The sequence below is a fragment of the Ranitomeya variabilis genome, chromosome 2, assembly GCF_051348905.1.
Source record: "Ranitomeya variabilis isolate aRanVar5 chromosome 2, aRanVar5.hap1, whole genome shotgun sequence".
NCBI classification, from domain to species: Eukaryota; Metazoa; Chordata; class Amphibia; order Anura; family Dendrobatidae; genus Ranitomeya; species Ranitomeya variabilis.
In genome coordinates this window covers 1,096,018,384-1,096,162,562 of record NC_135233.1, presented here as the reverse complement: position 1 = coordinate 1,096,162,562, position 144,179 = coordinate 1,096,018,384, and positions in this window count along the sequence as shown.

The following is a 144,179-nucleotide window of genomic DNA, read 5'->3' as shown; positions in this document are numbered from 1 at the left end:
TTAGAATTAGGGTTAGGGCTAGGGTTAGGGTTAGAACTAGGGTTAGGGTTAGGGCTAGGGTTAGGGCTAGGGTTAGGGTTGCAACTAGGGTTAGAATTAGGCTATGGCACATGGTTTGGATTTGGCTGCTGATCCGCAGTGGATTTTCTGATGCGGATTCGTGGCAGTTTTCCATCACGTTTACAGTACCATGTAAACCTATGGAAAACCAAATCCGCTGTGCCCATGGTGCAGAAAATACCATGCGGAAACACATGCGTTGTATTTTCCGCAACATGTCAATTCTTTGTGCGGATTCCGCAGCGTTTTACACCTGTTCCTCAATTGGAATCCGCAGGTGAAATCCGCACAAAAAACACTAGAAATCTGCAGTAAATCCGCAAGTAAAACGCAGTGCGGTTTACCTGCGGATTTTTCAAAAATGGTGCGGAAAAATCCGCACACGAATCCGCAATGTGGGCACATAGCCTTAGGGTTAGGGCTAGAACTAGAGCTCAGGTTGGAATTAGGGCTAGGGTTGGAATTAGAGTTAAGATTAGGGTTAGGGGTGTGTAGAGGTTAGGGTTAGCCTTGTGGTTAGGGTTATGGTTAGGGTTGGGATTAGGGTTGGCTTTGTGTTGGGGTTAGGGTTAGGATTAAGGTTAGGTTTGGGATTAGGGTTAGGGGTGTGTTGGGGTTAGTGTTGTGATTATGGTTATGGTTAGAGTTGGGATTAGAGTTAGGGGTGTGTTAGGGTTAGTGTTGGGAGTTAGAATTGAGGGGTTTCCACTGTTTAGGCACATAAGGGGGTCTCCAATCATGACATGGCGCCACCATTGACTCCAGCCAAACTTGCATTCAAAAGGTCAAATGGTGCTCCCTCCCTTCTGAGCCCCGATGTGTGCCCAAACAGTGGTTTACCCCCACATATGGGGTATCAGCGTACTCAGGAAAAATTGTACAACAATGTTGGGGGTCTAATTTCTCCTGTTACCCTTGGAAAAATAAAAAAATGGGGGCTAAAAAATTATTTTTGTGGGGAAAAAAAAAGATTACAAATGCAACGTGACGCCCGCAGACCATTCCAACAAAGTCTGCATTTCAAAACATCACTACTTCCTTTCCGAGCCCTGACGTGTGCCCAAACAGTGGTTTACCCCCATATATGGGGTATCAATGTACTCAGAACAAATTGGACAACAAATATTGGGGTTCAGATTCTCGTGTTACCCTTTTGAAAATAAAAAATTGCGGGCTAAAAATAATTTTTGAGGAAAAAAATGATTTTTTATTTTCATGGCTCTGCGTTATAAACTTCTGTGAAGCACTTGGGGGTTCAAAGTGCTCACCACACATCTAGATAAGTTCCTTGGGGGCTCTCTTTTCCAAAATGGGGTCAATTGTGGGGGGTTTCTACTGTTTAGGCACATCAGGGGCTCTACAAACGTAACATGACGCCTGCAGACCATTCCATCAAAGTCTGCATTCCAAAACATCACTACTTCCCTTCCGAGCTCTGCCATGCACCCAAATAGTGGTTTACCCCCACATATGGGGTATGAGCGTACTCAGGACAAACTGAACAATAACTTTTGGGGTCCAATTTCTCCTGTTACCCTTGTGAAAATAAAAAATTGTGGTCTAAAATATATTTTTTGAGGAAAGAAAAATGATTTTTTATTTTCATAGCCCTGCGTTATAAACTTCTGTGAAGCACTTGGGGGTTCAAAGTGATCATCACACATCTAGATGAGTTCCTTGGGGGGTCCAGTTTCCAAAATGGTGTCACTTGTGGGGGAGTTCAAATGTTTAGGCACACAGGGGCTCTCCAAACGCGACATGATGTCCGCTAAAGATTGGAGCCAATTTTTCATTCAAAAATTAAAATGGCGCTCCTTCCCTTCCGTGCACTGTCGTGCGCCCAAACAATGATTCCCCCCCACATATGGGGTATCGGCATACTCAGGACAAATTGGACAACAACTTTCGGGGTCCAGTTTATCCTTTTACCCTTGGGAAAATAAAAAAATTGTTGCTAAATTTCATTTTTGTTACTAAAAAGTTAAATGTTCATTTTTTCCTTCCATGTTGCTTCTGCTGCTGTGAAGCACCTGAAGGGTTAATAAACTTCTTGAATGTGGTTTTGAGCACCTTGAGGGGTGCAGTTTTTAGAATGTTGTCACTTTGGGTATTTTCAGCCATATAGACCCCTCAAAGTGACTTCAAATGTGAGGTGGTCCCTAAAAAAATTATTTTGTAAATTTTGTTGTAAAAATGAGAAATCGCTGGTCAAATTCCATTATAACTTCCTAGCAAAAAAAATTTTGTTTCGAAAATTATGCTGATGTGGGAAATGTTGTTTATTAACTATTTTGTGTCACATAACTCTCTGGTTTAACAGAATAAAAATTCAAAACTTGAAAATTGCTAAATTTACAAAATTTTCACCAAATTTATGTTTTTTTCACAAGTAAACGCAAAAATTATCGGCCTAAGTTTATCACTAACATGAAGCTTAATATGTCACGAAAAAACTATCTCAGAATCGCTAGGATCTGTTGAAGCGTTCTTGAGTTATTACCTCATAAAGGAACACTGTTTAGAATTGTAAAAAAATTTCAAGGCGGGTTAACCACAATGCCAGACACTGTCTCACTATCACATCCATGCACACAACTTCCACGCACTCTCACGGCCTCAATACGCCTCTGTGTGCATACTGGGGAGACCATGCAGCGCCCCCTACCTGTTACAGGGGTCACTGCATCACATATCCCCCGTCTGTTCAAACTTGTGGGGTTGAACATTTGTCTTAACCCAGGGGCCTTGAGACCGGGTACCCAAGTCACCTTGCCCTACCAGTCGAGAGGGCCCTCTCAGTCGGGTTTGAGCATACCTTATCATCATACACTTGTTAGGGTTTTCCCGCCCCTGGCGGTTGACATGTATGTTTTGAGTTTTGGCCCTCAAGCCACCATCTATTTGTGTCAACAGACCTTTGGTCACCACATTTTTCCTGTACGCCCATCACTCGACTTTTCTCTCCATGGCCGGCTTCCCCGGTTTGTACTGTCATAAGTCCCACTGACGGTCGACCAACTGTCTGGTCTGAGTCTGACCCACTTAGTACACAACAGGAACTACTGTCCAGATCTCTCAGTCTCATACTGAGAGTAGAACTGCTACTTGCAGATTCTCAACGTTCTTGTCTTGTTGAAAGCCTTCGGCTACCTGCCATTTCATTATTTGGAGGGTCCCTTCTGGTCCTTAAACCTCGGGTTGAAGGCGGCCACCATCTCATGTTCTGCATCTGTTTACTAACTTGCAGTCTCTCATGTCTCAGCTGCTCTACATCTCTTAGGTATGCGATGCGATATTCCAGGAGCACGCGGATATTCTCAAGACTCTCTCTGGATCCGACAACAAGGAATGGAATCATCCCATCTTCACCCATGACCTGGACCTCGTCATCAGCCGGTATCCTTAGTCTCTTCACACAGGATTTATCCACCATCTCCTGCATCACTCTCCCAAGTATCCCAATGACTTTCGCCACCAGAACCTTGGGTACTTGGACTGTGTCTTCCACTAAGCCCAGGCGACTTTGAGTTTTCCTTTCACGCTCCAAACGTCGAGCGGCTTCATTATTCCTCAATATGATTGTCTGCTTTTTACGGAGGCAGTGTAGGTGCATGTCACTCAGGACAGCCACCCGCTTCACTGTGACTTCCCTAGTCGACAGTATGACCAATTGCTGAGTCTCAGGTGCCCAGTGCACACTACACGCCTCTATTGCCTTTCTAAAGGCCTCATGCACACCCTTTGTGGCACACGCTTCTCTCATGTCTTCGGGTACCTCCATTATGCTCTTGAAAAGTGGGGTCTCATTTTCTTCACGGACATCTGCCATGACCGGGTGACTGTCTTTTTCTGCTTTTAGCATGAACTCTTCCTCAGTTTTTTCTTCTGCTTGAACCTTCGCCAAGATGGGCATTAGCAGCTCCTCTGCCAGGCAGCGACGCTCCTCCTCTCTCTGGAGAAACTCCTGCTGATGCTTCTCTTGGGCCATTCTGAGCACCTCTATATCTTTCAATATGGCCCTATTCATGGTTTGACATGCCGACAGGTGAAGTCTGAGCTCAAAGACCTCCCTCTCCAGCTCGTCCACTCTGTGCACAACCGATTGTCTCAGAACTCCTTCTTGTTCGACAGACTCTTCAAGCAGCTCTATCTTGCTTCACCCACCCTCTGGATTGGTGGAACATCCATCAATTGAGGAGGTATTTACTTCAGGCACCACTTCTTTGGTGGCCTCCCCCACTTCTGCACCCTCAGACCCTGCACTGTCAGCGTCAGCCCTTTCTTGGGTCTCAGCAGTGACATCTTTAGGTTCGTCCCTTTTCCCTGGGACTTTAAAGTACTTAAGACACTCCAAGTCCTCAGCACCAGGTTTTCTGGAACCTTCACCATCTTCTGACAAATCTTCAAGGTGCAACTGGTTCAGCCATTTTGCCTTTTCTACGTCTCCGACGACGGGAGGAAGACTTGCCATTTGTACCTGAGTCAGCCTTACTGCACTCTTTTCCACTCGCTTCATCATCTGAATAGGAGTCACCAGCACCCAAACGGTCTTCCTGGAACCGACAGTCCCCACTTAAACAGGTCACATTTTCTGGCATGGCTGTCCCCGCCATCCTGACTACACCCTTTGTCAATACTCTTGACAGCATAACCTCGTACTCAGTTGTAGCGCTTGTTACTGGCCATGACATGTCACAGTCACCCCCACAGTCTGTCTCACACCCCACAACATGGTGAACCCTCAAGTCACTCTTTAACCGGGTGTCAGCTCCAGAGGCTTTATTACCCACATCACTTACAGTCTTCTTGGGGTACACATCAGGTGACATGTCTGTAAGTTGGGCAGACACTCCCTCCCCATTGGTCAACCCAACATCTGACCCTTCAACTTTGGGAGGAATAAATGCATTAAGGTACGCAACCCCACCAGCTGAGAGCCCTCCATTCTCCTGCTGTAAAGAAGCTCCCTTCTCCCACAAGTCTGTGAACAGCCCAGAGTCCTGGCCAATTATCACTGGATAGGGTAAGTTTGGGACTATGGCCACATCATGGATTGCACTGTCCTTGGCCGTCTCTAGGACCACCCTGGCTACTGGATAGCCCTTCGTGTGCCCATGGATTCAGGTGACCCTGACCCTCCTATCGGGTATTTCAAATCCCTCGGGTGCAACCCTCACCAGAGTCACCGGGCTCCCAGAATCCACAAGTCCGCACATTTTCATATCATGCATCCGCAGGGCACACCCCTGTAAACGCTCTCCGGGTGGATAGTTTACACAGCATACTGGACACACATAACTTTCATGCCCTGGGCAACAATTAGTCTGCGGCACCCCTTTAGGATGCTCCGCCCCCTTTTGGGAAACCTTCGTTCCCCGGGACTCCACCCCCTTTTGGGTCACTAACCCTATTTGAGTTACCGCCCCCTTTTGGGACTCTGCCCCTTTTGGGCAATCATCCCCGTTTGGGTCACCGCCTACTTTTATGGACACCACCCCTTCCCTGGGGTACACCCCGCAGACTCCCCCACGGCACTCCCAGGCACCAGTTCGAACAGTACGCGAGAATGTCCCTGGGCTTGCACTGGCCCTTTAAGAGTCTGCACAACCTGGAGCACAATTTTTTTTTTCCAACACTTTACCAGTTCCTGCTGGCACTGCTACAGCCCCTGCTGCAGTCACAAATCACTGGCACCTCTGGGTGCTGATCACAAACAGCTGCCGCCGCCACTGCAGCTCCTGCTGCTGTGGAACCTCTTGCTGCAACCGCAGCTACACTCCATGACCGCAGAGTTCGTAGACCTGCCGATCCACAGCAAGCCGCTTGTCACCTTCGTGGACCTGCCGATCCACAGCAAGATGCTTTTCAGCTTCGTAATCCCGCCGAGTTACAGCCAGACACAATCTTCATGGCCCCGCCGAGCCACAGCAAACAACTCTGAACGTGCCTCCTGGACCGTTGCCCACAGTCTAGCACCATATATGACATAGCGCTCATTAGCGTGTATTGGGGGACACTCGCTTGGCACGGGATTCAAGCACACGGGCACGGTTTTTTCAAAGAAAGCAGTCCATACGGTTTATTAAGCCTCATAAACTATATCGTGAGCAGTCCATTTACACACTAAACCAGGACATCACATCAAGTTTCAGATCCTTAGTCTGTTAGTGCAGCAGATAGGCTTCCCTGCCGTATATTATCATCCCCTTATCCGGGGTTACCTTTCAGGAGTTCCACTCCTCACGCTGACTCCTCGTCAGTCCCAGGTCCTCAACACAGACCATCCAGGTCCACGGTCTTTAGGTGCTTCCAGGACGTCTCACTCCCAGGAGACTCCAACACTGACCGTCCCGGACCTACAGCACACAGGCCACTCAGGTGCACACTCAGAGAGCATACAGGGACGCTCTGTAGTGTTCCACCTGGACACATGGAAGTCTGTCCATCCTGACAGACTCACAGACACTCACCACCATGTGCTAACACACCTCCTTTAGGTAGCCTGTAACCACACCCACAGGTGAGGTAACATCATATGCACTGGTCACATGATCATGACATCACTGCAGGTCCTCAAACTACTGCAGGGAAAAAGGTACAGTGAGCACCCTCACCCAGTGGTGAAGTATGTGGGTAGCCAGACCCTCCCATCTCTCATAGCTACCCGCAACCCGGACCCAGGTGCACTAAATTACATCTTCAGTGCTTACGTGCTCTAAAGACAAGATACTCCAGGTTGCATCGCAGGAAGTATCCATCCCTGTGACACATACCTCCCATTAACCACATTGCCGGACACTGTCTCACTATCACATTCATGCACACAACTGCCACGCACTCTCACAGCCTCAATACGCCTCCTTGCGCATACTGGGGAGACCATGCAGCGCCCCCTACCTGTTACAGGGGTCACTGCATCCCAATATATATATCACACTGTAGCGCTAATATATGCAAACATGAAATTTGAAAGTTGAACTGCATTACTGCACTAGAAATATGAAAAAATGAGAGTGTTTAGCGCATAAAATGGCCAATTTATGTGTACCTGGTAGCCACATTAGGGCATCTCTCGTATACCAGGTCCTAGACTTTCCTTTCCTCGCTGAGAATAAACGTCTTCATCTGAATGGGTACCTTTGAAACCTCTTCCTAGACTAAATTTCTCTCTCTCTGTGGAGGGGTTATGGACCTGCTGTGATTAAATATATGTATATATATATATATATATATATATATATATATATATATATATATATATATATATACACTCACCGGCCACTTTATTAGGTACACCTGTCCAACTTCTTGTTAACACTTAATTTCTAATCAGCCAATCACATGGCGGCAACTCAGTGCATTTAGGCATGTAAACATGGTCAAGACAATCTCCTGCAGTTCAAACCGAGCATCAGTATGGGGAAGAAAGGTGATTTGAGTGCCTTTGAACGTGGCATGGTTGTTGGTGCCAGAAGGGCTGGTCTGAGTATTTCAGAAATTGCTGATCTACTGGGATTTTCACGCACAACCATCTCTAGGGTTTACAGAGAATGGTCCGAAAAAGAAAAAAAATCCAGTGAGCGGCAGTTCTGTGGGCGGAAATGCCTTGTTGATGCCAGAGGTCAGAGGAGAATGGGCAGACTGGTTCGAGCTGATAGAAACGCAACAGTGACTCAAATCGCCACCCGTTACAACCAAGGTAGGCCTAAGAGCATCTCTGAACGCACAATGCGTCGAACTTTGAGGCAGATGGGCTACAGCAGCAGAAGACCACACCGGGTACCACTCCTTTCAGCTAAGAACAGGAAACTGAGGCTACAATTTGTACAAGCTCATCGAAATTGGACAGTAGAAGATTGGAAAAATGTTGCTTGGTCTGATGAGTCTCGATTTCTGCTGCGACATTCGGATGGTAGGGTCAGAATTTGGCGTAAACAACATGAAAGCATGGATCCATCCTGCCTTGTATGGAGCATCTTTGGGATGTGCAGCCGACAAATCTGCGGCAACTGTGTGATGCCATCATGTCTGTTGTGAATTTGGTTTCTGGGCTCCCCCGGTGGTTACTGGTGGTACTGAACTTGTGTGCTTCATCTCCTCTGTTCACCTGTTTTCATCAGGATGTGGGAGTTTCTATTTAGCCTTGCTCCTCAGTCATTTCTATGCCGGCCAACAATGTTACCAGAAGCCTTTCTGTTGCATGTTCCTGCTCCTAGACTACTATCAGCTAAGTTGGACTTGTAGTCCTAAGATTGTTTTTGCATTTTTGTTCCAGTTCTCTGTGTTTGAATATTTCTGAGGCTGGAAGCTCTTGTGAGCTGAAATTGCCACTCTGGTGTCATGAGTTGATATTAGAGTCTTAAAGTAATTTCAGGATGGTGTTTTGAAAGGGTTTTCAGCTGACTGTGAAGTTCCCTTTTCTGTCTTCCTACTATCTAGTAAGCGGACCTCAATTTGCTAAACCTATCTTCATACTTCGTATGTCAATTTCCTCTAAAATCACCGACAATATATGTGGGGGCTACTGTCTGCCTTTTGGGGAAAATTTCTCTAGAGGTAAGCCAGGTCTGTATTTTCCTCTGCTAGGGTCAGTCAGTCCTCCGGCTGGCGCTGGGCGTCTAGGGATAAAACGTAGGCACGCTACCCGGCCACTGTTAGTTGTGCGGTAGGTTTAGCTCACAGTCAGCTCGAGTTCCCATCTTCCAAGAGCTAGTCCTTTTGTACGCTTTACTACGGTCTCTTGCCATTGAGAACCATGACAGTTTGGCCGGCCAAGGGTTAAAATAATTGGCAGAAGAAAGGAGAGAAAAGAAGTCTGCAGAGAATTTTTTTTTTTTTTTTCTGAGTTTGCTCATTAGTTGATTCACTTGCATCTCTGCTTACTGCAGCCTTCGTCTCTCTCTCCTTCTAATCCTTGAATGGTTCTGATTTCACCTGATTAAAATGGATTCTCAGAGTTTAGCTACAGGTTTGAATAATCTCACTATGAAGGTTCAAAGTTTACAGGATTTTGTAATTCATGCTCCTATATCTGAACCTAGAATTCCTTTACCTGAATTTTTCTCCGGGGATAGATCTCGCTTCCAGAATTTCAAACATAATTGTAAATTATTTTTGTCTCTGAGATCTCGCTCCGCTGGAGATCCTGCACAGCAGGTCAGGATTGTAATTTCCTTGCTCCGGGGCGACCCTCAGGATTGGGCATTTGCTTTGGCACCAGGGGATCCTGCGTTGCTCAATGTGGATGGGTTTTTCCTGGCTTTGGGGTTGCTTTATGAGGAACCTCATTTAGAGATTCAGGCTGAAAAAGCCTTGATGGCCCTGTCTCAAGGGCAAGATGAGGCTGAAATATACTGCCAAAAATTTCGTAAGTGGTCTGTGCTTACTCAGTGGAATGAGTGCGCCCTGGCGGCGAATTTCAGAGAGGGTCTCTCTGATGCCATTAAAGATGTTATGGTGGGGTTCCCTGTGCCTACAGGACTGAATGAGTCCATGACAATGGCTATTCAGATTGATCGGCGTTTGCGGGAGCGCAAACCTGTGCACCATTTGGCGGTGTCTACTGAGAAGGCGCCAGAGATTATGCAATGTGATAGAATTCTGTCCAGAAGCGAACGACAGAATTTTAGGCGAAAAAATGGGTTATGCTTCTATTGTGGTGATTCAACTCATGTTATATCAGCATGCTCTAAACGTACTAAGAAGATTGATAAGTCTGTTTCAATTGGCACTTTACAGTCTAAGTTTATTCTATCTGTGACCCTGATTTGCTCTTTATCGTCTATTACCGCGGACGCCTATGTCGACTCTGGCGCCGCTTTGAGTCTTATGGATTGGTCCTTTGCCAAACGCTGTGGGTTTAATTTAGAGCCTCTGGAAGTTCCTATACCTCTGAAGGGTATTGACTCCACGCCATTGGCTAGTAATAAACCACAATACTGGACACAAGTAACTATGCGTATTAATCCGGATCACCAGGAGATTATTCGCTTCCTTGTGTTGTATAATCTACATGATGTGTTGGTGCTCGGATTACCATGGTTACAATCTCATAACCCAGTCCTCGACTGGAAAGCAATGTCTGTGTTAAGCTGGGGATGTCAGGGGACTCATGGGGACGTACCTTTGGTTTCCATTTCGTCATCTATTCCCTCTGAGATTCCGGAATTTTTATCTGATTATCGTGATGTTTTTGAGGAGCCTAAACTTGGTTCACTACCTCCGCACAGAGATTGCGATTGTACTATAGATCTGATTCCGGGCAGTAAGTTTCCAAAGGGTCGTTTATTTAATCTATCTGTGCCTGAACATGCTGCTATGCGGGAATATATTAAGGAGTCCTTGGAAAAGGGACATATTCGTCCTTCGTCATCTCCCTTAGGAGCCGGTTTTTTCTTTGTATCTAAAAAAGATGGCTCTTTGAGGCCGTGTATTGATTATCGGCTTTTGAATAAAATCACGGTTAAATATCAGTATCCTTTGCCACTGCTTACTGATTTGTTTGCTCGAATAAAGGGGGCCAAGTGGTTCTCTAAGATTGATCTTCGTGGGGCGTATAATTTAGTGCGAATTAAGCAGGGGGATGAGTGGAAAACCGCATTTAATACGCCTGAGGGCCATTTTGAGTATTTAGTAATGCCTTTTGGTCTTTCAAATGCCCCTTCAGTCTTTCAGTCTTTTATGCATGACATTTTCCGTGAATATTTGGATAAATTTATCATTGTGTATCTGGATGATATTTTGATTTTTTCGGATGACTGGGACTCTCATGTCCAACAGGTCAGGAGGGTTTTTCAGGTTTTGCGCTCTAATTCCTTGTGTGTAAAGGGTTCTAAGTGTGTTTTTGGGGTTCAAAAGATTTCGTTTTTGGGGTACATTTTTTCCCCCTCTTCCATTGAGATGGACCCTGTCAAGGTTCAGGCTATTTGTGATTGGACGCAACCCTCTTCTCTTAAGAGCCTTCAGAAGTTTTTGGGCTTTGCTAATTTTTATCGTCGATTTATAACTGGTTTTTCTGATGTTGCTAAGCCGTTGACTGATTTGACTAAGAAGGGTGCTGATGTTGCTGATTGGTCCCCTGCTGCTGTGGAGGCCTTTCGGGAGCTTAAGCGCCGCTTTTCTTCCGCCCCTGTATTGCGTCAGCCTGATGTTACTCTTCCTTTTCAGGTTGAGGTCGACGCTTCAGAAATCGGAGCTGGGGCGGTTTTGTCGCAGAAAAGTTCCGACTGCTCCGTGATGAGACCTTGCGCGTTCTTTTCTCGTAAATTTTCGCCCGCTGAGCGAAATTATGATATTGGTAATCGGGAGCTCTTGGCTATGAAGTGGGCTTTTGAGGAGTGGCGTCATTGGCTTGAGGGGGCTAGACATCAGGTGGTGGTATTGACCGACCACAAGAATTTGATTTATCTTGAGTCTGCCAGGCGCCTGAATCCTAGACAGGCGCGCTGGTCGTTATTTTTCTCTCGGTTTAATTTTGTGGTTTCTAACCTACCGGGTTCTAAAAATGTGAAGGCGGATGCCCTTTCTAGGAGTTTTGAGCCTGATTCCCCTGGTAATTCTGAACCTACAGGTATCCTTAAGGATGGAGTGATATTATCTGCTGTTTCCCCAGACTTGCGACGGGTCTTGCAGGAGTTTCAGGCGGATAGACCTGATCGTTGCCCGCCTGGTAGACTGTTTGTTCCGGATGATTGGACCAGTAGAGTCATCTCGGAGGTCCATTCTTCTGCGTTAGCTGGTCATCTTGGAATCTTTGGTACCAGGGATTTGGTGGCTAGGTCCTTCTGGTGGCCTTCCCTGTCGCGAGATGTGCGAGGTTTTGTGCAGTCTTGTGATGTTTGTGCTCGGACCAAGCCTTGTTGTTCTCGGGCTAGTGGATTGTTGTTATCTTTGCCTATTCCGAAGAGGCCTTGGACTCACATCTCCATGGATTTTATTTCTGATCTCCCTGTTTCTCAGAAGATGTCTGTCATCTGGGTGGTGTGTGACCGTTTCTCTAAGATGGTCCATTTGGTCCCCTTGCCTAAATTGCCTTCCTCATCTGAGCTGGTTCCTCTGTTTTTTCAAAATGTGGTTCGCTTGCATGGTATTCCGGAGAATATCGTTTCTGACAGGGGAACCCAATTCGTGTCTAGATTTTGGCGAGCGTTCTGTGCTAGGATGGGCATTGATTTGTCTTTTTCGTCTGCTTTCCATCCTCAGACTAATGGCCAGACCGAGCGAACTAATCAGACCTTGGAGACTTATTTGAGGTGTTTTGTGTCTGCGGATCAGGATGATTGGGTTGCCTTTTTGCCCTTGGCGGAGTTTGCCCTCAATAACCGGGCTAGTTCTGCCACCTTGGTTTCTCCTTTCTTCTGTAATTCGGGGTTTCATCCTCGTTTCTCTTCCGGTCAGGTGGAGTCTTCGGATTGTCCTGGAGTGGATACTGTGGTGGAGAGGTTGCATCAGATTTGGGGGCATGTGGTGGACAATTTGAAGTTGTCCCAGGAGAAGACTCAGCAGTTTGCCAACCGCCGTCGTCGTGCTGGTCCTCGTGTTTGTGTTGGGGACTTGGTGTGGTTGTCTTCTCGTTTTGTCCCTATGAAGGTTTCTTCTCCTAAGTTTAAGCCTCGGTTCATCGGCCCGTACAAGATATTGGAGATTCTTAACCCTGTGTCCTTTCGTTTGGACCTCCCTGCATCTTTTTCTATTCATAATGTCTTCCATCGGTCATTGTTGCGCAGGTATGAGGTACCGGTTGTGCCTTCCGTTGAGCCTCCTGCTCCGGTGTTGGTTGAGGGTGAGTTGGAGTACGTTGTCGAGAAGATCTTGGACTCCCGTGTTTCCAGACGGAGACTTCAGTATTTGGTCAAGTGGAAGGGCTACGGTCAGGAGGATAATTCTTGGGTGACAGCCTCTGATGTTCATGCCTCCGATTTGGTCCGTGCCTTTCATAGGGCTCATCCTGATCGCCCTGGTGGTTCTGGTGAGGGTTCGGTGCCCCCTCCTTGAGGGGGGGGTACTGTTGTGAATTTGGTTTCTGGGCTCCCCCGGTGGTTACTGGTGGTACTGAACTTGTGTGCTTCATCTCCTCTGTTCACCTGTTTTCATCAGGATGTGGGAGTTTCTATTTAGCCTTGCTCCTCAGTCATTTCTATGCCGGCCAACAATGTTACCAGAAGCCTTTCTGTTGCATGTTCCTGCTCCTAGACTACTATCAGCTAAGTTGGACTTGTAGTCCTAAGATTGTTTTTGCATTTTTGTTCCAGTTCTCTGTGTTTGAATATTTCTGAGGCTTGAAGCTCTTGTGAGCTGAAATTGCCACTCTGGTGTCATGAGTTGATATTAGAGTCTTAAAGTAATTTCAGGATGGTGTTTTGAAAGGGTTTTCAGCTGACTGTGAAGTTCCCTTTTCTGTCTTCCTACTATCTAGTAAGCGGACCTCAATTTGCTAAACCTATCTTCATACTTCGTATGTCAATTTCCTCTAAAATCACCGACAATATATGTGGGGGCTACTGTCTGCCTTTTGGGGAAAATTTCTCTAGAGGTAAGCCAGGTCTGTATTTTCCTCTGCTAGGGTCAGTCAGTCCTCCGGCTGGCGCTGGGCGTCTAGGGATAAAACGTAGGCACGCTACCCGGCCACTGTTAGTTGTGCAGTAGGTTTAGCTCACAGTCAGCTCGAGTTCCCATCTTCCAAGAGCTAGTCCTTTTGTATGCTTTACTACGGTCTCTTGCCATTGAGAACCATGACACATGTCAATATGGACCAAAATCTCTGAGGAATGCTTCCAGCACCTTGTTGAATCTATGCCACGAAGAATTGAGGCAGTTCTGAAGGCAAAAGGGAGTCCAACCCGTTACTAGCATGGTGTACCTAATAAAGTGGCCGGTGAGTGTATATATATATAAATGTTAGGGCTAGCGGAACACACCAAATAATTAGAGAAAAGGAATAAGGTGTGTTCGCAGCCCGAGGTCCACCGTGCAGAGATGGAACCTGCTGCTAAGCAATGATGGACTATATGGCGGTACAATGAGAATACACACATGGGGTAGCTTCACCCTGTGTGAAAGAAGCAAACCCTGTTGCATCACAGGGCCGCAGTACCGCATGTAACAAAAATAATAATAAAGTAGCACGAGAGACAGACGCCAATAACCACCCATACTTGTGTTTGGAAAGCATGGTGATAGCGCACGGCGCCGCACTGCCAGTCACAGCAATAGACGCTGTTTGTGTATTATGTTGGTAAAGTCGGGATTACAATCATCCTCTTTACGCGAACATTCGAACACAAGGCAGGGGATGATTAAAGAGCGACTTTCACTCACAACTAGTGTTGAGCATTCCGATACTGCAAATATCGGGTATCGGCCGATATTCGCTGTATCGGAATTCCAATCCCGAGTTCCGATATTTTTGTGATATCGGAAATCGGATTTGGAAGTTCCTATAAGTTCCCAGGCGTGTGTGGTGCATATGGTTCCCAGGGTCTGGAGGAGAGGAGACTCTCCTTCAGGCCCTGGGATCCCCCCTCCGACGGACCCTGGACCTCAGAGGTGCAACCGGCATCCTCCGTTCCTAAGAATGCAGTGAGTGTAGGACCTGCGATGACGTCGCGGCTTGTGATTGGTCGCGTGAGCGGTCGCGTGAGCGGTCACGTGACCAATCACAAGCCGCGACATCATCGAAGGTCCTTCACTCTGCATTCTTAGGAACGGAGGCAGACGCTTGCAGCGGTGACAGCCAGGGCTCGTCCGAGGGTGAGTATATCCATATTTTTTATTTTTATTCTTCATTTTTTACATGAATATGGATCCCAGGGCCTGAAGGAGAGTTTCCTTTCCTTCAGACCCTGGGAACCATCCAGGATAGCTTCCGATATTTGTGTCCCATTGACTTGTATTGGTATCGGGTATCAATATCGGCGATATCCAATATTTTTGGGATATCGGCTGATCCAATCCGATACCGATACTTTCAAATATCGGAAGGTATCGCTCAACACTACTCACAACACACACACATAAACAAGTGTATACTAGCGCATGGCCGTGCGGCCATTCGAACCTTTCATAGCTGCAGCAAGTTCAGGACCTTCCTAGAGGACCAATGAGAACTGCTACAGTAACTGAGCAACTGAAGGACCTTCCTGGTGGATCAATAGGAGCTACTGCAGTACCTGAGCATGTGACCCCAAAGCTCCACTGAGAGGTCTTCCTTTGGGCATGCTCAGAAGGGAAAAAGCAGGACTTAGTCCGAGAGACGCCTGCTCGCCGCTGATCAGTACAGGCTACAATGGTAGAGCCTGGAATGGCAGCAGTAACCCTTTGCACAGAACCAGACTGCGCGAGAGGCTGGGACCGACGTCTCCGCTGAGCAGACTCCACAGCGGCTGATGCAGAATGAGAGACCGCAGCAGTGGCGGGAACTCGACTCCTAACATTACCCCACCTCCTAGGGCCCCCCTCCTTGGGCCTCGCTACGCTCAAAGGCTGCAATGAGCAGCGGAGCCCGAATGTGCTCTACAGGTTCACAGGTTCTGTACTCAGGACCGTGGCCCTTCCAGTCCACCAGATAGAATTTTTGCCACGTACTACCTTGCACCCCATGATAGCATCCACCTTGTATTCATCCGTGGATGAACACGATGTCCCGGCAGATGACTCATAAAACTGGGACATATAGACGGGTTTTAAGAGGGAAACGTGGAAGGTGTCGGTGATATCAAGGGGCGGAGGAATAGCCAAATGGTAGACAACAGGGTTAACCTGTTCCAGAACCTTGAAAGGACCAATGTAGTGAGGCGCAAACTTAGTGGACTCAACTTGCAGCCTGATGCTACGGGCGGAGAGCCACACTAAGTCGACAAGAGCGAAGGTCGGAGCGGGGCGCCGCTGAGCATCGGTAGAAACCCTCATTCTCTCCTTGGAAGCCTGAATGGCATCCTGTGTGCGGTCCCAAATGTCACGTGCCTCCACTGCCCAGTGTGCCACCCTGGAATCAGTGGATAACACGGGCATTGGCACAGGGACATGCGGATGCTGGCCGTAATTAAGGAGAAAAGGAGTCTGCCCAGTGGAATCGGCTACGGCATTGTTCAGAGCAAATTCTGCCCAAGGTAACAAAGATGCCCAGTCTTCCTGCCTAGCAGAGAAAATATGTCACCAGAGTCTGGTTGGCCCTCTCTCTACCAACCCTTTCGTCTCAGGATGATATGCAGAGGAGAGATTTAGTTCTATGCTGAGTAAACGACAGAGCTCTTTCCAAAACTGAGACGCGAACTGGGGACCCCGGTCACTGACAATTTTATCAGGCATGCCATGTAAACGGAAAATATGTTTAATGAACAACGTTGCCAAGGCCCATGCAGAAGGTAACCGTGGAAGCGGCACCAAGTGCACCATCTTAGAGAAATGATCGGTTACAACCCAGATAATGGTGCAGTTACGAGACTTGGGTAAGCCCACCACGAAGTCCATCCAGACCATCTCCCAGGGCCTGTCTGCCACCAGCAGGGGGTAAAGTTGTCCAGGAGGCCAGTGCCGAGGAGACCGATTCTTGGCTGGGGGCACAGACTCTAGCAAAACCGGAGCCACAGTTCTCAGGCTCTCAGAAGGGACAATATGCCGAGGCTCCTCCTCCACCTCCTCCTCAGATGACACTACGGAGCGAGAGAGAGCATCAGCATAAATGTTCTTCTCCCCGGAGAGAAACTGGAGAGTAAAATGGAACCGGGAGAAGAACAGGGACCATCTAGACTGGCAAGAATTCAGCCGCTGGGCCGTCTGTAAGAACAACAAGTTCTTGTGGTCAGTGAACACTTGGAAGGGAAAGCAAGCTCCCTCAAAGAGGTGTCTCCACTCTGAGAAAGCCAACTTCATGGCTAGCAACTCCCTGTCATCAGGGTGATGTAGGATGGGAGCGCTAGCGAAGTCTGACTTAATCGAGATAAAGGCCTTGCAGACCTCCTCCGACCACAACTTGGGATTTGCTCCCTTCTTGGTGAGGGCAATCAATGGAGCTACCAAAGTGGAGAAGTGTGGGATGAACTGGCAATAGTAATTAATGAACCCCATAAAGCGCTGCACTGCTTTAAGAGAATGGGGTTCTTGCCTGTCCATCGCAGACTGTAGCTTGGCAGGATCCATAGCCAATCCCTGGGCAGAGATGATATAGCCAAGGAAAGGCAAGGACTCCTGCTCAAACACACACTTCTCCAACTTGGTGTAGAGGGAGATTGCCCATGAGAGGTCGAAGACTTTGCGAACATCTCTCCGATGGAAGTCAATATCTGGAGAGTAGATGAGAATATCATCCAGATAGACTACGACCGAGGTGGTGAGCATCTCCCGGAAGATGTTGTTCACAAAGTCTTGGAAAACGGCTGGGGCATTACAGAGCCCGAAGGGCATCACCATATATTCATAGTGTCCATCCCTGGTGTTAAAAGCCATCTTCCATTCGTCCCCCTCACGGATGCGAATCAGGTTGTAAGCACCCTGCAGATCTAACTTGGTAAATACCCTTGCTCCCCGTAGCCTATCAAAAAGCTCAGATATCAGGGGTAGTGGGTATTTATTCTTAACGGTGATGGCGTTAAGACCCCTGTAGTCAATGCATGGATGTAGTTCTCCATTCTTCTTCTGAACGAAGAAGAACCCAGCCCCTGCATGTGAAACTGACTTCCTAATGAATCCTCTTGCCAAATTCTCTTGAATGTACTGGGACATTGCTTCCATCTCTGGGAGAGATAACGGATAGACTCGACCCCAGGGAGGCTCAGCACTAGGCATTTTGGGCTAAAAAAATTTTTTTAAAACTCCAGGCCACATATTGAAACAGTCTGCTATCTCCGTCCGACACCTGGTCTATCCGTGCTCTACAAATACTTGCTCTTCAGTAGTGATGAGCGAACATGCTCGCCACTACTCTTTTCTCGCCAGAGTATCACTGTACTCCACATACTCGGCGAGCACCGAAATCTCCACCCTGCATTTTTGGCAGTCTTTAGAGACCCAATCAACATGCAAGTATTGTCTGCCAGGCACTGTAACGCCACAGCCATCTTTGTTGTGGTCTTTCAGTGATTGACTGGCTGCATAGCATCATCAGGGGTATAAGAGACCAGACGCCGCCTGCTCGGCGCTTTCAGCTCCGGAATCAGATAGTGTAGAGAGAGCTGCTGCTGAGATACAGTCAGATTTGGGGACTTCTTATTCAGTGTGGGGTCTACCATTCTAAACTACTCAAATCCAGTTAAACCAACAGACCTACTAAGGACTAATTCCGGAGTATATAGGTTGCAGTGTTAGGTAGGCAGGGGAGTGTACGTTGCTCTATACATATCAGTGCAAGGCCTGCAGACACTGTATGTGTGTATATAGATATCATTGCGTACATCAAGATGGTCCATTCCATTACTGTCTGCTGCTGCTGCTACCTATAGCATTTATTGACCATATATACCTAGCCCCAGGTGTAATTGGCTAGGAAAAATTTTTCTTGCCAGGTTAATAGAGATTATTTTATTGCAAAGCAATCCAGAGCCCTTTTTTACTCCATTGGCTATTTGACACTGCACAATACAGCCAGATCCTTTGCCCAGCACGACGTGAAAATCCAGCAATTTTAAAAGGGTCACAAAAATCACTTATAAGTGCGCCGAAAAATCTTTCTTTTTTTTTGTGGTACGGTAGATTTTTTTTTTTTTAGTGTCTTACACAATTTCTTAACACCATTTTGCTGAACCCCCCCAAAAATACATACAGGCCACATATTTTACAGTGTGGAATATTTGTGACACGCCTCACACACCCTTGTGCTAAAAATTTGGGCATTTTAGGCCGGTATTACATTTTTTTGCTGTCTGTTACTCTACTTATATACAGCACTATTTTGCATTGAAAAAAATACAGGCCACATATTTGGCAGTGTGGTATTTCCATGACAGGCCAGGAAGAAATCTCCGTCCCAATTATACTATTTCTATCGTTGTGACAGTTATTCCACTTCAGTGGTGTCAGGCCCTCATTTTTTTTAAATGTGAACACTCCTGGTTGGGTGTTGATCTGCTGCATTGGGAGTAGTGGAAGACAAGTTGGTCCCTATTATACTATTTCTACGGTGGTGAAATTGATGTCACTTTGCCACAGCATTTGGGGCCGTTATAAGGTGTTGTGCATGCGTTTGTTTTTGCCTCCCGTTGGCTGTAATGGTGTTCGGCAATGTTCGGCGAATATTCGACTAATTAATCGATGAATATTGCAAATTAGGCGATCATAAGACAAACTGGAAATTGAAATATTCGCTCATCTCTACTCAGGAACAGTACAGGATCAGTAATGTATGTACATAGTGATTGCACAAGCAGAATAGTGAATGCAGCTCTGGAGTATAATACAGGATGTAACTCAGGATCAGTAATGTAATGTATGTACACAGTGACTGCACCAGCAGAATAGTGAGTGCAGCTCTGGGGTATAATACAGGATGTAACTCAGGATCAGTAATGTAATGTATGTACACAGTGACTGCACCTGCAGAATAGTGAGTGCAGCTCTGGGGTATAATACAGGATGTAACTCAGGATCAGTAATGTAATGTATGTACACAGTGACTGTACCTGCAGAATAGTGAGTGCAGCTCTGGGGTATAATACAGGATGTATCTCAGGATCAGTAATGTAATGTATGTACACAGTGACTGTACCTGCAGAATAGTGAGTGCAGCTCTGGAGTATAATACAGGATGTAACTCAGGATCAGTAATGTAATGTATGTACACAGTGACTGCACCAGCAGAATAGTGAGTGCAGCTCTGGAGTATAATACAGGAGGTAACTCAGGATCAGTAATGTAATGTATGTACACAGTGACTGCACCAGCAGAATAGTGAGTGCCGCTCTGGGGTATAATACAGGAGGTAACTCAGGATCAGTAATGTAATGTATGTACACAGTGACTGCACCAGCAGAATAGTGAGTGCAGCTCTGGGGTATAATACAGGAGGTAACTCAGGATCAGTAATGTAATGTATGTACACAGTGACTGCACCAGCAGAATAGTGAGTGCAGCTCTGGGGTATAATACAGGAGGTAACTCAGGATTAGTAATGCAATGTATGTACACAGTGACTGCACCAGCAGAATAGTGAGTGCAGCTCTGGAGTATAATACAGGATGTAACTCAGGATCAGTAATGTCATGTATGTACACAGTGACTGCACCAGCAGAATAGTGAGTGCAGCTCTGGAGTATAATACAGGATGTAACTCAGGATCAGTAATGTAATGTATGTACACAGTGACTGCACCAGCAGAATAGTGAGTGCAGCTCTGGGGTATAATACAGGATGTACTGTAGCTCAGGATCAGTACTGCAATGTATAGTGTTGAGCGATACCATCCGATATCGGAAAGTATCGGTATCGGAAAGTATCGGCCGATACCGGCAAAGTATCGGATCTCGCCGATTCCGATACCCGATACCAATGCAAGTCAATGGGACGAAAATATCGGAATTAAAATAAACCCTTTCTTTCCTTGTAGGTTCATTCTACATGAAGGAAAACAACTAAGAATAATGTAGGATGTATTGGGGGAGGTGGCGGAGACATGAAAGGCATAGAGGTTTAGCCCAATCAAATAGAATAGCAGGAATTTAAATTTTTTTTTAAGACGTTCGGAGTTACAAAGATATTGACTATGTTAAGATTTTTATTTTGTCAGATATTGATGTTTCACTACTTCCATGCCCTCCACCTTTTTTTTTACTTCTCCCACACTTTCTTCTTCATCATCCTCAGCAGCAGCATCTTTGACATCAACTTCTTCTTCACCTCATTCATCCTCTTCATCTTCTACCAATTTTTTTTTGTTACATTCGTCATATTCTTTTTATTCAACTATTATTCTTCTTCATATTCTACTTCTTCATCATATTCTTATTTGTGACAGGCATTCCCGTAGTTGTTATCTATAAAAGTTTGAAGATTACACCTTCCGTTCTGCCTGTCACAAAAGAGTTACATTTGTCAGCGTTCAGTTTGGCCTGCAGCATCAGGCTTTATCCAGAGGCACCACAGGAGGAACGGACTCACCCCCATACACTGCTTAGTCTTCTTCTGCTTATAATTTAGATAATATCTTTTGCTCTGATATTTAGTGTTATGCTTAACGTTCTTCTGCTCTTTGTTCTGCAGCCTCTTGTTCTTCTGCTTCTCGGTCTTCCATGTTGTCGTCTCCGGGGTCGTCGTCTCCGGGGTCGTCATCTCCGGGGTCGTCGTCGTCGTCGTCATCAGGGTGGTCTCCAGGGTCATCGTCTCCAGGGTCGTCGTCATCTCAGTGGTTGTCGTCTCTGGTGTTGTCGTCATCTTAGGGGTGGTCTTCCGTGTCATCGTCTTTAGGGTCTCGAACTTGGAAATGTAGCAGAAGGTATAAGAAGGCTGAGAAAATGCCGAGAAACAGCTGATGGAACTGGAACTCGGATGGCTACCCGAAGGTCCAAGAGCCAATGGAACTACCGAGGACCAGCTGACGTTACTGGAACCCGGATGGGGAGCAGAAGGTACAAGAGCAAAATACACTGCCGAGAACCAGCTGACGGTACTGGAACCCGGATGGGTAGCTGAAGGTCCAAGAGCCAATGGAACTACCGAGGACCAGCTGACATTACTGGAACCCGGTTACTAAGCAGGAGGTATCCGTGCCTGAAAGCACTACCAAGGACCACCTGATGTTGGTGGAACTCGGATACCCAGAAGGAGGCACCTAAGCCAAAGGCTCTACCCAGAACCAGCTGACGGTACTGGAACCAGGATGGGGACCTATTTAAGATTGTCTTCCTAGAGCCCCAACTAGCAGTGTTGGAGCAAAGGGTCAGCAGGGGGAGCTGAGTGTAGGCCGAAGCCTGCACTGGCGGCAGCTTGGTGTCTGCGTGGCGTTTGCAGGACACGTTGCCAGCTACACAGTGGGGTAACAGCTGGCGTTGCTGAACCCCACTGACACATTGGCGGGTGTTTTTGTCTGTGCAGCCAGCACTTCCAGGCACCAACTGGCGGTGTTGGAGCCCGGGCTCTGCAGGAGGAGCAGAGTTTAGGCCGAAGCCTAATTGAACCAATTTTAAAGGTAGCCTTTAACCCCCCCTCAGATGTTACAAACTACAAGAGCCACCTTGTGCAGCAGTAGTGCTGCACAAGTCAAAGTTTGCTCTTTTAATTTTTCTCCTTGCACACGCTGAATGAAACACGTATAACATTTAGCCCTTTATACAGTCAAACTGTGTTGGAGGCGGGAGTTTCCTTCTTAATGAGACGCAGCACAGCTGTGAAAAAAAACACCTTGGTGCTGGGCGCGGGCTCCTGAGCGTCACATTTTGCTGCACAGGAGTCTGCGCTGTTATGTTATCCCTTGGCCATGTGCTGTTAGCGCAGCCCGTCTTCAGACATCATTTCATGTCGGCGGGTGCAGTTTGCGATGGCCATGAATCCCAGCCCCGCAGTGTCTTTTCATTTATTCACACTGCGGGGCTGGGATCCATGGCCTTGCGCAGTCAATATGTTCGCCTCTCACTCGGGTCCTTACACCTGCTTCAGACTGAGCAGCGTCAGCTGATCCCTTATCGCATGCCACGGCCATGAAGCCGTACAGTCTGAAGAAGGCGGAAGGAGATGAGTGACAGGCAAAGATATGCACTGCTCATGCCCATCAATCACACCCTCGCAGTCTACATAAATAAGACACCGAGGGGCGTTGTGTCGGGCAGGGCGGCAGCAGAGGCGCAGCCAGCCAACCAATGATGCCAGAAGACGGGCAGCGCTACCAAGGGGGTTGCTGCGTGTCATTACAAAGGAAAGTCACACCTCAGGGACGTTTTAATGGTCTCAGGGGACACATTTTATACGTGTTGAGTTCGACGTGTGCGAGCAGAATAACCTAATGAGCCACTTGTACAAGAGCAGCATTACTGCTGTACAAGGTGGCTGTTATACATCCAAACACCTGGGGGTGGGGGACAGGTCCCCTTCAATTTCAGTTCTTGTGTCTGCGTGGCTGTTGCAGGACACGATGCCGGCTACACAGCAGGGGAACAGCTGGCGTTGCTGAACCCCACTGACACATTGGCGGGTGTTTTGCTCTGTGCAGCCAGCACTTCGGGGCACCAACTGGCGGTGTTAGAGCCCGGGGTCAGCAGGAGGAGCAGAGGAAGCAGAGTGTAGGCCGAAGCCTGCACTGGAGGCAGCTTTGTGTCGGCGTGGCTGTTGCAGGACACGATGCCAGCTACACAGCGGGGGAACAGCTGGCGTTGCTGAACCCCACTGACACATTGGCGGGTGTTTTGCTCTGTGCAGCCAGCACTGCGGGGCACCAACTGGCGGTGTTAGAGCCCGGGGTCAGCAGGAGGAGCAGAGGGAGCAGAGTGTAGGCCGAAGCCTGCACTGGAGGCAGCTTTGTGTCGGCGTGGCTGTTGCAGGACACGTTGCCAGCTACACAGCAGGGGAACAGCTGGCGTTGCTGAACCCCACTGACACACTGGCGGGTGTTTTGCTCTGTGCAGCCAGCACTTCAGGGCACCAACTGGCGGTGTTAGAGCCCAGTATCAGCAGGAGGAGCAGAGGGAGCAGTGTGTAGGCCGAAGCCTGCACTGGAGGCAGTTTTAGGTCTGTTGTGTCTGCGTGGCTGTTGCAGGACACAATGCCAGCTACACAGCAGGGGAACAGCTGGCGTTGCTGAACCCCACTGACACACTGGTGGGTGTTTTGCTCTGTGCAGCCAGCACTTCGGGGCACCAACTGGCAGTGTTAGAGCCCGGGGTCAGCAGGAGGAGCAGAGGGAGCAGAGTGTAGGCTGAAGCCTAATTGAACCAATTTTAAAGGTAGCCTTTAACCCCCCCTCAGGTGTTACAAACTACAAGAGCCACTTTGTGCAGCAGTAGTGCTGCACAAGTCAAAGGTTGCTCTTTTAATTTTTCTCCTTGCACACGCTGAATAAAAACACGTATAACATTTAGCCCTTTATACAGTCAAACTGTGTTGGAGGCGGGAGTTTCCTTCTTAATGAGACGCAGCACAGCTGTGAAAAAAAACACCTTGGTGCTGGGCGCGGGCTCCTGAGCATCGCATTTTGCTGCACAGGAGTCTGCGCTGTTGTGTTATCCCTTGGCCATGCGCTGTTAGCCCTGCCCGTCTTCAGACATCATTTCATGTCGGCGGGTGCGGTTCGCAATGGCCATGAATCCCAGCCCCGCAGTGTCTTTTCATTTATTCACACTGCGGGGCTGGGATTCATGGCCTTGCGCAGCCAATATGTTCGCCTCTCACTCGGGTCCTTACACCTGCTTCAGACTGAGCGGCATCAGCTGATCCCTTATCGCATGCCACGGCCATGAAGCCGTACAGTCTGAAGAAGGCGGAAGGAGATGAGTGACAGGCGAAGATATGCACTGCTCATGCCCATCAATCACACCCTCGCAGTCTACATAAATAAGACACCGAGGGGCGTTGTGTCGGGCAGGGCGACAGCAGAGGCGCAGCCAGCCAACCAATGATGTCAGAAGATGGGAAGCGCTACCAAGGGGGTTTCAGTGTGTCATTACAAAGGAAAGTCACACCTCAGGGACATTTTAATGGTCTCAGGGGACACATTTTACACGTGTTGAGTTCGACGTGTGCAAGGAGAATAACTTAATGAGCCACCTTGTACAAAAGCAGCATTACAGCTGTACAAGGTGGCTGTTATACATCCAAACACCTGGGGGGGGACAGGTTCCCTTCAATTTCAGTTCTTGTGTCTGCGTGGCGTTTGCAGGACACGATGCCAGCTACACAGCAGGGGAACAGCTGGCGTTGCTGAACCCCACTGACACATTGGCTGGTGTTTTTCTCTGTGCAGCTAGCACTTCCGGGCTCAAACTGGCGGTGTTAGAGCCCAGGGTAAGCAGGAGGAGCAGAGGGAGCAGAGTGTAGGCCGAAGCCTGCACTGGAGCATGGTTAAAGGGAACCTTTAACCCCCCCCCCAGGTGTTTGTTGCTGAAAGAGCCATCTCGTACAGCACTAATGTTGCAAAAGGAACAGCTGGCTCTTTTTATTATGCTCCTTGCAAACGCTGAACTAGAAACTTATGAAATGTGTCCCCTCACACTGTAAAACCGTCCCGGAGGTGGGACTTTCCTTTGTAATGGGACACAGCACAGCCGTCATTCCTACCCACTTGGCGCCGTGCGCCCCCCTCCACAGCGTCGTTTGATTCTGTCCCGGAGCCTGGGCTGTTATGTTATCCCTTGGCCAGGCACACTTAGCGCTGCCCGTCTTCTGACATCATTTGGTGTCAGGCTGGCTGCGCCTGTGGGGCCCCGGTTCCCGAGATCCCACCTCGCAGTGTCGTCTAATGTAATCCCACGGCGGGCCTGGGATCCATGGGCATGTGCAGTGCATATCCTCACCTCTCACTCCCCTCCCTCCGGCTTCTTCAGACTGTGCGGCGTAACGGCCGTGGCATGCTATTAGGCATCAGCTGATGGCGCACAGTCGGAAGAAGGCAGAGGGAGAAGACTGAGAGGCGGAGGTGAAGATACGCACTGCACATGCCCATGGATCCCAGGCCCGCAGTGTGATTAAATCAGAAGACACTGCAAGGTGGGATCTCGGGCAGAGCGGCCGCACAGGCGCAGCCAGCCTGACACCAAATGATGTCAGAAGACGGGCAGCGCTAAGTGCGCCTGGCCAAGGGATAACATAACAGCCCAGGCTCCGGGACAGAATCAAACGACGCTGTGTAGGAGGCGCACAGAGCCAAGGGGGTAGGAATGATGGCTGTGCTGCGTCCCATTACAAAGGAAAGTCCCACCTCCGGGACGATTTAACGGGGTGAGGATACGCATTTCAAAAGTGTTAGGTTCAGCGTTTGCAAGGAGCATAATTAAAAGAGGCACCTTTTCCTTGTGCAGCATTACTGCTGCACAAGGTGGCTCTTTCAGTAACAAACGCCCGGAGGGGGGGGCAGGTTCCCTTAAATTTCAGTAGTTGTGCCAGCGTGGCGGTCGCAGGACACGTTGCCGGATATACAGCAGGGGAGCAGCAGGCATTACTGAACCCCACTAACACATTGGCGAGGTGTTTGGCTCTGTGCAAACAGCACTTCCGGACAGCAACTAGCGGTGTTGAAGCCCAGGGACAGCAGGAGGAGCAGATCGGAGGGATTGCTGCACACAGCAGGGGAGCAGCTGATGGTACTGAACCCCACTAACACGGCAGCAAGTGTTAACTGTGCAGACAGCACTTCCGGACAGCAACTAGCGGTGTTGAAGCCCAGGGACAGCAGGAGGAGCAGATCGGAGAGATTGCCGCACACACAGCAGGGGAGCAGCTGATGGTACTGAACCCCACTAACACGGCAGCAAGTGTTAACTGTGCAGACAGCACTTCTGGACAGCAACTAGCGGTGTTGAAGCCCAGGGACAGCAGGAGGAGCAGATCGGAGGGATTGCCGCACACACAGCAGAGGAGCAGCTGACGGTACCGAACCCCACTAACACGGCAGCAAGTGTTAACTGTGGAGACAGCACTTCCAGACAGCAACTAGCGGTGTTGAAACCCAGGGACAGCAGGGAGAGCAGATCGGAGGGATTGCCGCACACACAGCAGGGGAGCAGCTGACTGTACTGAACCCCACTAACATGGCAGCAAGTGTTAACTGAGCCTTCTGAGCCTCAACTGGCGGTGTTGGAGCCCAGGAATTACAGTTCAGGTGGTAGAAAGATGAACACAACAGGAGACCTGGATACTGTAGACAGTCACCCAATTATTTAATCAGGAAGAGGAGTGACAAATTCCTTCGAGATCCAGGCCTGGTTCATTTTCAGAAAAGTAAGCCGGTCAACGTTATCGGAGGATAGTCGCATGCGACGGTCTGTTAGTACACCACCTGCGGCACTAAAGACGCGTTCCGATAATACACTAGCCGCAGGGCAAGCCAGCACCTCCAATGCATACTGGCTTAGCTCTGGCCATGTATCCAGCTTAGAGACCCAAAACTTGAAAGGGGAAGAGCCATCTGGGAGTACAGTAAGAGCGCAAGACTTGTAGTCTGTCACCATCTGACGGAACCATTGCCTCCTGCTGACTGGAGCCGCCTGTGATGGTGTAGACATTTGTGGCGGGCCCACAAAACGGTGCCACAGTTGGGCCATACTGGTCTTGCCTTGGGCAGAGGCACTGCTTATGCTCCCTCTTTGTGCAGAGCCTCCTCCCCTGCCTCGACGCACTGAGCTGCTTTGTAAAGCACTAGCAGCACTGCTCCCAGTTGGAGTGGAGAAGATGATGGAATTCACCAGTGTCTCTTGGTACTCCCGCATTTTACGCTCCCGGTTCAACGGTGTGATGAGGCTTTGTACGTTTTCCCGGTAGCGAGGATCGAGGAGGGTGAACACCCAATAATCAGACATGTTGAGAATGTGGGCGATGCGGCGGTCGTTTCTCAGGCACTGCAGTATGTAATCAACCATGTGCTACAGACTGCCAACTGGCCAAGAAACGCTGTCCCCTGCTTGAGGCGTGATCTCTGCCCACTCTTCATCACCCCACCCTCGCTGTACACACTGACTACTGGACAATTGTGTAACTCCCTCCTCTGGACGGATGTCTTCCTCATCCATTGACTCCTCCTCATCTTCCTCACAAAGTGTCCCTTGCCTACGCGTTTGTGAGGAACCACGTGGCACTGACTGTCCAGAACGTAATGGAAATGGTGACTCATCATCCTCCACCTCTTCCACAACATCATCCCTTAGCGCTTGCAGTGTTTGTTGAAGCAGGCAGATAAGGGGGACAGTCATGCTGACTAGTGCATCATCTGCACTCGCCATCCACGTGGAATAATCAAAGGGACGCAAAACCTGGCAGACGTCCTTCATAGTGGCCCATTCTGTGGTTGTGAAGTCTGAACAGCGCGGAGTGCGACTTCTTTGCGCCTGATGCAGCTGGTACTCCATTACTGCTTGCTGCTGCTCACACAACCGCTCCAACATATGTAACGTGGAATTCCACCTGGTAGGTAGGTCACATATGATGCGATGTTCCGGAAGGTGGAATCGGCGCTGCAGAGCTGCAATGCGCGATCTTGCCGTGCTGGAACGTCGCAAGTGAGCACACTCTAGGCGGACCTTGTGCAGCAGTGCATCAAGATCCGGATAGTCCCTCAAAAAACTCTGCATGACCAAGTTGAGCACATGTGCCAGACATGGGATGTGAGTGAGGTTGCCGAGGCCCAGAGCTGCCACCAGATTTCGGCCATTGTCACACACTACCATGCCTGGCTGGAGATTCGCTGCCACTAACCACACATCGCTCTCCTGCTTGATGGCATTCCAGAGCTCCTGCACTGTGTGGCTTCGATTCCCCAAAGAAATTAATTTCAAGACGGCCTGATGACGTTTGGCCATGGCTGTGCTCATGTCGGTCGTAACAGGCAAACGATCACGGGTCCATGTGGAGGTGGACTGTGACGGCTCCTGCAGCGATGATTCAGAGGAACTTGTGTATGAGGAGGAGTCAATGCGTACAGACTCGATTCCTGCAATCCTTGGAGTGGGCAGGACATGTCCTGCGCCACTGGCACGATCTGTACCTGGCTCAACAACATTAACCCAATGGGCAGTGAGGGAAAGGTATCGCCCCTGTCCATAGTGACTGTTATGGTTTCCAATGGCAAGGAAACATCAGAAGCATAGAATAAACGGACAAGCTCTCGGGTGATGGAAACTAGAGCTGACCGCGATGCTAAACCTACACACCACACTAGAAGTAGCCAGGGGGCATTCCTGCGTTGTCTCTAGATGCCGCGCGCCAGCCGGAGAACTAACTACCCCTGGTAGAAGAAAACACAGTCCTGGCTTGCCTCCAGAGAATGTCCCCACAGGAGATAGCAGCCCCCCACATATAATAACGGTGAGAGCAGATGAAAAGACACACGTAGTATGAAAGCAGATTTAGCACAGAGAGGCCCGCTAACTAAATAGCAGAAAGATACAACAGAGGACTTCGCGGTCAGCTGCAAAACCCTTCAAAACACCATCCTGAAATTACCTTAACTCATGTGACAACTCATGCCACTGGAGTGGTAATTTCAGCCCAACAAGAGCTTCCAGCTGCAGAGATTCACATAAGTGCAAACTGGACAAAACATACAAAAATAGACTTAAGGACTAAAGTGTCCAACTTAGCTGAGCAGAAAACTGGGAGCAGGAACATGCAACAGAATCACTCTGGATACATTGATGGCCAGCATTAGAATGACTGAGGAGCAAGGTTAAATAGGATACTCCCACATCCTGATAGGAACAGGTGAACTGAGAAGGCAAAGCTTGCAGGACACCAGTACCACAAGAGACCACCGGGGGAGCCCACGAACCGAATCACAACAGTACCCCCCCCTTAAGGAGGGGGCACCGAACCCTCACAAGAACCACCAGGGCGATCTGGATGAGCCCTATGAAAGGCACGGACCAAATCAGAAGCATGAACATCAGAAGCTGTAACCCAAGAATTATCCTCTTGACCGTAGCCCTTCCATTTCACCAGATATTGAAGTCTCCGTCTGGAAACACGGGAGTCCAAGATTTTCTCCACCACGTACTCCAATTCACCCTCAACCAGCACAGGAGCAGGAGGCTCAACAGAAGGCACAAGTGGTACCTCATACCTCCGCAATAATGACCGATGGAAGACATTATGGATAGCAAAGGATGCTGGGAGGTCCAAACGAAAAGACACAGGGTTAAGAATTTCCAAAATCTTATAAGGACCGATGAACCGAGGCTTAAACTTAGGAGAAGAGACCCTCATAGGGACAAAACGGGAGGACAACCACACCAAGTCCCCAACACGAAGACGAGGACCAACACGACGATGGCGATTAGCAAAACGTTGAGTCCTCTCCTGGGACAACTCCAAATTGTCCACCACCTGCACCCAAATACGATGCAACCTATCCACCATGGTATCCACTCCAGGGCAATCCGAAGACTCCACCTGACCAGATGAAAAACGAGGATGGAACCCTGAATTGCAAAAGAAAGGGGAGACCAAAGTGGCAGAACTGGCCCGATTATTAAGGGCAAACTCAGCCAACGGCAAAAAGGAGACCCAGTCATCCTGATCAGCAGACACGAAACACCTCAAATAAGTCTCCAAGGTCTGATTAGTACGTTCCGTATGGCCATTTGTCTGGGGATGAAATGCAGACGAAAAAGACAAATCAATGCCCATCCTGGCACAAAACGCCCGCCAAAATCTGGACACAAACTGGGATCCCCTGTCGGAAACGATATTCTCCGGAATACCATGCAGCCGAACCACATTATGAAAAAACAGGGGCACCAACTCAGATGAGGAAGGCAGCTTGGGCAAGGGCACCAAATGAACCATCTTAGAAAAGCGGTCACACACCACCCAAATGACGGACATCTTCTGAGAAACAGGGAGATCAGAAATAAAATCCATAGAGATGTGTGTCCAAGGCCTCTTAGGAACAGGCAAGGGCAACAACAACCCACTAGCCCGAGAACAACAAGGCTTGGCCCGAGCACAAACATCGCAAGACTGCACAAAAGTACGCACGTCCCGAGACAGGGAAGGCCACCAGAAGGACCTAGCCACCAAATCTCTGGTACCAAAAATTCCCGGATGACCTGCCAACGCAGAAGAATGAACCTCCAAGATGACTCTATTGGTCCACTCATCCGGCACAAACAATCTACCAGGCGGACAACGATCAGGCCGATCCGCCTGAAACTCTTGTAAAGCACGTCGCAGGTCTGGGAAAACAGCAGACAATATCACCCCATCCTTAAGTATACCCGTAGGTTTAGAATCACCAGGGGAATCAGGTTCAAAACTCCTAGAAAGGGCATCCGCCTTCACATTCTTAGTACCTGGCAGATACGAAACCACAAAATTAAACCGGGAGAAAAACAACGACCAGCGCACCTGTCTAGGATTCAGACGTCTGGCCGACTCAAGATAAATCAAATTTTTGTGATCAGTCAAGACCACCACCTGATGTTTAGCACCCTCAAGCCAATGACGCCACTCCTCGAATGCCCACTTCATCGCCAAAAGCTCCCGATTACCGACGTCATAATTTCGCTCGGCGGGCGAAAATTTTCGAGAAAAGAACGCACAAGGTCTCATCACTGAACAATCTGAACTTTTCTGCGACAAAACCGCCCCCGCTCCGATCTCGGAAGCATCAACTTCCACCTGAAAAGGAAGAGAAACATCAGGCTGGCACAACACCGGAGCAGAAGAAAAACGGCGCTTAAGCTCCCGAAAGGCCTCCACAGCAGCAGGAGACCAATCTGCAACATCAGCACCCTTTTTAGTCAAATCAGTCAAAGGCCTGACAACGCTAGAAAAACCAGTTATTAATCGACGATAAAAGTTAGCAAAGCCCAAAAATTTCTGAAGGCCCTTAAGAGAAGTCGGTTGCGTCCAGTCACAAATAGCCCGAACCTTCACAGGATCCATCTCAATAGAAGAGGGGGAAAAAATTTACCCCAAAAAAGAAATCTTCTGAACCCCAAAAACACACTTTGAACCTTTAACAAACAGAGAATTGGTCCGCAAAACCTGAAAAACCCTCCTAACTTGTTGAACATGAGATTCCCAGTCATCCGAAAAAATCAAGATATCGTCCAAATACACAATCATAAATTTATCCAGATATTCACGGAAAATATTATGCATAAAAGACTGAAAGACCGAAGGGGCATTTGACAGACCAAAAGGCATCACCAAATACTCAAAATGGCCCTCGGGCGTATTAAATGCGGTTTTCCACTCATCCCCCTGCTTAATTCGCACCAAATTATACGCACCGCGAAGATCAATCTTAGAGAACCACTTCGCCCCCTCAATGCGAGCAAATAAATCTGTCAGCAATGGCAAAGGATACTGATACTTGACTGTGATCTTATTCAAGAGTCTATAATCAATACAAGGTCTCAAAGAACCATCGCTTTTAGCTACGAAAAAGAACCCCGCTCCAAGAGGAGACGAAGAAGGACGAATATGTCCCTTTTCCAAGGACTCCCTAATATACTCTCGCATGGCAGCATGTTCAGGTACAGACAGATTGAATAGACGACCCTTAGGAAATTTACTGCCAGGGATCAAATCTATGGCGCAATCGCAATCTCTGTGAGGAGGAAGAGAATTAAGAGTAGATTCCTCAAAAACCTCACGATAATCAGACAAAAACTCAGGAATTTCAGAGGGAATAGATGAAGCAATGGAGACCAAAGATGTGTCCCCATGATTTCCCTGACATCCCCAGCTTAGTACAGACATTGTTTTCCAGTCAAGGACTGGGTTATGAGTTTGCAACCATGGCAATCCCAGCACCAACACATCATGTAGATTATACAGTACAAGGAAGCGAATCACCTCTTGATGGTCTGGAGTCATACGCATAGTCACTTGTGTCCAGTATTGTGGTTTATTACTAGCCAATGGTGTAGAATCAATACCCTTTAAAGGTATAGGAACTTCCAGAGGCTCTAGATCAAACCCACAGCGCCTGGCAAAGGACCAATCCATAAGACTCAAAGCGGCGCCAGAATCCACATACGCATCCGCAACAATAGAAGATAACGAACAAATTAGAGTTACAGACAAAATAAACTTGGACTGCAAAGTGCCAATAGCAGAGGATTTATCAACTTTCTTTGTTCGTTTAGAGCATGCTGATATAACATGAGTAGAATTTCCACAATAGAAGCACAAATGATTTTTGCGCCTATAAATCTGTCGTTCGCTTCTGGACAGAAAGCTATCACATTGCATACTCTGTGGTGCCTCTTCAGAAGACACCGCCAACTGGTGCACAGGTTTGCGTTCCCGTAAACGCCGATCAATCTGAATTGCCATTGTCATGGACTCATTCAGACCAGTAGGCGCAGGAAACCCCACCATGACGTCTTTTACAGCATCAGAGAGACCTTCTCTGAAAATTGCCGCCAGAGCACACTCATTCCACTGAGTAAGCACAGACCATTTTCGAAATTTTTGGCAATATATTTCGGCTTCATCTTGCCCCTGAGAGAGGGCTATTAGGGCTTTCTCAGCCTGAATCTCCAAATTTGGTTCCTCATAAAGCAACCCCAAAGCCAGAAAAAACGCATCCACATTGAGCAACGCAGGATCCCCTGGTGCCAATGAAAATGCCCAATTTTGGGGGTCACCCCGCAGTAAAGAAATAACAATTTTTACTTGCTGGGCAGGATCTCCAGCAGAATGAGATCTCAGCGAAAGAAACAATTTACAATTGTATTTAAAATTTAGAAAACAAGATCGATCTCCAGAAAAAAACTCCGGTATAGGAATTTTAGGTTCAGACCGAGGAGCATGTAACAAAAAATCTTGTATATTCTGAACTTTAGAGGCAAGATTATTCAAATTGGTAGCCAGACTCTGGGGATCCATATTTCAACAGATAAAGTCTGAGCCATTCAGGGGTTAAGAGGAGAGGAAAACAGGAGACTGCAATTAGAGCTGGAGTGCAACTTCAGAGGAAGGAAAAAAAAAAAAAAAAAAAAGGTTTCACACAGTTCCTTTTCTCTCCTGCTTCAGCCTATAGATTAAACATTTTGGCTGGCCATACTGTTATGGTTTCCAATGGCAAGGAAACATCAGAAGCATAGAATAAACGGACAAGCTCTCGGGTGATGGAAACTAGAGCTGACCGCGATGCTAAACCTACACACCACACTAGAAGTAGCCAGGGGGCATTCCTGCGTTGTCTCTAGATGCCGCGCGCCAGCCGGAGAACTAACTACCCCTGGTAGAAGAAAACACAGTCCTGGCTTGCCTCCAGAGAATGTCCCCACAGGAGATAGCAGCCCCCCACATATAATAACGGTGAGAGCAGATGAAAAGACACACGTAGTATGAAAGCAGATTTAGCACAGAGAGGCCCGCTAACTAAATAGCAGAAAGATACAACAGAGGACTTCGCGGTCAGCTGCAAAACCCTTCAAAACACCATCCTGAAATTACCTTAACTCATGTGACAACTCATGCCACTGGAGTGGTAATTTCAGCCCAACAAGAGCTTCCAGCTGCAGAGATTCACATAAGTGCAAACTGGACAAAACATACAAAAATAGACTTAAGGACTAAAGTGTCCAACTTAGCTGAGCAGAAAACTGGGAGCAGGAACATGCAACAGAATCACTCTGGATACATTGATGGCCAGCATTAGAATGACTGAGGAGCAAGGTTAAATAGGATACTCCCACATCCTGATAGGAACAGGTGAACTGAGAAGGCAAAGCTTGCAGGACACCAGTACCACAAGAGACCACCGGGGGAGCCCACGAACCGAATCACAACAGGTGACTGGTCCACGCATCGGTGGTGAGGTGGAACTTGCTACTGACGGCTTTCAGTAGCGTGTGTTTTATGTGTCCCTCCACATGCTTGTGCAGGGCGGGGACGGCTTGCCTGCTGAAATAAAAGTGGCTGGGCACATTGTACTGTGGGACTGCCAATTACATCAAGTCACGGAAGCTGTCAGTCTCCACAAGCCGGAATGACAGCATTTCCAGTGACAGAAGTTTGGCAATGCCTGCAGTCAGAGCCTGTGCTCGTGGGTGGTTTGCCAAGAAAGGCTGCCTTTTCTCCCATGCCTGTACTACCGATGGCTGTAGACTGGGCTGGGACTGTGAGGATGACTGGGAACGTAGTGCTGCGGGTGGAATTACAGTGGGTATCTGGACAAAAGTGCCAGAGGTAGTGTTGAGCATTCCGATACCGCAAGTATCGGGTATCGGCCGATACTTGCGGTATCGGAATTCCGATACCGAGATCCGATACTTTTGTGGCATCAGGAATTGGAATCGGAAGTTTCCAGTGTATGGTTCCCAGGGTCTGAAGGAGAGGAAACTCTCCTTCAGGCCCTGGGATCCATATGAATGTGTAAAATAAAGAATTAAAATAAAAAATATTGATATACTCACCTGTCCGGAGGCCCCTGGACATCACCGCTGGTAACCGGCAGCCTTCTTTGTTTAAAATGAGCGCGTTCAGCACCTTCCATGACGTCACGGCTTCTGATTGGTCGCGTGCCGCTCATGTGACCGCCACGCGACCAATCACAAGCCGCGACGTCATCCCTCAGGTCCTAAATTCCCTTCTAGGAATTTAGGACCTGAGGGATGACGTCACGGCTTCTGATTGGTCGCGTGGCGGTCACATGAGCGGCACGCGACCAATCAGAAGCCATGACGTCATGGAAGGTGCTGAACGCGCTCATTTTAAGCAAAGAAGGCTGCCGGTTCACAGCGGTAAGGTCCAGGCTGCGTCGGAGAGGTGAGTATATCAATATTTTTTATTTTAAGTCTTTATTTTACACATTAATATGGATCCCAGGGCCTGAAGGAGAGTTTCCTCTCCTTCAGACCCTGGGAACCATCAGGGATACCTTCCGATACTTGAGTCCCATTGACTTGTATTGGTATCGGGTATCGGTATCGGATCAGATCCGATACTTTGCCAGTATCGGCCGATACTTTCCGATACCGATACTTTCAAGTATCGGACAATATCGCTCAACACTAGCCAGAGGTTCTTCCATGGTGATCCTGTGAGGAAGCCGAACCAGCTGCGTGTGAGCTGGAGGAAGAGGCAACACGAGCTGAAGAGGTGGTAGCTGCCGCTGTTGGTTGGCCTAGGTCTTCAGTGTGTTTTTGTAACTCCGCCGTGTGCTTGGTCCGCACATGTTTCCACATATTTGAGGTATTGAGGTTGCCAACATTTCTCCCTCTTTTGATTTTATGATGACACACCTTGCATTTGACAAAACAAATGTCATCTGCAACGGTGTCAAAAAAGGACCAGGCACTGCAAGTCTTGGGAGCGCCCTTTTTTGGCTTTTTGAAGAGACATGCTCCTAATGGGTGCCGAAGTGGAGGCTACAGGCGCCGCAGTCTTCCCCCTCCATCTCCCAGCCGTTCGGGGAATCTCTTCCTCAGTGCTGCTCCTACCACCTTCCTGTCCCTCACGCCATGATGGGTCAAGGACCTCATCATCTACACTACCCTCTGCCACCAACTGCTCCTCCTGGGTAGTCTCGGCAGCACAGCATGCACCAGAAAGTGGCACCTGAGTGTCGTCATCAGATGCATACTGCGGTGTGGTGACCGGAGGCACTGGCCCACCCACCTCTTCAGAGGAAGAGAGACAAAGCTGTTGCAACCACTGCACACTGCCTCTTCTTCCATTTCTCCAATGCTGCTTGGCTTGCTCCCTGTTTCCAAACCAAGAGATTCAGAGAACAGAAGTAGAGACTGCTCCTGTCCTGGGCTCTCTGACTGCCTGGGCAATTTGGCAGGTGGTGAAGAGACAGATGGCTGCTCTCCAGTGATCTGTGCCTGAGAGGATGTGGCACTAATTGAAGTCGAAGCGTTAGCTGCCATCCATCCGACAACGGCTTCAATTTGGTCTTCACGCAGCAGCGGTGTACGGTGCTCTCCGAAAAAGCTGCGCATGAAGGTCTGTTCCCTCCTGAAACTGGGTGATGATGAGTCGCCGGTGCCCGCAGCAGGCACAGAATCCCCACGTCCTCTCCCTGCTCTGCGCCCACGCACACGTGCCTTACTCACTGCCTTCTTCATCTTGGTTGACTGATAAAGATAAGCAGAAAAGTACTAACGGCTTAGTGTGCTTATTCCTGAACAGCTCCTAACAGGTATAAGAAACACTAATTTTCTAAAGTGTGGACTAGACTTTAATATCAGCTAATGTGGCCTACACAACTGTAAAGTGGTGTCACTGGTGTGTTTGGTGAACTTTATTATTTATTTATTTTTGGGGGGGCAGAACTGACTACAGGGCGACCGTGCAGACAGCCGTAAACGGCGCTGCAAGGCCCAAAAAACCTCCTCTACGTTATCCTATGTAGTGTTTTTCCACAATTTAGCTGGATACGGGTGGAAAGACACTAATAGGAATTTTTTGAAAAAAATGTGCAGCAGCCTGCACTACTTAAAATAAAGGAAAATGGAATGGATAGAAATATGAGTCAGTGAACCACCCTGAGCTGAATACAACCAGCGATGGCTGCACACAGACTACAGAATGGGCTGCACTAACTCACACACAAAAAAAAAAAAAAACCTTGCAAATCGCTGTGAAAACAGCGCTGCAAGGCAAAAGCAAGGTGAACACACAGCGGTTGCTAAATTAGCCTGGGAAAAGCACAATGGATGAAATTGCTATCTCAACTGGCCCTCAGTCAGAACACAGCGTCCTATGCCTAACTGAATTCACAGCAGAGTGAGCCAGAAAGGGCGGCAGCGTATTTTATACTGCATCATGACATCATTTCAGCAGCCAATCACAGCCTTGCCAGTAGTTACATGCCCACCATGCTGAACAGGATGTGCCCACACTTGTAATCATTCCTCATTGGCTGAATTCGTGCAGTTTGAATCCAGGGAACTTCCGATTCCGGTATCCGATACGCGGCAAGTATCGGATCTCGGTATCGGAATTCCGATACCGCAAATATCCGCCGATACCCGATACTTGCGGTATTGGAATGCTCAACACTAGTAATGTACGTACACAGTGACTGCACAAGTAGAATAGTGAGTGCAGCTCTGGAGTATAACACAGCATGTAACTCAGGATCAGTAATGTATGTACACAGTGACTGCACCAGCAGAATAGTGAGTGCAGCTCTGGAGTATAATACAGGATGTAACTCGGGATCAGTAATGTAATGTATGTACACAGAGACTGCACCAGCAGAATAGTGAGTGCAGCTCTGGAGTATAATACAATACATAACTCAGGATCAGTAACGTAATGTATGTACACAGTAACTGCACCAGCAGAATAGTGATTGCAGCTCTGGAGAATAAAACAGGATGTAACTCAGGATCAGTAATGTAATGTATGTACACAGTGACTGCACCAGCAGAATAGTGAGTGCAGCTCTGGAGTATAACAAAGCATGTAACTCAGGATCAGTAATTGTTGTGAATTAGACTTTTTTGGCTCCCTCTTGTGGTCACTAGTGATATGACTCTGGGATTGTCTTTCCTCAGTTTGGCACCCACCTGGGTCATTAGTCCAGGGGTGTTGCTATATAAACTTCCTGGATTTTCAGTCCAGTGCCTGGCATCGTTGTAATCAGTTCCTTTCTGTTTGCTCCTGTCTGCTGGTCCTGGATCTTGCAAAATTAAGCTAAGTCCTGCTTCCTTGTTTTTTGGTTATTTGCATTGCTATTATTTTTTGTCCAGCTTGTACTAAATGTGATTCCTGATTCTGCTGGAAGCTCTAGGGGGCTGGTGTTCTCCCCCCGGGCCGTTAGACGGTTCGGGGGTTCTTGAATATCCAGCGTGGAAATTTTGATAGGGTTTTTGCTGACCGTATAAGTCATCTTACTATATTCTGCTATTAGTCAGTGGGCCTCTCTTTGCTAAATACCTAGTTCATTCTTACGTTTGTCTTTTCTCCTTACCTCACCGTTATTATATGTTGGGGGCTTGTATCCAACTTTTGGGGTCTTTTCTCTGGAGGCAAGAAAGGTCTATCTTTTCCCTTCTAGGGTTAGTTAGTTCTCCGGCTGGCGCGAGACGTCTAGAACCAACGTAGGCACGTTCCCCGGCTGCTGCTATTTGTGGTGCTAGGATTAGATATATGGTCAGCCCAGTTACCACTGCCCTATGAGCTGGTTTTTTGTGTTTGCAGACTTGGTATGTATTTTTGAGACCCTCTGCCATTGGGGTCATAACAAGTAATGTAAAGTATGTACACAGTGCCTGCACCAGCAGAATAGTGAGTGCAGCTCTGGAGTATAATACGGGATGTAACTCAGGATCAGTCATGTAATGTATGTACACAGTGACTGCACCAGCAGAATAGTGAGTGCAGCTCTGGGGTATAACACAGCATGTAACTCAGGATCAGTAATGTAATGTATGTACACAGTGATTGCACCAGCAGAATAGGAGTGCAGCTCTGGAGGAGTATAATAGAGGATGTAACTCGGGATCAGTAATGTAATGTATGTACACATTGACTGCACCAGCAGAATAGTGAGTGCAGCTCTGGGGTATAATACAGGATGTGACTCAAGATCAGTAATGTAATGTATGTACACAGTGACTGCACCAGCAGAATAGTGAGTGCAGCTCTGGAGTATAATACAGGATGTGACTCAAGATCAGTAATGTAATGTATGTACACAGTGACTGCACCAGCAGGATAGTGGGTGCAGCTCTGCTCAGCTGCTACTCACTGTGCTGATTGTGGGTGCGGTCGCTGCTGAGCCTGCAGTGTGCTCCTGAGCTCCTGAGAACCACCACCTCTCCACCCGGGGACCTGCTCTCTCTCTTACCCAGGGAGGGAGTGGGCTTCCTGGGATGAGTGAAGGAGCCAAGTCCCAGGCTTCTGCTTCCCGGACCAGGCTGGCGGGGGGCAGAAGGAACCAGCAACCAGCCTGCACATCAGAGGATTCGGGGGTGAGACGCTCCACCAGGAGTCGCAGCAATGTGGCTCCTACTCCCCCCAGGTCTGCAGAGACCCAGAGAAGCCGCAAGGCTTCCATGGAGGAGAAGCCTGCTAGTGTGCAAGATGGCGGTCCTTCTGGAGGAAAGCTGAGTGCTCACGGAGGTGAAGCCGACCTCACTGAAGAGGGTTGGGCGCTGCAGAGCCCCCGGGAGTCTGTGTCCACCTATGCCTCCCGGGTCATGAGCCACCTCCGTGAGTATGAAGACGCAAGCAAGACCATCACGAGGCTCCGAGAGGAGCTGCGCTGCACAAGCAACAAAGCTGCAGGTTCCTCCAAACCGAGGAAGAATCAGCTCCAGGCGGAGGTAAGGAGACTGAAGGATGACATCAATGAGCTTGAAGTCAGAAAAGCTTTCATCAGAGAAAAAAGTGGACCATTTAAGGAAAAACTTATTAATGAAGATCGATTCAGAGAAATGGCTGATAACAGAGAGCAAAGGCAGATGGGGCTGCAGCCTGAGTGCCAGGTGGATGATGATGATGAGGAGGAGGATGATGACCAGCAGAAAGCCCCACCTGGCAGCCTGCTTAGTCACTCACAGGCCACGTGCAGCGAGCTCCCTGCTGGACAGGCGACAATGACATCTCGTCGCAGTTCTGCTGGCTCTGGGGAGGACAGTGACATCGACCAGGGAGGGGCACTAATGGCAGGGATCAAGCTCCTGGAGTCCCCAGTGTGCCTTCAGAACTTCCATCTTGGTGATGATTTGCCAGAGGAGGCACCTGGGGGCCGGAAAAAAAAGGTGAAGAAGATCAAACCTAAGCTCCAGGAAGCGGTAAGCTATGTATATGCCCCCCTCCCTGTACCCCCTGAGTCGGCTGCAGGGTCAGCTCGCTGTATAAGCCCCGTTGCCCAGCCCAGCCCGGGTTCTGCTGTGGATCCGGTGCAAAGGCGCGGGGAGACTACAAAGCAATGTAGTGAAGCGCAGAGCTCCGTTTCTGCTTGTAGTAGCAGGGACGTAGCAGCAGGTGCATCAGCCGAGAGGCTGGACAGTGAGGGCGGCCCGGCGGCGGGCGAAAAATCAGGCCACAATACTGTGGTGCGCTCCCCAGTGGGAGGGGGGAGCAGCCCGGTGTCAGGGGCAGCTCCGGTGGCCTCGGTGCCCCTGAATGCTGTTGCCGCTGATCACTTAGTTGAGAAGCGGCGGCAGTGTGAGGGGGTTACCGGGGCTGGGCGTTCCGGTCCTCCCTCCAAAGTCCTGTTCTGTGTTGGCGCCGCTGGTCAACAAGATCCTGATGCTAAGGATCAGCGGTGCCTCACAACAGCGAAAGATCAGCGGCGCCTGGTAGCAACCATGAAGCAGCGGAAAATATCAACTGATGATGCGGAGGGCACACATAAAACCAGGGGTGAGGTCACCTCCAGTTCTGTGGAGGAGACTCAGCCCCTTGTGCCTGATGATGCGGAGGCCAAAATGTCACCCCCTATTGTCACTGGTCCAGCAGGAGTGAATGTGGTGGTGGGTATGGATGAGGAAAACTCTTTGTCTAGTGGTGTGCTTGCTGGTTTGGTGGAGGGTGAGGAGGTTATGGAGGTGGGTAATGGTGATACTGTTGGTGTGGATGTGGTCCCTGGTCCGGTTGCCCCCCCGGTGGTGGCAGCGCCTGTCAGGAGTTATGCCGCTGTCACCTCCGGGGGAAATAGGGCGTCCTCCTCGTCTCTGGGCTCTGGGGACGGCATGTTGCAACGGCGTCTCCTGGAGGCTCTAAAGAAGGGAGAGAGATCACTAATGGTAGAGGGTCGAGAGGTTGATCTATCCTTCTGGATAGAGAGGCATGGCCTCGGGGCCTTCCGAGAGCAAAGAGGGGGGGATACAGTGTGGTCCCTCCCAACAGCCGGGCCGGGTAGTGTGCGTAGGAATGTGGTCCGTCTTCGGTGGAGGGGCAGTGATGCGTGTCCTCCAAGGTCGAAGGTTGTGGAGTTCCTGCTGAGGATGGGCTTCAAGGCGATTGACATCTACACCTTGATACATCCCTATTCCACACCTGAGTTTGATGTCAGCTTTGTTCGGCCGGAGGGGCTTGAACTTTTCTGGTCGAACTATGAGTTGGCAAAAAATGAGCCCGGCTGGCGAGACTTTGCCGTTCAGGCGGTGTCTCGCCAAAATCAAGTCAAGAAAGTGACCGTGATGACATGTAACGAGTCGCTTTCTTGTTATGACATCATGACGTGGCTTGGCCGGTATGGAGAGGTAGTGGAGATGCCAAAGAAAAACCGTGACGAGTTTGGTATCTGGTCAGGGGCCTGGACGTTTATGGTAAAACTTAAGCGTTCAGGTGGTACGGTTGCCCACATACCATCATCTGCCTTCCTGGGTAGGGATCGTATCCTGGTCTTCTACCAGGGGCAACCGAAGCTCTGTCACAGGTGCGGCGACCCCACACACTTCAGCGCAAACTGCACTGTGCAGAAGTGTGCATTGTGTGGGGATGTCGGCCATCTTGCTGCATCTTGTGTGGAGATTAGGTGCCACCTGTGTGGTGAGTTAGGTCACCCATTCAGCCGTTGTCCTCGCTCCTTCGCTAACGCAGTCGTGACCCCGGTGGGAGAAAGCCGTGAGGCTGATTCTGCTGGGGAAGGGACTAGCAAGGGTGAGGGAGCTGAGGGGCCAAGGAAGAAAAGCAATAAAAAGATGCCTGCCCAGCTAAGGCGTCTAGACAAGCGCAGACAGGATAGGGAGCTGGGCGAGCCTCGGGCTACTGGGGCGGCCCCTGTCCTGGATGCCAGTCTTGCTGCTGAGGCCCAAGGGATGATGAGTTGGATGAGGAGGTCAGGAGGATCCACAGGGAGGAGAGTGCCACTGCCTCAGAGTCCTTCATTATGAAAGTATGGATGAGGATAATAGGCAGTGGCTAGAGGACAAGCGTAAGCTCGGCACCAAAAAGAAAAGAAAGAAGGGAGATAAAAAATCTTCTCCCGCTCTGACCAAGGTACCTAAGGAAGGAAAAACCGACTCCCCTCTGGTTGGTCTTTCTAACTGGTTCCAAGCCCTTGAAAACATCTCTTCCTCTGAGGAGGAAGCTGAGGGTGAGGTTCTGGCTTCGGCGGGGCTCACAGGGGGCGCCGAGTCTCCTCCTTCTGGGAACGTAAGATCCTTGGAGGGAGGGACTGGCCCAGAGTCCGGAGACGAGGACGAAAAAAATAAAAAACGCGTGGAAATGGATACCTCCATGTCATTAAAGAGGGGGAAGGATTCCTCCTCTGAGGCAGAGGATAAGGGGAGTGGGAAAAAGAAAGCCATCTAACTCAATCACCAATGATGGCGGAACCCACTCCGTTGACGCTGGCGTCCATTAATGTCGCCAGCATAAAGTCAAATACAGCTAGATTTGCGGCCTTTGATTTTCTCAGCCGGGTTGAAGCTGACATTTTCTTTTTGCAAGAGACCAGGCTGCCAAACATGGCAGATGTGTTTAAAGCTAAGAGGGAGTGGAGACTCGGGCCCTCCTATTGGTCTCTTGCGGCCGAGCCGTATAGCGGAGTGGCGGTCCTTTTTACCGCACCGGTGGAATGCCGACGGGTTATTGAGTTAGAAATGGGGAGGTGCCTGATCTTAGATGTCCTCATGAAGGGACAAGAGCTCCGGCTCATTAACATCTATGGTCCCCAATCTAAGTGGGACCGGAAGTGTCTCTTTATGAGGATCAAGCCCTACCTTTTTACAAGTCGGCAGGTTGTCTTTGGAGGGGACTTCAATGCTGTCACGAGGCCCCGAGATAGAGGAGGTTCCAGAGACAAGCTGACTTATGATAGCGTCGCCCTTAATAGTATAGCTAGTGAGGCTCGCCTGGTGGATGTCCACATTCGGCACACCCCAGGCCACGAGGGGTTCACCTATCATAGAGGTAACTGTAGGTCCAGAATAGATAGGTTTTATTTAAAGGAGGAAGCTGTCTCTTCAGCAGTGTCTGTTGTTGAGGTGGAGTTCTCCGACCACTGTTTAATTTTGTTTTCTCTGAATGTTACAGAGACCCACCGGATGGGAAGAGGCTTTTGGAGGCTCAATTCGTCTCTCTTGGAAGAAGCGGAGATAAGACAGTCCTTTGAGGATTTTCTTCAGAGCCAGGTACCCTTACTGGATCTTTGTAGTAGTAGGTCAGAGTGGTGGGAGATGTTCAAGGAAAGGGTGGCGAGATTCTTCCGCCAGCTCTCGAGCCTCAGGAGTCTGAGCAGGTACCGCCTGTATCAGGGTCTGAGGAGGAAACTCGAGCATCTTGTCTCAACTGGAGGTAGCCGCGAGGAGATCTCCAGAGTGAAATCTTTGCTTATGAGGTGTCAGTACGATAGACACGCATCTTTGGTTTTTGAGAAGGATTACGGGAAGTACCGCTCGCCCGACCCTTACAGAAACTGCAAGATGTCAGTGAATAGTAAAGTGGTTACAGGACTGGTCGACACTACGGGGTCCCTGAGGCGATCCAGATCAGGGATCCTGGAGGTTGTCAGATCCTTCTACTCGCACCTCTTGGGGAAGAGGGATCTTGATTGGGATGAGATGTCGGCTTTCCTGGCAGAAGCTGTCCCCGAACCAGGGGTAGACCCCTCTCTTGACGTTTTGACAGAAATGATCAGGGAAGAGGAAGTTCAGTTGGCGATTGAAGGGCTTGCTCCCAAAAAATCGCCTGGTCCAGATGGCTTAACATCTGAATTCTATAAGACCTTTAAGGACGTTTTGGTTCCCCTCTTGACTGAGGTATTCAATGAGTGTCTTTCCTCGGGCACTCTGCCGAAGTCAATGAGGAGGTCTACTCTGATCATCTTGTCAAAGGGTAAGGACCCGTCTTGCATTGAGAATTGGCGTCCCATAGCGCTTCTCAATGCAGACAGGAAGGTTCTGGCAAAGGTGCTGTTTAATCGGCTCGTGAAATTTGCACCCCGACTCCTTTCGGGGACCCAGCATTGCTCTGTTCCAGGCCGCAGCACATTTAGTGCTGTGCTCTGTGTCCGAGAGGCAGTGGAGCAGGGTAGGGCTGGTCACTGGAAGGGGTACATGCTGTCACTGGACCAGGCAAAAGCGTTTGATCGGGTTAATCACGAGTACCTCTGGTCCGTCCTTCTGAGATATGGCCTGCCGGGGGGGTTTGTTGATTGGCTTAAGACCTTGTACAGTGGGGCAGAGAGTTTCCCGCTTGTGAATGGTTGGATTGGTAGCTCTTTTGAGGTTGGGTCCGGTGTTCGCCAGGGTTGTCCCTTGAGCCCGCTGCTGTACGTGTTTGCGATTGACCCTCTTCTTAGGAGGGTGGAGCGTGGACCGTTGGCCGGGATCGGGATGGATCAGGCAGCACCGGAAGCCACTCTGAGGGTGGTGGCGTATGCCGATGATGTCACTGTGTTTGCTTCCTCTCACGAGGAGGCAGGGTGGCTGATGTCAGAGGTAGATCGCTACTCGGAGGCATCCGGGTCCAAGATCAACCGGGATAAGTGTGAGAGTCTCTGGCTGGGAGGAGGAGATCCTGGTTTTGAGCTCCCGGACACCCTTCCAGGACCCAAAGTCTCTGCAAAAGTCCTTGGCATCGAATTTGGCCAGGGGGATTACCCCAAACAAAATTGGGACAGCAGGCTAGAGATCGCCACTCAGAAGGTGAACCAATGGAAGGGTTGGTCTTTGACCCTAAGGGAAAGGGTAAACCTGAGCAAAACTTACCTGCTCCCTTTACTGATTTATCTGGGCAGTGTGTGCATCTTGCCGGAATCTCTCTGGACTCGGGTCTACAGTTTGTTCTTCCAACTGTTATGGGGGAATAGACTGAACCTGGTCAAGAGGGAGGTTACTTACCGTACGAGGAGACTAGGAGGGTTGGGTATGGTCAACCCTGTGGTATTCCTTGTGGATACCTTCATTAAGATCAATATCGCAAACCTCTGGAAAGAGAGGGCTCCTCCGTGGGTATTCTCCTGTAGGGGATGGTTTCAGCCTTTCTTCCAGGAATGGGAGACAGGAGGGCAAGTGAAGGATCTTCGCACACCGCATGGACATCTTCCGGCTTACGCTACCTTGGTTCTGAAGGTAATTCGTCGGTGGGGTCTGGGAATGTGGGAGATCAGGACTCTGCCAAGGAAACTACTTGACAGTAGGGTTCTGTTGACCCATTTCCAGAGGCCTCTGGCGCTCAGGGACTGCCCAAGTCGGGATCTTGGGGTGGGTTTGCATCTTTTGAATTCTATCAGGATCCCCTCGAAGTTTTGGGACTTGGCTTGGCGCTGCTTCCATGGGAAACTGTGTGTGAGGGACAATCTGAAGTGTAGGAGCTCTGAGGACAGGAATTGTCCTCGGGAGCATTGTGGTACCTTGCTGGAAAGCATGGACCACTTCCTGCTTCATTGTCCCTTCAACACAGAGGTGTACAACAGGGTGGGCGCCTTCATTGGCTGGTCTCGGCTGGCCGGTCTCTCCTATGCGGAATGGGCCTATGGAGCATTCGGAGACCTGGGTGGTCGGGACCGCTGCACCTTATTTCTAGTTAGCGCAGTGGTTAGGTATCACACGTGGAACGCACGGTGCTTAGTATCGACGCAACGAAAAATCCTCCCAGTGGACGATGTGTTTAGGACCATACTCGGTGACCTGGTGAAGGTGCGCTCTCTGGAGTATGGGAGACTGGGCGCACAGAGGGCCGCGCTCCTCTGGAGGGGCTTTTCTTTTAGTGTGCCCTAGTCTGGTCATCTCCTTTCCTGGTGGTGGGCTGCTGCTGACACTGTAGATTTTTGTTTTGTTTGATCATTATACAGTGATGTAGGGCTGCAGGCGCCGAACTTGGGCTTCGTGTTTTGTGATTATTGTGGTGTGTGCTGCTGTATATATTGTATATATTGTATATATTGTATATAGGGATATAGAATTGGGTGTAAGTGTTAGGTTGGGTGGTGGGAAAAGGGGGGAGGTGGGATTATCTTGTGGGACTATGGGACACTGGGTTGTTTGGGGGAAAAACTGGCACTGCCTGATCTGGCCTATGGACGTTGGACATGGACTGAGGCATGAGACGCAGGACCAGCTCTCAGGTCAGTGCGGGGGGTTGGGAATGGAGGATAGCTTGTAGTATTGTATATATTTGTTTAAGTTGTAGTTATTTTATTTAAAACTAAAAAAAAAAAAAAAAAAAGTTCATGTATATAGTCTTTGTTTGCCATTGTTTATTTTATTTGTTATTATTATTTTTGGTGACCGGACCTGAAGGTCAAAGTAGTTATTCTGTATAATATGTGTGAGAGGAGAGAATGAGCGGCTGGACCAGTGTTCAGTATACTGATTATTTTCTGGCTAATATTTTTGTTATGTTTTCTGCTATTATTGTTGTTATGTTTTTCATTTTTATAATAAAGATCTACAGAATGTAACTCAGGATCAGTAATGTAATGTATGTACACAGTGACTGCACCAGCAGAATAGTGAGTGCTGCTCTGGAGTATAATACAGAATGTAACTCAGGATCAGTAATGTACTGTATGTACACAGTGACTGCACCAGCAGAATAGTGAGTGCTGCTCTGGAGTATAATACAGAATGTAACTCAGGATCAGTACAGGATAAGTAAATCTACGGTAGTCAATAGTGGGTTAAATTGTGACATATTTACATATTGACTGCATCAGTGAATTATCTTCTTTTCTTTTTGCTGTGGCAGCTGAGAAATTAGCTTTTAATGTTATGTGATCTATGTGTTTGTAGACCAGCTCCAGCTCAGAGTCTGTGATTTGTTTGTCATTTTAATAGGAAATCTTGTAACATTTGAATAAATGTGAACAGTTTTCCATTAAACCTTCTATAAATGCTCATTTGGTCATCAGGATCCTTATCGCACAGGAGAGATGGCTGATTCCATGGAGGGTGACGCTCAAGTCGAGATGCTGAGTCTTATGGCTCTGGCAATAATCGCTTTCATACCCGGACTGCTGATACATTCATTTATTATTGTCACCAATGTCAATGACTGGAAGAAAAGAAGATCAGTAACATCTGTTGATCACATTGTAACTTTTCTTGGGATTTCAAGGATGGGCATACAGTGCGCTGATATGTTTTATTTCTTCGGCTTGGAACTGCTAAAGAGAAACCTAGATCCAATAATAAATATGACATTTGTTGAGACGGCTTTTTTCTTCTTTATTATGACCAATATTTGGATGACAACTTTGCTCCTTATTGTTTTATGTCTGAAGATCTCCAACCTCCGCACCAGACTCTTCCTGTATCTGAGGAGGGTGATTTTGCCCAGGACTGGTCACTTCATTGTAGCTTTAGGACTTCTGTCTGCTTTCAATAGTGTGGTGATGTGTAGTGTAAGTGTGACTGAGTGGAGCAGTCCTGTATCTCACAATACAACCATGGATTGCTTTTTAATTAATTCCATAGTAAGTTTTTCTATGGGGTGCCTTTTCTCATTATTTTTCTATCTTCTCTCTTCCGCTCTCCTCTTCTCCTCGTTGTATCATCACACAGTTAAGATGAAGAGGAGCAGCAATGTATCCATCAAATTGGAGACATATTACTCCGCGATGAAATTAGTATTTTTCACTTTCATATATAACAGTTTATTCCTTATTTGTCTTTTTATTTTTTGCTTTTATTTCTATTTGTACTGCGTGGAATTGACTTTTCCTTACATTTTCTTGGATTTTCTGCCGGTCTTACACTCCTCATTATTGATCTACCAAACAGCCAGACTCCGGAGTCAGATGTCCAAGGTTCTGCAGAAAGTAAAAGTTTTGAAATTCCAAAGAAAAGATATAAAAACCAGAGAGAACATAGAAGTAGTAGATCATTAGTGATACAATAATCTCTCTGTCTCTCGTAGTTGAGGATATATAAGTTGTATAAATTATAATGATAGAGACATGATTATAACGGAGAACATTGACCACTAATTGTTTAGCATGTCCTGCAGCTCAGTCCATCCAAATCAATCAGGCCATGTATGCCGAGCCACATTCTTCCTAGCAGATGATGGCTGATTTGTGGTGATGCACAAACTATTTTTTGCAATAAAAAGTGTCTTTTAGTGTGTGACAGCTGCCAAACATAAAAACCCGCTATAAAAACCCACTATAAATAGTAAATCAAACTCCCCTTTATCACCCCCCTAGTTAAAAAATGTTTTTTATTCCATTTTCCCATTAGGGTTAGGGTTAGGGCTAAGTCTAAGGTTAGGGTTAGAGCTAAAGTTAGCATTAGGGTTGGGGCTAAAGATAGGGTTAGGGTTGGGGCTAAAGTTAGTGTTAGCACTGGGGCTAGAGTTGGAGTTAGAGTTTGGATTACGTTCACGATTGGGGTTAGGGTTAGGGTTGGGATTAGGGTTAGAATTAGGTTAGGAATGTGTCAGGGTTAGGGGTGTGGTTGGGGTAATGGTTGGGATTAGGGTTAGGGGTGTGTTGGGGTTATGGCTGGAGTCAGAATTGGTTTTTTTTCCACTGTTTAGGCACATCAGGGGCTCTCCAAATGCGACATGGCGTCCGATCTCAATTCCAGCTAATTCTGCGTTGAAAAAGTAAAACAGTGCTCCTTCCCTTCTGAGCAATGCCGTGCGTCCAAACAGTGGTTTATCCTCACATATGGGGTATCATCATGCTCAGGGAAAATTGGACAACAACTTTTGCTGTCCAATTTCTCCTGTTACCCTTGTGAAAATAAAACATTGAGGAATAAAAATTAATTTTTGTGGGAATTTTTTTTTTAAATTTTCACAGCTCTGCATTATAAACTTTAGTGAAACACTCGGGGTTCAAAGTTCTCACAACACATCTAGATCAGTTCCTTGGGGGGTCTAGTTATCAAAATGAGGTCAATTGTGGGGGGTTTCTACTGTTTAGGCACATCAGTGGCTTTTCAAACGCAACATGACACATGCAGACCATTACATGAAAGTCTACATTCCAAAATCGTGCTCCTCCCCTTCCGAGCTCTGCCATGCAACCATATGGTGGTTCCCCCCACATATGGGGTATCAGTGTACTCAGGACAAATTGCACAACTTCTGGGGTCTATTTTCTCTTGTTACTCTTGGGAAAATTGGGGGCTAAAAAATCATTTTTGTGGAAAAAAAATGATTTTTTATTTTCACGGCTCCGCGTTATAAACTTTAGTGAAACACTTGGGGGTTCAAAGTTCTCACAACACATCTAGATAAGTTCCTTGGGGGGTCTAGTTTCCAAAATAGGGTCAATTGTGAGGGATTTCTACAGTTTAGGCACATCAGTGGCTCTGCAAATGCAACATGACGCCCGCACACCATTCCATTAAAGTCTGTATTCCAAAACGGCGCTCCTTCCCTTCCGAGCTCTGTCATGCGCCCAAACAGTGGTTCCTCCCCTCATATGGGGTATCAGTGTACTCACGACAAATTGCACAACAACGTTTGGGGTCCAATTTCTTCTGTTACCCTTGGGAAATTACAAAATTGGGGGCTAAAAAATTATTTTTGTAAAAAAAATATGATTTTTTATTTTCATGGCTCTGAGTGTTAGGTATCGAGCTCCCACCGCTGCACAGGGGGAATCTTGAACCACCTCCGCTGTGGTCTCCCATTCTTCTCCACCCACAGTGGAGCCTGCTCAGCAGAGATGCCGGTCCCAGTGCCTGGCTTAGGCAGATGCTGTGCGTTTGGTTAATGTTGCCCTTCCAGGTTCAGCCATTGTAACCAGCACTGATCAGCGGCAAGCAGGAGCTCCTGGGACTAAGTCCTGCTTTTCTTCCTCTGAGCATGCCCAAGGGACAACCTCTCATTGGAGGTCTGGGGTCACATGCTCAGGTCCTGTGGCAGCTCCTATTGGACCACCAGGAAGGTCCCGGAGAGCTACAGCTATAAAAGGTTTGCATGGCCTCACAGCCATGCGCTAGTATAAACCTGTTATCGTGTGTGTGTGGATGTATGCCTGTTCTGGTGAATGCTCCTAATCATACCAATTCCTAGTGATGTTGAATGTTCGCGAATGATGGAGCTACATATTGCCTGACAGTGCTATCCAAGCTCAAGAGCATGATCCTTACTATGTTCCCCCAACCTATGGGGTATCAGCGTACTCAGGAAAAATTTCACATCAACTTTTGTGTCCAATTTCTCCAGATACCCTTGCGAAAATGAAAAAAATTGCTGGCTAAATTATCATTTTTGTGGAAAAAAATATTTTTTAATTTTCACTGCTCAATATTATAAATTTTAGTGCAACAATTGGGGGTTCAAAGTGCTCACAACACATCTATATAAGTTCTTTGGGTGGTCTAGTTTCAAAAATGGGGTCACTTGTGGGGAGTTCCCACTGTTTAGGCACATCATGAGCTCTCGAAATGCAACATGGCATCTGATCTCAATTCCAGCCAATTCTGCGTTGAAAAAGTCAAACGGTGATCCTTCACTTCCAAGCTCGGCCATGCGCCCAAACAGTGGTATACCCCCACATATGGTGTATCAGCAAGCGCAAGACAAATTGCACAACAACTTTTGGGGTCCAATTTCACCTGTTACCCTTGGGAAAATAAAAAATTGGTGGGCGAAAAGATCATTTTTGTGAAAAAAATATGATTTTTAATTTTTACGGCTCTAAATTATAAATTCTGTGAAGCATTTGGGGGCTCAAAGTGCTCACCACACATCTAGCTAAGTTCCTTAGGTGGTCTACTTTCCAAAATGGTGTCAATTGTGGGGAGTTTCCACTGTTTAGGCACATCAGGGGCTCTCCAAACGCGAAATGGTATCTGATCTCAATTCCGGATAATTTTGTATTGAAAAATCAAACGGTGATCCTTCCCTTCTGGGCTCTGCCATGCGCCCATAAAGTGGTTTACCCCCACATATGGGGTATCAGCATACTCAGGACAGATTGCACAACAAATTTTGGGGTCCAATTTCTCCTGATACCAGTGGAAAAATAAAAACTTGGGGGCGAAAAATAATTTTTGTGAAAAATATATGATTTTTTATTTTTACTGCTCTACATTATAAACTTCTGTGAAGCACTTGGGGGCTCAAAGTGCTCACCACACATCTAGATAAATTCCTTAGGTGGTTTACTTTCCGAAATAGTGTCACATTTGGGGGGTTCCTACTGTTTAGGCACATCAGGGGCTCTCCAAACGCAACATGGCATCTGATCTCAATTCCAGCTAATTTTGCATTGAAAAGTCAAATGGCGCTCCTTCCCTCCTGAGCTCTCCCATGAGCCCAAACAGTGGTTTATCCCCACATATGGGGAATCAGCATACTCAGGACAAATTGCACAACAACATTCAGAGTCCAATTTCTCCTGTTACCAGTGGTAAAATAAAAAAATGGGGGTGAAAAGATCATTTTTGTGAAAGAAATATGATTTTTATTTTACGGCTCTTCATTATAAACTTCTGTGAAGCACTTGGGGGTTCAAAGTGCTCACAACACATCTAGATAAGTTCCATAGGGAGTCTAGTTTCCAAAATTGTGTCATGTGTCCTGGGTTTCCACTGTTTAGGCACATCAGAGGCTCTCCAAACGCGACATGGCGTCCTATCTCAATTCCAGCAAATTTTGCATTGAAAAGTCAAACGGTGCTCCTTCCCTTCCGAGCTCTACCATGCGCCCAATCAGTGGTTTACCCCCACATATGGGGTATCGGCATACTCAGGACAAATTACACAACAACTTTTGGGGTCCTGTTACCCTTGATAAAATAAAACAAATTGATTCTGAAATATTTTTTTGGTGAAAAAAAGTTAAATGTTAATTTTCTTTTTAACATTCCAAAAATTCCTATGAAGCACCTGAAGAATTAATAAACTTCCTGATTGCAGTTTTGAGCACCTTCAGGGGTGCAGATTTTAGAATGGTGTCACTTTTGAGTATTTTCTATCATATAGACCCCTCAAAGTGACTTCAAATGTGATGTGGTCACTAGTGTTGAGCGATACCGTCCGATACTTGAAAGTATCGGTATCGGAAAGTATCGGCCGATACCGGCAAAATATCGGATCCAATCCGATACCGATACCCGATACCAATACAAGTCAATGGGACTCAGGTATCGGACGGTATTCCTGATGGTTCCCAGGGTCTGAAGGAGAGGAAACTCTCCTTCAGGCCCTGGGAACCATATAAATGTGTAAAAGAAAGAATTAAAATAAAAAATATCGCTATACTCACCTGTCCGACGCAGCCGGGACTTCAGCGAGGGAACCGGCAGCGTTGTTTGTTTAAAATTCGCGCTATTACTTGGTTACGTGAATTCCCGGCTTGTGATTGGTCAGGTCGGCCATGTTGCCGGGACGCGGACCAATCACAGCAAGCCGTGACGAAATTACGTCACGGCTTGCTGTGATTGGTCCGTGTCCCGGCAATATGGCCGCCCTGACCAATCACAAGCCGTGACGTCACGGAAGGCTGGACACGCGCTCATTTTAAAATGGGCGCGTGTCCAGCCTCCCGTGACGTCACGGCTTGTGATTGGTTGCGCCGCGGTCAACCAATCACAAGCCGGGAGGCTGGACGCGCTCATTTTAAAATGGGCGCGTGTCCAGCCTCCCGTGACGTCACGGCTTGTGATTGGTTGCGCCGCGGTCAACCAATCACAAGCCGGGTGGCTGGACGCGCTCATTTTAAAATGGGCGCGTGTCCAGCCTCCCGTGACGTCACGGCTTGTGATTGGTTGCGCCGCGGTCAACCAATCACAAGCCGGGAGGCTGGACGCGCTCATTTTAAAATGGGCGCGTGTCCAGCCTCCCGTGACGTCACGGCTTGTGATTGGTCAGGGCGGCCATATTGCCGGGACGCGGACCAATCACAGCAAGCCGTGACGTAATTTCGTCACGGCTTGCTGTGATTGGTCCGCGTCCCGGCAACGTGGCCGACCTGACCAATCACAAGCCGGGAATTCACGTAACCAAGTAATAGCGCGAATTTTAAACAAACAACGCTGCCGGTTCCCTCGCTGAAGTCCCGGCTGCGTCGGAGAGGTGAGTATAGCGATATTTTTTATTTTAATTCTCTCTTTTACACATTTTAACATTAATGTTGTTGCGATACCCGATACCCGATACCACAAGAGTATCGGAATCCCGGTATCGGAATTCCGATACAGCAAGTATCGGCCGATACCCGATACTTGCAGCATCGGAATGCTCAACACTAGTGGTCACCAAAAAAATGGTGCGGTAAAAATGAGAAATCGCTGGTCAAATTTTAACTCTTAGAACTTCCTAACAAACAAAAAAAATTGTTACAAAATTGTGCTGATGAAAAGTAGACATGTGGGAAATGATACTTATTAAGTAAATTGTGGGACATATCTCTGTGATTTAAGGGCATGAAAATTCAAATTTGGAAAATTGCCAAATTTTCTAAACTTCTGGCAAATTTCCATTTTTTTCACAAATAACTTCAAGTCATGTCAAAGAAATTTTATGACTATCATGAAGTACAATATGTCATGAGAAAACGGTTAGAATCACCGGGATCCATTGAAGCATTCTAGAGTAATAACATCATAAATGGACAGTGGTAAGAATTGTACAAATTGGCCTGGTCACTAACATGCAAACCACCCTTGGGGTAAAGGGGTTAAAAATATGAGAAAAAAACCTTTTTCCCACTTAAGAATAAAAGCAATAAAAAAATCCAAGAAACACCTAATAGGTATCGCTGCATTTGTAAAAGTCAAATATATGAAAAGATAGAAATAAATTAATCCGATCAGTAAACCGCAAAATGAGAAAAATAATCAAAAATCAAAATGCCAGAATTGCAATAAAATGCAGTAAAAGGCAATCAGAACATCACATCTACCCCAAATTGTTCCACGGAAAAACAGCAGCTCAAGGCTTTTTTTAACAAATTTCCAATTTTTTTACACCATTTAATTTAAAAAAAAAAATAAACCTACGCATGTTTGGTATCTAAGTAATCGTAATGACCTGGATAATAATTTTGCCAGGTCAGTTTTATGATATAGTGAATATGGTAAATAAAGAGCCCAAAAAACAATTGGCCTTTTTTTTGCAATTTCACAGTATAGAATTTTTTTTCCTGTTTTCCAGTGCACAATGTGGTAAAAATGAATGGTGTCATAGTACAATTTCTCCTGCAAATAATAAGCTCTCACATGGCTATGTAGATAAAAAAAATTAAAACGTAATGACTCTTGAAAGAGAAGGGAAGAATTGAAACAAAAAAAAACTGAAAAAAATCCTGGTTGTGAAGGGGTTAGGCTAGTTTCACATTTGCGTTTAAAAACGCAGCGTTTAAATGAAAACGCAGGTGGTGAAAAATACGCATGTAAACGCGTGCAAACGCTGCGTTTTTTAGACGCATGCTTTTCTCATGCGGTAAAAAAAACGCAGCGTTTTGACGCGTTTACATGCGTTTTTTCCTGCGTTTGCGTTTTTGAAACGCATGCTGAGAAGTGTGTGACAGCTGCCAATCATCAAAAACATCTATAAAACCCACTATAAATAGAAATAGCTAGGGTTGGGGTTAGCGTTAGGGTTTGGATCCCTTTATCACCTTGATGGTGGGGGGTGGCTTATCAGGTTTAGGGTTAGGGTTAGTGTTTGGATCCCTTTATCACCTTGATGGTGGGGGGTGGCTTATCAGGGTTAGGGTTAGGGTTAGGGTTTGGATCCCTTTATCACCTTGATGGTGGGGGGTGGCTTATCAGGGTTAGGGTTAGGGTTAGGGTACCGTCACACAGTACCATTTTAATCGCTACGACGGCACGATCCGTGACGTCGCAGCGATCGTATGAATATCGCTCCAGCGTCGTAGGGTTTGGATCCCTTTATCACCTTGATGGTGGGGGGTGGCTTATCAGGGTTAGGGTTAGGGTTTGGATCCCTTTATCACCTTGATGGTGGGGGGTGGCTTATTAGGGTTAGGGTTAGGGTTTGGATCCCTTTATCACCTTGATGGTGGGGGGTGGCTTATCAGTGTGTATTATTTTTTTTTCTATTAAAACGCAACCAAATGCATGTGCTTAAAAACGCATGTGCTTACATAGACAGCAATACATTTTTTTGCCGCAAAAAAACGCATGCGTTCTTTGCGGCAAAAAAAACCCCTCTAGAAATTACTACATGTTGCATTTCTGCAACCAAACACAAGCATAGAAAAGACGCATGCGTCGTCAAACGCGGCAAAACGCATACAAAAAAAACGCATGCGTTTTTAATGTTAAATATAGAAAAAAATCGCATGCGTTTTTTTGCGCTAAAACGCAGCGGCAAAAAACGCAAATGTGAAACCAGCCTTACATAGGTTGAAAAAAAAGACTCCAGTCCATCAAGTTAATCTTCCTCCACCATTTGTACATTTTATTACTAATTTAACAATAACTCACAATGTGTATGGAGGAAATCATCCGGCCCTTGTATAAAAGCTGTTATAGTGTCGGCCATTCCTACCACTTGTAGTCAGCAATCCACAGTCTGACTGTAAAGAATCCTTTCCTGTTTAGCTGCCGGAATCTCCTTTCTTCCACCCACAATGAGTGCCCCCTGGTCTTTAGTATGGTCTTTAGGAGGAATAAGTCATGTGTAAGTCCTTTGTATCGACCACACAAATATTTATATATTAAATATCTCAAGCTAGTTTTTTGTTTATTGTGAGGAGTTGGCCACTTACTAAAGTCTATAGGATTAGTGAACGTAGAGTGGAGTCCACGGCTCTATGGGATGCAGACGTTTTCCATCAGTTGCATAGATATATAATCCTTATATATTATTTCTAGACACTCTTTTTTGGTGATTACTTTGTATCTCTGCTCATTCATTTGAAAGGTAATCTTGCCATCTTCAGCAAAAAAATAGCCAAACAAACCACACTTCCACGATATGATCACAAAATACAGTTTAAACATTCATTTTCATAAATCTGCAGTAAGGAATAATGACCTGCAGGTGGCATCACGCTACCCCAAAGCACACTACTACAAAGCTGCTTACAGACATTACAAATAAATCCTAACATTTGCCTTGGGTGCTTTCCAGCTTGCTGAACTTCTTGCCCAGCCGATTTGAGGCACATTGGAGGATTGCACACTTCACTGCAGATGAGTCACATATGCAAATACATTTGTAAACATGCACTGCTTTTTCAGTAATTACTTCGCCCCACACACAGAAATAACATTTGAAGGTAAACTTGCCCCCTTCAGCAAGAAAAGACACAAACCACACATTCACGATTTCATCAATAAATACAGTTTAAACATTCATTTTCAGAAACCTGAAGAAAAAAAAAATAACCTGCAGGTGGCACCACATCCTCAAGTTGCTCCATTTATACTCTACCAACACACACAAATGATACACCATTTCAAAGGTCAAATTATTAAGGTGGCTTTTGCTTTGCGGTCTTTCCAGCTTGCCGAAGTGCTTGCCCAGCCTATTTCAGGGAAATTCAAGGATTGCACACTTCACTGCAGGTGAGTCACATATGCAAACACATTTGTAAACATGCACTTCTTTTTCAGTGATTACTTCGCCCCACACACACAAATGGTTAGTCACATATGCAAACACATTTATAAAAATGCACTGCTTTTTCGGTGATTACTTTGCCACACACACACACACACACACACACACACACACACACACACACACACACACACACACACACACACACGATACCAATACAAGTCAATGGGACTCATGTATCGGATGGTATTCCTGATGGTTCCCAGGGTCTGAAGGAGAGGAAACTCTCCTTCAGGCCCTGGGAACCATATTAATGTGTAAAATAAAGAATTAAAATAAAAAATATTGCTATACTCACCTCTCCGACGCAGCCTGGACTTCAGCGAGGGAACCGGCTGTGTTGTTTGCTTAAAATTCGCGCTTTAACTTCCTTACGTGAAGTCCCGGCTTGTGATTAGTCACGCGCCGCCCATGTGGCCGCGACGCGACCAATCACAGCAAGCCGTGACGTAATTCAGGTCCTTCAGGATTTTAAAATTACGTTCCGGCGTTGTGATTGGTCGCGTCGCGGTCACATGGTCGACGCGACCAATCACAAGCCGTGATGTCACGGGAGGCTGGACACGTGCGCATTTTAAAATGCGCGCGTCTCCTGCCTCCCGTGACGTCACGGCTTGTGATTGGTCGCGTCGCCCATGTGACCGCGACGCGACCAATCACAACGCCGGAACGTAATTTTAAAATACTGAATGCCTAGAAGGACCTGAAAATTACGTCACGGCTTGCTGTGATTGGTCACTTCGCGGCCACATGGGCGGCACGCGACCAATCAGAAGCCGTGACGTCACGGAAGTAAGGAAAAGCGCGCATTTTAAGAAAAGAACGCTGCCGGTTCCCTCGGTAAGCTCCAGGCTGCGTCGGAGAGGTGAGTATAGCAATATTTTTTATTTTAATTCTTTCTTTTACACATTAATGTTGTTTCGATACCGATACCCGATACCACAAAAGTATCGGATCTCGGTATCGGAATTCTGATACCCACAAGTATCGGCCGATACCCGATACTTGCGGTATCGGAATGCTCAACACTAATAATAAAGTTTATTAGCAATATTTTTCATTTTTCTAAAGAACTTTTCACAACTGTTATAGGGCCATATCCCATTTGAAGTGACTCTGAGGGGCGTAGTTGTCAGAAAATACCCAAAAGAAACACCAATTTTAAAAATTGCACCCCTCAAAGTGAACAAAACCACATTCAAGAAATTTCTTAACTTTGTAGGTTCTTTGCAGGAATTAAAGCAATTTATAAGGTAAAAATGAAAAAAAAAATCATTTTTACAAGTAAAACAGGAGAAAATGGATATCAAAATTAGTCGTGCAATTTCTTCTGAGTTCACTGGAATAGATAGCTGAACTCTTGTCACATTTGCCAAGTCCCAGGTGTGCTAAACAGTGAAATCACCCTCAAGTGACTCTAATTTGGAAACCACACCCATCATGGAATTTTTCTAGAGGTATGAAGAGCACTTTGAACCTGCAGGTTCTTCACAAAATTTTATAATGTAGAGCTGTGAAAATAAAAAATTAAACTTTCCCACAAAAAAAACGATACCTATCAATGGTGGAAAGTTACTGTTTGAGTGGATGGTAGGGCTCGGAAATGAAGGAGAACTTTTTGACTTTTGGAGAGCAAAATTGCCTGGAATGGATGAAGGGTGCCATGTTGTCTTTGGAGAACCCTTGGTGTTCCTAAACAATGAAAATCCCTGACAAGTGACCCTATTTTGGAAAGTACACCCCTGAAGAAATTCATTGAGATGTGTGGTGAGCATTTGAACCCTAAGGTGATTTACAGAATTTTATAATATTGAGCAGTGAAATTAAAAAAAATAATTTTTCCCACCAAAATTTTGCTTTAGCCCCAAAGTTTTAATTTTCACAAGGGTAACAGGAAAAATGGACCATATGAATTGTTGTGCAATTTCTCTTTAGAACACTGGTACACCATATGTAGTGGACAACTATTGATTGAGCACACTACTGAGCTCCGATAAGAAGGAACTAAGTTTTTGAGTGCAGACTTCCAGAGCCCTTTGAGTGCCAAAACAGTTGAAACTCAAGTCTTTTGTGCTTAAACAATGGAAATATACCCAAAAGTCACCCTATTTTGGAACCTACACCCCTCAAGGAATTCATCTAGACGTATGGTGAGCACTTTTCACCCACAGGTGCTTTACAGAACTTTATAACATTGAGCCGTGAAAATGAAAAAAACACATTTTTGACACAAAATGTTGCTGAAGAACCACATTTTTCATTTTTGAAAGGGTAATAGGAGAAAATAGACCCAAAACTCATGGTGAAATTTCTCCTGAGTATGCTGATACCCCATGTGTGGAAGAAAACTAATATATGAATGCATGGCAAGGCACAGTTAATATACATTTTTCTACTACAACAGCTTTTACTGTTCTGTTATTTGACCCAAGCATTTACAGCCCTAATCTGGTTTGAAGTCAATGTGATTTGTTTGGCATTTTACTAGGACATGTTTTAATATTTGAATAAATGTAAACAGTTTGTCATTAAACCTTCTATAAAAGCTTTATTTTTAATCAATTTTTTATCTTAGTGCAGGAGAGATGGCTGATTCTACAGACTGTGACGCTCAGGTTAAGATGAGTAATTCCGTGTCCCAGGCAATAATCATTCTACATGGGATGGGTGAGAATACAGTAGGTGAGGGTAGAGCTGGTCGTTGAGCGGTTTGGTCGATCGGTGGTTACCGCAGGTTGTAGGCTTGTCGGAAGAGGTAGGTCTTCAGGTTCTTTTTGAAGGTTTCCACGGTAGATGAGAGTCTGATATGTTGTGGTAGAGTTCCAGAGTAGGGGTGATGCACGAGAGAAATCTTGTATGAGACTGTGGGAAGAGGAGAAAAGAGGAGAGTAGAGAAGGAGATCTTGTGAGGATCAGAGGTTGCGTGCAGGTAAGTACCGGGAAACGAGGTCACAGATGTATGGAGGAGACAGGTTGTGGATGGTTTTGTATGTCATGAAACCTCAGACTTGGTGCGCTAATGGTAGACTTCTAGAAAATTCAGAGTGAATAATAGGTTAACCGAATTTATTGAAAGTACTTCCCCAGGTTATACCCCCCAAAAACCTATGCATCCCTGGATGAATAAGGCTGATGCTGCTTTGTCGTGGCTGCTGACACCCTAGATATGCGAGATGTTGTGCCCCACTCAACGATGGTTCTCCCCTACTCTCTCTAATTATCCCTGTTGAAGCCAATTTATACATCACAGATATATTTTTGCATGCAAATAGCAAAAGGAAATAGGTCACATTGAGAATCCATCATAAAATTATACATCAACAATAATCTCATTCATCCAGAAAGCAAAGTGAGTATAACACCTGCCAAATGATTTTACTGAAGAGTATAATATAGAGCAGGGGTGTCAAACTGCATTCCTCAAGGGCTGCAAGCAGGTCATGTTTTCAGGATTTCCTTGTATTGCACAGGTGATCATTTAATCACCTGCACAGAATGATTCCAGCACCTTGTGCAATGAGAAGGAAATCTTGAAAACACGCATGGTTTGAGGCCCTCGAGGAATGCAGTTTGACACCCCTGATATAGAGTCAATCAGAAATAAATGACGTATTTTGCTTATGTACCTGATACCCATGCTGTAATAATTTCTAGCACTTTCCGGTGTGAAAAATATAGAGGAAGAATAAAACACCAAGTTCCACATAAGGCAGCAGATGATAAACATACAGTATCAAATTGCAGCCAGATTAAAAATTTCTCTTGTCGTGGCTTCTAGGATAAGAGCATTTTTTTGTCTTTGTCTTTTAACTGAATTCTGACAACTAGAAATTTTAGATCTTTCTCTCAAACTAGCATTTTTTTTCATTTTTTGTGAGGTACATTGAAAACTTCATTTGTGCTTTTTCGTATATGTATATAATGTACTTTATAAAAAATATTGCAAGATGGAAAAAATCTTTTGATAGGTGATATGGAATCCACCATTTATTGTATATTTCTCCTGCTTGTTTTGCTGATTACCTTGAGGAATATGTTTTATTCTGTATATGGTGTTCTTTATAACATAGTGACTTTTGTAATGTTGTCTGCAAGGTTTCTGCCTTTCTTATGTGCCATGGACATGGTTCCAGATTCCTTCTGTGCAGCAGTGGGAGCTCGACACCTAACAATACCTCTCCTTCTAGGACCTCGCTACATTCAAAAGACGCAATAAGCTGAGGAGCCTGAATGTGCTCAACAGGTTCCCAGGTCCTGTCCTCTGGGCCATGACCCATCCAGTCCATCAGATAGTATTTTTTGCCACATACCACATTGCACCCAACAATAGCATTCACCTCATAACCTCATAATCATCCGTAGAGGAGCCCGATGTCCCAGCAGATGACTCGGAAAACATGTGAACGGGTTTTAGAAGGGAAACATGAACGGTGTCAGTGATACCTAGGTATAGATGAAGGGCCAGACGATAGACCACAGAGTTAACCTGTTCCAGGACCTTGAAGTGACCTATGTAATGATGCGCAAACTTAGTGGACTCAACTTGCAGCCTGATGTTGCAGGCGGAGAGCCACACTAAGTTGCCAGGAGCAAAGATCGGAGTGGGGCGCCGGTGTGCATCGGCTGAGACCCTCATTCTCTACTTGGAGGCCCAGATGGCATCCTGTGTGCGGTCCCAAATGTCATATGCCTCCACCGCCCAGTCTTCCACCCTAGAGTCGGTGGAAGAAACGGGCATGGGCACAGGAACCCGCGTATGCTGACCATAGTTAAGAAGGAATGGGTTCTGCCCAGTGGAATCGGCTACGGCGTTGTTCAGCGCAAACTCCACCCATGGTAGGAAGGCTGCCCAGTCATCCTACCTGGTCAAAACAAAATGTCGCAAATATGTGTCCAGGGTCTGGTTGGCCCTCTCTACCAACCCCTTCGTCTCGGGATGGTAAGCTGAAGAGAGATTCAGCTCAATGCTGAGTAGGCGACAAAGCTCTCTCCAGAACCGAGCCTAGGTCACTGACAATTTTGTCAGGAATACCGTGTAGATGAAAAACATGCTTAATGAACAACACTGCCAAGGACGGTGCAGAAGGTACTTGTGGAAGAGGCACCAGATGCACCATTTTGGAAATACGGTCGGTGACTACCCAAATAACAGTGCAGCTACGGGACTTGGGTAAGCCCACCACAAAGTCCATCCCGACCATTTTCCAGGGCCTGTCCCGGACCGGCAGGGGGAAAGTAGCCCAGCAGGCCATTGTTGAGGAGACTTATTCTTGGCACAGGAGACAAACACCTGAATATAATCTCCAACATCATGGGCCATATGCAGCCACCAGTACGTACTCTCCAGGAGTTCAGATGTCTGTTATGAACTGGTGGCCTAGGAGCGGCATGAGACGTACTCTGGAGAATGTGGTAACTGTACTGACCGCAGACCCTGGACTTAACACTGTAACTAGAAGTAGCCGTGGGATGTACCTACCAATCCTAGACACCTCGACACAGCCGGAGGACTAATTAACCCTATAGATAGAAAAGGGAAAACTATCTTGCCTCAGAGAAAATTCCCAAAGGATAGGCATCCCCCCACAAATATTGACTGTGAGAGGAGAGGAAAAAACATACACAGGCTGAAAACAGAATTTAGCAAAGGAGGCCAATCTAGCTAGATAGAAAAGATAGGACAGAGAACTATGCGGTCAGTATTAAAATAATAAGAAATGTCCACCGCAGATAATACAAAAAACTCCACATCTAACTAAAGACATAGAGGGTAAATCTGCCTCTCCAGAGATTCCAGCTAAGCTGCATAAATCCTTACACAGATTAAGCTGGACAAGAAAAAAACATGCAATGCACTGAACAATGAGGCCCACAACATGTGGGCAGAAAAACAAGCAGAACTTATCTTGTAGAAATGAACTGCAAGCAGGAGCGACCAGGAAAGGATGTGAATCCTCCAGAAACAATGAACAACTGGCACTCACTAAAGGGTGAAGCCAGACTAAATAGCCCCGTCTGAAGTGGACGCACCTGATGACTGCTGTGAAGGACAAACAGCAGCACTACCACTTATAACCACCGGAGGGAGCCCAAGAGCAGAATTCAAAACAGAATTCACAACAGATGTCCTCTTGGTCCCAAAATGTGCACCCACCCTGGATGAGTGACCCCAAGAGAGAACCTCTGGTCACAAAGTAGATGGCACAAAAGTATTGCCTGGGCACAGACTCTAGCGAAACCGAGGATCCTCCTCCTCAGAAGACACTACGGAGCGGGAGGGAGCCTCATCACAAATGTTCTTCTCCCCGGAGAGAAAATGGAGGGTGAAATGGAACCGGGAGAAGATCAAGGTTTATCTACATCGGAGCGATGTAAAATGGGAGCACTAGCGAAGGGAGACATGATAAAGAGGAAGGCCTTGGAGACCTCTTCTGACCACAATTTGGGATTAGCTCCCTTCTTGGTGAGGGCTGCCAAGGGAGCTATCAAAGTTGAGAAGTGGGGAATGAACAGGAGATAACATTTAATGAACCCCATAAAGCGTCATTTCAGCAGCGTCAGCCAGTGCGGTGCCGTGAGCATCTAGTGCGCTTTCTGGTCTCTAGCTAGGGCGGTTAGTGGCATCCGCCAGAGTGGCGCTGCATGCACTCAGTGTGCTAAATCTTTATTAGTTAGGTTTCTCCCTGGCACCGCAGTTGCGGCACTGAGCGCTAGTGGGTCTAGAGCGACTCTAACTCTGTGTCCCTGGGGCAGAGTCCTGTGACCTACTACTAGAGTTCACTCAGCAGGAATTCCGGCCCTGTGAAGCAACAGGGTTCGCCTCCTTACATGCCGGGTGAAGTTAACCCATGTGTGTTCACATTATAACACCATATAGTCCGCCATTACTGAGCAGCAGGAGTCATCCCTGCACGGTGGACCCCGGGCTGCAAACGTACCATATATCTTCCTTTTTATTATTTGGTGCATTCCGCCAGCCCTAACACTGTTGATATGGTGTCAGATGGCCTCTTCCAGATCTACAGTTTTAACTAACTTGGCCTCGAATAATTTACATTACCTAAGGCTCAGTCTGTGCTAGAAGCACATGAAAACAAAGTGTTAAAAGAACTTCAAGGATCCCACTTGGTGAGGGGGATCATTTAAGTCAAAGGTCCAGGTGGACAAGTGGGCCACATGCGTTGAAGTAGTAGGTTGGTGAGTAGAGATATTGGAAACCGTAGCTAGATAGATGTAACGCTGAAAAAGTCAGTCAGAGGACATCCAGGAAACTGCAGAACAGCAGAGGACATCCAGGAAACTGCAGGCAAGTAGCAGATATCACTGCGGAGTAATGGGAAAGTAAACAACCAAGGAAGTCGCATATAGTCTTGAATATGTCCTGAAAACCACAGGCAGATATGCAAAAGAAGTTCAGGAGACCTAGTGAGGACAGATAGCCAACAGAATTCTGGAGTCATTAAATGCTGCAGACAAGTATGAAGAAGCACTAAAAATTGCTAGTTTAAAGGAAACATTCTGCATCCTGCAGCTATGCACACGCCACACAAACTGCAAGTCTAGTCTCAGATTCAATACCAAGGCCTGGATGCTTGTGTGTTACAAGACCCCTGCAAAGCACAACATGAAGCACCAGAAAGTTGAACAGACTGGGAAAGATGGAGCAAAGCCTAGACCAGGAAGAAGAGTGGAACAAAAAAGCACGTCGTTTGCCACACCCACAGTTGACCTTAACTAGCTGTGCAATCGCGAAAGTCACTGGTCTTCAGATTACAGTCTGAATCACTGAACTGGATAAAGCTCCGGTTCACTATAATTTTCATTAAGGAGACCACTTAATAACAGGGTAGAGGTCACCACTAGAGATGAGTGATCTTGTTCAGAAAACATTCTCTTGACTGTTAGTGCTCATCACCTCTTCCTCCTCGTCATCCTCCGTTTGTTCCTCGGATCCTACACCTTCGCTAAAAGCTTGTCTGGTAACATGAGCCCCCCTTGATCACTATAATCAACCCTCCCATGGCAGCCGCCTGTGCGACAACAGTCCAGAGATATTGTTATGCCTTCTGCATCCTTCTTTGCTTCCACCTCCTCCTCTGGGAACCCCACCTTCTCCAGCAGACTATTCTAGGTGTGCTACAGCACATAGATGACCGGAATAGTGATGCTGATTACGGCATTGTTGGCGCTAACCATCTTAGTAGACATTTAGCAACTGTGCAGAAGGATGCAGAGGTCCTTCTTCTATGCCCACTCTGCAAGCGTGATTTGCACCATGTATGTACTGTGTTGGCCAATTATATTAATATTAATAATAGTAATCTTTATTTTTATATAGCGCTAACATATTCCCCATTGGGGCTCACAGTCTCAATTCCCTATTAGTATGTCTTTGGAATGTGGGAGGAAACCGGAGTACCCTGAGTAAACCCACGCAAACACGGGGAGAACATACAAACTCTTTGCAGATGTTGTCCTTGGTGGGATTTGATACCAGGACCGCAGCGCTGCAAGGCTGCAGTGCTAACCACTGAGCCACCATGCTGCCTTATATTCAAAAGAAGATACTGCACCAGGGCTCATCACTGTTGCCACCGTGTCGGCACATCGCAAATCAAATGGTTAAGGCTGGTTTCACATTTGCTGTTGGAGGTGCTGTGGAGGGCTGCATATGTCCTCCGTGAAGCTCCAACCACCACCGCACCTCCTCCGGTCAGCTTCACCTACGTCGGCATGTGGCGTGCGTACCCTATCTTTACTATTAGGTACTCAGGCCATGCCGGTGTATATGGATGCCTCTGACCTGCGCCGAATGCAACAAGTTGCATTTTGGTGCAGTCGCCGCGCCGTCAAAATGACGCATGTGGAGGCATCCGCATACATCAACATGGTCTGCGTACCTAACACAGTAAAGATAGGGTACGCACGCTGTATGCCAGAGTAGGCAGAGCTGACCTGAGGAGGTACGGCGGTGGGCGGAGCTTCACGGAGGACTACGCAGCCCTCCGCAGCACCTCCATCTGCAAATGTGAAACCAGCCTAACTGGTAGGCCGACAGACCTCTGAAGCGATGCAAGTCGGTCACCTTCAGGGTGTGATCGGTGAAAGTGAGCACACAGCAACTGCGCTTTCTCAATTAAAGTCTGAATGCTTATGACCATATAATATTTCAGTTTTTCTTTTTTTAATAAATTTGCAAAAATTTCTACATTTCTGTTTTTTTTCAGTCAAGATGGGGTGCAGAGTGTACATTAAGGAGGAAAAAAAATTATCTTTTTTGAATTTACCAAATGCTGCAATGAAGCAAAGAGTAAAAAAGGTAAAGGGGTCTGAATACTTTCCGTACCCGCTGTAACTCAGGATCAGTAGTTATATATATACAGTACAGACCAAAAGTTTGGACACACCTTCTCATTTAAAGATTTTTCTGTATTTTCATGACTATGAAAATTGTAAATTCACAATGAAGGCATCAAAACTATAAATTACCACATGTGGAATTATATACTTAACAAAAAAGTGTGAAACAACTGAAATTATGTCTTATATTCTAGGTTCTTCAAAGTAGCCACCTTTAACTTTGATGACTGCTTTGCACACTCTTGGCATTCTCTTGATGAGCTTCAAGAGGTATTCACCAGGAATGGTTTTCACTTCACAGGTGTGCCCTGTCAGGTTTAATAAGTGGGATTTCTTGCCTTATAAATGGGGTTGGGACCATCAGTTGTGTTGTGCAGAAGTCTGGTGGATACACAGCTGATAGTCCTACTGAATAGAATGTTGGAATTTGTATTATGGCAAGAAAAAAGCAGCTAAGTAAAGAAAAACGAGTCGCCATCATTACTTTAAGAAATGAAGGTCAGTCAGTCCGAAAAATTGGGTAAACATTGAAAGTGTCCTCAAGTGCAGTGGCAAAAACCCTCAAGCGCTACAAAGAAACTGGCTCACATGAGGACTGCCCCAGGAAAGGAAGACCAAGAGTCACCTCTTCTTCTGAGGATAAGTTTATCCGAGTCACCAGCCTCAGAAATCGCAGGTTAACAGCAGCTCAGATCAGAGACCAGGTCAATACCACACAGAGTTCTAGCAGCAGACACATCTCTACAACAACTGTTAAGAGGAGACTTTGTGCAGCAGGCCTTCATGGTAAAATAGCTGCTAGGAAACCACTGCTAAGGACAGGCAACAAGCAGAAGAGACTTGTTTGGGCTAAAAAACACAAGGAACGGTCTGATGAGTCCAAATTTGAGATCTTTGGTTCCAACCACCGTGTCTTTGTGAACGGATGGACTCTACATGCCTGGTTCTAACCGTGAAGCATAGACTAGGAGGTGTGATGGTGTGGGGGTGCTTTTCTGGTGACACTGTTGGGGATTTATTCAAAATTGAAGGCATACTGAACCAGCATGGCTACCACAGCATCTTGCAGCGGCATGCTATTCCATCCAGTTTGCATTTAGTTGGACCATCATTTATTATTCAACAGGACAATGACCCCAAACACACCTCCAGGCTGTGTAAGGGCTATTTGACCAAGAAGGAGAGTGATGGGGTGCTACGCCAGATGACCTGGCCTCCACAGTCACCAGACCTGAACCCAATCGAGATGGTTTGGGGTGAGCTGGACCACAGAGTGAAGGCAAAAGGGCCAACAAGTGCTAAGCATCTCTGGGAACTCCTTCAAGATTGTTGGAAGACCATTCCCGGTGACTACCTCTTGAAGCTCATTAAGAGAATGCCAAGAGTGTGCAAAGCAGTCAAAGCAAAAGGTGGCTACTTTGAAGAACCTAGAATATAAGACATAATTTCAGTTGTTTCACACTTTTTTGTTAAGTATATAATTCCACATGTGATAATTCATAGTTTGATGCCTTCAGTGTGAATGTACAATTTTCATAGTCATGAAAATACAGAAAAATCTTTAAATGAGAAAGTGTGTCCAAACTTTTGGTCTGTACTGTATATATGTAAAGTGATTGCACAAGCAGAATAGTGAGCGCAGCTCTGTAGTGTAACTCAGGTTTACACTGAGTTAAATAGTTCATATTTCACTCTACAGGTGATTTCTCATTTTCTGTTTTAACAGCTGCAAAATAAGCTTTTATTATTGTGTTATGAGATCTAGGCTTATGTAGACCTCGTATGTTTTGGGGTCAGGGTGCTTTATGTGATATTTTCCTTGTAAATTTTGCAGCATTTGAATAAGTGTAAATGTTGGTCATTAAACCTTCCATAAAAGCCTCGTTGTGCCATCACAATCCTCTTAGTACAGGAGAGATGGCTGATTCCACAGTCGGGGACTCTGAAGTGGAGGATCTGGATTTTCTGGCCACTGCAGTGTTTGCTCTGATAACTGGACTGCTGATACATTCATATATTTCAGGCATCAATGTCATCGACTGGTCAAAAGGAAGATTGTTAACCCCTGTTGATCACATTGTAGCTTTTCTTGGGATTACAAGGATCGGCATACAGTGCGCTGATGTTTTTTATTTCTTTAATTCTAAACAATTAGTGAGAAGCCCAAATTCATATATCAGTCTGGAGATTGTTAATTCTGTTTATTATTTTTTTAATTACGTCAATGTTTGGTTAACAACTTTGCTCCTCACGGTTTTATGTGTGAAGGTCTCCAGTCTCCGCATCAGACTGTTCCTGTACCTGAGGAGGATGATTGTACACAGGACTGGTCATTTTATTGTGGCCTCAGGACTTCTTTCTGCTTTAAATAGTTTTACACCCCTATGGTCGGAGGTCTCTGAGGTGACCAGTGGTGGACCACGCAACACAACCATGGAGAATCAGCTCAAGGCTTGCATTAATCTTAATTCCATAATAAATTCTATTATAGGATCACTGGTCCCATTGATTTTCTATATTATCTCCTCCATCCTCCTCTTCACCACATTGTATCATCACACAGTACAGATGAAGAAGAGCAGTAATTTATCCATCAACTTGGAGACATATTACTCAGCGATGAAATTAGTATTCTTCACATTCATTTATAACACTGTATACCTTACTGGTCATATTGTTTTTTCTTATTATTACTATTTTTTCTGTGTGATTTTCACATGGCCTTATGTTTTCTTGGATTTTTTACCGGTTCTACATTCCTCCTACCTGATCTACAATACGTCCAAACTCCGCAGTCCATTATACAAAATTCTGCAGAATGTGACTGATTTCTTATTCCAATGTAAAGATGCCAAAGCAAAACATGGAGATGGAGAACAAAAAAGTCGTAGCTCGAATGCAATAGGATGGGTCATCAATGTATCACAATTACTGGCTCAAAACCTTCACAAATTAACTTCACGAAGAGTCAACAATGTTAGTGAAGCACATTGATCCCCTCGTTGTTTTACAGGCAGAGTTGTGCACATATGAACATGGATGTGACCGGTCCTGCAGCTCAGTCCTTCCAAATCAACGAGCCCCATTTGTGCGGTTCTGCACGATGCTTTTTTTTTGGATAAGCAATGAAACTTGCAGCTCATTCACTCTGCTGATTAGTGGTGGTCCTGGAAGGAAGCGGGGTCCGCACATAGGGCTAGAGGGAACATGGGTCAGAAAACTTGTATCACTTGCGAAACTCCATTCTTGTGGTTGCTTGGTGACACTATAAAGTCTATATATTAGAGACCACTTGTTATTGGACTGTTCATTGGCTCCGGCTTGACTGATTTATAGGTTTCCTCACACATGTGATGGTAGTAATTTTTTTTGCTCATTGATTTCTAAAATCATGCAACAATAATTCTGATTCATCCTGAGAATAAACCGATGATAACTCCTTCCAACTTATTTTACTCAATAATAGGAATTCGATCAGAATTAATATTTTCAAGCTCATTTTAAAGAGATTTATTTTCTCGCTAACTGGAACTTGCTGAGAATAATATGGGGTCATTGTGACCCCAAAAATCGCACTTTCTGCTTATATGTGTGATACACATGCTGTAACTAGGACTTTCCGGTAGGAAACAGTTGGGTAGTGGAAGAATAAAACACCACATGACACATAAACCAACAGATGGTAAACATATCATTCATTTAATACATTTTTTCGTGGCTTCAAAGGCACAAACTTTCACATTTTTCTGACAAAATAGCCTTTTTTGTGAGACAAGTTGTGTTCTTCAATTGTGCTTGTTCTTAGTACATAATGTGTCTTATAAAAATATTGGAGGTTGAATAAACCTTTTGATTAATATGGAATGAAGCCTTTATTTTATATTTACATTTATTTATGATTATTTTCCTAATTACCCTGAGAAAAATCTTTTATTCTGTACATGATGTCCTTTATATTAATTAGTCACATTTCTGCAATGTAGCCGGTGAGGCTTCTTCCTGTTTTCTGTGTGATGCTTCACTTTTATAACTGTTTATATCTCATATTTTAATCAATGTCTGTAAGCTTTCTTCTTGTATATATATTTTCTTACATTTTACTATTTTTATATTATGAAAATACCATATTTTTCGGATTATAACACGCATTTTTTCCCTAAAATTTTGGGGGTAAATGGGGGTGCGTCTCATAATGCATATGCACCTTACCGATAACGTTGCTGCAAGCCGCAGGCTGGAATGAGGGGGTGTCCGGCGGTGCTGTGGGTGCCGTGGCTGCTGCCCAGGCCACTGTGGGTGTCTCCAGTGACTGGTGGTGCTGCGGAGGTGTCTGGCGGTACTGCAGGTGTCCGGCGGTGCTGCCCAGTGCTCTGCTGGTGTTTCCGGTGCTGGCGCTGGGAGGGTGTCCGGTGGTGCTACCCAGTGCTGCTGGGGGTGTCTTCAATGCTGCTGGGGCTCCTCCAGGGGGTGGCACATGCGCAGATGGAGATCTCAGCACTGAGATCTCAGGAGATGAGATTTCAATGATAAAATCTAATCTCCAGAGATCTCGGTGCCGAGATCTCCATCTGCACATGTACCGCCCCCCCAGCGGCCATTTTCCCGGAGTCCACCGCACAGGAAGCCATGGGACTGTCGGTGCTCTGGCCTTTTTCAAAATGTCGGCAAAACCCCAGCAGCATCAGAGACACCCACAGCAGCATCGGGCAGCACCGCCAGACACCCCCACAGTGCCGGCCGGGCACCCGCATCATCTTAGACACCAGTAGAGCACTGGGCAGCTGCAGCAGCACCGCTGGATGCCCTCACAGTGCCGCTGGGTACCAAAGACACCTGCAGAGCTCAAGGAAGCAGCGCTGGACACCCGCAGCATCATCAGACACCCCATCCTCCCAGCCTCCGGCCTGCAGCATCACCCCACTACTGCCTCCTCAAGCAGCGACCCTAGGTCCCTGCTTCACCGCAGCCACCACCTCCTGTAAGCAATAAGACTCATGGATTATAAGAAGTACCACCATTTTATTAAAAAAATAAATTCCTATTTTTCTCCAAAACGCGGTGCGTTTTATAATCCGGAGCGTATTGTAAAGTGAAAATATGTTTTTTTCTTAATAATGTGGCTACATTCAGAGGTCTTAAAATATTATAATCATTATTTATTTATGTTAAAGGGAAACTATCACCAGAAAAAAATTCTGTTAACCTGCATATATGGGGTCAATTTGCAGTTTAATAATGTTATTAATCTGCCAGCAGTTCGCCGATCGCTAAGACAAAATTTACTGTATTCAACAGTCACGGGGGTGGCGCCGACACAGGTTCAGTCACCGCTCTGACACGGCTCTGACTATACAGAGCGGCACCTGTAACCGAGCTGCCGGCCCTGACTGACAGCTCGGTCTACATTGGGGCCTGCTGTCACTGAGGGCCAGGGGTGCAGTTACAGCCACTGCTCTGTATACTCAAAGTTGTAACTGAACTCTTGCCGGCGCCACCCCGAGAAACCCAAAGTTAATTTTGTCTCCACAGCATCCGGCTAAGTGCAGGCACCAAGCAGGTTAATAAGCTCTATTAACTTGAAGTTTAACCCAATATCTTCAGGTCAATAGCATTTTTTCTGTGTTGTGCACACAGGTATACCAACATAAGAAAAGGGAAACTCAAACTCTCTGCTGCCGCACCTGCGCCACTGGTACCCGTACAGACTAGTAATGCAGTCGCATAGTCTTTACTGGCTCCCGCATGGTCTGGAATATCCCTAATTGACTAGGACTGGGATTTGACAACTCGGACCGTGCTTCATGATCGGCCATCAAGTTGTATTGAGTATCTCCTGAGCAACCAGGAGAGAAGCTGCCAAGCCCAACAATCACTACAATGTAAATTTACAGAAAAAGAAAACCCACAAGTGAGGTAGCACAAAATACGTGCACAGGTGGACCAAGCTAAGGCTGAACATGGAGGGAATCAGACCACGAAACAAAATGTTACTAGTACTAGATCAAACGCCAAGGAATAACTTTCTGGTTCCCTTTAAGCTATCAACATAGTTTTATTGGTTACATTTTTGAGTGCCATGGAAGCCATGAAACATATGACATGGTGCAATTCTATCATCATTTTTTATGTTTATTATGAATGATTGTAATGAGTTAATCCGCCAAAATTTGATTTTGAGCGTTCGCCCAACCTAAGCCAGAAAATTCGATTTGTACAAATTTATTTGATGCGTTTTATTATGCTCTAGAAATATAAAGATTATGTTGGTGCGCTGCCCATGACGTTAGTGAGGATGCGGTAAAATAAATGGCCTCCAACAGATGATGTGTGGTAGGCGCGAATGACAGGTTAAAAAATGAAAGGTTTATAATATTAAAATATAACTAACATATGTAACATGATGAACTACGTAATAAAAAAATAGAAAATTATGCATGTTTAAAAAATAAAATGATTATACTATTTAAAATTAAAATTATTTTTTACTTTAAATGTATAGTATTGGAAAATAAAGTCTAGATATTAAAAAATAGTTTTTTTTTTCATAAAACCACCAAAAATACCCATTGTTTGTAATGTGAAATCTGCCACTAGCAATTTGACACTTTCCCTGGATCTTTACTTGCAAGAATAAGTGACTCAACGTCCATCTTACTTAAAGGATTCTGCGCAATTTATTAAAGAAATTCAAGAAATTATATGGGAAAATGACTCTTACTTGCGATGGATGCTACCACTTATTTACTCAAATCCAACATAAACTAGGACTGGACTGCATAGAAAAGACATTACAATGTAATGGAGAAATCCCTGAGGAATATTCTAATTGAGAGTTTAGAATTTGTGTTGGAAAACAATTACTTTACCTATGACAGTAAAAGATCCATCAATGCATCGGCACAGCCATGGGTTCCTAAGTAGCACCTGCTTTTGATAAAATTTTTATGCGCTCCTTTAAGATAAATACATCGGAACTGAAAAGCATAAGGAAAATATAATTCTAATATAATTCTATATCAAAGATATATAGACAATTGAAAATGCAGATATCTGTTGGCATCAACATCTTTACGCAATGTTCTGGAAGTAATCATATTATTTTTCTGTTTAATAATTATATTCAGTAAATCGATGTAATGCTTCTTGTTTTATTTTGAATGGGGCAAAAGGGGGGTGATTTGAACTTTTATATACATATATATTTTTTTATATATATATTTAAAAACATTTTTCTTTAACTTTTGACATGATTCAATAGCAGACTAGAATCTGCCATAGCACGATCGGTTCAGCTACATAGAGACGGTGATCAGATCGCCTCTATGTAGCTGAATTAATGACTTGCTATGAGCGCTGACCACTGGGTGGCGCTCATAGCAATCCGTCACTAACAACCATAGAGGTCTCCAGGAGACCTCGGTTGTCATGCCGACAAACCGGTGATTCCCGATCACGTGATTGGGGTCACCGATGCTCGTATTTCCAGTGTGATTGCAGGAAGTGGCATTAAAATGTCGCTGTCAGAGTTTGACAGCAACATTTAACAAGTTACTAGCTGCGGATGGATCGCTATTCCTCCCGCAGCTATTGCCGGCACATGTCAGCTGTTCAAAAGAGCTGACATGTCCCAGAAAAGATGTGTACTCACCTCAGGAGCCCACGTCAAAGGGGGGGTACTGATATCGGTGTACTATTACACCTGATGTAGGTAAGGGGTTAATAGGTGTCACTATAAAAAAAATGGTTGAAAAATGTTCTGTTCAGCTAATTCAATGGGCTAAGATAAAACTGTACTGATACTTTCCATATTTTGTGACCATAAGACGCACAGACTACAAGATGCACTCTAAATTTTGAGAAGGAAAAGATGACTTTTTTAATAAACTGGTGGTATACATGTATCTTGTAGTCCACTTTTATGGTAGATTACCAGGGAGGTGGAAATCGTGGAGAGGGGTCCTAGAAGGCAGGTGTTATGCTGGGTGATGACCTACTGCTAGCCAACAAGAGCTTTGTGTGTGTCACACTTGGTGCCAGCCATTGCACTGCTGCACTCCCAGAGGCCTTTGTATACTCTATACCCACCTCCCGATCCTGGCAAGAGGGGACTTTAGAAGAGCCCTTCCCAGGAGGCTGGTGACTGGACACACAAACAGCAGAAAGAGCAAACACACCAGAACCAAAAACTGCAGAAACTAAGGTGAAGAATGATAAACCAAGTGCAGGCACTAAAGCATGAACCTCCGAGGAGCACAGAAACACTGACCATATCCACCTACCAGAACTGAGAATAATCAGCAACAAAAGGAGGAAATGGTAGGTTTAAATTTGTCTCCCAGCAGTCACCTCACCACGCTAGGGCAGCACCCCAGACCACAGAGACACAGGAGGAGGGGAGAGGAGACTGAAGGGAACCTCCCATCTGATGGCCCCAGCAGGTACGGCATCCTGCGTCCTCCAGAAGCAGCAGCTAACACCAGGGGATCCGGCATCCCAGAGTCACCACACAGCATAATCGCTGAGAGCAGCCGCTTTCTGCCACCCAGTGATGCTAGGAGTGCATCTCCTAGAATGTGATATCCAGACTGAGAGAGCATCCCGGCAATCTCTGCTCATGGCCAGTAAAGGATGATTGGTGGCCTGCCAGTCAAAGCCCGCCCAGGAGCACGAGAGGCCCATTCATGTATGGAGCTACCATTTCTGACAGCAGGTTCACTGCTGCAGGAATCTTGGGGTGGACCGTTGGAGATTCTACATATTCAGATTCAGATATCAGGAGTAGTGATGAGCGAGTATACTCGTTGCTCGGATTTTCCAGAGCATGCTTGGGTGGTCTCCAGGTATTTGTGACTGCTCAGAGATTTAGTTTTCCTTGCCGCAGCTGCATGACTTAAGGCTACTAGACAGCATGATTACATGTGGAGATTCCCTAGCAACCGGGCAACCCCCATATGTACTCAGGCTGGCTAGCTGCCATAAATCATGCAGCTGCTTCAACAAAAACAAAATCTCCGAGAACTCACAAATACTCGGAGATCAGCTGAGCATGCTCATGAAAACCAGAACAACGAGTATACTCGCTCATCACTGATCAGGAGCTGAGATCCTCCCAGCCCAGGGCCTTCAGTATCGCCTCTCTCATGTTTCCATTGCCACCATCAGCTTCCTGCAGCAGTGACCTTGCTTCCTGTAACTGCGCCCCACATCAGTCTTCACCCCCAGTAAACTACATTTGGATTTGAAGACACGCTCCCATTTTGCCCCCAAATTTTGGGGAAAAAAAGTGAGTCTTATAATCCGCAAACTACAGTATATTGATCATACCGCAAAATACAATATATCGAAAAGGATTATCCTCACAAATTAATTGATCATGCCTGTCAGAAAGCAATGCTTCTTGATCTAGAATCACGCCTCTCCAAAATCAAGAGAAAGAACAGTAAAAAAGACAATAGCCCCTTCAAATTGAGCTTCATTACGACGTACAATAACTCTCATTCAGAGATGAAAAAACCTTTTATTCTGTACATGATGTCCTTTATATTAATTAGTCACATTTCTGCAATGTAGCCGGTGAGGCTTCTTCCTGTTTTCTGTGTGATGCTTCACTTTTATAACTGTTTATATCTCATATTTTAATCAATGTCTGTAAGCTTTCTTCTTGTATATATATTTTCTTACATTTTACTATTTTTATATTATGAAAATACCATATTTTTCGGATTATAACACGCATTTTTTCCCTAAAATTTTGGGGGTAAATGGGGGTGCGTCTCATAATGCATATGCACCTTACCGATAACGTTGCTGCAAGCCGCAGGCTGGAATGAGGGGGTGTCCGGCGGTGCTGTGGGTGCCGTGGCTGCTGCCCAGGCCACTGTGGGTGTCTCCAGTGACTGGTGGTGCTGCGGAGGTGTCTGGCGGTACTGCAGGTGTCCGGCGGTGCTGCCCAGTGCTCTGCTGGTGTTTCCGGTGCTGGCGCTGGGAGGGTGTCCGGTGGTGCTACCCAGTGCTGCTGGGGGTGTCTTCAATGCTGCTGGGGCTCCTCCAGGGGGTGGCACATGCGCAGATGGAGATCTCAGCACTGAGATCTCAGGAGATGAGATTTCAATGATAAAATCTAATCTCCAGAGATCTCGGTGCCGAGATCTCCATCTGCACATGTACCGCCCCCCCAGCGGCCATTTTCCCGGAGTCCACCGCACAGGAAGCCATGGGACTGTCGGTGCTCTGGCCTTTTTCAAAATGTCGGCAAAACCCCAGCAGCATCAGAGACACCCACAGCAGCATCGGGCAGCACCGCCAGACACCCCCACAGTGCCGGCCGGGCACCCGCATCATCTTAGACACCAGTAGAGCACTGGGCAGCTGCAGCAGCACCGCTGGATGCCCTCACAGTGCCGCTGGGTACCAAAGACACCTGCAGAGCTCAAGGAAGCAGCGCTGGACACCCGCAGCATCATCAGACACCCCATCCTCCCAGCCTCCGGCCTGCAGCATCACCCCACTACTGCCTCCTCAAGCAGCGACCCTAGGTCCCTGCTTCACCGCAGCCAATACCTCCTGTAAGCAATAAGACTCATGGATTATAAGAAGTACCACCATTTTATTAAAAAAATAAATTCCTATTTTTCTCCAAAACGCGGTGCGTTTTATAATCCGGAGCGTATTGTAAAGTGAAAATACATTTTTTTCTTAATAATGTGGCTACATTCAGAGGTCTGATGATTATAATCATTATTTATTTATGTTAGAGGGAAACTATCACCAGAAAAAAATTCTGTTAACCTGCATATATGGGGTTAATCTGCAGTTTAATAATGTTATTAATCTGCCAGCAGTTCGCCGATCGCTAAGACAAAATTTACTGTATTCAACTGGGAGCGTAAGTGTTTCAGTCACGGGGGTGGCGCCGACACAGGTTCAGTCACCACTCTGACACGGCTCTGACTATACAGAGCGGCACCTGTAACCGAGCTGCCGGCCCTGACTGACAGCTCGGTCTACATTGGGGCCTGCTGTCACTGAGGGCCAGGGGTGCAGTTACAGCCACTGCTCTGTATACTCAAAGTTGTAACTGAACTCTTGCCGGCGCCACCCCGAGAAACCCAAAGTTAATTTTGTCTCCACAGCATCCGGCTAAGTGCAGGCACCAAGGAGGTTAATAAGCTCTATTAACTTGAAGTTTAACCCAATATCTTCAGGTCAATAGCATTTTTTCTGTGTTGTGCACACAGGTATACCAACATAAGAAAAGGGAAACTCAAACTCTCTGCTGCCGCACCTGCGCCACTGGTACCTGTACAGACTAGTAATGCAGTCGCATAGTCTTTACTGGCTCCCGCATGGTCTGGAATATCCCTAATTGACTAGGACTGGGATTTGACAACTCGGACCGTGCTTCATGATCGGCCATCAAGTTGTATTGAGTATCTCCTGAGCAACCAGGAGAGAAGCTGCCAAGCCCAACAATCACTACAATGTAAATTTACAGAAAAAGAAAACCCACAAGTGAGGTAGCACAAAATACGTGCACAGGTGGACCAAGCTAAGGCTGAACATGGAGGGAATCAGACCACGAAACAAAATGTTACTAGTACTAGATCAAACGCCAAGGAATAACTTTCTGGTTCCCTTTAAGCTATCAACATAGTTTTATTGGTTACATTTTTGAGTGCCATGGAAGCCATGAAACATATGACATGGTGCAATTCTATCATCATTTTTTATGTTTATTATGAATGATTGTAATGAGTTAATCCGCCAAAATTTGATTTTGAGCGTTCGCCCAACCTAAGCCAGAAAATTCGATTTGTACAAATTTATTTGATGCGTTTTATTATGCTCTAGAAATATAAAGATTATGTTGGTGCGCTGCCCATGACGTTAGTGAGGATGCGGTAAAATAAATGGCCTCCAACAGATGATGTGTGGTAGGAGCGCAAATACACTGTCTAAATACTCATTTAGGCGCGAATGACAGGTTAAAAAATGAAAGGTTTATAATATTAAAATATAACTAACATATGTAACATGATGAACTACGTAATAAAAAAATAGAAAATTATGCATGTTTAAAAAATAAAATGATTATACTATTTAAAATTAAAATTATTTTTTACTTTAAATGTATAGTATTGGAAAATAAAGTCTAGATATTAAAAAATAGTTTTTTTTTTTTCATAAAACCACCAAAAATACCCATTGTTTGTAATGTGAAATCTGCCACTAGCAATTTGACACTTTCCCTGGATCTTTACTTGCAAGAATAAGTGACTCAACGTCCATCTTACTTAAAGGATTCTGCGCAATTTATTAAAGAAATTCAAGAAATTATATGGGAAAATGACTCTTACTTGCGATGGATGCTACCACTTATTTACTCAAATCCAACATAAACTAGGACTGGACTGCATAGAAAAGACATTACAATGTAATGGAGAAATCCCTGAGCTGCAGAGGAATTTTCTAATTGAGAGTTTAGAATTTGTGTTGGAAAACAATTACTTTACCTATGACAGTAAAAGATCCATCAATGCATCGGCACAGCCATGGGTTCCTAAGTAGCACCTGCTTTTGATAAAATTTTTATGCGCTCCTTTAAGATAAATACATCGGAACTGAAAAGCATAAGGAAAATATAATTCTAATATAATTCTATATCAAAGATATATAGACAATTGAAAATGCAGATATCTGTTGGCATCAACATCTTTACGCAATGTTCTGGAAGTAATCATATTATTTTTCTGTTTAATAATTATATTCAGTAAATCGATGTAATGCTTCTTGTTTTATTTTGAATGGGGCAAAAGGGGGGTGATTTGAACTTTTATATACATATATATTTTTTTATATATATATTTAAAAACATTTTTCTTTAACTTTTGACATGATTCAATAGCAGACTAGAATCTGCCATAGCACGATCGGTTCAGCTACATAGAGACGGTGATCAGATCGCCTCTATGTAGCTGAATTAATGACTTGCTTTGAGCGCTGACCACTGGGTGGCGCTCATAGCAATCCGTCACTAACAACCATAGAGGTCTCCAGGAGACCTCGGTTGTCATGCCGACAAACCGGTGATTCCCGATCACGTGATTGGGGTCACCGATGCTCGTATTTCCAGTGTGATTGCAGGAAGTGGCATTAAAATGTCGCTGTCAGAGTTTGACAGCAACATTTAACAAGTTACTAGCTGCGGATGGATCGCTATTCCTCCCGCAGCTATTGCCGGCACATGTCAGCTGTTCAAAAGAGCTGACATGTCCCAGAAAAGATGTGTACTCACCTCCGGAGCCCACGTCAAAGGGGGGGTACTGATATCGGTGTACTATTACACCTGATGTAGGTAAGGGGTTAATAGGTGTCACTATAAAAAAAATGGTTGAAAAATGTTCTGTTCAGCTAATTCAATGGGCTAAGATAAAACTGTACTGATACTTTCCATATTTTGTGACCATAAGACGCACAGACTACAAGATGCACTCTAAATTTTGAGAAGGAAAAGATGACTTTTTTAATAAACTGGTGGTATACATGTATCTTGTAGTCCACTTTTATGGTAGATTACCAGGGAGGTGGAAATCGTGGAGAGGGGTCCTAGAAGGCAGGTGTTATGCTGGGTGATGACCTACTGCTAGCCAACAAGAGCTTTGTGTGTGTCACACTTGGTGCCAGCCATTGCACTGCTGCACTCCCAGAGGCCTTTGTATACTCTATACCCACCTCCCGATCCTGGCAAGAGGGGACTTTAGAAGAGCCCTTCCCAGGAGGCTGGTGACTGGACACACAAACAGCAGAAAGAGCAAACACACCAGAACCAAAAACTGCAGAAACTAAGGTGAAGAATGATAAACCAAGTGCAGGCACTAAAGCATGAACCTCCGAGGAGCACAGAAACACTGACCATATCCACCTACCAGAACTGAGAATAATCAGCAACAAAAGGAGGAAATGGTAGGTTTAAATTTGTCTCCCAGCAGTCACCTCACCATGCTAGGGCAGCACCCCAGACCACAGAGACACAGGAGGAGGGGAGAGGAGACTGAAGGGAACCTCCCATCTGATGGCCCCAGCAGGTACGGCATCCTGCGTCCTCCAGAAGCAGCAGCTAACACCAGGGGATCCGGCATCCCAGAGTCACCACACAGCATAATCGCTGAGAGCAGCCGCTTTCTGCCACCCAGTGATGCTAGGAGTGCATCTCCTAGAATGTGATATCCAGACTGAGAGAGCATCCCGGCAATCTCTGCTCATGGCCAGTAAAGGATGATTGGTGGCCTGCCAGTCAAAGCCCGCCCAGGAGCACGAGAGGCCCATTCATGTATGGAGCTACCATTTCTGACAGCAGGTTCACTGCTGCAGGAATCTTGGGGTGGACCGTTGGAGATGCTACATATTCAGATTCAGATATCAGGAGTAGTGATGAGCGAGTATACTCGTTGCTCGGATTTTCCAGAGCATGCTTGGGTGGTCTCCAGGTATTTGTGACTGCTCAGAGATTTAGTTTTCCTTGCCGCAGCTGCATGACTTAAGGCTACTAGACAGCATGATTACATGTGGAGATTCCCTAGCAACCGGGCAACCCTCATATGTACTCAGGCTGGCTAGCTGCCATAAATCATGCAGCTGCTTCAACAAAAACAAAATCTCCGAGAACTCACAAATACTCGGAGATCAGCTGAGCATGCTCATGAAAACCAGAACAACGAGTATACTCGCTCATCACTGATCAGGAGCTGAGATCCTCCCAGCCCAGGGCCTTCAGTATCGCCTCTCTCATGTTTCCATTGCCACCATCAGCTTCCTGCAGCAGTGACCTTGCTTCCTGTAACTGCGCCCCACATCAGTCTTCACCCCCAGTAAACTACATTTGGATTTGAAGACACGCTCCCATTTTGCCCCCAAATTTTGGGGAAAAAAAGTGAGTCTTATAATCCGCAAACTACAGTATATTGATCATACCGCAAAATACAATATATCGAAAAGGATTATCCTCACAAATTAATTGATCATGCCTGTCAGAAAGCAATGCTTCTTGATCTAGAATCACGCCTCTCCAAAATCAAGAGAAAGAACAGTAAAAAAGACAATAGCCCCTTCAAATTGAGCTTCATTACGACGTACAATAACTCTCATTCAGAGATGAAAAAACCTTGATAAAAACTGAAGCATAATACTAAAAGATCCTTTTCTAAAAAAATTCTATAACTCATAAACCAAAAATAATTTTTAAAAAACACCATCACTACAAATTATCCTAGCACCCAGCAATACTAGGATCCCTTCCCCCATCCCGCAATTCCTGGCAAATACTACAAAAATGGGCAGCTATAAATGTCACACTCCCAGATGCCTGTAAAATCATTAAAAACATCCAGACCTTCACATCACTATACACCAAGGAAACTTTTAGGGTATATGCCCACAATCTGGATTTGCCGCAGAATTCAGATGCTACAGCATCCACAGACTTCTGCAGATCACCTGCTGATACAGCATATCAATTTTCGCTAAAAAGACTATTATTAATATAAACCCCTTTATCACCTTGGGATTTTCCATTTTTTATTTTTTATTTTTTGCTCCCCTTCTTCCCAGAGCCATAACTTTTATATTTGTCAATCAATATGACCATGTGAGGGATTGTTTTTTGCTGGACGAGTTGTAATTTTGAAAGACACCATTGAATTTACGAAATAGTGTACTGGAAAACTGGAAAAAAAATCCAATTGACCAATTGAGGTGAAATTGCAAAAAAAAATGTGCAATTAAATGATTGATTTTTTTTATCAAGCTCAATAAATGCTAAAACTGACCTGCCATTATGATTTTCCAGGTCATTACGAGTTCGTAGATAGCAAACATGTCTAGGTTCTTTTTTATTTAAATGGTGAAGAAAAAATCCAAACTTTATATAATAAAAAATAAATAAAATGGACCCATTTTTCAAGATCCATAGCGCCTCCAATTTATTTGATCTGAGGTTGGGTGAGGGCTTATTTTTTAGGCTGAGATTATATTTTTATTCACACCATTCTGGGATAGATACAATGTTTTGATCATCTTTTTGCATTTTGCATTTTATTGCAATGTTGCGGCGACCAAAAAAAAAAAATAATTCTGGTGTTTCTAATTTTTTTTCATCACACCAATCGGATTAATTCTTTTTATATTTTGATAGATCGAGCTTTACTGAATGCAGCGATACCAAATATCTGTATTTTTTATCTTTTTTATTTTTTTTATTTTGAATGGGGCAAAATGGAGGTGATTTTACCTTTTTTTATATTTTTAAAAACTGTTTTTTTTCTTTTTTTACTTGCTTCAATAGTCTCCTTAGGAGACTAGATGCTGCAATCATCAGAACGCATATGCTACACAGAGCAGGGCTTCAGCCCTGCTCCATGAAACAAAAATGGTCATCTTCTATGAGAAATCTGGCAATGACATCCACAGGGGTCTCCTGCACATCCCGGGTTGTCATGCCAACCCATAATCACCCCACGATCATGTAATAGGGTCGCCAATGGGTGGAGGTAATCAAGTGCTTCCGGTTTGCGCAAGTTATTTGCCGCTGTCAGAAATGAACATGTTAACAGTTACAGGTGGATCGCGATTCCACACATGGCTGTTAGGGTCACGTGACCGCTGATCAAATCAAAGATGGGGAGGTAACCCATGATGTAGTTGAGTCGCACATCAGGGCCGTGGGGTACTCGGTACCGGGTCCGGTCACAATTAACGGGGTGGTCACGGTGGCAGCGACCCGGTTTGTGGCCCTGGGCGCCCAAGTAAATGGGACAGTCTTCAAAGGGGTTGTGGAAATAAGGAAAGTTCGCGAAGCCACCTGTAGTATTCGGTCAGTGGTGACCGACGCTGCTTGAAGGGGTCCTCTGGGGTGATGTTATGGCAGCGGGATGGTATAACTTCCAACAGATTAAGTAGGTCCCCAGGGTTCCCGTGTGCAGATGGAGAAGGTGTAATAAGAAACAGAGGACACAAGGTTGCAGTCTCTTTACCTCTTTACTTGGTTTAGGCAGCCACAGTCCAGGGTACCGGATCACAGGTGCTGGTGGTGGCCCGGCCGGCTTGGAAGCAAGTGGTGTGGTTCCTTGCTGCCTATAGCTGTCCAACAAGGTCCTCATGAGGATTCTGTCCTTTTGTGTAAGTGGGTCACTAACCTGTATGACAGGTGGCTTGAGCCTTTTCACAGGGTCTCTATCACGACCCGGGCTCTATACGCCACTGTGTCTTCAGGTGTTAGGGCAGGCAAGTGACCTGTATTTCAGTTGTCCTGCCGGTCTCTGCTGTGAGTCCTAGAGCCCCTCACAACCTCGGTTTCCCAGCCATCGGTGTCTGCGCTCTGTCAAGAGGTAGCTAAATTGCAGCTATTCCCCTCTGGTCTTAACTTCGCCTTTGCCTCTTTTCCCTTTCAGTCTCTTTATCAGTTGCTCTGCTCTGTCTTTCCTTCCCAGGAACTGCAGAATCACTCATCTGCCCGGCTCTAGCTTTCCTTCCTCACACACTGCTCTCCTCTCACCAACTAACTCTTCCTAACTGCCTAGCAACTAACTAGCAACTGACTCCTCCTCCTGACCAGAGAGAGCAGCTCCCCTGAAGTCGGGTATAGAGCTCCCCCTTCTGGCCTGAAGTCGGAATGGTGCTGTATGTGCTGATTACCTGATTAAATGGATCCTTCCCTGCTTCCAAGCGTGACATCACTCTCCCCGTGAGGAAAGCAATGCCACTATAACAACCGGTTACCTGGGGTGTTACATACCTATACGTCATAGATCGTAAAGGGGCTAAAAATGAACCTTTTATGATATGTATATTTTTTATTACCTTATTTACTAACACTATTCATTTTTCAAAAACAAAAATAATAATTACCATTTTTAATTTTTAGTTTTATTTTAATTTTTTCAAATTTCCTTTCTGAACAAACATAATTCTCTTTTTTTTTTTACAAACTACTTCATCAAATTATATATGTTAATTATATTTTAATATAGATACCTTTATATGTTCCAAAAAAAAACAATTAAAACTATCATTCTTGCATAAATGAGTATTTAAACAGTATCTTTGAGCTCCTACCAAACATCACCAGTTGGAGGCTCTGATCTGGATTCGAAAACTGCTTTGTGATTTTGATCGTAAATAAAAGTTACTTATTTTAATTACCGCATCCTCACTATCGTCTTTGGCAGCGCACCAATATAATGTTTCTCGGTTCCCTTTGGACTACCATGGATATGTCTGGTGCTGCACATCATTGCCTGCACTCCAAGAGCTACAAACCTGCAACACTGGAAGTAACAAGCCATTTTAGCGCTTCCATTCTAATTATTATACTTAGGATCTCTTTAAAGCCCAGAGAATAACAAAGAAAGAGTTTTGAAAGAACAATTATATTCACATTCATGGTTAGTGATGAGTGAACGTGCTTCGATAAGGCATTATCGGAGCATGCTCATGTGCTAACCAAGTGACATCGGCATGCTCGAAAAATATGTTCGCGTCGCCGCGGCTGTTTGTATGTCATCAGTGTGTCATCAATGTTTCACGTGTGTAGGATGTTTTGCGTTCCGTGCTGCTGTTAAAAAATGGGCATATCAGAGTATTTTGCCCAAGGATACACGGTCCGTGGACACACACTGACATGTGCACAGACCCATTCACTTGAATAGGTCTACGTGTGTCAGTGTCTCCAGTATGTGTAAAAATTGTTACCACATGCATTGGAAAAACTAACATTTGAAAAATGCCTTAGTGGTAATAGGTCATTTTTGGTGCCCAACCACTGTTTGGAAATATAGGCAATACGTGCTTTGCTTGTGAAACTTGTGCCAAAGCCAAGTCACCCTGAACCCCTCCTGCCAGTTTTCTCCCTACCTGCTCATTGTGTAATTTTGTCCCTTTGTTTGGGTTGCCTAATTCTGAAACCCTAAGTAAGTTGTTAATTAATCACATGTCCATTTATATGATATTCCAGAAAACATAGTTTCTGACCATGGAACTTAGTTCATTTGTACATTTTGGAGGGCATTCTATAAAAAGATAATATTGGCCTCTCTTTGCAGGAGGTGCTTATTATGATTTCCACCCCTATCTGGATAATTAACCTGTTCAATGCTTTCAAAATGCCAGGCCTTTGGATCAGCATTATGATGTTCAACTACGTGTTTATTTAATCTGGGTGAACCTTTTTTAGTCAGTGGTCCAATGGAGCTAAATGACAAGTCTGATTACTTGCAAGCAATTTTGAATACATTGAGGGGTGCTGTTTTTAAAATGTTATCACTTTTGGGGGTTTCCAGTACCGTATATAGGACTCCCAAAGTCATTATAAAACTGAACAGGTCCCTAAAAAAATAGGTTTTGTAAATTTCCTTGAAAAAAAAATAAAAAATTTCTGTGACATTGTTAAACCTTCTAAAATGCTAATAAAATAAATAACATTTTACAAATGGTGCTGACGTACAGCAGACATTAGGGAGATGTTATTTATTAATATTTGTCTATGGTATGACTATCTGGATTAAAGGAATAATCATTCATTGTTTAAAAATTGCTAATTTTTGTAAAATTTCTGATATTTTAATAAATAAATGCAAAACATATTGACCTAAATATGCGCATCAGCCCGGATTTAATATCAGCCAGATAGATAAAGTGATATATGCCATGTCTAATATTTATAGAAAGTTAAAATCATAATAGAATTTATGGCATTAATATCTCCCACCTGGGACCTTCATGGGGCCACATATCCTTAACACCGAGGATCTCAAAATGTTTGGTACCTGAGCAGCCTCTTATTTACCGACCCGCATCTGATGACACAAGGTAAGTGACTCGTACCGAGTAAAAGGGGTTTCTGACTTAGAGCCATTGTTCAGTGCTGAGAGATATAGTCTCTATGCAAGACCGCACCATTTCTTTATCAGAGTGCTCCCCCCAAAGACCTATGCCATGCCTATGACAAGAGGTCTAGCCATTTTCTTTTGTTTATTCCTTTTATTTTTATGCGCCTGTATGTCCTATATTATCTTTTCCTCTTTGTAACATATTTTGTACATTTTTATAAGCACTGGCTATTTTTTGAATTAAATATTTAAAAGTTGATAGCTTTGTTTCTTTTGCTCTATAAACAGCACCCCCCGAAACCTATGGGGACCCATATTACCAGTATTGGGGGTCCAATCGGACTGTATGAAAGATTGGTGGTAGCAGCTAGACTTCCTTTGTTTATTGCTGAGCTTGGTAGTTAGTGTACCAAAGTATACATACCCATGTGTTTGGAATTGGAAGTATATATACTATACATTCACTAGGAAGAGCCTAAAACAGACTACCACAAGCCTGCCATGAAAGGTTTGTAGTGACAGGTGGTGTCACAGGATGCCATGAGAGGTGGTGAGTTCTTATTCTATTAATGTCTTCAAACTGAGATGGTTAAGTAATTCCTGGACACAATGACCCTTGAGGTCCCTTCCAACTCTACCAATCTATGATTTTATGATCCTAATGACCGGCCTATAGACCAAAAAATGGAGCAAGCGGTATGAGAGCTCCGCCATATAGTATATATAGAAACCCAAAGAAAAAGTGGACACTAGAGCTGATTAAAATACTAGAAAATGTATTGAAAATATATCTAATTTTTTTTGTTGTTGTCAAGACATAATCATTATAATATATTTGCAGACACAATTAAGAAGGAGAAGGCAACACACTAGTACCACATACAGGGAAGGAGTATAACAGGAATAATCAACATAGCCACTTCATTTTTTAATGAACTACCCAATTCAATAACCAATCTCTAGATCTCTCTACAGGATTTTTTTAGTAACTCACAGAGCTATGTATATAGACTAATGGTTCAAAATGTCATATCAAATTCATACGGCTGGCCAAATGATGGCAAAGTGCAAAGTGCCGACAGTACATAGGATGTAGTCCCCACCAAAATAGAGCCACAATAGCTATAACAATAATTGAAAAACTTACTGGGGGTCTGAAAAGGATAAATGCAATTATTCAACTAGAAAATGGGGTCTAATTACCTATTACTATATAGTTGATGTAATAAATTGCCTATAAGGATTATATGTATGAACTAAAGGCTCAGAAGGTTAAATAGAGATCAGCTGCATAGATCAAATCCAAATAAAGTGCAAAGTGCCAAAAAGATATAATTATGTGCAGTCAATAGTGTTGAGCGATACTTTCCGATATCGGAAAGTATCGGTATCGGAAAGTATCGGCCGATACCGTCACAGTATCGGAATCCAATCCGATACCGATACCCGATCCCAATGCAAGTCAATGGGACGAAAATATCGGAATTAAAATAAACCCTTTCTTTCCTTGTAGGTTAATTCTACATGAAGGAAAACAACTAAGAATAATGTAGGATGTATTGGGGGAGGTGGCGGAGACATTAAAGGCACAGGGGTTTATCCCAATCAAATAGAATAGCAGTATTTTTAATTTTTTTATGACGTTCGGCGTTAGAAAGAATTTGACTATGTTAATTTTTTATTTATTTTGTCAGATATTGATGTTTCACTACTTCCACGCCCTTCACCCTATTTTTTACTTCTCCCACACTTTCTTCTTCATTATCCTCATCATCAGCTTCTGTGACATCAACTTCTTCACCTTATTCATCTTCTTCTTTTCTACGTATATATATATTTTTTTTTTTACATTGTTCATATTCTTTTTATTTAACTATTATCTTTTTTATATTCAACTTCTTCATCATATTCTTATTTGTGACAGGCATTCCCGTAGTTGTTATCTATAAAAGTTTGAAGATTACACCTTCCGTTCTGCCTGTCACAAAACAGTTACATTTGTCCGCGTTCAGTTTGGCCTGCAGCATCAGGCTTTATCCAGGGGCACCACGAGGAGGAACGGACTCACCCCCATACACTGCTTAGTCTTCTTCTGCTTATAATTTAGATAATATCTTTTGCTCTGATATTTAGTCTTATGCTTAATGTTCTTCTGCTCTTTGTTCTGCAGCCTCTTGTTCTTCTGCTTCTCGGTCTTCCAGGTTGTCGTCGTCATCTCCAGGGTCGTCATCTCCAGGGTCGTCGTCATCGGGGTCGTCGTCATCGGGGTCGTCGTCATCGGGGTGGTCTTCAGGGTCATTGTCTCCAGGGTCGTCGTCATCTCAGTGGTTGTCGTCTCTGGTGTCGTCATCATCTTAGGGGTGGTCTTCCGGGTCATCGTCTTTCGGGTCTTGAACTTGGAAATGTAGCAGAAGGTACAAGAAGGCTGAGAAAATGCCGAGAAACAGCTGATGGAACTGGAACTCGGATGGCTACCCGAAGGTCCAATAGCCAATGGAACTACCGAGGACCAGCTGACGTTACTGGAACCCGGTTACTAAGCAGGAGGTACCCGTGCCTGAAAGCACTACCAAGGACCACCTGACGTTGGTGGAACTCGGATACCCAGAGGGAGGCACCTAAGCCAAAGGCTCTGCCCGGAACCAGCTGACGGTACTGGAACCAGGATGGGGAGCAGAAGGTACAAGAGCAAAAGACACTGCCGAGAACCAGCTGACGGTACTGGAACCCGGATGGGTAGCCGAAGGTCCAAGAGCCAATGGAACTACCGAGGACCAGCTGACGTTACTGGAACCCGGTTACTAAGCAGGAGGTACCCGTGCCTGAAAGCACTACCAAGGACCACCTGACGTTGGTGGAACTCGGATACCCAGAGGGAGGCACCTAAGCCAAAGGCTCTGCCCGGAACCAGCTGACGGTACTGGAACCAGGATGGGGAGCAGAAGGTACAAGAGCAAAAGACACTGCCGAGAACCAGCTGACGGTACTGGAACCCGGATGGGGACCTATTCAAGCTTGTCTTCCTAGGGCCCCAACTGGCGGTGTGTTAGAGCCCAGGGACAGCGGGAGGAGGAGCAGGGGGAGGGGAGTGTAGGCCGAAGCCTGCACAGGCGGCAGCTTTGGGTGTGTTGTGTCTGCGTGGCTTTTGCAGGACACGTTGCCGGCTACACAGCAGGGGAACAGCTGGCGGTGCTGGACCCCACTGACACATTGGCGAGGTGTTTGGCTCTGTGCAGCCAGCACTTCCGGACAGCAACTAGCGTTGTTGGAGCCCGGGCTCTGCAGGTGGAGCAGAGTGTAGGCCGAAGCCTAATTGAACCGATTTCAAAAGTCACCTTTAACCCCCCCTCAGGGGTTACAAAGTAGAAGAGCCACAGCTTATGCAGCAGCAGTGCTGCGCAAGTCAAAGGTTGCTCTTGTAATTTTTCTCCTTGCACACGCTGAATGGAACACGTATAACATTTAGCCCTTTATACAGTCAAACTGTGTAATGGAGGCGAGAGTTCCCTTTGTAATGAGACGCAGCACAGGTGTCAAGAATCCCACCTTGGTGCTGGGTGCAGCCTCCCGAGCGTTGTTATTTGCTGTACAGGAGTCTGCGCTGTCGTGTTATCCCCTGGCCTAGCGCCGTTAGCGCTGCCCATCTTCTGGCATCATGTAATGTCGGCCGGTGCGGTTCGCGATGCCCATGAATCCCAGCCCCGCAGTGTCTTAACATTGTTAAAACACTGCGGGGCTGGGATTCAGGGCCTGGCGCAGCACATATGTTCGCCTCTCACACTCGGGTCCTTACACCCGCTTCAGACTGTGCGGCGTCATCTGATCCCTTATCGCATGCCACGGCCATGAAGCCGCACAGTCCGAAGAAGGCGGAAGGAGAGGAGGGACAGGCGAACTGATGCACTGATCCTGCCCATCAATCACACCCTCGCAGTCCCAATAAATAAGACACCGAGGGGCGTTGTGTGGGTCAGGGCGGCCGCAGAGGCGCAGCCAGCCAAACAATGATGCCAGAAGACGGGCAGCGCTACCAAGGGGGTTGCAGCGTGTCATTACAAAGGAAAGTCACACCACCGGGACGGTTAAATGGTCACACAGAGGACACATTTCAGACGTGTTTTCAGTTCCACATGTGCGAGGAGAATACGTTTCTGAGCCACCTTGCACACATGCAGCATTACCGCTGTACAAGGTGGCTGGATAACGTAAAAACGCCTGGGGGAGGGGGGACAGGTTCCCTTCAATTTCAGTTCTTGTGTCTGCGTGGCTTTTGCAGGACACGTTGCCGGCTGCACAGCAGGGGAACAGCTGGCGGTGCTGAACCCCACTGACACATTGGCTGGTGTTTTTCTCTGTGCAGCTAGCACATCTGGGCAAAAACTGGCGGTGTTAGAGCCCAGGGTCAGCAGGAGGAGCAGGGGGAGCGGAGTGTAGGCCGAAGCCTGCACTCGAGCAAGTTGAAAGGAAACCTTTAACCCCCCCCCCCCCAGGCGTTTGTAGCTGAAAGAGCCATTGTGTACAGCACTAATGCTGGAAAAGGTAAACTTAGCTCTTTTAATTATGGTCCTTGTACATGCGGAACCTAACATTTATGAAATGTGTCTCCTCACAGCGTTAAACCGTCCGGTAGGTGGAACTTTCCTTTGTCGTGTGACGCAGCACAGCCATCATTTTTACCCCCTTGGCGCCGTGCGCCACCTCCTCAGCGTTGTTTGAATCTGTCCCGGAGCCTGCGCTGTTAGGTTAGCCCTTGGCCATGCACACATGTTGCGCTGCCCGTCTTCTGACCTCATTTGGTGTCAGGCTGGCTGCGCCTGTGCGGGTGCGCTGGCCGAGATCCCGCCTCGCAGTGTCGTCTAATGTAATCCCACCGCGGGCCTGTGATCCGTGCCCGTGCGCAGTGCATATCCTCTCCTCTCACTCCCCTCCCTACGGCTTTTTCAGACTGTGCGGTGTCACGGCCGTGGCATGCTATTAGGGACCAGCTGACATCGCACAGTCTGAAGAAGCCGTAGGGAGGGGAGTGAGAGGAGAGGATATGCACTGCGCACGGGCACGGATCACAGGCCCGCGGTGGGATTACATTAGACGACACTGCGAGGCGGGATCTCGGCCAGCGCACCCGCACAGGCGCAGCCAGCCTGACACCAAATGAGGTCAGAAGACGGGCAGCGCAACATGTGTGCATGGCCAAGGGCTAACCTAACAGCGCAGGCTCCGGGACAGATTCAAACAACGCTGAGGAGGGGGCGCACGGCGCCAAGGGGGTAAAAATGATGGCTGTGCTGCGTCACACGACAAAGGAAAGTTCCACCTACCGGACGGTTTAACGCTGTGTGGGGACACATTTCATAAGTGTTTGGTTCAGCATGTGCAAGGAGCATCACGAAAAGAGGCACTTTTTCCCTTTGCATCATTACTGCTGCACAAGGTGGCTCCTTCAGTAACAAACGCCTGGGGGGGGGGGGGGGTCAGGTTCCCTTACATTTAACTTGTTGTGTCTGCGTGGCGGTCGCAGTACACATTGCCGTATACACAGCAGGGGAACAGCTGGCGGTGCTGAACCCCACTAACACATTGGCGAGGTGTTTGGCTCTGTGCGTACAGCACTTCTGGACGGCAACTAGCGGTGTTGGAGCCCAGGGACAGGTGGAGGAGGAGGAGGTTGGAGGAGGTTGGAGGAGGTAGGAGGGATTGCCACACACACAGCAGGGGAACAGCTGACGTTACTGAACCCCAATAACAGAGGAGGGACTGTTGACTGTGCGTACAGCACTTCTGGACGGCAACTGGCGGTGTTGGAGCCCAGGGACAGGTGGAGGAGGAGGAGGTTGGAGGAGGTTGGAGGAGGTAGGAGGGATTGCCACACACACAGCAGGGGAACAGCTGACGTTACTGAACCCCAATAACAGAGGAGGGACTGTTGACTGTGCGTACAGCACTTCTGGACGGCAACTGGCGGTGTTGGAGCCCAGGGACAGGTGGAGGAGGAGGAGGTTGGAGGAGGTAGGAGGAGGTAGGAGGGATTGCCACACACACAGCAGGGGAACAGCTGACGTTACTGAACCCCAATAACAGAGGAGGGACTGTTGACTGTGCGTACAGCACTTCTGGACGGCAACTGGCGGTGTTGGAGCCCAGGGACAGGTGGAGGAGGAGGAGGTTGGAGGAGGTAGGAGGGATTGCCACACACACAGCAGGGGAACAGCTGACGTTACTGAACCCCAATAACAGAGGAGGGACTGTTGACTGTGCGTACAGCACTTCTGGACGGCAACTGGCGGTGTTGGAGCCCAGGGACAGGTGGAGGAGGAGGAGGTTGGAGGAGGTAGGAGGGATTGCCACACACACAGCAGGGGAACAGCTGACGTTACTGAACCCCAATAACAGAGGAGGGACTGTTGACTGTGCGTACAGCACTTCTGGACGGCAACTGGCGGTGTTGGAGCCCAGGGACAGGTGGAGGAGGAGGAGGTTGGAGGAGGTTGGAGGAGGTAGGAGGGATTGCCACACACACAGCAGGGGAACAGCTGACGTTACTGAACCCCAATAACAGAGGAGGGACTGTTGACTGTGCGTACAGCACTTCTGGACGGCAACTGGCGGTGTTGGAGCCCAGGGACAGGTGGAGGAGGAGGAGGTTGGAGGAGGTAGGAGGAGGTAGGAGGGATTGCCACACACACAGCAGGGGAACAGCTGACGTTACTGAACCCCAATAACAGAGGAGGGACTGTTGACTGTGCGTACAGCACTTCTGGACGGCAACTGGCGGTGTTGGAGCCCAGGGACAGGTGGAGGAGGAGGAGGTTGGAGGAGGTAGGAGGGATTGCCACACACACAGCAGGGGAACAGCTGACGTTACTGAACCCCAATAACAGAGGAGGGACTGTTGACTGTGCGTACAGCACTTCTGGACGGCAACTGGCGGTGTTGGAGCCCAGGGACAGGTGGAGGAGGAGGAGGTTGGAGGAGGTAGGAGGGATTGCCACACACACAGCAGGGGAACAGCTGACGTTACTGAACCCCAATAACAGAGGAGGGAATGTTGACTGTGCGTACAGCACTTCTGGACGGCAACTGGCGGTGTTGGAGCCCAGGGACAGGTGGAGGAGGAGGAGGTTGGAGGAGGTTGGAGGAGGTAGGAGGGATTGCCACACACACAGCAGGGGAACAGCTGACGTTACTGAACCCCAATAACAGAGGAGGGACTGTTGACTGTGCGTACAGCACTTCTGGACGGCAACTGGCGGTGTTGGAGCCCAGGGACAGGTGGAGGAGGAGGAGGTTGGAGGAGGTTGGAGGAGGTAGGAGGGATTGCCACACACACAGCAGGGGAACAGCTGACGTTACTGAACCCCAATAACAGAGGAGGGACTGTTGACTGTGCGTACAGCACTTCTGGACGGCAACTGGCGGTGTTGGAGCCCAGGGACAGGTGGAGGAGGAGGAGGTTGGAGGAGGTAGGAGGAGGTAGGAGGGATTGCCACACACACAGCAGGGGAACAGCTGACGTTACTGAACCCCAATAACAGAGGAGGGACTGTTGACTGTGCGTACAGCACTTCTGGACGGCAACTGGCGGTGTTGGAGCCCAGGGACAGGTGGAGGAGGAGGAGGTTGGAGGAGGTAGGAGGAGGTAGGAGGGATTGCCACACACACAGCAGGGGAACAGCTGACGTTACTGAACCCCAATAACAGAGGAGGGACTGTTGACTGTGCGTACAGCACTTCTGGACGGCAACTGGCGGTGTTGGAGCCCAGGGACAGGTGGAGGAGGAGGAGGTTGGAGGAGGTAGGAGGAGGTAGGAGGGATTGCCACACACACAGCAGGGGAACAGCTGACGTTACTGAACCCCAATAACAGAGGAGGGACTGTTGACTGTGCGTACAGCACTTCTGGACGGCAACTGGCGGTGTTGGAGCCCAGGGACAGGTGGAGGAGGAGGAGGTTGGAGGAGGTAGGAGGAGGTAGGAGGGATTGCCACACACACAGCAGGGGAACAGCTGACGTTACTGAACCCCAATAACAGAGGAGGGACTGTTGACTGTGCGTACAGCACTTCTGGACGGCAACTGGCGGTGTTGGAGCCCAGGGACAGGTGGAGGAGGAGGAGGTTGGAGGAGGTAGGAGGAGGTAGGAGGGATTGCCACACACACAGCAGGGGAACAGCTGACGTTACTGAACCCCAATAACAGAGGAGGGACTGTTGACTGTGCGTACAGCACTTCTGGACGGCAACTGGCGGTGTTGGAGCCCAGGGACAGGTGGAGGAGGAGGAGGTTGGAGGAGGTAGGAGGGATTGCCACACACACAGCAGGGGAACAGCTGACGTTACTGAACCCCAATAACAGAGGAGGGACTGTTGACTGTGCGTACAGCACTTCTGGACGGCAACTGGCGGTGTTGGAGCCCAGGGACAGGTGGAGGAGGAGGAGGTTGGAGGAGGTAGGAGGGATTGCCACACACACAGCAGGGGAACAGCTGACGTTACTGAACCCCAATAACAGAGGAGGGACTGTTGACTGTGCGTACAGCACTTCTGGACGGCAACTGGCGGTGTTGGAGCCCAGGGACAGGTGGAGGAGGAGGAGGTTGGAGGAGGTTGGAGGAGGTAGGAGGGATTGCCACACACACAGCAGGGGAACAGCTGACGTTACTGAACCCCAATAACAGAGGAGGGACTGTTGACTGTGCGTACAGCACTTCTGGACGGCAACTGGCGGTGTTGGAGCCCAGGGACAGGTGGAGGAGGAGGAGGTTGGAGGAGGTAGGAGGAGGTAGGAGGGATTGCCACACACACAGCAGGGGAACAGCTGACGTTACTGAACCCCAATAACAGAGGAGGGACTGTTGACTGTGCGTACAGCACTTCTGGACGGCAACTGGCGGTGTTGGAGCCCAGGGACAGGTGGAGGAGGAGGAGGTTGGAGGAGGTAGGAGGGATTGCCACACACACAGCAGGGGAACAGCTGACGTTACTGAACCCCAATAACAGAGGAGGGACTGTTGACTGTGCGTACAGCACTTCTGGACGGCAACTGGCGGTGTTGGAGCCCAGGGACAGGTGGAGGAGGAGGAGGTTGGAGGAGGTAGGAGGCATTGCCACACACACAGCAGGGGAACAGCTGACGTTACTGAACCCCAATAACAGAGGAGGGACTGTTGACTGTGCGTACAGCACTTCTGGACGGCAACTGGCGGTGTTGGAGCCCAGGGACAGGTGGAGGAGGAGGAGGTTGGAGGAGGTAGGAGGGATTGCCACACACACAGCAGGGGAACAGCTGACGTTACTGAACCCCAATAACAGAGGAGGGACTGTTGACTGTGCGTACAGCACTTCTGGACGGCAACTGGCGGTGTTGGAGCCCAGGGACAGGTGGAGGAGGAGGAGGTTGGAGGAGGTAGGAGGGATTGCCACACACACAGCAGGGGAACAGCTGACGTTACTGAACCCCAATAACAGAGGAGGGACTGTTGACTGTGCGTACAGCACTTCTGGACGGCAACTGGCGGTGTTGGAGCCCAGGGACAGGTGGAGGAGGAGGAGGTTGGAGGAGGTTGGAGGAGGTAGGAGGGATTGCCACACACACAGCAGGGGAACAGCTGACGTTACTGAACCCCAATAACAGAGGAGGGACTGTTGACTGTGCGTACAGCACTTCTGGACGGCAACTGGCGGTGTTGGAGCCCAGGGACAGGTGGAGGAGGAGGAGGTTGGAGGAGGTAGGAGGAGGTAGGAGGGATTGCCACACACACAGCAGGGGAACAGCTGACGTTACTGAACCCCAATAACAGAGGAGGGACTGTTGACTGTGCGTACAGCACTTCTGGACGGCAACTGGCGGTGTTGGAGCCCAGGGACAGGTGGAGGAGGAGGAGGTTGGAGGAGGTAGGAGGGATTGCCACACACACAGCAGGGGAACAGCTGACGTTACTGAACCCCAATAACAGAGGAGGGACTGTTGACTGTGCGTACAGCACTTCTGGACGGCAACTGGCGGTGTTGGAGCCCAGGGACAGGTGGAGGAGGAGGAGGTTGGAGGAGGTAGGAGGCATTGCCACACACACAGCAGGGGAACAGCTGACGTTACTGAACCCCAATAACAGAGGAGGGACTGTTGACTGTGCGTACAGCACTTCTGGACGGCAACTGGCGGTGTTGGAGCCCAGGGACAGGTGGAGGAGGAGGAGGTTGGAGGAGGTTGGAGGAGGTAGGAGGGATTGCCACACACACAGCAGGGGAACAGCTGACGTTACTGAACCCCAATAACAGAGGAGGGACTGTTGACTGTGCGTACAGCACTTCTGGACGGCAACTGGCGGTGTTGGAGCCCAGGGACAGGTGGAGGAGGAGGAGGTTGGAGGAGGTTGGAGGAGGTAGGAGGGATTGCCACACACACAGCAGGGGAACAGCTGACGTTACTGAACCCCAATAACAGAGGAGGGACTGTTGACTGTGCGTACAGCACTTCTGGACGGCAACTGGCGGTGTTGGAGCCCAGGGACAGGTGGAGGAGGAGGAGGTTGGAGGAGGTAGGAGGAGGTAGGAGGGATTGCCACACACACAGCAGGGGAACAGCTGACGTTACTGAACCCCAATAACAGAGGAGGGACTGTTGACTGTGCGTACAGCACTTCTGGACGGCAACTGGCGGTGTTGGAGCCCAGGGACAGGTGGAGGAGGAGGAGGTTGGAGGAGGTAGGAGGAGGTAGGAGGGATTGCCACACACACAGCAGGGGAACAGCTGACGTTACTGAACCCCAATAACAGAGGAGGGACTGTTGACTGTGCGTACAGCACTTCTGGACGGCAACTGGCGGTGTTGGAGCCCAGGGACAGGTGGAGGAGGAGGAGGTTGGAGGAGGTTGGAGGAGGTAGGAGGGATTGCCACACACACAGCAGGGGAACAGCTGACGTTACTGAACCCCAATAACAGAGGAGGGACTGTTGACTGTGCGTACAGCACTTCTGGACGGCAACTGGCGGTGTTGGAGCCCAGGGACAGGTGGAGGAGGAGGAGGTTGGAGGAGGTAGGAGGAGGTAGGAGGGATTGCCACACACACAGCAGGGGAACAGCTGACGTTACTGAACCCCAATAACAGAGGAGGGACTGTTGACTGTGCGTACAGCACTTCTGGACGGCAACTGGCGGTGTTGGAGCCCAGGGACAGGTGGAGGAGGAGGAGGTTGGAGGAGGTAGGAGGAGGTAGGAGGGATTGCCACACACACAGCAGGGGAACAGCTGACGTTACTGAACCCCAATAACAGAGGAGGGACTGTTGACTGTGCGTACAGCACTTCTGGACGGCAACTGGCGGTGTTGGAGCCCAGGGACAGGTGGAGGAGGAGGAGGTTGGAGGAGGTAGGAGGAGGTAGGAGGGATTGCCACACACACAGCAGGGGAACAGCTGACGTTACTGAACCCCAATAACAGAGGAGGGACTGTTGACTGTGCGTACAGCACTTCTGGACGGCAACTGGCGGTGTTGGAGCCCAGGGACAGGTGGAGGAGGAGGAGGTTGGAGGAGGTAGGAGGAGGTAGGAGGGATTGCCACACACACAGCAGGGGAACAGCTGACGTTACTGAACCCCAATAACAGAGGAGGGACTGTTGACTGTGCGTACAGCACTTCTGGACGGCAACTGGCGGTGTTGGAGCCCAGGGACAGGTGGAGGAGGAGGAGGTTGGAGGAGGTAGGAGGAGGTAGGAGGGATTGCCACACACACAGCAGGGGAACAGCTGACGTTACTGAACCCCAATAACAGAGGAGGGACTGTTGACTGTGCGTACAGCACTTCTGGACGGCAACTGGCGGTGTTGGAGCCCAGGGACAGGTGGAGGAGGAGGAGGTTGGAGGAGGTAGGAGGGATTGCCACACACACAGCAGGGGAACAGCTGACGTTACTGAACCCCAATAACAGAGGAGCGACTGTTGACTGTGCGTACAGCACTTCTGGACGGCAACTGGCGGTGTTGGAGCCCAGGGACAGGTGGAGGAGGAGGAGGTTGGAGGAGGTAGGAGGGATTGCCACACACACAGCAGGGGAACAGCTGACGTTACTGAACCCCAATAACAGAGGAGGGACTGTTGACTGTGCGTACAGCACTTCTGGACGGCAACTGGCGGTGTTGGAGCCCAGGGACAGGTGGAGGAGGAGGAGGTTGGAGGAGGTTGGAGGAGGTAGGAGGGATTGCCACACACACAGCAGGGGAACAGCTGACGTTACTGAACCCCAATAACAGAGGAGGGACTGTTGACTGTGCGTACAGCACTTCTGGACGGCAACTGGCGGTGTTGGAGCCCAGGGACAGGTGGAGGAGGAGGAGGTTGGAGGAGGTAGGAGGAGGTAGGAGGGATTGCCACACACACAGCAGGGGAACAGCTGACGTTACTGAACCCCAATAACAGAGGAGGGACTGTTGACTGTGCGTACAGCACTTCTGGACGGCAACTGGCGGTGTTGGAGCCCAGGGACAGGTGGAGGAGGAGGAGGTTGGAGGAGGTAGGAGGAGGTAGGAGGGATTGCCACACACACAGCAGGGGAACAGCTGACGTTACTGAACCCCAATAACAGAGGAGGGACTGTTGACTGTGCGTACAGCACTTCTGGACGGCAACTGGTGGTGTTGGAGCCCAGGGACAGGTGGAGGAGGAGGAGGTTGGAGGAGGTAGGAGGAGGTAGGAGGGATTGCCACACACACAGCAGGGGAACAGCTGACGTTACTGAACCCCAATAACAGAGGAGGGACTGTTGACTGTGCGTACAGCACTTCTGGACGGCAACTGGCGGTGTTGGAGCCCAGGGACAGGTGGAGGAGGAGGAGGTTGGAGGAGGTAGGAGGGATTGCCACACACACAGCAGGGGAACAGCTGACGTTACTGAACCCCAATAACAGAGGAGGGACTGTTGACTGTGCGTACAGCACTTCTGGACGGCAACTGGCGGTGTTGGAGCCCAGGGACAGGTGGAGGAGGAGGAGGTTGGAGGAGGTAGGAGGGATTGCCACACACACAGCAGGGGAACAGCTGACGTTACTGAACCCCAATAACAGAGGAGCGACTGTTGACTGTGCGTACAGCACTTCTGGACGGCAACTAGCGGTGTTGGAGCCCAGGGGCAGGTGGAAAAGCAGAGGAACACAATGTAGGCCGAAGCCTGAGAAAGTCGAAAGGGAACCTTTAACCCCCCCCCCAAGGCGTTTGTAGCTGCAAGAGCCAGCTTGTGCAGCACAAAAGATGCAAAAGGAAAAGGTGGCTCTTTTCATCATGCTCCTTGCAAACACAGAACTAAACACTTTTAAAATGTGTCCCCTGAAGCCGTGAAACCGTCCCGGAGGTGGGACTTTCCTTCGTAATATGACGCAGCACAGCCATCATTACTACCCCCCCGCCGCCGTGCCCCGGCTCCTCAGCGTTGTTTGATTCCGTCCCGTAGCCTGCGCTGTTATGTTATCCCGTGGCCAGGCACACTTAGCGCTGCCCATCTTCTGACATCATTTGGTGTCAGGCTGGCTGCGCCTGTGCGGCCGCGCTGGCCGAGAGCCCGCCTCGCAGTGTCTTCTGATGTAATCCCACTGGGGGCCTGGGATCCATGGCCATGCGCAGTGCATATCCTCGCCTCTCACTCCCCTCCCTACGGCTTCTTTTTCAGACTGTGCGGTGTCACGGCCGTGGCATGCTATTAGGGACCAGCTGACACCGAACAGTCTGAAGAAGCCATAGGGAGATGAGTGAGAGGTGGAGGTTCAGATATGCACTGCGCATGTCCATAGATCCCAGGCCCCCAGTGGGATTAAATCAGAAGACACTGCGAGGCGGGCTCTCGGCCAGCGTGGCCGCACAGGCGCAGCCAGCCTGACACCAAATGATGCCAGAAGACGGGCAGCGCTAAGTGTGCCTGGCCACGGGATAACATAACAGCGCAGGCTCCGGGACGGAATCAAACAACGCTGAGGAGCCGGGGCGCGGCGCCGGGGGGGTAGGAATGACGGCTGTGCTGCGTCATATTACGAAGGAAAGTCCCACCTCCGGGACGGTTTTACGGTATCAGTGGACACATTTTATAAGTGTTAAGTTTTGCGTGTGCAAGGAGCAAAACCAAAATAGCTACCTTTTTCCTTGTGCAGCATTACTGCTGCACAAGGTGGCTCTTTCAGTAACAAACGCCTTGGGGGGGGGGGGACAGATTCCCTTACATTTCAGTTGTTGTGTCAGCGTGGCGGTCGCATGACACATTGCCGGCTACACAGCTGGGGATCAGCTGACGTTACTGAAACCCAATAACACTGGGTCGTATGTTTTGACTGTGCAGACGGCACATCTGAGCCTCAACTGGCGGTGTTGGAGCCCAGGAATTTAAGTTCAGGTGGTAGAAAGATGAACACAACAGGAGACCTGGATAACGTATACAGTGACCTAATTATTTAATCAGGAGGAGGAGTGGCAAATTCCTGCGAGATCCAGGCCTTGTTCATTTTCAGGAAAGTAAGCCGGTCAACGTTATCGGAGGATAGTCGCATGCGACGGTCAGTTAGTACACCACCTGCAGCACTAAAGACACGTTCCGATAATACACTGGCCGCAGGGCAAGACAGCACCTCCAATGCATACTGGCTTAGCTCTGGCCATGTATCCAGCTTTGAGACCCAAAACTTGAAAGGGGAAGAGCCGTCTGGGAGTACAGCAAGAGGGCAAGACATGTAGTCTGTCACCATCTGACGGAACCGTTGCCTCCTGCTGACTGGAGCCGTCTGTGATGGTGTAGACTTTTGTGGCGGGCACAGAAAACTGTGCCACAGTTCGGCCATACTGGTCTTGCCTTGGGCAGAGGCACTGCTTCTGCTCCCTCTTTGTGCAGAGCCTCCACCACTGCCTGGACGCACTGAGCTGCTTTGGAATGCACTAGCAGCACTTCTCTCAGTTGGAATGGAGAAGATGATGGAACTGACCAGTGTGTCTTGGTACTCCCGCATTTTTCGCTCCCGGTTCAACGGTGTGATGAGGCTTTCTACGTTGTCCCGGTAGCGAGGATCGAGGAGGGTGAACACCCAATAATCAGACATGTTGAGAATGTGGTCGATGCGGCGGTCGTTTCTCAGGCACTGCAGCATGTAATCCACCATGTGCTGCAGACTGCCAACTGCCCAAGAAACGCTGTCCCCAGCTGGAGGCGTGATCTCTGCCCGCTCGTCATCACCCCACCCTCGCTGTACACACTGAGTACTGGACAATTCGGGAACTCCCTCCTCTGGACGGATGTCTTCCTCCTCCATTGACTCCTCCTCATCCTCCTCACAAACTGTCCCCTGCCTACGCGTTTGTGAGGAACCACGTGGCGCTGACTGTCCAGAAGATGATGGAAGTGGTGAATCCTCATCCTCCACCTCTTCCACAACATCATCCCTTAGCGCTTGCAGTGATTTTTCAAGCAGGCAGATAAGGGGGACAGTCATGCTGACTAGTGCATCATCTGCACTCGCCATCCGCGTGGAATAATCAAAGGGACGCAAAACCTGGCAGACATCCTTCATAGTGGCCCACTCTGTGGTTGTGAAGTCTGTACGGCGCTGACTGCGACTTTTTTGCGCCTGATACAGCTGGTACTCCATTACAGCTTGCTGCTGCTCACACAACCGCTCCAACATATGTAACGTGGAATTCCACCTGGTAGGTAGGTCACATATGATGCGATGTTCCGGCAGGCGGTGTCGGCGCTGCAGAGCCGCAATGCGCGCTTTTGCCGTGCTGGAACGCCGCAAGTGAGCACACTCTAGGCGGACCTTCTGCAGCAGTGCATCAAGATCCGGATAGTCCCTCAAAAAACTCTGCACGACCAGATTGAGCACATGTGCCAGACATGGGATGTGAGTGAGGTTGCCGAGGCCCAGGGCTGCCACCAGATTTCGGCCATTATCACACACTACCATGCCTGGCTGGAGATTCGCTGGCTCAAACCACACATCGCTCTCCTGCTTGATGGCATTCCAGAGCTCCTGCGCTGTGTGGCTACGATTCCCCAAAAAAATTAATTTCAAGACGGCCTGTTGACGTTTGGCCACGGCTGTCCTCATGTCGGTCGTAACAGGTACACGTTCATCACGGGTCCATGTGGAGGTGGACTGTGACGGCTCCTGCAGCGATGATTCTGAGGAACTGGTGTAAGAGGAGGAGTCAATGCGTACAGAATGGATTCCTGCAATCCTTGGAGTGGGCAGGACACGTCCTGCGCCACTCGCACGGTCTGTACCCGGCTCAACGACATTAACCCAATGGGCAGTGAGGGAAAGGTATCGCCCCTGTCCATGTTGACTGGTCCACGCATCGGTGGTGAGGTGGACCTTGCTACTGACGGCGTTCAGTAGCGCGTGTTTTATGTGTCCCTCCACATGCTTGTGCAGGGCAGGGACGGCTTGCCTGCTGAAGTAAAAGCGGCTGGGCACACTGTACTGTGGGACTGCCAATGACATCAAGTCACGGAAGCTGTCAGTCTCCACCAGCCTGAATGACAGCATTTCCAGTGACAGAAGTTTGGCAATGCCTGCAGTCAGAGCCTGTGCTCGTGGGTGGTTTGACGAGAAAGGCCGCCTTTTCTCCCATGCCTGTACTACCGATGGCTGTAGACTGGGCTGGGAGTGTGTGGTTGACTGGGAAAGTGGTGCTGCGGGTGGAATGACAGCGGGTCTCTGGACAACAGGGCCAGAGGTTCTTCCACGGCGATCCTGGGAGGAAGCCGAACCAGCTGCGTGTGAGCTAGAGGAAGAGGCAACACGAGCTGAAGAGGTGGTAGCTGCCGCTGTTGGTTGGCCTAGCTCTTCAGTGTGTTTGTCTAACTCCGCCGGGTGCCTGTTGCGCACATGTTTCCACATGTTGGAGGTATTGAGGTTGGCGACTTTTTGACCTCTTTTGATTTTTTGATGACACACCTTGCATCTGACATAGCAAATGTCATCTGCAACTGTGTCAAAAAAGGACCAGGCACTGCAAGTCTTGGGAGCCCCCCTTTTGACTTTTGGAAGAGACATGCTCCTTACGGGTGCCAAAGCGGAGGCTGCAGGATCCGCAGTCTTCCCCCTCCCTCTCCCTCTTTGGGCCGTACGGGGAATCTCTTCCTCAGAGCTGCTCCCACCACCTTCCTGTCCCTCACGCCAAGATGGGTCAAGGACCTCATCATCTACACTACCCTCTGCCCCCAACTGCTCCTCCTGGGTAGTCTCAGCAGCAGAGCACGCACCAGTAAGTGGCACCTGAGTGTCATCATCAGCTGATGCGGCCTGCGAGGTGGTGACCGGAGCCACTGGCCCACCCGCCTCTTCAGAGGAAGACAGAAAAAGCTGTTGGGCATCACTGCACCCTGCCTCTTCTTCCATTTCTCCAATGCTGCTTGGCTGGCCCCCTGTTTCCAAGCCAAGAGATGATTCAGAGAACAGAAGTAGAGACTGCTCCTGTCCTGGGATCTCTGTCTGCCTGGGCAATTTTGCAGGTGGTGAAGAGACAGATGGCTGCTCTCCAGTGCTTTGTGTCTGAGAGGATGTGGCACTAATGGAAGTTGATGCATTAGCTGCCATCCATCCCACAACGGCTTCAATTTGGTCTTCACGCAGCAGCGGTGTACGGCGCTCGGCGACAAAGCTGCGCATGAACGACTGTTCCCTTGTGAAAGTGGGTGCTGATGACTCACCGGTGCCCGCAGCAGGCACAGAATCCCCACGTCCCCTCCCTGCTCCGCGCCCACGCCCACGCCCACGTGCCTTACTCACTGCCTTCTTCATCTTGGTTGACTGATAAAGATAAGCAGAAAAGTACTAACGGCTTTGTGTGCTTATTCCTGAGCAACTCCTCCTAACAGGTATAAGACACACTAATTTTCTAAAGTGTGGACTAGACTTGAATATGAGCTAATGTGGCCTACACAAATGTAAAGTGGTGTGTAACTGGTGTGTTTGGTGAACTTTATTATTTATTTATTTTTTTGGGGCTGAACTGACAACGGATAGAGCTGCAATCACACGGAGACCGTGCAGACAGCCGTAAACGGCGCTGCAAGGCCCAAAAACCCTCCTCTACTTTATCCTATGTAGTGTTTTTCCACAAATTAGCTGGAGACGGGTGGAAAGACACTAATAGGATTTTTTAAAATAAATTAGCAGCAGACTACACTACTTTGAAAAAAAAGAAAATTGATTTGGCGGTATGACGCAGTGAAAAACCCTGAGCTGCAGACAACCAGGCTACGGCTGCTCACAGACTACAGGGCGAGCTGCAGTCACACGGAGACCGTGCAGACAGCCGTAAACGGCGCTGCAAGGCCCAAAAACCCTCCTCTACTTTATCCTATGTAGTGTTTTTCCACAAATTAGCTGGAGACGGGTGGAAAGACACTAATAGGATTTTTTAAAATAAATTAGCAGCAGACTACACTACTTTGAAAAAAAAGAAAATTGATTTGGCGGTATGACGCAGTGAAAAACCCTGAGCTGGAGACAACCAGGCTATAGCTGCTCACAGATTACAGGGCGAGCTGCAGTCACACGGAGACCGTGCAGACAGCCGTAAACGGCGCTGCAAGGTCCAAAAACCCTCCTCTACTTTATCCTATGTAGTGTTTTTCCACAAATTAGCTGGAGACGGGTGGAAAGACACTAATAGGAATTTTTGGAAAAAATGTGCAGCAGCCTGCACTACTTCAAAAAAAAAAAAAAAAAGGACAGTATGAGGCAATGAACCACCCTCCCTGAACTGAATACAACCAGCTATGGATGGCCTATGTGGCTGCACTCAGACTAGAGAGTGGGCTGCACTCACACACACACACACACACACAGACCTTGCAGATCGCTGTGAAAACAGCGCTACAAGGCAAAAGGAAGGTGAATAGTAGGTGAACACAGCGGTTGCTAAATTAGCCTTTGGAAAGCACAAAGAAGCAAATCGCTATCTCTAAACTGTCCCTCAGTCAGCAAACAGCGTCCTGTCACTAACTGAATTCACAGCAGAGTGATCGCAAAATGGCGCCAGCGACTTTTAAACTGCATCATGACATCATTTCAGCAGCCAATCACAGCCTTGCCAGTAGTTTCATGCCCTCCATGCTAAACAGGATGTGCCCACACTTGGAATCTTTCTCATTGGCTGAATTTCTGAATTTTGAATCATTGAACTTCCGATTCCGGTATCCGATACGCGCCAAGTATCGGAATCCCGGTATCGGAATTCCGATACCGCTAGTATCGGCCGATACCCGATACTTGCGGTATCGGAATGCTCAACACTAGCAGTCAATAATCAATAATGTAGTCAAAAACCACTGTAGCTAATGCACGTGGTAAGTGCCATGGACTCGATTAATACAGCATGACATATAGGCAAAGCATATTATAATAGAGACCTTATAATTGCAAGAAGGAGGTAAGACCAAGTAGGGTAAAAGTGAAATGACATTCCATAAATGAACCGACCTGCTCCTCATTGTGGGAAGAGAACCCCAACGCGCGTTTCGCACACTTGCTTCCTCAGGGGGCGTGATGTCATGGTCAAAATAACCAACTTATATACCCGATAGTATGCTGAGTAGGAGCGGCTTTTTTAATGACCTGCCTAGTAGCAAAAGTAGCCGTTGGCTCCTCCATTAATTGTCAGTCAGTTGTGTGATTGTCCTCATGATTGTTGGCAAGAGGATTGCTGTTCATGACAGGCTCTCATGTGACGCTAGAAGGAGAAGAGACTACAATAGACTTTGCCTGAGAGCATGCAATCCGCCCAGCAGCAGAGGAGATCACTATTTCAGCAGGCGAACACTAAGGTTTGCAATTGATGGCAAGTGCCCAGCTCAATGATCATAAAATCAACGCCTCATCAGCTTTCCGCCATGGAGCTAATAGTGATGAGGCAGCTAGGTATGAGGCAAGAATTAAATAATGCAATATATTTAGAAGGTGACTTTACAAGTAAAAACATCTTGTGATTTCTTATTTTGTCTTGTGACAGCAGTAAAATAAGCTGTATGTGTTAGGTGATCTGCTCTGCATTAGTAGACCTGGTCCAGCTCGGAGTCGGAGTGATGGAGTTTGCATTTATACTATTTGAATAAATGGAAAAAGGTTGTCATCAAACCTTTAATAAAAGCTCACTGTGCAATCAAGCTCCTCAAAGTAAAGAGATGGCTGATTCTACAGAGGACGATAGTCTCATCCAGAAGCTTGGTCTCCTAACCTTGGAAATAATCACTCTCATACTTGGACTGGTGATACATATATTCATAATTGGCGGCAATGTCAATGACTGGTGGAATGGAAGATCAATGACCTCTGTTGACCACATTGTAACCTTTCTTGGGATTTCTAATATGTGTGCTCAGTGTGCTAATGCTCTCTATTATTTAGTGTTTACATGCTGTGCAAGCAGCCCGGACACATATTTTCCTCTGCTTACTATTGATATGTTTTATATATTCTTTAATTATTCCTGTTTCTGGCTAACAACTTTACTCTCCATTGTCTTCTGTCTGAAGATCTCCAACCTCCGCACCAGACTGTTCCTGTATCTGAGGAGAGTGATATTACCCAGGACTGGTCATTTCATTGTAGCCTCCGGACTTCTCTCCGCTTTGAATTTTGTGATTGACTTGTGGACGGTTATAAATGATTTGATCAAACCTGGAACTTACAATGCAACCATGAGTAATCTAAACACAGATTGCATTTATGCTGCCAGTATACACAGTTTTATTGTAGGAGCCTCCATCCCACTGATTTTCTCTTACATCTCCTCCATTCTCCTCTTCACCTCTTTGTATCATCACACAGTAAAGATGAAGAGGAGCAGTAATTTATCCATCAATTTGGAGACATATTACTCAGCGATGAAATTAGTATCCTTCACCTTCATTTATAACACTATATTCTTCATTGGTCATTGTATTTGTGCTTTTTATAGCTATTTTTATTGTGTAAACCTTCCTTGGCTTCATATTATCTTGGACTTTCTACCGGCTCTACATTTCTCCTACCTGATCTACAGAACAGCCAAACTCCGGAGTCAAATGTCCAAGGTTCTGCTGAATGTCATTAATGTCTTATTCCAAAGAAAGGATTCAGAAAAAGAGAGAACATAGAAGTTGTTATTCAGTCAGGAAAATCTGTAAGATGGGAAATCAATATATGATGGTGCCATCGTCAGAGTTAAGGGGCCGTGACCTCACTTCAGTACTGCTCGCGTTCATTGTTTATCATGCGAAAATCCCTTGATCTGTATGGTGATGTCCCTGGATCAGCAATGAAGGCCAGCACTCAATTGTTATGCAGAAATAAATATCTGATATATTCAAATAAAATTATTTAACCCCTTTCTGACATTAGACGTACTATCCCGTCGAAGTGGGGTGGGTCCGTATGACCACCGGCGGGATAGTACGTCATATGCGATCGGCCGCGCTCACGGGGGGAGCGCGGCCGATCGGGGCCGGGTGTCAGCTGACTATCGCAGCTGACATCCGGCACTATGTGGCAGAAGCGGTCACGGACCACCCCCGGCACAATAACCCCCGGCACACTGCGATCAAACATGATCGCAGTGTTCCGGCGATATAGGAAAGCATCGCGCAGGGAGGGGGCTCCTTGCGTGCTTCCCTGAGACCCCCGGAGCAACGTGATGTGATCGCGTTGCTCCGAGGGTCTCTTACCTCCTCCTCCCTACAGCAGGCCTAGATCCAAGATGGCCGCGGCATCCGGGTCCTGCAGGGAGGTGGCTTCAAAGCGCCTGCTCAGAGCAGGCGTTGGGAAGCCTCCAGGAGCTGTGCATGTCAAATCGCTGATCTGACACAGTGCACAGCAAAGTGTCAGATCGGCGATCTTACACTATAACATGATGCCCCCCCTGGGGCAATGTTATAGTGTAAAAAAAAATATTCATATGTGTAAAAAAAATTAAAAAAAATCCCCCCAAAAATTAAAAAATATATATATATTGTTTCTATAAATACATTTCTTTATCTAAAAAAAAAAAACAATAAAAGTACACATATTTAGTATCACCGTGTCAGTAACGACCCGACCTATAAAACTGTCCCCCTAGTTAACCCTTCAGTGAACACCAAAAAAAAAAAAAAGAGGCAAAAAACAACGCTTTATTATCATACCGCCAAACAAAAAGAGGAATAACACGCGATCAAAAAGACGGATATAAATAACCATGGTACCACTGAAAACATCATCTTGTACCGCAAAAAACGAGTCACCATACAGCATCATCAAAGAAAAAATAAAAAAGTTATAGTCCTCAGAATAAAGCGATGCAAAACTAATTATTTTTTCTATAAAATAGTTTTTATCGTATAAAAGCGGCAAATCATAAAAAAAGATATAAATGAGGTATCGCTGTAATCGTACTGACCCGAAGAATAAAACTGCTTTATCCATTTTACCAAACGTGGAACGGTATAAACGCCTCCCTCAAAAGAAATTCCTGAATAGCTGGTTTTTGTGTTATGAAAAGGTGGTTAAGGAGCAACATGGGACGAGCTCTGGAGGAGGTGGTACCTGTACTGACCGCAGTTCCTGAGCTTAACACAACACTAGAAGTAGCCGTGGGATGTTCCTGTCACTCCCTAGACACCTCGTCTCAGCCGGAGGACTAACTACCCCTAAAGATAGAAACAGGAAAGCTATCTTGCCTCAGAGAAAATCCCCAAAGGATAGACAGCCCCCCACAAATATTGACTGTGAGTGGAGAAGGAAATGACATACGCAGAATGAAACCAGGATGAAGCAAAAGAGGCCACTCTAGCTAGATAGATAGAACAGGACAGAATACTGTGCGGTTAGTATTAAAAAACTAGAAAAATCCACCACAGAGTTTACAAAAATCTCCACACCTGACTAAAGGTGTGGAGGGTAAATCTGCTTCCCACAGCTTCCAGCTTAACCCCTTACTGACCTCGGACGTACTATACCGTCCGAGGTCAGCTCCCCTGCTTTGATGCAGGGCTCTGCGGTGAGCCCGCATCAAAGCCGGGACATGTCAGCTGTTTTGAACAGCTGACATGTGACCGCAATAGGCGCGGGCAGAATCGCGATCTGCCTGCGCCTATTAACTAGTTAAATGCCGCTGTCAAACGCAGACAGCGGAATTTAACTACCGCATCCGGCTGGGGGTCGGGGTCACATGATCGGGGGTCGGCGATGCATCAGGAAAGTAACCATAGAGGTCCTTGAGACCTCTATGGTTACTGATCCTCGGCAGCTGTGAGCGCCACCCTGTGGTCGGCGCTCACAGCACACCTGCAATTCTGCTGTGTAGCAGCGATCTTATGATCGCTGCTACATAGCAGAGCCGATCGCATTGTGCCTGCTTCTAGCCTCCCATGGAGGCTATTGAAGCATGGTAAAAGTGAAAAAATAAGTTAAAAAAAATGTGAAAAAAATAAAAAAAACATAAACGTTAAAATCACCCCCCTTTCGCCCCAATCAAAATAAATCAATAAAAAAAAATCAAACCTACACATATTTGGTATTGCTGCGTTCATAATCGCCCGATCTATCAATAGAAGAAAAGCATTAACCTGATCGCTAAACGGCGTAACGAGAAAAAAAATCGAAACGCCAGAATTATGTTTTTTTGGTCGCTGCGACATTGCATTAAAATGCAATAACGGGCTATCAAAAGAACGTATCTGCAACAAAATGGTATCATTAAAAATGCCAGCTCGGCGCACAAAAAATAAGCCCTCAACCGACCCCAGATCATGAAAAATGGAGACGCTACGAGTATCGGAAAATGGCGCAATTTTTTTTTTTTTTTAGCAAAGTTTGGAATTTTTTTTCACCACTTAGGTAAAAAATAACCTAGTCATGTTAGGTGTCTATGAACTCATACTGACCTGGAGAATCATAATGGCAGGTCAGTTTTAGCATTTAGTGAACCTAGCAAAATAGCCAAGCAAAAAACAAGTGTGGGATTGCACTTTTATTGCAATTTCACCGCACTTGGAATTTTTTTCCCATTTTCTAGTACACGACATGGTAAAACCAATGATTTCGTTCAAAAGTACAACTCATCCCGCAAAAAATAAGCCCTCACATGGCCAAACTGACGGAAAAATAAAAAAGTTATGGCTCTGGGAAGGAGGGGAGTGAAAAACGAAAATGGAAAAACGAAAAATCCCAAGGTCATGAAGGGGTTAACTGAATAAATCCATACTGACAAGCTGGACTAGAAAAAACATAGAAAGTGCTGAACAATAAAGTCCACAAAATGTGGACTGCAAAAGAACAAGCAAGGACTTATCTTTGCTGAACTGGTCAGAACATCAGGGAAATCCAAGCAGGGATGTGAATCCAACCAGGAACCATTGACAACTGGCACTGGCTGAAGGATAGAGCCAGGCTTAAATAGCCGAGCCAGAATAGACGATCAGTGGAAGCAGCTGCTGACTGCTAAATCCAAGGAGCAGCCATTCCACTTAAAACCACCGGAGGGAGCCCAAGAGCAGAACTCACAAAAGTGCCACTTACAACCACCGGAGGGAGCCCAAGTGCGGAATTCACAATAGTACCCCCCCTTGAGGAGGGGTCACCGAACCCTCACCAGAGCCCCCAGACTGATCAGGACGAGCCAAGTGAAAAGTACGAACCAAATCGGCGGCATGAACATCGGAGGCAACAACCCAAGAATTATCCTCCTGGCCATAACCCTTCCACTTGACAAGATACTGAAGCCTCCGCCTCGAAAAACGAGAATCCAAAATTTTCTCAACCACATATTCCAACTCCCCCTCAACCAACACCGGGGCAGGAGGATCAACAGAGGGAACAACGGGCACCACATATCTCCGCAACAAAGATCTATGGAAAACATTATGGATGGCAAAAGAGGCTGGAAGGGCCAAACTAAAAGATACCGGATTGATAATCTCAGAAATCTTATAAGGACCAATAAACCGAGGCTTGAACTTAGGGGAAGAAACCTTCATAGGAACATGACGAGAAGATAACCAGACTAAATCCCCCACACGAAGCCAGGGACCAACACACCGACGGCGGTTAGCAAAACGTTGAGCCTTTTCCTGAGACAATGTCAAATTGTCTACCACATGAGTCCAAATCTGCTGCAACCTGTCCATCACAGAATCCGCACCAGGACAATCAGAAGGCTCAGCCTGCCCCGAAGAAAAACGAGGATGAAAACCAAAATTACAAAAGAAAGGCGAAACCAAAGTAGCCAAACTAGCCCGATTATTAAGGGCAAACTCGGCCAACGGCAAGAAAGCCACCCAATCATCCTGATCAGCAGACACAAAGCATCTCAAATAGGTTTCCAAGGTCTGATTAGTTCGCTCAGTTTGGCCATTTGTCTGAGGATTAAACGCTGAAGAAAAAGACAAATCAATGCCCATCCTAGCACAAAAGGCCCGCCAAAACCTAGAAACAAACTGGGAACCTCTGTCAGACACAATATTCTCTGGAATGCCATGCAAACGAACCACATGCTGAAAAAACAATGGAACCAAATCAGAGGAGGAAGGCAATTTAGGCAAAGGTACCAAATGGACCATTTTAGAGAACTGGTCACAAACCACCCAGATAACAGACATCTTCTGGGAAACAGGAAGATCCGAAATAAAATCCATGGGAATATGCGTCCAGGGCCTCTCAGGGACCGGCAAAGGCAAAAGCAACCCACTAGCGCGGGAACAGCAAGGCTTGGCCCGGGCACAAGTCCCACAGGACTGCACAAAAGAACGCACATCCCGCGACAAGGAAGGCCACCAAAAGGACCTAGCAACCAAATCTCTGGTACCAAAAATTCCAGGATGATCAGCCAACACCGAACAATGAACCTCAGAAATTACCTTACTTGTCCATCTATCAGGAACAAACAGCTTCCCCACTGGACAGCGGTCAGGTTTATCAGCCTGAAATTCCTGAAGCACCCGTCGTAAATCAGGGGAGATGGCAGAAAGAATCACCCCCTCCTTAAGAATGCCAACCGGCTCAAGGACTCCAGGAGAATCAGGCAAAAAACTCCTAGAGAGGGCATCAGCCTTAACATTCTTAGATCCCGGAAGATACGTGACCACAAAATCAAAACGGGAGAAAAACAGGGACCATCGAGCCTGTCTAGGGTTCAGCTGCTTGGCCGACTCGAGGTAAATCAGATTCTTATGATCGGTCAAGACCACAACGCAGTGCTTGGCTCCCTCAAGCCAATGTCGCCACTCCTCAAATGCCCACTTCATAGCCAACAACTCCCGATTGCGCTCCGCAGGCGAAAACTTTCTGGAAAAAAAGGCACAAGGTTTCATCAAAGAACCATCAGAATTCCTCTGAGACAAAACGGCCCCTGCCCCAATCTCAGAAGCGTCAACCTCAACCTGAAAAGGAAGAGAAACATCTGGCTAATGCAACACAGGGGCGGAAGTAAATCGGCGTTTAAGCACCTGAAAGGCCTCAACAGCCACAGAGGACCAATTCGTCACATCAGTGCCTTTCTTTGTCAAATCGGTCAGGGGCTTAACCACACTGGAAAAGTTGGCAATGAAACGGCAATAAAAATTAGCAAAGCCCAAAAATTTCTGAAGGCTCTTCACAGATGTGGGTTGAACCCAGTCATGAATGGCTTGGACCTTAACAGGATCCATTTCTATAGACGAGGGAGAAAAAATAAAACCCAAAAAAGAGACCTTCTGAACTCCAAATAGGCACTTAGACCCCTTCACAAATAAAGCATTATCACGAAGGATCTGGAATACCATCCTGACCTGCTTCACATGAGACTCCCAATCATCGGAAAAAATCTAAATATCATCCAAATACACAATCATGAATTTATCAAGATAATTGCGGAAAATATCATGCATGAAGGAATGAAATACAGAAGGAGCATTAGAAAGCCCGAAAGGTATCACAAGGTATTCAAAATGGCCTTCGGGTGTATTAAATGCAGTTTTCCATTCGTCACCCTGTTTAATACGAACAAGATTATATGCCCCTCGAAGGTCAATCTTAGTAAACCAACTAGCCCCCTTAATCCGAGCAAACAAATCAGAAAGCAAAGGCAAAGGGTATTGGAATTTGACCGTGATCTTATTAAGAAGGCGATAATCAATACAGGGTCTCAAGGAGCCATCCTTCTTGGCAACAAAAAAGAATCCCGCTCCCAATGGTGACAAAGACGGCTGAATATGCCCCTTCTCCAAAGACTCCTTAACATAACTCCGCATGACGGCATGCTCTGGCACAGACAGATTGAAAAGTCGGCCCTTAGGGAACTTACAGCCAGGAATCAAGTTAATAGCACAATCACAGTCCCTTTGTGGAGGAAGGGAACTGGACTTGGGCTCGTCAAATACATCCTGGAAATCCAACAAAAACTCAGGGACTTCAGAAGAGGGGGAAGAGGAAATTGACATCACAGGAACGTCACTATGTACCCCTTGACAACCCCAACTAGTCACAGACATAGATTTCCAATCCAGTACCGGATTACGTTCCTGTAACCATGGAAAACCCAGTACAACAACATCATGCAGGTTATGCAACACCAGAAAACAGCAATCTTCCTGATGTGCTGGAGCCATGCACATAGTCAGCTGCGTCCAATACTGAGGTTTATCCTTGGCCAACGGTGTAGCATCAATGCCCCTCAAAGGAATAGGGCTCTGCAAAGGCTGCAAGGAAAAACCACAGTGCCTGGCGAATTCCAAGTCCATTAAGTTCAGGGCAGCGCCTGAATCCACAAATGCCATGACAGAAAAGGACGATAATGAGCAAATCAGGGTCACAGATAAGATAAATTTAGGCTGTACAGTATTGATGGTAACAGACCTAGCGACCCTCTTAGTACGCTTAGGGCAAACAGAAATAACATGAGCAGAATCACCACAGTAAAAACAACCTATTCTGACATCTGAATCCCTGCCGTTCTGCTCTAGTCAAAATCCTATCACATTGCATAGGCTCAGGACTCTGCTCAGAGGATTGTTGTGAATTCCGTTCTCGGGCTCCCTCCTGTGGTCATGAGCGGTACTGTGTGAGTTTGTTCTAGGGCTCCCTCTGGTGGCCTTTAGCGATATGGCTGGTCTTGGCTGGGCTCTGCTGATTCATTTCCTGCTATGCTGGGCCTATTTAATTCACCTGGCCCTTCATTTGTTGCCCGCTGTCGGTGTATTTAGTCCTGTTTCTGAGGTTTCCTGAACATTTATTGTGACCAGTCTCCTGCTGGAGAAGCTAAGTTTGTTTGCTCATTATTTCTTTGAAAACGTTTCTCATTATATAATGAGTTCAGTCCAGCTTGCTTTTATGTGATTTTTTGCTGGCTGGTTAGTTCTGGGGTGCAGAGTGCGTCCTTCACATCGTGAGTCGGTGTGGGGGTTCTTGCATTCTCTGCGTGGTTTATTTTTGATAGTTTTTGTACTGACCGCACAGACTCCTATCTATTTTCTGTCTATAAAAGAATCAGAAAATACACGACCTGCACCCCAGAATATCCAAGGGCGGTGCAGAAAATAATCACATTAGGTGCCAGAAATTAACAAGAAATCATACAAGAACAAAACACCATAGAAAAATAATATAACAAAAGTTTATTGGACACAGTACCAAATAGACAAATACAAGAGATAAAAATAGGGTTTTGACAGGGATAACCATGAGTGGATGGCACCACAGAACCGCAGGACCCAAACAAGCTTACCACATAATACTAACAGTATGCTCTGAGATTCCCAAATAATCATGCAAAAGTTACAGACAGTGAAGGTATATAGGGAGATGTCATGATCTCTGCAGGCAGAGATCATAGCAAGCCTATAGAGGGACAAGCTCTCGGAAGATGGAACTATACTGACCATGAACTAAGCCTGCCGCGCAACTAGAAATAGCCAGGTAGCATTTCCTATTTATTGCTAGATGCCCAGCTCTGGCCTAAGACCTAAATAGCTAGCAGAGGGAAATATAAGACCTGGCTCACCTCTAGAGAAATATTCCAAAGAAGACAGTAGCCCCCCACATATAATGACGGTGAGTTCAGATGAAACAACAAACGCAGCAGGAAAATAGTCTTAGCAAATTTGAGGTCCGCTTACTAGATAGCAGAAGACAGATAGTATACTTTCATGGTCAGCAGAAAAACACTAACAAAACACCATCCAGAGATTACCTTAAACTCTGGCATTAACTCATAACACCAGAGTAGCAATCCCTGATCAACGAGAGCTTTCCAGACACAGTAACAAAACTTCAGCTGTGAACTGGAACAAATAGGCAAAACGAAACATGGACAAAAGTCCAACTTATCTAGTAGTTGTCAGAAGCAGGAACAAGCACTGAGAGGCATCAGATAACATTGTTGACCGGCAAGAAACCACCAGAGAAATGAGCTTAAATAGCGACACCCACTACTGATGGAAACAGGTGAAACAGGAAAGAGGATGACAAGTCCAATTCCACAAGCGGCCACCGGGGGAGCCCAGAATCCAAATTCACAACAGTACCCCCCCCTCAAGGAGGGGGCACCGAACCCTCACCAGATCCACCAGGGCGACCAGGATGAGCCCTATGGAAGGCACGAACAAGATCAGAAGCATGAACATCAGATGCATTGACCCAAGAATTATCCTCCTGGCCGTAACCCTTCCAATTGACCAGATACTGGAGTCTCCGTCTGGAAACACGAGAGTCCAAAATTTTCTCCACAACGTACTCCAACTCACCCTCAACCAACACCGGAGCAGGAGGCTCAACTGAAGGTACAACAGGTACCTCATACCTGCGCAATAACGACCGATGAAAAACGTTATGAATGGAAAAGGACGCAGGGAGGTCCAAACGGAAAGAAACAGGATTAAGAATCTCCAATATACTATAAGGGCCGATGAACCGAGGTTTAAACTTAGGAGAAGAGACCCTCATAGGGACAAAACGAGAAGACAACCACACCAAATCTCCAACACAAAGCCGAGAACCAACACGACGATGACGGTTGGCAAAACGCTGAGTCTTCTCCTGGGACAACTTCAAATTGTCCATAACCTGCCCCCAGATGTGATGCAATCTCTCCACCACCGCATCCACTCCAGGACAATCCGAGGATTCCACCTGACCGGAGGAAAATCGAGGGTGAAACCCCGAATTACAGAAAAACGGGGACACCAAGGTGGAAGAGCTGGCCCGATTATTGAGGGCGAACTCTGCCAATGGCAAAAAAGCAACCCAATCATCCTGGTCAGCAGAGACAAAACACCTCAGATATGTCTCCAGGGTCTGATTAGTCCGCTCGGTCTGGCCATTAGTCTGAGGGTGAAAAGCAGATGAAAAAGACAAATCTATGCCCATCCTAGCACAGAATGCCCGCCAAAATCTAGACACAAATTGGGTACCTCTGTCAGAAACAATATTCTCAGGAATACCGTGCAATCGGACAACATTCTGAAAAAACAGAGGAACCAACTCAGAAGAAGAAGGCAACTTGGGCAGAGGAACCAAATGGACCATTTTAGAGAAACGGTCACAGACCACCCAGATGACAGACATCTTCTGGGAAACAGGCAGATCTGAAATAAAATCCATCGAGATGTGTGTCCAAGGCCTCTTAGGAATAGGCAAGGGCAACAGCAGTCCGCTAGCCCGAGAACTACAAGACTTGGCCCGAGCACAAATGTCACATGACTGCACAAAGACTCGCACATCTCGTGACAGGGAAGGCCACCAGAAGGATCTTGCCACCAAATCCCTGGTACCAAAAATTCCGGGATGACCTGCCAATGCAGAAGAATGTACCTCAGAGATGACTCTACTGGTCCAATCATCCGGAACAAACAGTCTATCAGGCGGACAACGATCCGGTCTATCCGCCTGAAACTCTTGCAAGGACCGCCGCAGATCAGGAGAAACGGCCGACAAAATTACTCCCTCCCTAAGGATACCTGTGGGTTCAGCATTACCAGGAGAGTCCGGGTCAAAACTCCTAGAAAGGGCATCTGCCTTAACATTCTTAGAACCCGGTAGGTATGACACCACAAAATTAAAGCGAGAAAAAAATAAAGACCAGCGCGCCTGTCTAGGATTCAGGCGCCTGGCAGTCTCAAGATAAATCAAATTTTTGTGGTCAGTCAATACCACCACCCGATGCTTAGCCCCCTCTAGCCAATGGCGCCACTCCTCAAACGCCCACTTCATGGCCAAAAGCTCCCTATTCCCAACATCATAATTCCGCTCTGCGGGCGAAAATTTGCGAGAAAAGAAGGCACAAGGCCTAATGACGGAGCAGTCGGAACCTTTCTGCGACAACACTGCCCCAGCTCCGATCTCCGAAGCGTCAACCTCAACCTGAAAAGGCAGATTCACATCAGGCTGACGTAACACAGGGGCAGAGGCAAAACGGTGCTTAAGCTCCTGAAAGGCCTCTACAGCATGAGGGGACCAATTAGCAACATCAGCGCCATGTCTGGTCAAATCAGTCAGTGGTTTAACGACATCCGAAAAACCAGCAATAAATCGGCGGTAAAAGTTGGCAAAGCCCAAAAATCTCTGAAGACCCTTAAGAGAGGAGGGCTGAGTCCAGTCACAAATAGCTTGCACCTTGACGGGATCCATCTCAATGGAAGAGGGAGAAAAAATATACCCCAAAAAGGAAATTTTCTGGACCCCAAAAACGCACTTAGACCCCTTCACACATAAAGAATTAGACCGCAGAACCTGAAAAACTCTCCTGACCTGCTGGACATGAGAGTCCCAGTCATCAGAAAAAATCAGAATATCATCCAGATATATTATCATAAATTTATCCAGAAAATCGCGGAAAATATCATGCATAAAAGACTGGAAAACTGAAGGGGCATTAGAAAGACCAAAAGGCATGACCAAATACTCAAAGTGGCCCTCGGGCGTATTAAATGCGGTCTTCCACTCATCCCCCTGCCTGATCCGCACCAAATTATACGCCCCACGAAGATCAATTTTAGAGAACCACTTAGCACCCTCTATACGAGCAAACAAATCAGTAAGCAATGGCAATGGGTATTGGTACTTAACAGTGATCTTATTCAGAAGCCGATAATCAATACATGGTCTCAAAGAGCCGTCCTTTTTTGAGACAAAGAAAAACCCAGCTCCCAAGGGAGAAGAAGATGGACGAATATGTCCCTTTTCCAAAGACTCCTTTATATATTCCCGCATAGCAGCATGTTCCGGCACAGACAGATTAAACAAACGACCCTTTGGATATTTGCAACCCGGTATCAAATCTATGGCACAATCGCACTCACGGTGCGGAGGTAACGACCCAAGCTTGGGTTCGTCAAAGACGTCCTGATAATCTGAGAGGAACTCAGGGACTTCAGAGGGAATGGACGACGAAATAGAAACCAAAGGTAAGTCCCCATGAATACCCTTACATCCCCAGCTCAACACAGACATTGCTCTCCAGTCCAAGACTGGATTGTGAGACTGCAACCATGGCAATCCCAGCACCAAATCGTCATGTAAATTATACAGCACCAGGAAACGAATAATCTCCTGGTGATCCGGATTGATACGCATGGTTACTTGTGTCCAGTATTGTGGTTTATTATTAGCCAATGGGGTGGAATCAATCCCCTTCAGAGGAATAAGAGTCTCCAAAGGCTCTAAATCAAAACCACAACGATTGGCAAAGGACCAATCCATAAGACTCAGAGCGGCGCCAGAGTCAACATAGGCGTCCGTGGCAATGGATGACAAAGAGCAAATCAGGGTTACAGACAAAATAAACTTAGACTGAATGGTGCCAATGGAAACAGACTTATCAAGCTTCTTAGTACGCCTAGAGCATGCTGATATAACATGAGTAGAATCCCCACAATAGAAGCACAATCCATTCTTCCGTCTAAAATTCTGTCGCTCGCTCCTGGACAGAATTCTATCACACTGCATACTTTCTGGCGTCTTTTCCATAGACACCGCCAGATGGTGCACCGGTTTGCGCTCCCGCAGACGCCTATCAATCTGAATAGCCATTGTCATGGACTCATTCAGACCTGCAGGCACAGGGAACCCCACCATAACATCCTTAACGGCATCAGAGAGACCTTCTCTGAAAGTTGCCGCCAAGGCGCACTCATTCCACTGAGTAAGCACAGACCATTTACGGAATTTTTGGCAGTAAACCTCAGCTTCGTCTTGCCCCTGAGATAGTGCCATCAAAGTTTTTTCTGCCTGAAGTTCCAAATGAGGTTCCTCATAAAGCAAGCCCAAGGCCAGAAAAAACGCATCCACATCGCGCAACGCAGGATCCCCTGCTGGCAATGAGAAGGCCCAATCTTGAGGGTCACCCCTGAGCAAGGAAATCACAATCCTAACCTGCTGAGCAGGGTCTCCAGCTGAACGAGACTTCAGGGACAAATAAAGCTTACAATTATTTCGGAAATTCTGGAAGCTAGCTCTATTCCCTGTGAAGAACTCCGGCAAAGGAATTCTCGGCTCAGATACTGGAGCATGTACCACAAAATCTTGTAAATTTTGTACTTTCGTGATGAGATTATTCAGACCCGCAGTTACACTCTGAAGATCCATTATTGTCAGGTGCACACAGAGCCATACAGAGATTAGGAGGAGAGAGAGAAAAAAGACTGCAGCAAGGCAAACTGGAGGAAAAAAAAAAAAAAAAACAATTCCAGCAGACTTCTTATAACTCTCCTTTCTCAACCTGGGTCTTTAACACTTTACTGGCCGGTCAAACTGTCATGATCTCTGCAGGCAGAGATCATAGCAAGCCTATAGAGGGACAAGCTCTCGGAAGATGGAACTATACTGACCATGAACTAAGCCTGCCGCGCAACTAGAAATAGCCAGGTAGCATTTCCTATTTATTGCTAGATGCCCAGCTCTGGCCTAAGACCTAAATAGCTAGCAGAGGGAAATATAAGACCTGGCTCACCTCTAGAGAAATATTCCAAAGAAGACAGTAGCCCCCCACATATAATGACGGTGAGTTCAGATGAAACAACAAACGCAGCAGGAAAATAGTCTTAGCAAATTTGAGGTCCGCTTACTAGATAGCAGAAGACAGATAGTATACTTTCATGGTCAGCAGAAAAACACTAACAAAACACCATCCAGAGATTACCTTAAACTCTGGCATTAACTCATAACACCAGAGTAGCAATCCCTGATCAACGAGAGCTTTCCAGACACAGTAACAAAACTTCAGCTGTGAACTGGAACAAATAGGCAAAACGAAACATGGACAAAAGTCCAACTTATCTAGTAGTTGTCAGAAGCAGGAACAAGCACTGAGAGGCATCAGATAACATTGTTGACCGGCAAGAAACCACCAGAGAAATGAGCTTAAATAGCGACACCCACTACTGATGGAAACAGGTGAAACAGGAAAGAGGATGACAAGTCCAATTCCACAAGCGGCCACCGGGGGAGCCCAGAATCCAAATTCACAACAGGGAGAGCTGTAAACCATCCCAAAACCAAGGAGCAAACAGAAACCAATAGGTCATAAGTATTGAAGTTATATTACCTGAAGGGGTGCCGAGATTCTGCGGTGCCACCCTCCCCAACGCGCGTTTCGGCGCTATGAGCCTTCTTCCGGGGGATGGCATCCAGAATATACAACGCTCCTTATGAAGGGAAAATGCCTAATGAAATTGGAACCAGCTGTAATGAACACCGCATGCAGCGGCGCATGTGAACGCCGACACAATCGGAAGTGGGCGCCAGCGAGGACGTCACCAAGTGAGTCCGCCCGCCCGCGAAGCCACGCCCACAACACGTGAGCGAAGCCCAGTGAGCAGAAAGAAACACAAGGGAGAGACGCCGTCACAGGAGCCCAACCACCAGAGGTAGGCGCACATGCGCACAGCGGTGATAATCAGGAGACACAGGCTGGAGAAGTAATAAAGTGCGGTGCAATGATAATCGTGCATAATGTGCACATTAATATTAAGAACATGTTTAAGTAAATGAAGACAAATTCATACGTATTACTACCAATATACAAGATAATAAAGTGAATAAGTACACGTATAGATATAATACATGCGCATAAAGTGCAAAAAACAATGTGCATATAGCTACATACACAGAGAATACATTTGATAAAAACCCAGCATCAAAGAATGTATAAATATATAAAAAACATACAATACATGCACCTATTGTGCTAAAAACAATATACAAAATACATGATTAAGTATATGAAGTGTATCCAACTGTGCACTTGATATTCATTACATACATCAATAAATCAAAACAGAATAATACATTGAGAACAATAAAGTGAATAAGTACACATATATATACATGCGCATAAAGTGAAAAAACAATGTGCATATGGCTACACAGACATTAACAAACATACATTTAATCAAAATTCAGCATAAATCCATAATAAGGTGTATAAATATGTAAAAAACAAACACCACATGTACCAAAAACAATATACAGAACACGTTATTACAAAAATACATGAAGTGTGTCCAGCTTGTGTCCATGATGAAGAAGGTGAATGGGATGGAAATTATCACCTCCTAAAACTGAATAGAGGCAAATAATCCCTCCAAAAAACTAAGGAGTATAAAAGAAGAGAAAAACAACTGTTAAAATCATAAATAAAGATGCCAATTAAAAACAAAAGTTCAACAAGGGATTCAGGGAGTTTTTAAATATGGAACAAAACTCAAAACTTCATTTAGCCCATGTGGTTGTAAAGTGCGAAGTTTCCAAATCCAAAAAGATTCTTTCTGAGACAAAAGGCGGCTACCATTACCCCCACGTAGACCCAGAACAATACGGTCAATGCCCACTACCCGAAGGCCAGAGGGATCACAGAGATGGAATTTCTTGAAATGGCGTGGGATAGTTTTCAAGATTTCCATATTTTCTTCCTCAGCGGCAGCCTGTATCGCGAACATGCTCCCTAGTTCTCACTTTAAGGGCTCGTGTGGTAAGACCCACATATATCTTACCACACGGGCAAGAAGCATGATACACTACCATTGTGGTTGTACATGTAATTGTCTGTGTAATTTTAAAAATACGGCCATCTGAGGAGGGGAAATCCTGGGCTGTCGAGATATTTGGGCATGCCACGCACCTGCCACAAGGTTTGCAGCCCCAAGTATTAACCCGGGAAGGAAAGCCTGGAAAAATTGGAGGTGGAGGGGGGGGTACCAAATAGCTTCTCACAAGATGATCTCCCAGGTTCTGGGATCTGCGTGCCGTGATAGAGGGTTTACATGGCAAGTACTGTTTAAGAATCGGATCCACCAAAAGGATCGGCCAATATTTGGAGATCACATTAAGCATATTTTTCCACTGAGAGTGGTACTGTGTGACTAGTCTCACCTGTGTGTCTGCTTTGTTAGTACGGGAAGAGTAGAGGAGTTGATGCCTATCAGTATTTCGAGCACGGTTGTAAGCTCTCTTAAGACACCTCTTACTATATCCCCTTTCCTGGAAACGATTCATCATTTCGCCGGCCCTCTCTTCAAAATCCTCATTACTTGTGCATATCCTTTTAATACGGAGGAACTGGCCTACGGGAACAGAATTAATCACATGGGGCGGGTGGGAAGATGCGGCATGCAAAACAGAGTTGACCGCAGTATCCTTACGGAAGGCATCAGCAAACAAAACACCGCCAACACCCCTCCTCACGGTGACATCTAAAAAATCAATAGAAGTAAAATCAAATTTATAAGTTAAATGAATATTCAAATTATTTGAATTCAAACCAGAAAAGAAAGACTGTAACTCATGTGGAGTACCTCGCCAGATCATGAAAATATCATCAATGTAGCAGGTCCAAAAAATGACCCGCTCCATTGATGAATCACGATCCGACGAGAATAGGTCCCTCTCCCACAACCCCAGGAACAAATTTGCATAAGCCGGCGCACAAGCCGCGCCCATTGCAGTTCCCTGGAGCTGCAGGTAGAAGGACCCATTAAAAAGAAAAAAAATTTTTGTCAAAAGAAAATGTAACAACTCAATCAAAAAATCATTGTCACCGGAGGAGAAGCTGGTCATTGAAAGAAAATACCTAACCGCCCTCAAACCATCCTGGTGGCTAATACTTGTGTATAGCGACTCAACGTCACAGGTGACAAGAAACATATCATCATCAATGTGTACGGAGTCTATTTTCTTTAAAAACTCTGAAGTATCCTTCAAATAAGAAGGAGTAGTCTCCACCAGGGGTTTGAGGAAAGAGTCAATGTATCTGCCGATGCCCTCCGTAAGCCCACCCACCCCAGAGATGATTGGCCTACCTGGAGGATTGCAAACGCTCTTGTGCACCTTCGGTAGGAGGTACAATGTAGGTACACGCGGGTCCTTGACCACTAGAACATCCCGTACTTGAGTGGATATGATACCGACATCAACGGCCCTCTGTAAAATCTTAAGTAATTCTCCCTTGTAGGAAATCAAAGGGTTAAAGGTTAATTTTTTGTAGCACGAGGCATCCTTAAGCATCCGTGATGCCTCTGCAAGGTACATCTTTTTAGGCCATACGACCACATTCCCGCCCTTGTCAGCCGGTTTGAAAACTACATCATCTAGCTTCTTGAGCCGATCAAGACCCAATTTTTCTGCTCTAGTTAAATTATCACAATAAATAGAATTTGGTATCCTGTCAAACTCATGCGACACAAGTTTGACGAAAATATCAACATTAGGGCAAAGTGACAAGGGCGGGAACCTGGTGGACCTAGGGCGCAGAGATGGCGGCAACCTACCCAAATTAGGACCAACGTGTTCCTGAGCCAGCTCCTCCAGAACCCTCAAAGCTGCCTGTTCCTCCGGTAGCGGAAAAGCCTGCTGGATATCCTCGCTATGATGCCATTTTTTAAAAATAAGAGACCTAGCAAACAAATGTAGGTCCTTAAGGGCTGTGAAAGGGTCAAATCGCATGCTGGGGGAAAAAGTAAGACCTTTAGTAAGTAAACCAATCTCATCAGGACTAAAAACGTGTTCGGACAGGTTGATTACCTTAGGTGTGTCCTTCTGCCCATTTGGGCGGTCAGGACCACGCTTATTACTGTTAGGTCTCTGTTCCCATTTACGTTTACCCGAATTGCCAAAACGGGTCTGCATTGACCTCTGGGAGGAGTCCGATGTTTCCCCAGAAGATGAAACAGATGACACCGAAGTTGATCTTTCTCCCCTACTATAGGGTACTATTTTTCTCCACCTATACACTGTCTTGCGTTGGAAATCAGTGCTGTCTCGGAGGACTTTTTTAGCTTGTGTAGTCCTAATTTGGGTTTCCCAGTCCACAGAGTTTTTCTCCAGACTGGCATTGAAGGCCGCAATACATTCAGGAGTAGCCAATCTTTTATACTCCACAAAGAGACTATCTATTTCTGTTTCCAATAGTGACACAGATTTTAAATTAAATTCAACTAATAATTCCATAAATTGAGTCGAGGCCTTGGAGCATACTTCCTCCCACTTAGAAATGAATGATTCATCGGATACCGGGAAAGAAGGGAACACCTGAATACGCAGGCCACGTGGTATTAACCCCTTCCTGATGTAATTGTCCAAGAACGCCCTATTCCACCAAATTTTAGTCCGTTTATGCAGAAGTTTTTTAATTTGAGTTTGGAGGTTTATAACATTCCCTTGTTCACCTGGAACTATACCCATGGAACCACTGTCAAAAACCTGCGCAACTTGTGATTGCCAGGCTAAATCCCTAGATTTGTAATCCATAGAGCCGAGCACAAGAATCTGTGAAAAATACACAGTATTACTAAAGAATCAGAAAATACACGACCTGCACCCCAGAATATCCAAGGGCGGTGCAGAAAATAATCACATTAGGTGCCAGAAATTAACAAGAAATCATACAAGAACAAAACACCATAGAAAAATAATATAACAAAAGTTTATTGGACACAGTACCAAATAGACAAATACAAGAGATAAAAATAGGGTTTTGACAGGGATAACCATGAGTGGATGGCACCACAGAACCGCAGGACCCAAACAAGCTTACCACATAATACTAACAGTATGCTCTGAGATTCCCAAATAATCATGCAAAAGTTACAGACAGTGAAGGTATATAGGGAGAGCTGTAAACCATCCCAAAACCAAGGAGCAAACAGAAACCAATAGGTCATAAGTATTGAAGTTATATTACCTGAAGGGGTGCCGAGATTCTGCGGTGCCACCCTCCCCAACGCGCGTTTCGGCGCTATGAGCCTTCTTCCGGGGGATGGCATCCAGAATATACAACGCTCCTTATGAAGGGAAAATGCCTAATGAAATTGGAACCAGCTGTAATGAACACCGCATGCAGCGGCGCATGTGAACGCCGACACAATCGGAAGTGGGCGCCAGCGAGGACGTCACCAAGTGAGTCCGCCCGCCCGCGAAGCCACGCCCACAACACGTGAGCGAAGCCCAGCGAGCAGAAAGAAACACAAGGGAGAGACGCCGTCACAGGAGCCCAACCACCAGAGGTAGGCGCACATGCGCACAGCGGTGATAATCAGGAGACACAGGCTGGAGAAGTGATAAAGTGCGGTGCAATGATAATCGTGCATAATGTGCACATTAATATTAATAACATGTTTAAGTAAATGAAGACAAATTCATACGTATTACTACCAATATACAAGATAATAAAGTGAATAAGTACACGTATAGATATAATACATGCGCATAAAGTGCAAAAAACAATGTGCATATAGCTACATACACAGAGAATACATTTGATAAAAACCCAGCATCAAAGAATGTATAAATATATAAAAAACATACAATACATGCATCTATTGTGCTAAAAACAATATACAAAATACATGATTAAGTATATGAAGTGTATCCAACTGTGCACTTGATATTCATTACATACATCAATAAATCAAAACAGAATAATACATTGAGAACAATAAAGTGAATAAGTACACATATATATACATGCGCATAAAGTGAAAAAACAATGTGCATATGGCTACACAGACATTAACAAACATACATTTAATCAAAATTCAGCATAAATCCATAATAAGGTGTATAAATATGTAAAAAACAAACACCACATGTACCAAAAACAATATACAGAACACGTTATTACAAAAATACATGAAGTGTGTCCAGCTTGTGTCCATGATGAAGAAGGTGAATGGGATGGAAATTATCACCTCCTAAAACTGAATAGAGGCAAATAATCCCTCCAAAAAACTAAGGAGTATAAAAGAAGAGAAAAACAACTGTTAAAATCATAAATAAAGATGCCAATTAAAAACAAAAGTTCAACAAGGGATTCAGGGAGTTTTTAAATATGGAACAAAACTCAAAACTTCATTTAGCCCATGTGGTTGTAAAGTGCGAAGTTTCCAAATCCAAAAAGATTCTTTCTGAGACAAAAGGCGGCTACCATTACCCCCACGTAGACCCAGAACAATACGGTCAATGCCCACTACCCGAAGGCCAGAGGGATCACAGAGATGGAATTTCTTGAAATGGCGTGGGATAGTTTTCAAGATTTCCATATTTTCTTCCTCAGCGGCAGCCTGTATCGCGAACATGCTCCCTAGTTCTCACTTTAAGGGCTCGTGTGGTAAGACCCACATATATCTTACCACACGGGCAAGAAGCATGATACACTACCATTGTGGTTGTACATGTAATTGTCTGTGTAATTTTAAAAATACGGCCATCTGAGGAGGGGAAATCCTGGGCTGTCGAGATATTTGGGCATGCCACGCACCTGCCACAAGGTTTGCAGCCCCAAGTATTAACCCGGGAAGGAAAGCCTGGAAAAATTGGAGGTGGAGGGGGGGGTACCAAATAGCTTCTCACAAGATGATCTCCCAGGTTCTGGGATCTGCGTGCCGTGATAGAGGGTTTACATGGCAAGTACTGTTTAAGAATCGGATCCACCAAAAGGATCGGCCAATATTTGGAGATCACATTAAGCATATTTTTCCACTGAGAGTGGTACTGTGTGACTAGTCTCACCTGTGTGTCTGCTTTGTTAGTACGGGAAGAGTAGAGGAGTTGATGCCTATCAGTATTTCGAGCACGGTTGTAAGCTCTCTTAAGACACCTCTTACTATATCCCCTTTCCTGGAAACGATTCATCATTTCGCCGGCCCTCTCTTCAAAATCCTCATTACTTGTGCATATCCTTTTAATACGGAGGAACTGGCCTACGGGAACAGAATTAACCCTATTTTTATCTCTTGTATTTGTCTATTTGGTACTGTGTCCAATAAACTTTTGTTATATTATTTTTCTATGGTGTTTTGTTCTTGTATGATTTCTTGTTATTTTCTGTCTATCTAGTATTAGCGGGCCTCATTTGCTTAACCTGTTTCATTTCTACGTTTGTCTTTTCCCCTTAACTCACCGTTATTATTTGTGGGGGCTATCTATAACTTTGGGGTTATTTCTCTGAGGCAAGTGAGGTCTTTGCTTTCTCTCTAGGGGTAGTCAGTTTCTCAGGCTGTGAACGTGGCGTCTAGGATTTTAGGAACGCTCCACGGCTGCCTTTAGTGTGTGTGGATAGGATCAGGATTGCAGTCAGTATAGCTGCCACATCCCCAGAACTTGTCCTATATTCTGGTCATATGTGTCAGGTCAGTTTTGAGGTCCTACCACCGGACCATAACAGTACAGCAGGCCACAAAGTGTTAATGCAGCAGAAGAGGGAGAAGAGAAATCCTGAAGTCATTTTTTTTTTTTTCTGCACTGTGTTTAGCCTCTCCCCTCCCCTTAATCTTTGGGTGGTTCTGAAATTAGTTGCAGATATGGACATTCAGAGTCTGTCTTCTAGTGTGGATCATCTCACTGCAAGGGTGCAGGGCATTCAGGATTATGTAGTCCGCAGTCCTATGTCAGAGCCTAAAATACCAATTCCTGAACTGTTCTCCGGAGACAGATCTAGGTTTTTGAACTTTAAGAATAATTGTAAGTTATTCCTTTCTCTGAGACCTCGCTCCTCTGGTGATTCTGTTCAGCAAGTTAAAATTATTATCTCTTTGTTACGTAGCGACCCTCAAGATTGGGCATTCTCTCTGGCGCCAGGAGATCCTGCATTGCTAAATGTGGATGCGTTTTTTCTGGCGCTTGGAGTGCTTTATGAGGAACCAAATCTGGTAGACCAAGCAGAGAAGGTTTTGCTGGCTCTCTCTCAGGGTCAAGATGAAGCAGAGGTTTACTGTCAGAAGTTTAGGAAGTGGTCTGTGCTCACTCAATGGAATGAGTGCGCCCTGGTGGCGATTTTCAGAAAGGGTCTGTCTGAAGCCCTTAAGGATGTTATGGTGGGGTTCCCCACGCCTGCGGGTCTGAATGAGTCAATGTCTTTGGCCATTCAGATTGATCGGCGTTTGCGGGAACGCAAACCTGTGCACCATCTGGCGGAATTTTCTGAGCAGAAACCTGAACCTATGCAATGCGACAGGATTCTGACCAGAGTTGAACGGCAAAACCACAGACGTCAGAATGGGTTGTGCTTTTACTGTGGTGATTCTGCTCATGTTATCTCAGAGTGTTCTAAGCGCACAAAAAGGTTCACCAAGTCTGTCACCATTGATACTGTACAACCTAAATTCATTTTGTCTGTTACTTTGATTTGCTCTCTGTCATCCTACTCAGTTATGGCTTTTGTGGATTCAGGTGCCGCCCTGAATTTGATGGATTTGTCATTTGCCAGGCGCTGTGGTTTTATCTTGGAGCCTTTACAATTTCCTATTCCACTTAAGGGAATTGATGCTACGCCATTGGCCAAGAATAAACCTCAGTACTGGACTCAAGTGACCATGTGCATGGCTCCTGCACATCAGGAGGTGATTCGCTTTCTTGTGCTACATAATTTGCATGATGTTGTCGTGTTGGGTCTGCCATGGTTGCAGGCTCATAATCCAGTCCTGGATTGGAAAGCAATGTCTGTGTCAAGTTGGGGTTGCCAGGGAATTCATGGCGATGCCCCTTTGGTGTCAATTGCTTCTTCTACTCCTTCTGAAGTCCCTGAATTTTTGTCGGACTACCAGGATGTATTTGATGAGCCCAAATCCAGTGCCCTACCTCCTCATAGGGATTGTGATTGTGCCATAAATCTGATTCCTGGTAGTAAGTTCCCTAAGGGACGACTTTTTAATTTATCTGTACCTGAACATGCCGCTATGCGGAGTTATATAAAGGAGTCCTTGGAGAAGGGGCACATTTGCCCGTCCTCGTCCCCTTTGGGTGCGGGGTTCTTTTTTGTGGCCAAGAAGGATGGTTCTCTGAGACCCTGTATAGATTATCACCTTCTAAATAACATCACGGTCAAGTTTCAGTACCCCTTGCCACTGTTGTCTGATCTGTTTGCCCGGATTAGGGGGGCCAGTTGGTTCACCAAGATAGATCTTCGTGGAGCGTATAATCTTGTGCGCATAAAGCAGGGCGATGAATGGAAAACAGCATTTAATACGCCCAAAGGCCATTTTGAGTACCTGGTGATGCCTTTTGGGCTTTCTAATGCCCCCTCTGTGTTTCAGTCCTTCATGCACGACATCTTCCGAAAGTATCTGGATAGATTTATGATTGTGTGCCTGGATGATATTTTGGTCTTTTCTGATGATTGGGAGTCTCATGTGAAGCAGGTCAGGATGGTATTTCAGGTCCTGCGTGCCAATGCCTTGTTTGTGAAGGGCTCTAAATGTCTCTTCGGAGTCCAGAAGATTTCCTTTTTGGGCTTTATTTTTTCTCCTTCTACTATTGAGATGGATCCAGTCAAGGTCCAGGCTATTCATGACTGGACTCAACCTACATCTGTGAAGAGTCTTCAGAAGTTCTTGGGTTTTGCTAATTTTTACCGTCGCTTCATCACTAATTTTTCTAGCGTGGTTAAGCCTTTGACGGATTTGACCAAGAAGGGTTCTGATGTGACGAATTGGTCTCCTGCGGCCGTGGAGGCCTTTCAGGAGCTGAAACATCGGTTTTCTTCGGCTCCTGTCTTGCGCCAGCCCGATGTCTCTCTTCCCTTTCAGGTCGAGGTTGATGCTTCTGAGATTGGAGCAGGGGCTGTCTTGTCGCAGAGAAGTTCTGATGGCTCTGTGATGAGACCATGTGCTTTCTTTTCAAGAAAGTTTTCGCCTGCCGAGCAGAATTATGATGTTGGTAATCGTGAGTTGTTGGCAATGAAGTGGGCATTTGAGGAGTGGCGACATTGGCTTGAAGGAGCCAAGCATCTTGTGGTGGTCTTGACGGATCACAAGAATTTTGCTTATCTCGAGTCTGCCAAACGGTTGAATCTGAGACAGGCTCGATGGTCGCTGTTTTTCTCTCGTTTCGATTTCGTGGTTTCTTATCTTCCATGTTCGAAAAACGTGAAGGCTGATGCCCTTTCTAGGAGTTTTGTGCCTGACTCACCGGAAGTTTCTGAACCTACTGGTGTCCTCAAAGAGGGGGTGATTTTGTCTGCCATCTCTCCTGATCTGCGACGGGTGTTGCAGGAGTTTCAGGCCAATAGACCTGACTGTTGTCCACCGGAGAGATTGTTTGTCCCAGACAGATGGACCAGTAGAGTTATTTCGGAGGTTCATTCTTCGGTGTTGGCAGGTCATCCTGGGATTTTTGGTACCAGGGATTTGGTGGCTAGGTCCTTTTGGTGGCCTTCCTTATCGCGGGATGTGCGTTCTTTTGTGCAGTCCTGTGGGATTTGTGCTCGGGCTAAGCCTTGCTGTTCTCGTGACAGCGGGTTGCTTTTGCCCTTGCCAGTTCCGAAGAGGCCCTGGACACACATTTCCATGGATTTTATTTCAGATCTTCCGGTGTCTCAAGGTATGTCTGTCATCTGGGTGGTGTGTGATCGCTTTTCCAAGATGGTCCATTTGGTGCCCTTGCCTAAGTTGCCTTCCTCTTCCGATCTGGTTCCTTTGTTCTTTCAGAATGTGGTTCGTTTGCATGGCATTCCTGAGAATATCGTGTCTGACAGAGGATCCCAGTTTGTGTCCAGGTTCTGGCGATCTTTTTGTGCTAAGATGGGCATTGATTTGTCGTTCTCATCTGCCTTTCATCCTCAGACTAATGGCCAAACGGAGCGAACTAATCAGATGCTGGAGGCTTATTTGAGATGTTTTGTTTCTGCGGATCAGGATGATTGGGTGACCTTCTTGCCGTTGGCTGAGTTTGCCCTCAATAATCGGGCTAGTTCCGCTACTTTGGTTTCGCCATTTTTCTGCAACTCTGGTTTTCATCCTCGTTTTTCCTCGGGTCATGTTGAATCTTCTGACTCTCCTGGGGTGGATTCCGTGGTGGATAGATTGCAGCGGATTTGGAATCATGTGGTGGACAACTTGAAATTGTCACAGGAGAGGGCTCAGCGTTTTGCCAACCGCCGCTGCGGTGTGGGTCCCCGACTTCGTGTTGGGGATTTGGTTTGGTTGTCTTCACGGTATGTCCCTCTTAAGGTTTCCTCTCCTAAGTTTAAGCCTCGCTTTATTGGTCCTTATAAAATTTTGGAAATCCTTAACCCGGTTTCTTTTCGTTTGGATCTTCCGGTGTCGTTTGCCATTCACAATGTGTTCCATAGGTCTTTGTTGCGGCGGTACGTTGTGCCTGTGGTTCTTGCTGTTGATCCTCCTGCTCCGGTCTTGGTTGAGGGCGAGTTGGAGTACGTGGTGGAGAAGATCTTGGATTCGCGTCTCTCTAGACGGAGGCTTCAGTATCTGGTCAAATGGAAGGGCTATGGTCAGGAGGATAATTCCTGGGTGGTCGTCTGGAGACTCAGCTCAGCAAGTTAAAATTATTATCTCTTTCTTGCGTGGCGACCCTCAGGATTGGGCTTTTGCATTGGCGCCATGAGATCCGGCATTGGCAAATATTGATGCGTTTTTTCTGGCGCTCGGTTTACTTTATGAGGAGCCCAATCTTGAAATTCAGGCAGAAAAAGCGTTGCTGGCTATCTCTCAGGGCCAGGATGAGGCTGAAGTGTATTGCCAAAAATTTCGGAAATGGTCCGTGCTCACTCAATGGAATGAGTGTGCTCTGGCCGCAAATTTCAGAAATGGCCTTTCTGAAGCCATTAAGAATGTGATGGTGGGTTTTACCATTCCTACAAGTCTGAGTGATTCTATGGCTCTGGCCATTCAGATAGATCGGCGTTTGCGGGAGCGCAAATCTGCTAATCCTGTGGCAGTGCTGTCTGAACAGACACCTGACTCAATGTTATGTGATAGAATTCAGACTAGAGCTGAACGACGAAATCATAGACGTCAGAATGGGTTGTGTTTTTACTGTGGTGGTTCTACACATGTTATCTCAGCATGCTCTAAGCGCCTAACAAAGATGGTTAGTCCTGTCACCATTGGTAATTTGAATCCTAAGTTTATTTTGTCTGTAACTCTAATTTGCTCATTGTCTTCCTACCCGGCTATGGCACTTGTGGATTCAGGTGCTGCCCTGAGTCTTATGGACTTGTCGTTTGCCAAGCGCTGTGGTTTTGTCCTGGAGCCTTTAAAACATTCCATTCCTCTTAGAGGAATTGATGCTACGCCATTGGCGGAGAATAAACCGCAGTATTGGACACAAGTGACCATGTGCATGACTCCTGAACATCGGGAGGTGATTCGTTTTCTTGTTCTGCATAAAATGCATGATTTGGTCGTTTTAGGTCTGCCATAGTTACAGACCCATAATCCAGTCTTGGATTGGAAGGCAATGTCTGTGTCAAGTTGGGGCTGTCAGGGAATTCGTGGTGACTCCCCGCCGGTGTCTATTGCTTCCTCTACTCCTTCAGAAGTTCCTGAGTATTTGTCTGATTACCAGGATGTATTCAGCGAGTCCAGCTCCAGTCCTCTTCCTCCTCATAGGGACTGTGACTGCGCTATAGATTTGATTCCAGGTAGTACATTTCCTAAGGGAAGATTATTTAATCTGTCTGTACCTGAGCATACCGCAATGCATTCGTATATCAAGGAATCTCTGGAGAAGGGGCATATCCGTCCATCCTCTTCCCCTCTTGGTGCGGGATTCTTTTTTTTGGCCAAGAAGGACGGATCTTTGAGACCTTGTATTGACTATCGGCTTCTGAATAAAATCACTGTTAAATTTCAGTATCCTTTGCCTCTGTTGTCGGAACGTACTTTTAAAATCCTGAATGCCTAGAATTAGGCATCCAGGACCTGAAAATTACGTCACGGCTTGCTGTGATTGGTCGCGTCGCGGCCACATGGGCGGCACGCGACCAATCACAAGCCGTGACGTCACGGAAGGAAGTAAACGCGCGCATTTTAAGCACAGAACGCTGCCGGTTCCCTCGGTAAGGTCCAGGCTGCGTCGGAGAGGTGAGTATAGCAATATTTTTTATTTTAATTCTTTATTTTACACATTACTGTTGTTTCGATACCGATACCCGATACCACAAAAGTATCGGATCTCGGTATCGGAATTCCGATACCCGCAAGTATCGGCCGATACCCGATACTTGCAGTATCGGAATGCTCAATACTAGTCTTCCATTCATCCCCTTCACGGATGCGAATCAGGTTGTGAGCATTCTGCAGATCTAATTTTGTAAATACCATTGCTCCCCGAAGCCTATCAAAGAGCTCAGATATCAGGGGCAGAGCATACTTGTTCTTAACGGTGATGGCGTTAAGACCCCTATAATCTATGCATGGACGTAGTTCCCCGTTCTTCTTCTGCACGAAGAAGAACCCAGCCCCTGCGGGTGACACTGACTTCCTAATGAATCCTCTTGCCAGATTTTCCTGGATGTACTGTGACATTGCCTCCATCTCCATGAGAGATAATGGATAGACTGGACCCCGAGGAGGCTCAGCCCCAGGCAAGAGGTCAATAGGACAGTCATAGGGGCCGTGAGGCATAAGGGTCTCCACAGCTCTTTTGGAGAACACGTCCGCCTAGGACCATTATTGCTTGGGGAGAAAGGATAGATCTGCAGGTACCTCAGTAGTAGCAACCTGAACACATTCCCTCTGACATCTACCCCCACAAGATTCACCCCATCCCAAAATTCTTCCTGTGGACCACTCAATATGAGGAGAGAGGTACCGTAGCCAAGGTATCCCTAACAGGACCTCATCAATTCCCTCAGGAATGACGAGCAGAGATATAATTTCCTGATGAGATGGCGACATACACAGAGAAAAGGGGATGGTATGGTGTGTTTTCTGTGAGGGCAGTGTCGACCCATTTACCACTCATACGGTTACTGGTTGAGCTAACATTACCAGGGGAATTACGTGACGTTGAGCGAAGGCAGAAGACATAAAATTGCCCTCCACCCCAGAATCCACGCAGAGCTCTACCGAGTGGGTAAATGAGCCCATAGTAATTTTCCCCTTAAAGGACAATTTGGAGGCAAACGTCACCGTGTCTAGAGTACCTCCACCTACTACCACTAGATGCTGACATTTCCTCGACCGCTGGGGACATCTGGTGGCAAGATGTCCTGACTGCTTGCAAACATGACAAACCTGGAGTGCACGAGCGGTCTGGGAATTAGATCCCGCTCATGACACTACCATGGCCTCATGTGACTCAGGGGTCTGGACAGGAGATTCCAAAGGTTTGGCGAAGGTGGGAGCCAGCCGAAACCTCTGCCTACACTGGGCTCACTCTAACCTCCGCTCGTGAAAACGGAGGTCAATACGAGTGAACACAGCTATTAACTCCTCCAGTATGGTGGGAATCTCCCTAGTGGCCAGAGCATCCTTCACATGGTCAGCCAGCCCCCTTCAAAATATCGGAATAAGGGCTTTATCCGACCACTCCAGCTCAGATGCTAGGGTGCGAAAGTGGACGGCAAAATGGCTGACCAAGGACGAGCCCTGAGTCAATGCCAACAGTTGGAGCGCCGTATCATAAGTGACACAAGGTCCTAAAAAGACCTGTTTCAGAGTGCTCAGGAGTAGGGTTGAGCGAAACGGATCGTTCATTTTCATAAGTCTCATGAAACCGAGCCGATCCCTGTGCGGGGTCTGCCATGCGGTACGCGACTTTCGCGCCAAAGTCGCGTTTCAATGACGCTAAAAGCGCCATTTCTCAGTCAATGAAGGTGGACGCAGAGTGTGGGCAGCGTGATGACATAGATCTCAGTCCCCACCATCTTAGAGAAGGGCATTGCAGTGATTGGCTTGCTTTCTGCGGCGTCACAGGGGCTATAAAGGGGCGTTCCCGCCGACCGCCATCTTACTGCTGCTGATCTGAGCGTAGGGAGAGGTTGCTGCAGCTTCTTCGGAAGCAGGGATAGTGATAGGCAGGGTACATAAAGCTACAAACCGCTTGTGCTGTAGCGATTTCCACTGTCCAACACCACCTTTTGATTACAGGGACAGTGGAAGCTACATTTTTTTTTCCTCAGCACTGTCACTCATTGGGCTGCCCTAGAAGGCTCCCTGACCCTGATAGCTGCGTTGCTGTGCCTGTGTGTACGCCGCTGTGCAAACCAACTGCTTTTTTCAAAGCACAAATCCTGTTTTTCCTTCCTTTCTGCACAGCTATCTTGTGTGTTTGTCCACAGTTTTGTGTGCAGCAGTCCTTTTTACAGCTGCCTGCCATACTTTTCTGAGATAACTGCAGGGAGATAAATATTGGCAAGTCTGCCTCCATGCCATTGCTGTGTGTGGCATCTGTCTGTCATTGTGTGGCACCGAAAACACTGTGTAATACTTGGCCATTTTTTTGGGGGGGGGTACATTCTCCCTTTTCCAAAAAAAAAAATTAGTGGGAGATAAAAATTGGCAAGTCTGCCTCCGTGCCATTGCTGTGTGTGGCATCTGTCTCTCATTGTGTGCCACCGAAAACACTGTGTAATACTTGGCCTTTTTTTTTTTTTTTGGGTACATTCCTCCATTTCCAAAAAAAAATTAGTGGGAGATAAATATTGGCAAGTCTGCCTCCGTGCCATTGCTGTGTGTGGCATCTGTCTCTCATTGTGTGCCACCGCAAACACTGTGTAATACTTGGCCATTTTTTTTTTTTTTGCTAAATTCCCCTTTTCCAAAAAAAAAATTAGTGGGAGATAAATATTGGCAAGTCTGCCTCCATGCCATTGCTGTGTGTGGCATCTGTCTCTCATTGTGTGCCACTGAAAACACTGTGTAATACTTGGCCATTTTTTTGGGGGGGGTACATTCTCCCTTTTCCTGAAAAAAAATTAGTGGTAGATAAATATTGGCAAGTCTGCCTCCGTGCCATTGCTGTGTGTGGCATCTGTCTCTCATTGTGTGCCACCGAAAACCACTGTGTAATACTGGGCCTTTTTTTTTTTTTAGGGTAAATTCTCCCAGAAAAAAAAAAAAAAATAGTGGGAGATTAAGATTGGCATTTCTGCTTGAGTGCTGGTCCTGTGTGTGCCATCTGTCTCAAATTATTGGGCCACAGAAAACCTAGCGTGTAACATTGGGCCTGATTTTCCTTTCAGTGTCAGGCACCTATAAAGGTATATATAAATCCTACAGAAGTTTGAGTTCACCTTATAAGTTGTTTTACAGTAACAAATACCGTTACTTTGGTCACGTTTTGCAAACAATGGGGAAGTCTGGTGGAAGAGGTCGTGGCCGTGGGCGGTCATTGTCAGCTGGTAATGATGCTAGTGGTGGTGGAGCATCAGGTGGTCGTGGTAAAAGCAGTACAGCACCTAAGTCTCGAGTTGTTGAGCCAGGTTCGTTGTCTGGCTACACAAGGCCTCGGACGCTCTCTTTTCTGGGAGTAGGAAAACCACTTTTGAAGCTGGAGCAGGAGGAACAAGTATTGGCTTTCATTGCTGACTCTGCCTCTAGCTCTTTCGCCTCCTCCTCGGAAAGTGCCAAATGTCAGAGCAGTGCATCGTCAGTGGATGCTCCCGGTCAGGAACAAATCGCTTCCTTGTGTCCTTCACCCAGAACAACAGTGAAGGATGAGTCAGTCGACACAACAGGTTACTCCATGGAGCTCTTTACACATACCGTTCCTGGGTTAGACAGTGAAACAGTTAACAGGCCATGCCCATTAGAAGTTGAATCGGACATGGAGTGCACAGATGCACAGCCACAGCCAGATTACTATGCTGTTCCTTTGACTCAGACCAGAACATTGCCCTCGCAGTGTACTGAGGCAGAATCAAACCCAGCGGAGACTATGGTGCCCCGTCACAGATGCTATACCAACGGCTTACACGGTGACACAGACGAAATCGCACACGACATAGAAGAGGAAGTCATAGATGACCCAGTTGTGGACCCCGATTGGCAGCCATTGGGGGAACAGGGTGCAGGCGGCAGTAGTTCTGAAGCGGAGGAGGAGGAGCCGCAGCAGGCATCAACATCACAACAGGTTCCATCTACCGGGCCCGTATCTGGCCAAAAACGCGTGGCAAAATCAAAACCAGTTGGAGGACAGCGTGGCCATCCGGTTAAATAAGCTCAGTCTGCAATGCCTGAAAAGGTATCCAATAGTAGAAAGAGTGCAGTCTGGCATTTTTTTAAACAACATCCAAATGATCAGCGCAAAGTCATCTGACAAAAATGTTCAACTACCTTAAGCAGAGGTCAGAATCTTAAAAGTCTAAATACAAGTTGCATGCATAGACATTTATCCACCATGCATTTGCAAGCCTGGACTAACTACCAAACGTCCCTAAAGGTTGCAGCACCCTCGGCCAATGAAGCTAGTCAGCAACGCTACATCCCTTCCCTCCCTGTAAGCCGACCATTTCCCACACCACCTGCAGTATCTGTGCAGCTTTCGTCGCCAGGCCAAAGCAGTCAGGGAATCACCAGGTTAGTAGTAGGAAACACTGCATGTAGGGCACCAGCAAGAATACCATCTCCAACCCTCTCAGTCTACATGAGACTCTTGTTAGGAAAAGGAAGTACTCATCCTCGCATCCGCGTACACAGGGTTTGAACGCCCACATTGCTAGACTAATCTCATTAGAGATGATGCCCTACCGGTTAGTTGAAGGCGAAGCTTTCAAAGCGCTGATGGACTACGCTGTACCACGCTACGAACTACCCAGTCGGCACTTCTTTTCTAGAAAAGCCATCCCAGCCCTCCAACAGCATGTTAAAGATCGCATCGTCCATGCACTCCGGCAGTCTGTGACTACAAAGGTGCACCTGACAACAGATGCATGGACCAGTAGGCATGGCCAGGGACGTTACGTGTCCATCACGGCACACTGGGTGAATGTGGTGGATGCAGGGTCCACAGGGGACAGCAATATTGGGACAGTTCTGCCTAGCCCACGGTCAAGGAAAGAGTTGGCAGTAGGCGTTCGCCCCCCCTCCTCCTCTTCCTCCTCCTCATGTAGAAGCGAGAGCTTGTCCACAGACTGCAGTCGCACATCCACTCCATCCGCAGCTGCCACTGTTGCACACCAGGTGTGCCATTATGGGACAGCTAGTGGCAAGCGTCAGCAGGCTGTATTGGCAATGAAGTGTTTGGGCGACAACAGACACACCGCGGAAGTTCTGTCCGAGTTCTTGCAGAATGAAACTCAGTCATGGCTGGGCACTGTACATCTTGAGGCAGGCAAGGTAGTGAGTGATAACGGAAGGAATTTCATGGCAGCCATAGCCCTTTCCCAACTGAAACACATTCCTTGCCTGGCTCACACCTTAAACCTGGTGGTGCAGTGCTTCCTGAAAAGTTACCCGGGGCTACCCGACCTGCTCCTCAAAGTGCGCAGACTTTGCTTGCATATCCGCCGTTCGCCCGTACACTCCAGCCGTATGCAGAACTATCAGCGGTCTTTGAACCTTCCCCAGCATCGCCTAATCATCGACGTTGCAGCAAGGTGGAACTCCACACTGCACATGCTTCAGAGACTGTGTGAACACAGGCGTGCTGTTATGTATTTCTGGGAGGATACACGGGCAGGCAGTTGGATGGCAGACATGGAGTTGTCAGGTGTGCAGTGGTCGAAGCTACAAGACCTGTGTCAACTCCTTCAGTGTTTTGAGGAATGCACACGGCTGGTTAGTGCAGACAACGCCATAATAAGCATGAGCATCCCCCTAATGCGTCTGGTGATGCAAAGTTTGACGCACATAAAGGAGCAGGCGTCTGCAGCCGAGGAAGAGGAAAGCCTTGATGACAGTCAGCCATTGTCTGGTCAGGGCCGTGTAGAGGACGCTGTAGCGGGCGAAGAGGAGGAGGAGGACGAGGAGGATGATGGGGATGAGTACTTTTTGAATGAGGAAGCTTCTCCTGGGCCAACAGAAATTAGTGGCGTTGCAAGGCCGGGTTCTGTTTTTTTAAGGGAGACAAGTGACGTAGATTTGCCTGTAACTGCCCCTCCAACCAGCACAACCGCAGATTTGACAACTGGAACTTTGGCCCACATGGCGGATTATGCCTTACGTATCCTCAAAAGGGACACACGCATTACTAAAATGATGAGCGATGCCGATGACGATTACTGGTTGGCCTGCATCCTTGACCCTCGCTATAAAGGCAAATTGCAAAATATTATGCCACATGAGAACCTCGAACAAATCTTAGCAACCAAACAAGCTACTCTTGTAGACCGTTTGATTCAGGCATTCCCAGCACACAGCGCCGGTGATGGTTCTCACACAAGCTGCAGGGGGCTACATGGCAGAGGTGTTAGAGGTGCACAGATCAGAAGTGGCGTTGGACAGAGGGGTTTTCTGACCAGGTTGTGGAGTGATTTCGCAATGACCGCAGACAGGACAGCTACTGCAGCATCTATTCAAAGTGACAGGAGACAACATTTGTCCAGTATGGTTACTAACTATTTTTCAGCCCTTATCGATGTTCTCCCTCAACCGTCATTCCCATTTGATTACTGGGCATCCAAATTAGACACCTGGCCTGAATTGGCAGAATATGCATTGCAGGAGCTTGCTTGCCCAGCAGCTAGTGTGCTATCAGAAAGAGTATTCAGTGCTGCTGGTTCAATATTAACCGAAAAAAGGACTCGTCTGGCTACCCAAAATGTGGATGATCTCACCTTCATTAAAATGAACCACTCCTAGATTTCTAATTATTTTGCCCCACCTTTCCCGGCTGACACCTAGCTTTCCTATAAAAAGGTCTTGCTTGTGGACTGGTCTTACTGAGTGTTCAAATCTCTTAATTTGCAGCAGCTGTATGACCAGCATAAGACATGTTTACACATCCCCCAATGGGAAAACTCCCCCCACGGGGCCGTTGTCTCACTCTCGACACTTGGCGCAAGCACTCGTTAGTTACAGTGCTGTTTGTCAGAAGAGGTGGGTGTGCTCGCTTTTGGTCGACGGCATTGCCACTGGGTCCCTCATAGTACAATGTAGTGTCTCTGGCGGTGGTGGTGCGCACCCAACGTCAGACACACCGTTGTAACATGAGGGGCCCAGTGGCGGTACCGCCGGCCACAAGAGAGTTCCCCCCCAGCTCAAACTGTGCTCTACCACGTGCAAAATTATCTCGCACAGCTCCATCAATGTTTAGTCTATGCGCTGACATCATTCAATGCCTGGCACTGACAAACAATAACAATTTGTTGACATCTATGATGCTAGTTAAAGTAGTCTGGGTCAGTGTCCTATATTGACACCAGTACATACTAATTTACTGCCAAATTACTTTGTCATAAACTCTGCAGATGAGCCCACCCCTGTATCTAAGCATGCCACCCTTTTTTTATTTATAGTTGTTTTGCAAGACATTAACATCTATTTATTTTTTGGGAGTACTAACTGTGTCAGACACTTCTTGCAATACTCCTCCACTGACCACATTGCTGCCTGGAGTGCCTGCCTGTGTATCCATGTAACCGATTTCAAACTGCCATGACTGCCTACTGTTTGTTATTTTAGGCCTTTGTTAGCCTGTCTGCGGCCCCTACTTGCAATACTCCTCCACTGACCACAATGCTGCCTGGAGTGCCTGCCTGTGTATCCATGTAACCGATTTCAAACTGCCATGACTGCCTACTGTTTGTTATTTTAGGCCTTTGTTAGCCTGTCTGCGGCCCCTACTTGCAATACTCCTCCACTGACCACAATGCTGCCTGCCTGTGTATCCATGTAACTGATTTCAAACTGCCATGACTGCTGTTATGATTTTCCCAATGGCAGGGAAATCAAAATAACAACGGACTAGCTCTCGGTGATGGGAACTAAAGTGACCGTGACCTGAACCTGACACGACACTGGAAGTAGCCGGGGAGTGTTTCCTACGATGCCCTAGACACCACGCGCCAGCCGGAGATCTAACTACCCCTATCAGAGGAATATACAGGCCTGCCTTACCTCCAGAGATGAACCCCAAAAGGAGATAGCAGCCCCCCACAAATATTGACGGTGAGTCAAGAGGAAAAGACATACGTAGGATGAACAGCAGATTTAGCACAGTGAGGTCCGCTTACTAGATAGCAGAAGTACAGGAAAGAGTCACTTCACGGTCAACTTCAAAACACTACTCAAAAACACCATCCTGAAATTACTTTAAAACTCCAGTGACAACTCATGCCACTGGAGTGGCAATTTCAGTCCACGAGAGCTTCCAGCTACAGAGAGTCACATTGCAAATAGCTGGACAAAAATAGCATTAACTAGAAACAAAATTCAACTTAGCTGAACAGGATCTTGAGGCAGGAGAAAGCAACAGAATGCTACTGATACATTGTTGGCCGGCATCGGACCAGCAGCCAAGCAGCCTTAAATAGGAAACTCCCCTAATGGGTGTCAACAGGTGATCAAGGATAGAAGAAGGCAAATAAGTGGCACTACCATAAAACACCACCGGGGGAGCCCACAAACAGAATTCACAACAGTACCCCCCCCTTAAGGAGGGGGCACCGAACCCTCACCAGAACCACCAGGGCGATCTGGATGAGCACTATGAAATGCACGAACCAAATCAGGAGCATGAACATCAGATGCTGTCACCCAAGAATTATCCTCCTGACCATAGCCTTTCCACTTAACCAGATACTGAAGTTTCCGTCTGGAAACACGGGAGTCCAAGATCTTTTCCACCACATACTCCAACTCACCCTCAACCAGCACAGGAGCAGGAGGATCAGCAGACGGAACAACCGGCACCTCATACCTCCGCAACAATGACCGATGAAAAACATTATGAATAGTAAAAGATGCTGGGAGGTCCAAACGAAAGGACACAGGATTGAGAACCTCCAGAATCCTATAAGGGCTGATAAACCGAGGCTTAAACTTAGGAGACGAGACCTTCATAGGAACAAATCGAGAAGACAACCAAACCAGGTCCCCTGTTATGACCCCAATGGCGAGGGTCTCAGAGGTACGTGGAAGTCTGCAGAATACAAAAATCCAGCTCATAGGGCAGTGGTAACTGGGTTGACCATATATCTACTCCTAACGCCAACACTAGAAGTAGCCGGGGATCATTCCTACGTTGATTCTAGATGACACGCTCCAGCCGGAGAATCTAGCTACCCCTAGTAGAGGAAAACAAAAGACCTTTCTTGCCTCCAGAGAAGGGGACCCCAAAGCTGGATAGAAGCCCCCCACAAATAATAACGGTGAGGTAAGAGGAAATGACAAACACAGAAATGAACCAGGTTTAGCACAGAGAGGCCCGCTTACTGATAGCAGAATAAAGAAAGGTAACTTATATGGTCAACAAAAACCCTATCAAAATCCACACTGGAAATTCAAGAACCCCCGAACCGTCTAACGGTCCGGGGGGAGAACACCAGCCCCCTAGAGCTTCCAGCAAAGGTCAGGATATAGATTTGGAACAAGCTGGACAAAAATACAAAACCAAAACAAATAGCAAAAAGCAAAAGGCAGACTTAGCTGATATAACTGGAACCAGGATCAGTAGACAAGAGCACAGCAGACTAGCTCTGATAACTACGTTGCCAGGCATTGAACTGAAGGTCTAGGGAGCTTATATAGCAACACCCCTAACTAACGACCCAGGTGCGGATAAAAGGAATGACAGAAAAACCAGAGTCAAAAAACTAGTAACCACTAGAGGGAGCAAAAAGCAAATTCACAACAGTACCCCCCCCCTTAGTGAGGGGTCACCGAACCCTCACCACGACCACCAGGGCGATCAGGATGAGCGGCATGAAAGGCACAAACTAAATCGACCGCATGAACATCAGAGGCGACCACCCAGGAATTATCCTCCTGACCATAGCCCTTCCACTTGACCAGGTACTGAAGCCTCCGCCTGGAGAGGCGAGAATCCAAGATCTTCTCCACCACGTACTCCAACTCGCCCTCAACCAACACCGGAGCAGGAGGCTCAGCAGAAGGAACTACAGGCACAATGTACCGCCGCAACAAGGACCTATGAAATACATTGTGAATAGCAAACGACACAGGAAGATCCAGACGAAAAGATACAGGATTAAGGATTTCCAATATCTTGTAAGGCCCAATAAAACGAGGTTTAAATTTGGGAGAGGAGACCTTCATAGGAACAAAGCGGGAAGAAAGCCATACCAAATCCCCAACGCGTAGTCGGGGACCCACACCGCGGCGGCGGTTGGCAAAGCGCTGAGCCCTCTCCTGTGACAACTTCAAGTTGTCCACCACATGATTCCAGATCCGCTGCAACCTATCTACCACAGAATCCACCCCAGGACAGTCAGAAGGCTCCACATGACCCGAAGAAAAGCGAGGATGGAAACCAGAGTTGCAGAAAAAAGGCGAAACCAAGGTGGCGGAACTAGCCCGATTATTAAGGGCAAACTCAGCCAACGGCAAGAATGTCACCCAATCGTCCTGATCAGCAGAGACAAAACACCTCAAATAAGCCTCCAAAGTCTGATTGGTTCGCTCCGTCTGTCCATTAGTCTGAGGATGGAAAGCAGACGAAAACGACAAATCAATGCCCATCCTACTACAAAAGGATCGCCAGAACCTAGAAACGAACTGGGATCCTCTGTCTGACACAATATTCTCAGGGATGCCGTGCAAACGAACCACGTTCTGGAAAAACACAGGAA